At 35.7% G+C, this 144,179-nt stretch overlaps 4 protein-coding genes and 1 pseudogene across 4 annotated transcripts; 4 read left to right on the top strand and 1 right to left on the bottom strand.

The window, feature by feature from the left end:
• Positions 1 to 25,877: 25,877 nt before the first annotated feature.
• On the top strand, positions 25,878 to 56,729 carry LOC133283733 (protein SGT1 homolog B-like; annotated as a pseudogene).
• A 3,831-nt stretch (positions 56,730 to 60,560) lies between these two features.
• On the top strand, positions 60,561 to 64,914 carry LOC133283763 (cation/H(+) antiporter 3-like). Its single transcript, XM_061480677.1, has 3 exons — positions 60,561 to 60,744; positions 62,096 to 63,024; positions 63,778 to 64,914. Exons 1-3 carry the CDS (start codon positions 60,561 to 60,563, stop codon positions 64,912 to 64,914), a joined length of 2,250 nt encoding a protein of 749 aa, XP_061336661.1.
• Positions 64,915 to 65,799: 885 nt separating this feature from the next.
• On the top strand, positions 65,800 to 91,820 carry LOC133283748 (uncharacterized). Its single transcript, XM_061480661.1, has 5 exons — positions 65,800 to 65,921; positions 66,433 to 66,694; positions 67,995 to 68,109; positions 74,010 to 74,128; positions 91,365 to 91,820. Exons 2-5 carry the CDS (start codon positions 66,471 to 66,473, stop codon positions 91,414 to 91,416), a joined length of 510 nt encoding a protein of 169 aa, XP_061336645.1. The 5' UTR covers positions 65,800 to 65,921; positions 66,433 to 66,470; the 3' UTR covers positions 91,417 to 91,820.
• Positions 91,821 to 119,901: 28,081 nt separating this feature from the next.
• On the top strand, positions 119,902 to 120,324 carry LOC133283727 (uncharacterized). The gene has a single exon (XM_061480628.1). The coding sequence runs from the start codon at positions 119,902 to 119,904 to the stop codon at positions 120,322 to 120,324; it is 423 nt and encodes a 140-aa protein (XP_061336612.1).
• Positions 120,325 to 121,336: 1,012 nt separating this feature from the next.
• On the bottom strand, positions 121,337 to 134,949 carry LOC133283737 (aconitate hydratase, cytoplasmic-like). Its single transcript, XM_061480643.1, has 20 exons — positions 134,558 to 134,949; positions 134,084 to 134,188; positions 133,703 to 133,863; positions 133,504 to 133,596; positions 127,602 to 127,787; positions 127,333 to 127,494; positions 126,927 to 127,071; positions 126,694 to 126,836; positions 126,556 to 126,612; positions 126,374 to 126,453; positions 126,191 to 126,266; positions 125,302 to 125,487; positions 125,063 to 125,130; positions 124,815 to 124,933; positions 124,535 to 124,656; positions 123,534 to 123,632; positions 122,960 to 123,439; positions 122,359 to 122,457; positions 122,017 to 122,259; positions 121,337 to 121,835 (listed from the first exon to the last, which is right to left on the bottom strand). The coding sequence occupies exons 1-20, from the start codon at positions 134,829 to 134,831 to the stop codon at positions 121,767 to 121,769; spliced, it is 2,967 nt and encodes a 988-aa protein (XP_061336627.1). The 5' UTR covers positions 134,832 to 134,949; the 3' UTR covers positions 121,337 to 121,766.
• Between the last annotated feature and the right edge of the window lie 9,230 nt (positions 134,950 to 144,179).

Genomic DNA, 144,179 nt, shown 5'->3' with positions numbered 1-144,179 from the left:
TTTCACATTTTGGTTTTAGTAAAATAATGTACTTTTGTTGAATTGTTTCGTGAAACGTGCCTTTAGTTTCACATTCATATTTCATGTTTCTACGACTTTTGTGAAACTGTTGTATGGACTAGTTTCGGTGAATCATGGCTTTTTTATTTCGCCTGTAGTTTCACATTCATATTTCCTGTTTCCGTGGCTTTTGTGAAACTGTTGCATGGTCTAATTTCGTTGAATCACGTTTTTTTTTCTTCCTTTTAGTTTCACATTCGTATTTCATGTTTCCGTGGCTTTTGTGAAACTCTCACAGGGAAATTTAGTAGAGGAGATATTTTTTTATTAGATAAATGCAATTATTAATAATATGGTAGGAAAGTGAGTTTGGTAGAAAAGTTAAAAAAAAATTATTTAGTTGGTTAAAATTTTACCAGAAAAATTGAGTTAAATTTTGTGAGTCTTTATTTGGTTGAAGGTAAAATAATGATGGATAAATGTGTTGAAATACCGAAAATAATCATTGATATTTCAGAGATGTAGACATGTGTATTTAAAAGAGGGTAATATGATAACACTCTTCATTCATCTTTTTGCATTTTAGCTAGTTTTCTATGAATACCACATCCTAAGTGGTAAAGTTCTACCATGATTTGTTTTTGGTTTTGCACATGCTTGTTAAAGGATGGAGAAAAGAGAAGTATGGCTAAATTTTTTTAATTTTTCTACCAAACACAACAATCATGAAATACCACTTCAAGATGGATAGGGAACCAAAGCAAAAACTTGAACCAAAACCCCCTCACTAGCATGGACTAGTTTCGGTGAATCATGTTTTCTTTTCTTTTCTTTTACTGTTCCGACATTAGCATATTCGTTAAATGTTTTAGGGAAATGAACAGTAAATAAATTTTGATGATTTTATAATTACTTATTACTTATCTATTTCAATATTATTTTTCTTTATTCTTTTATTACTATTGATCTATTATTATGATTTTCTCACATAATATTGTCATGTTAATTAATACATGAAAAAATTTACTCACTTTAACACATATGAAAGAATCTACTCTACTCACATGTTCTAGTGACCTTGTTTTTTGAATTACTGTTCCCCTATAAACAAGTTCCCTGTTGGCGTGAATAGAGTTGCAAGGTACTTCGATATATTTGGATTATTGTAATTAGTGGATTGATCGTTGTTGGCATGAATTGATTTTTTTTTTAAAATAACTTTTGAATTTATTAGTGTTATTTTGAATTTTATTACTATTATTGGTGAGGATTGGGCCTCTGTTTTTAAAGTTTTGTTCATTTGAGTTACCATTGAGCCTCAGTTTTATAATTTTGTGGCTTCGGGTTTTGGAATCTGGACCCTTGTATCGTTTGAATTTTTGTTAGCACTTAGAGAAATAAATAAAAAAATGATATAGACTTAAATATCTTCATTTCTAATCTGTTTTGTATTCGTATTAGTTTCATAATCAACTTAAAGAGTCAAAACTTGTGAGAATACTATAACAGCCAATTCACCTCAAATATATAATTATAATTGGATAACTCGAAAAAAAACATGAAATGAAAATTGAACTCATTCATGATGTGTGTTGCTAATTGAATCAATAACAGTTTTTATGATGTGTATTCACATGATTTGTTGTTACTTTGTCATTATATGTATTAATTCATATAATATTAAGATGATTAATGTGAATAATTAATGGGAAAAAAGTTTCCGATGTTACTTTATATAACTTTATCTAATGTTCATCGAAACGACGTCGTTTTGGGGTTGACAATTAAAAAATTAGAGTGATAAAGACTATTATAACCCTGAAATAAATTAAAATTTTAAAAATACCATGATTTCCGTCCCAAAACGACGTCGTTTTGATGAACATTAGATAAAGTTATCTAAAGTAACATCCGAAAAAACCAACCCATAATTAATTATTTAATATTATTATCTATGATTTAAAACAATAATTTGGTTTGGAAATTAATGTCAAGTGATTCAATAATTTAGATGACTCGGTAAACAATGAGAGTAATGGGATTAAAAATCCCTTCATTCCTAAAAAACAACGTTTGTTATAAACCTCTAAGGGAGCGTTTGGTAGAGGAGTAATATTTTTTTACCGGTAAGCATAATGACTGGTAATATTGTATGAAATCAAGTTTGATGGGAAAGGTTTAAAAAAGTTGTTTGGTAAATCGAAATATTACTGGGTAGATTAATTGAAGTTTACAAAGTCTATGTTTGGTTGAAGTAAAATATTGATGGGATAATGAGTGTAAATTACGAAAAAAGGGTTTTTTATTTTTGAATATTAAAAAAATGTAACCCGTTGATTAAAACATCGACAAAAGTAGGGCTGTCCTGTTCAACCAATGTTAATGTTCTTGACTTTTGCACACGTTAATTTTCCTGACTTTTGCACACACTTGTTTTCTTGCTGGTTAGTAGACTGCAATAAACACCTTTCGCATTAACCTTGTCAAAAACTTCCATAGCCAACAATCTGAGTGGACTACAATAAATCCCCTTCTTCGCCTTCTGCTACTATTACTACATTCTAGAGAATCAACAATTTTGAATTGCACTCATTACTACCTTGATCATTTGCAACAACCCAATTTTCAGATAAAGCATAAACATCATCACTAACCTCATTTCCAAGCTCAAAACTGACATTCTGACTGAAATAAGCGTCGAATTCACTTTTCGGCTTCTCGTCGCCGTCACCCTCGTCGTCAGCGGTGGAAAATGGCCTCGTGAGGTGGATTCTGACACCGAAAAGACTCTGACTTTGGGAGAAGTTCGGGTGAAAACCCGGGTTCATGAAACGGGTCAAAAAGGGGCGAAGTGGGTCATGAAAAGTGTTGTGAAATTGGGAGGTTGAAGAAGTTTGAGAAGAACGGTTGAAGAGAAGAAGTTTGAGTCTTGAAAGGGTTCTCTTGCGAGTGCACAAGCTGAGGAGAGAAGAAGCATGGCCTCTAGCCATTGAAATGGAGCAACAAAGAAGAAAGAATCAAATTCTATTCTTGTCTACACGTACGCTACAACTGAGGAGAGAGATTCCAATTTCAACAGTACAACAGGGATATTTTTGTCTCCATACCCGCACTCAAATTTTCGTTTCCCAGCTAATAGGGAAATACCACCCTCCTAATGGTTATTTACAACAATGATTTACTTTAACATTTGCACACGATTCAGCATGCCTGCCCAAACCATTTTGCTGGTGAAAATTGTTAAACTCTTGTACCAAATGAGGTCTCATCGAAATACCACTTCAACTTGCATGGGTATCTATTTGGAAAACCTGTACCAAACGCCCTCTAAGACACAACACCACAGACAAAAAGCAAGAAGCATATTAAAAACTATGCAAAAAGACTTAAGCAACCCCATTTTAGGAATACCCACACTCACAGTCGAGGACAAAGTCTCATCCAAACAACAAAATATTAAGTATATAAAAATATATTTCACGATATAAGCAATTTAACCATTCAAATGTTAAAATAATATTTCTCACAATAATTTCAAAGAAATATATTTTTATGGTTTCTTAAGCCACCTGAATTTGCATAACTAGCTTTACACATAACCCAAGAATCTAGATTTTAAAAGCCATTTGCTCGAAGAAACATGAGACTTGCTTATACTTTTTGAAAGACACTGCTTTCATCATATGACAAAAACTATCATTTATGATAAATAAATAATAACTTTTGCAATTACAACAAGCTATAACATCTACGCAACTACGACAGTTTTCTGAAACCAAAACTAGGCAATCTGGGGATGACAAAGTATAAAAGCATAACCCATATAAAAAAACACCACAATTAACAGGAAATCAATCGTTCTACCAAAAATTATATGAAATTTATTTGGACAGGATAGGATAAGAGGACAGAATAAGGATAGAATATGATATGAACATGATAAACTCTAGTACTATCTTATGTTTGATGTATATTGGATAGACAGTCTGATAGGATTATATAATCATATCATCTGTTTGAAGTCAACTCGATAATATAACACCTCGTATTTCTAAATGTATAATTATATGTGAAAATGTGGATTAAAGGGGTAGAATTAGTGAAAATCCTAAAATTAGGGCCAAAATACGTAAAAATGGCAAAATGATAAATTACCAAACACGTAACCCGAGACAAGAAAAATTGAGTAGAAGATGTTAAATGGTAAAAATAATGCCGGAAATGGATTCAGAACGAAAAATCGAGTGGATAGGAAAGTTTCGAAAATTTTGATGAATGATGATTTTACCAGTGTAAAATACTGCGGCATAATTGTACCGATAAGCGTTAAAATATGATCAGTATTTTTAAGAAGTAAAAATATGATGTGAACGAGAAAAATACGTAGGTTATGAATTTATGAATTAAATAGATGATTTAAGAAAGTTAAGTGACGTGTGGGACCCACTTTAAGTGATTTAAGTGGACAAAAGCCACCAAACACATGAAATCAGATTCTCTCTCTTCTCTTTTTCTTCTCCTCGTCGTTCTCTCCACCATTGTTAAGGGAAGTGAATTTAAACTTTGATTTCTAGCCATTTTTAGGAGAAACTCCCAACTACAAAGTTATTTCCCACCCTCTTGTGAGTGACTTTCATGTAGGGTGCATCTTGTCGGGATCATTGTGTGAGGAGAAATCCTCCATACGCAGCCACAAAATTTATGACATTTTGGAGAAATTTTGGTGCTTTTGTGTTGATTCATTGGTTAGATACCATTCCTTTGGACCTTAGGAAGCTATTAGTGATAAGTTTTCACACACTCATTGAGTTTTCATTGAGATCATAAATTGGATGAGGGTTTTCATTATGTGTGTTGAGTTGTGGTAGTTAGGGGCATTAAATGGTATGTCTCCTTTGGAATTAAATGCTTAGAATGATAAATGATGATGATTTATGCAATAAAAATTATTGGTGAAATGGATTAATAACTTAGGAAAATTTTGAGTGGAAATACAATACTTTGTGAATTGGTATGATGGGAGGATTGAATAATTGAGTTGTGGAGCATTTGGATGAGTTAATTATAGGATTTTATGATGTGTGTGAGGGTTGAATTGAATTGAAAGCATTGGAGAATAATGGCATGAAGAATTCGACCATATGGAAAGAAATAAGGAAAATGATGTGAAAATGTGGTACAACCAATAAGTGATGCCTTGGTGCATAAATGGTGAGTTAGTTTAATGACTAAAATGGTTGAGGTAATTGAATTAAAGGTAGGTTGGCCATTAGGCCTAAGTTGTTGTGTTGAGAACTATTGTTTTGACTTGAATTGATTGTATGCAAGTGGTGATGATATTGGTTAATTGATGACTATAGGTTACCTCGCACGGAATCAATAGAAGTGGATTAAGCTTGAAGTTTACTTGGAAGAGAAAAATTTGTGGAGTTGAGGTAAAATCTTGGTACTTGTGTTTTATCCCTCGTGTGTTCCACCACACCTAGTGGAAGGTAGTGGTTGGATTGTGTGCTCTTTGACGTGTATGAAATGTATGTTCATGCATTATTGCCATGATTTGTGTGACATGCTTGGAGCAAGTTGTGTGACATATCTGTGATCTATGGCCAGTAGATGTGTGTGGTTTGGACTTCCGCTGCAGATATCCCTTTGGGGGATTCTGGTCGGGTTTTGCCGTGAGGCCGAATCTGGAAGCGGTACCAGGATGATCCAAACGTGGGACTTCCGCTGGATAGGTCTCTTCAGGAGTTCTAGTTGGGTTTTGCCATGGGGTCGTCTCATCCATAGGAGAGGCACCAGGAAGCTTCCCGGTAGTTATATGATGGGGTCCTTGAACGAAATCCTTGTGTGAATGTTCTTGGATGTGAGCCCGGTAGTTATGCATTTTATATGATGATCATTGTATGCACATTGAGTGAGCCATGGGGTGGAGTGATCCTCTAGTACCCTTGGTTTACTGAGCTATATTTGTATATCTCACCCCGCGTTTGGGGGCATAATTTCAGGTTATAGATAGCATGGAGGATCTTCGGGCAAGAGGTCCGCATAATAGAGGAGTTGAGCATGATGTGTATATGGAGAGCATAGCATTTTGGAGGATTACATTTGATGCACATAGCATAGTATTTAGCATTTTTGGACTTAGGTTATGAACATATTGCATGTTGATATTGCCATGCTTTTGAGTGTTCATGACTAGATTTTAAGTCTATGTAGTTGATGTATATTGATACCTATTGTTCATATTGATATTTTGGTGAGCATGAGACTTGTCCATCGCCACACATTATGTATTGAGGCATTTGGAGACTTGGTGTTGTAAATGAGCCATATGATGTGTAAATGGCAAGACAAATGGTGAATGTTGTAAATGATATATTTGTATTAGATTATGCATGATGGAAGGGTAATCGATTACCAAAAATAGGGGAGCCCAAAATTAGATACTGCCTCATTCTGGATCTTCTGGTAATCGATTACCTCAAGGATGGTAATCGATTACCACTGTATGAGTTTTGAAAATAAGTGTTTTTATGACCTAGAGTAAATGGTATTGCTTGAAGGGGTTATAATAAATAAGTTTTATGCTTCCGCGATAATTTGCATTTACAATTACGGTGTTGTTTTAATTGATTACGGAAATGATTAATGTTTAAAGATAAGGATTTAATTAAAAAAAAAGTTTACCCATAATTTAATTAACTCAATTACTGTGATTGTAACTGCGCTTAATACCATATGCAATGATAACATTACCAGTACGTAACGGGCTGTTACAGATAAAGTTAGGATATGATAAAAATGGACAAAAACACCTATATATTATAATTTTATATACTTTTAAACAGATTTCTTTTAACTTATTTATACATTAACTTTTATTTTTAATTATTCAAAAAATGTAAAACTTTAAAAAAAACATATTATAACACATGAAAATCAATCTCAGATAAATTAAATCAAATTTTGTTCATATAAACAAGGCATATATACTTGGTTGAATCCTTTTAACAAACAATTGGGGTAATAACTAAAACAAAACTACAAATACAATTTAACTAGGAAATAACTAGTTACTATGTTGATTAGATGATAGAATTTAAAATTTCATGACCATGCATATGATTATAAAATACCCAAATAATATGAAATCAAATCACCATCAAGTAGTGATTGTGAGTACCTTGGTACTTTGTGTCTTTGCTATCCAGCCTAAAGCTGTAGGCCGGGCTTGACAAAATTGGCCTATGGCCTATATATATTAAAAAATAAAGGCCGGGCCTGGGCTGGGCTCAATGTAGGCCGGGCCGTAGGCTGGGCTGGGCCAGCCTGGCCCATTTACACCCCTAGTAATAACTAAAACAAAACTACAAATACAATTTAACTAGGAAATAACTAGTTACTGTGTTGATTAGATGATAGAATTTAAAATTTCATGACCATGCATATGATTATAAAATACCCAAATAATATGAAATCAAGTAGTGATTGTGAGTACCTTGTTGGGCTATCACAAAGCCGAAGGAAAGGGTGACTATATATATGTCAGGATCTTCCTCACTATAACCTATTCCGAAAGTGGCATCCTCAGTGCGATGGGAGCATAATAGCTCATGGGGCTTAACCCTAGTATAAATAGGTTAGAGAGGAGACCTAGCGAAATATCCTGAAAAGAGTTTGTGTCCACTGGGTCCATCCATCATGAAAACCATGGTCACATTAATGCCTACCCTACTGCCCAACTAGGTCTAATAACAATATATGCCAAAAGCCCAACAAAATATGATCACAACGGGGCAACATGAAATTACACTCCATAATGCAATTTCTCAAAAATATGAAATTGCATTACCCCAATTTCGAAACAACATGAAATTGCCCTTTTCAATCCATTTTCTTAAAAACATGAAATTGAATTAACACAATTTCCAAACGATATGAAATTGCTCAGTTTAGATAAACCAATATGTCACAATCTAATATGAGATCTCAAAATTTGTGACATCCAGTCATCTTTAAGCTCACAACATGCTTAAAGATACTATTCATACGTATACTTCTCAATCGATAGGAGAAATAACAATAATGATGATAATCAATTATTAAAATTCAAACAAAAGTCGCAAAATCATCATTAGTTTGCATGACTAGAAAAGCAAACTGAATATTACTCTCACTGATCAAGGGAATCAAAAAAATCTAAAACACTCAAAAGAAAGCATCGAGTATAACTCCCACTAATTAGGGGAATCAAAAGAATTTAACGTACTCATGTTCTATATACAAAATAGGCTACTTCAAGATATTTTCTATCAATATTGAAAAATGAAATGTCATCTACATAAAGTACTAAGAAAATATACTTACTCTCACTTACTTTCATGTAGATGAATTGGTCAAGCATATTTAAATTAATTTAAAGGAATTAACAAAAAGTTCATTGTTAAGGCAAAACAAATGTATCAAAATAAACTATAAGACGTTTTAATCAATGTAAGTCACTACAATGAGGCCAACACAACAATACATTTTCCATTGGGCAGAATGTGCATACCAAAGTTTAAACCAAGGTCTAAACCTCTTATGAATCAATTAATGAGCATACATTGGCTTCAGAGATCTGTCCCCTTTGGCCAAACAGATCACCTAGACCAATACACCCGCAATAACTTTATTATAAATAAGTTTCCAATTAAAACACACAATAACCTCATTTGGGTAGGAAATTGCATGAAATAACCAAAAACATACATCAAATTTACAAAGAAATTTCCTTGACTAATAAATCAATAACACTTTAGTGGTAATCACCAATAGTGATTCGTAGAAACTCTTAAAAATTTTGCCCAAAATCATGATGCATTCCACAAGAGGTGTAACACCCTCACTGATCATGAATGTAAATACATTAACATTTTCGAAAAGAAAAAAAAAAGAAGCTATGCACTTAAACAGTTCAAGCGAAAGCATACATTTCAATAAATGAATAAAACTACTCTATAAATTATACATCTTCATTTCTTATAATTTGACATAGTCAATACTCAACAATGACATGATTATTGTTAATGGCAAAATAATTGATTGACATACACAATGCAACAATATTAAATTTGGGCAACAACAAAATAATTTATACATCATAAACTCCCCCTTTGGGCAGGGAATATAATATACAAAATATTTTCCATCACATGAAGATTTGAACAACAAGGAGAATTACATACAATTATAAAAATTCATCCCCTTCGGGCAGACAAATTTTTAAATTATACATATTTCTTCATAATATCACATACAATTTAAAAATAATTTATTCCTTTTGGGCAGATAAATATTTTTAAATCATGTATTCCCATCAATAATTTCTTCATGCTTTTTTTCAAATTATTATATATAATAACCCCTTTTGACAAGTAATTAACATATAATAATTTAAAATAATTGATCATCAACAATGCCCAACAACATGAAACACTTAACATGTGTTTCCAACATGAAACACTCACAACATGCATTTCCAACAAGATGAAACACTTCACAAGAAAATTGGGTGACAACATTAACGTATACTTTGCATCATATGTATGTTTTCGCAATTCCATTCTAAAAAAAAACCCACTTTAGCAAAAGCTATTCAAGTGGTAAAAGTAAATAAATAAATAAAATGCTTATTACCCTCTAGAAAAAAAGTCTCAGGATGTGTTTGATTGTGTTTTAATTTTTTTGTTCTTAAAACTGTTTTGTAGAATAATTATAGAAACAGTTGTTTTTTATTTATTTTTATTTTGAAAGTTAAAAACCAAAACAGAAAACAAAAACAACTCAGGCATGTTCTCTAAATTTGATTCTAAAAAAAAAAAACAGTTACAATTTTTAAAACCTTTTTTACAAAACAGACCTTACCAAACGAGTTTTTTTATTTTTTTGTTCTGAAAACTAAAAAACTATTTTTGAAAACAGTATTCAAACAGAGCCTCAAATTCTAACTTTTCAGACCTCCTATTCCCATAAAGTTGGTCCAACAAATATAGACAAGAACAAAATGCACAAAACATGATAATATCTATTAACAATAATTCATAACATTAATGATCAACAAGTTCGGGTTTTTCTGGCGGTTATTTTTCCTTTTAACGCCGGTTTGAATCGACATTAGAATATAAGATGTCAGGATATCTTATGTTTCTTTGCAAAATTGATGAATATTTTAAGTTTAATTTTACTTTTTTGTTAAATTATTGAATATTAAATATAATATACACTACATAAATTACAAATATTATTTGATATCAAAACGTGTCCTAACGTGTCGAAATCTAATATTTTTTAGAATTTACGTGTCAGAGTGTCGTGTCGTATCGTGTCACGTGTTCTGTGTCGATATCGGTGCTACATAGCTTATAATAGTGTTCAAAGACGGTTTCGAAAAACGTCAGAATAACCGCCTCTGTCTTCTATTTCATATTTTTAAAATTTAACTTCGGTGCAACCGTAGCTATTTCTAAAGAAATATTAAAAAAAAAAGCCTGTGATATAATTTTTAAAACTGAGATTCACCGCTGGGAGCGGCAGCTCTAGCAAAAGTACGATCTGAGTATAACAAATCCACTTATAATCCACCATATCAAAAACATTTCTAGCCATCTGATTCAAATTCAATCTTGAAAAATAAAATTAAACAATGTACAAAAAAAAAAAATTAACAGGGGAAATAGCGTGAGCAAGACGGGAGAACATCACCGACAATTTCTCTAGACTCAAAAACTCTACCACTTGTTGATGTTGTGAAAACACCTATGCCACCCTTGAGCTGCTCCTTGGTGTAAAAACCATTCCTGATAATTCTACAAACACAACATTTTTCTGATAGGCAAAGACTAGATGAGTCATTGAGACCAAGAGAGCATGCAACAGTGGTTCCATAGAACCTCAAAAGCTCATTCCCATCAGCCAAACACCTAGGATGCTTCTTCTGGAGCTTGCTGGCTTTGATTTTCACCATCTCCATGTGCTCTTCAATTCTAGCCAGAGTCCTTTGAATGTCGTGGACCTATTAGAATCTATCTCATTTGTTAAATTATTCTCCACATTTATGGCAAGTCATAGCTGAAGACCCATTAGAATCTATCTCAAGAGTGTCTACTTTACCAACATACCCTTACATAAGTCTAATCGTATATTAGACTTATGCAAGTATTTTTCATAAAAGATAAAGTATTAATTGCCTTAGTTTGTGTGTATATATACACTCACAGGTGAAATAATATTAAAAAATTTTAATGTAGTATGTTCATGTAAATGTTTAATTATTTATTTTTAAAACAGAATCTCTTCTCGTGAAATAAGAGAGAGCACTTTGTCATTAACTCCGATGTAATGTTCAGATTTTAGTGCCCTAACTCCCCATACCCACTCTGGCAATACTTAATTCCCTAAGTATGAAATTATATATGTGAAAAGATACTTGCACACAGCATTTGTGATGTGTGCAGAAGAAAAAGTTAAAAGTAAAGCAAAGAATTTATCGAGGAGTTAAAATAAAATGTAACCCAATCTATTAATCATCTGCCATTGTTACATTAATTACAGCCTAGCAGAGACACGATTCAACAAATTTTGCCAATTCAAATTAGTAGAACATGAGCTTCATCACAATTGATTTTAGAGAGTAACTCGTGATTCTATTTAACCAAAAGGATGATATAAACAATTTTATTAAATAATCAAAGAATCCATGGATTGAATAAAATCTATGAAGAGTGTTATACAGATTTAGTCTTACATTGGTGTAGTTGCTCTCAATGTCTTGGAACAGCACCTGCAACACACATATCCTCCATGCCACGGGTATCATGGCAGTCCCCCTACGGTAACAACAACAACAAATTTTTGCATTAATATTTTGAGGTTTAATTAAAGCACATGACAAATTTATATCATATAAGTAATGCTTACTTGAATACTCAAGAGAACAAGCATCATCCGGTGTGTCAATGAAATGAAATGGACTTGTTCTCCTATATTTATGCCTGTGCCTTATTTGGTCTGGCCATACACAGAGGGTTGATAAGTTACCTTTGACATAACCAGGTAACAAATTGTACACAGCTTCTGATGCCTCAAGCTCTAATAGTGACTATCAATTAAATTCTATTTGTCAGTTACTTTTCTATAATCAAATTTGATATCCCAACATATTTTTCATTATTAACATATAATTGATTACCCAATTTTATTTTTTGAAAAAAATAAAACAGCCTGATAACCATAAAACTCCACAAACTTGCCAACAACCCCATGCTTTCTTAGCATTTGAGTAATAGTCAACACCAAGTCAGTGGCTGTGACACCATATCGTAGTTTGCCTAATAATTTAAACCCAACGACACCTTGTAGGACCATGCTCATGGGCTGCAAAAATATGAGAGAACTAAATAAACATTTTGAAGAACTTATCAATTGGAGAAAACTACCCAAGTTTGAATATATTATCATGAATAACACAAACATTGTTAATAGTTTACTGGTTAGCAGATGAGTGAATTGAAAAATTTCTTAGATATTCTCATTGACTAAATTAATTTCATTCTCTAATTTAAAAGCAACTCAGAGTTCTTTAACAAATTAACACGTTATAGCTGGCCAAGCATTGCTACTTCTGCTTCAATTACACCACACACATATATATATATATCACTGGTTACTGAATAATGCAATGACCTGATAGACAATCCCTGATCCAGGAGGAACAACAAGCATGTTATTGAATGCATTTGAACCCCATTTGAGGAAACCAAATCTTTCCTTGTTCCTCTAGAATTCAGTTTCTGAACTCTGTCGAAGGTGTCATATGCATAATCTATTAGAGATACACATGCAACTAATTTTCCAACCATCCTTCTCCTAGTTATATATTTAGACTCATAGGGCATTGCCATTGGCCACTAATAAAACCAGTGAGAGCATGAAATTGACCATCACACTTACTTTAAACCCAATCAACAATTCATACTACAAGAATTGACATTGACATTCCATCAAACATATAATGTTCAATGGTACTGTTATAAATAGTAATTACGTAGTCATTTATTAGTAATTATGTAGTTATTTATTTGTATTAAATAGTAATTATGTAGCCATTTATTAGTAATTATGTAGTCATTTATTTGTATTTATTTAGTCCGTTACTTGTATATTGGGCCAAGCCCATTAGGTCAAAATTAGGTCAAGAAGTCTCTATAAATAGAGATCCCTATGTACAGATTCAAATACGATTCAATAATATTTCAAATACCCTTTTATTTCAAGTTGGTATCAGAGCTCTCGATCCTGAGGGCTCTGCTTCCGCGCCTATTGTCTTTAGAACAAGAACCTTTTATTCTTTTTGTCTCTCGCTACCATCATCCGCCACCGGATTTTTTTTCCGGGGACCTCTTGGACCGAGAAGATCTCTGTTATACTGGATCTCTGTTACTGTTCATCGTCTCCATTATTCTTCATCACAAGACAGCATCTGTTCACCACAATTGGACCTTTTCCCGGTGGTTTTTCAACTCCGAACAGACCCAGAAAGAACCGCGCTCACCGGACGACGTTCCTCCAGAAATTTCGGACCGGACGGCCACCGCATGCGCCGCCCCTTCAACCGCGAGTGAAGCCCACGCGCAGCCAATCTCACCGGCGCGTGGCGACGCGTGAGATCATTTTTTCCGGATCGGACCACCGCGATCTTGATCGTCTCTTCATCCTCTTTCTGGATCTGTGCTCCTCTCTTTGATCGAACATCGTTTGGTATTTATTTGTGATTTTTTGGCTTCTTGGAGCTTTTCTTTGACCATTTTCTGTGCAGTATGGCCTCTTCTCAAAGGAGTTCTTTTTCAAAATTTTATGATGGTACCTCTTCTAGACCTAAGAGAGATGATCGATGGTGTTCTTATTGTAAAAGAACAGGTCATATCAAGGATTTATGCTTTCGCCTTTATGGAAAGCAATCTGTCTTAGAAAAGATGGCAAAGTTGCGTGGTCAAGCGCATTTTACTTCCTCTGAAATAACTCCTACACCTAATAAGACCCAACCTGCATTTCGTCCAGATGAGTTGGAACGGCTCCGAACCATTCTTGATTCTATGAGTAAGCCATCTGATACTAGTGCTTTGACTATGACTGGTATGAGCTCCAAAACTTATTCTTTCCTTTCTTCATGTAATGATTTTAAACATTCTTGGGTTGTTGATTCTGGTGCTACTGATCATATGGCTTGTTGTGCTGACTCCTTTACCTCTTATCATCCTACCATTGGAACTCATACAATAGCCGTAGCTGATGGCTCTCATACATCAGTTGCGGGATCTGGTGACATAAACTTACAGCAGTCCTTACATCTTAAGGATGTTCTTCATGTTCCTAAACTCTCCACGAATCTTCTTTCTATTCATAAAATTACAAAAGATTTGAATTGTAATGTAACCTTCTATCCTACCCATTGTGTTTTTCAGGATCTCGCCACGGGGAAGACGATTGGTAGTGCTAAAGAGCAAGGTGGGCTGTACTATCTGGTGTCACAATCTCCTGCAAATAAAGTAACAAATCACATCTTGATGTCTCATGGTCAATCAACTGCTGATTCTTTGATTTGGCTTCATCATAAGCGCTTAGGTCATCCTCCATTTAGTTTACTCAAATCTTTATTTCCGTCATTGTTTTTGTCTAAATCTGTTGAGTCTTTTCATTGTGATGTTTGTGAATTTGCTAAGCATCATCGTGTGTCTTTTCCTTCTAGTATTACTAAGAGTGTTGAACCTTTTGATCTTATTCATTCTGATGTTTGGGGTCCCTCTAAAGTCCCTCATGGCTCTGGAAATAGATGGTTTGTTTCTTTTATTGATGATTGCACTCGTGTAACTTGGGTGTACTTAATGCGTGAAAAGTCTGAGGTACCACAACTGTTCTTTCAATTTTATAAAATGATTGAGACCCAGTTTGGTAAAAAACTCAAGAGACTAAGAACAGATAATGGTACTGAATATGTTAATCATAGCTTTTCCCAATTTATAAGAAATAACGGTATGATTCATGAACTTACTTGTGTTGACACCCCCCAACAGAATGGGGTTGCTGAAAGAAAAAATCGTCACCTTCTTGAAGTGGCTCGTGCATTAATGTTTCAGACACATGTACCCAAATACTATTGGGGAGATGTTATTCTTACTGCAGCATTCTTGATCAACCGTTTACCCACTCGGGTACTTGACCATGTAAGTCTTATTCACTCTATGACTTCTTTTTTCCCTTCTATTCCAACTATGATGAGTCTTCCTCCACGAGTGTTTGGGTGTGTTGCTTTTGTTCATGTTCATGTTCATAAACATCATCGCAGTAAGTTGGACCCTAGGGCTATTAAATGTGTTTTTCTTGGTTATGTTCCTGATAAGAAGGGCTACAAGTGCTATCACCCTAGTAGTAGGAGATTTTTTGTTTCTATGGATACATTTCAGGAATCTGAGTCCTTTTTCCAAGGTCCTCATCTTCAGGGGGAGAATCCTTCACCAGAAATCTCATCACCTCCTTTCTTTGAGTTTGAATCATCAGTGTCTACTCCTTTACCTATGTCAGTGTATCCTCCACCTGGTCCTGTTCCTCCTGTGTCTGTTTCTCCTTTGTCTGTTCCTCCTGTGTCTGATCTTTTTGTGAGTAATCCTCCTATGACTGATTCTCCTGTGATTGTTACATCAAGTACACCAGAGATACGAAAGATTATGACACTTGAAAGAAGGAAACAGCCCACATTGTCTCAACAGCAACCTCAATCGTCTGAACCACTGGTAAGTCCTGAATCTCATATTTCTGATCATGATGTTAATACTTCTGAGGACTTACCCATTACTACTGATTCTGATGATTTACCCATTGCTCTTAGAAAAGGAAAAAGAGCTTGTCCCAAGAAATCTTGTCCCTCCTGTCCCTCTTGTACTCAATACCCTATCTCCCAGTTTGTTTCCTCTGCTAATCTTTCTGTGCAGCACAAAAGCTTTGTTTCAGCACTAGACTCTATTGCAATCCCAAAATCAGTACATGAAGCCTTGAAAGATAGGAATTGGGCTCAAGCCATGCAAGAGGAGATGAATGCATTGAAGAAAAATAAAACATGGGAGGTTATTGATAGACCTACTGGAAAGAAAGCAGTAGGGTGCAGATGAGTTTATGCCCTGAAATATAATTCTGATGGAACTCTTGAGAGATACAAAGCTCGATTAGTTGCCAAAGGTTACTCTCAAACCTATAGCATTGATTATGAAGAAACATTTGCTCCAGTTGCAAAGATGAATACGGTGAGAGTTTTGTTATCCCTTGCTGCCCATTACAATTGGGATATAAACCAATTTGATGTGAAGAATGCTTTCCTCAATGGTGAGTTAGAAGAAGAAGTCTACATGGAAATTCCGCCTGGTTTTGATTCTGTGAAGGGAGAAAATAAAGTTTGTAAATTAAAAAAGGCCTTGTATGGATTGAAGCAGTCACCTCGTGCCTGATTTGGAAAGTTTACTAAGGTTATGATAACTTTAGGATATAAACAAAGTCAAGGAGATCACACTCTTTTTTTTCAAGCACTCCCAAAATGGGAAGCTTACTGTGCTCCTTGTATATGTTGATGATATTATTATCACAGGTGATGATTTTGTGGAGAGACAGATTCTGCAAACACGGCTTGCCTCTGAGTTTGAAGTCAAAGACCTTGGGAAACTGAGATATTTCCTAGGGATAGAAGTAGCTCATTCGAGCAAATGAATCTTTATCAGCCAGAGGAAATATGTTCTTGATCTTCTCAAAGAAGCAGGAAAGCTCGGGTGTAAACCCTCTAATACTCCTATTGAGCAGAATCACAAGATGGGTTATGAAGAGGAGAGTCCTCCAGTTGATAAAGGACAATATCAACGGCTAGTTGGGAAATTGATATATTTGGCCCATACTAGACCAGACTTAGCTTATGTTGTTAGTGTTGTCAGTCAGTTTATGCACGATCCAAAGGAGAAACATATGCAGGCAGTGGAGATAATTCTTCAGTATCTGAAAGGTACTCCTGGTAAAGGGTTGTTATTCCGACGTGATGGCAATCTATCTTTAGAAGTCTACACAGATGCTGATTATGCTGGATCCGTGACTGACCGTCGTTCTACTACTGGTTATTGCATGTTTCTTTGTGGTAACTTGGTGACATGGAGAAGTAAGAAACAAGATGTGGTCGCCAGATCAAGTGCAGAAGCTGAATTTCGAGCTATGGCTCAAGGCATTTGTGAGTTACTGTGGCTGAAAATTGTACTTGATGATCTAAAAATAAAATGTGAGGGACCTATGAAGCTGCTATGTGATAATAAGTCCGCTATTTGTATAGCTCATAATCCAGTTCAACATGATCGGACTAAACATATTGAGGTCGACCGCCATTTCATCAAAGAGAAACTTGACAGCGGGTTGATTACCACTCCATACATTCCCACTGGGAGTCAATTAGCTGATCTATTGATAAAGGGGCTTCCTTCAGATAGATTTCAAGAACTTGCTAGCAAGCTGGGAATGATAAATATCTATTCCTCAGCTTGAGGGGGAGTGTTGTAAATAGAAATTATGTAGTCATTTATTAATAATTATGTAGTCCTTTATTTGTATTAAATAGTAATTATGTAGTCATTTATTAGTAATTATGTAGTCATTTATTTGTATTTATTTAGTCCGTTACTTGTATATTGGGCCAAGCCCATTAGGTCAAAATTAGGTCAAGAAGTCTCTATAAATAGAGATCACTATGTACAGATTCAAATACGATTCAATAATATTTCAAATACCCTTTTATTTCAAGTGGTACATAACAGAATCTGCAACATCAAATTTATCAATCAAACCGTTATGGAGTATGAAACATATCAAATAAAGCAATGCACCACTTCCGCGTCAGCACTAGCAATAACCTTTCAAAAAATTCCAATTGAATAACTAAGAATCAAGATGCACCCCCTCAGAAAAAGGAAACCAAAGCTGAACAAACAAAAATATAATCCAAAAAATAAAAACAAGTATTCCCTCATTGGGAATCAAATCAAATTAAGAACAACGATCAACATAAAATCCTTAAATAAAAATCTCAAAGGCTGAAAAAAGAAGAAAAAGAATTTCGCAGTTATTGAAAATTTTTTTATCCGTCGATATGGACAATGTGACAGACACACTGTGAACAAAATAGGAACAGGTCAATATACCTTTGACCAATGCTAATACTTTTCAAAAAAAATGGGAACATGATATCATATATTTCTTTATATTCGAATATTAAAAAAATTCAAAATAAAAAACAACCAAAAAATATGAACGATCAGAATTAAAAAAAAAATTCACAATATGCACATATTCAACAAGATTTTAAACATGATTCAGTTCACGAAACACGAGATCTCAACAAAAAATATTTACTTGATTCAATTGAAAATCGTCATGCTTCAAAATCTTTTGCAACATAGCAATAATAATATAAAGAAACAAACAAAAGGTCATGCACGTTGGTGGTTTCGATTAACAAGGAACACAACATATTGCCAACATCCATAATCATATTAAGATTATACCGCAGCACCCTTGGCTTAGATCGCTAGAACCAAAACAATACAAAAAATAAATGAAGAAACTCAACCACCAGAAAGTAAATCAAAAGGGACAAAAAAAGAATCACTTTCGAAATGTCATCATTGTAACAGCCCGTTGTACACCGGTATTATTAACATTGATTATAATATTAGGCGCAGTTACAATCACAACAATTTATTTATAAAAATGCGAGTAAACTTTTTTCATTTTTATTACGCGAGCATTTAAAACAATAATAAAGCATAATAAATAAAAGTTGTGATCGTAATTGAAAATTAATTGCAGAATAATAATATAATATGCCTAGATATCATATAACACTTCTCTCAAGTCACTAAGGGGTTCCCATAAACCCACTTAGCTTAAATTTCACTTTTACGGTTTCTACCTATCCGAACATGGTTCGGTATTCTGGTTACTGCAGAAAATCCGTATGTCGCAAACCTCTCATATTTTAGTATGTTATTATAGACCTAATTATCTTTCTAACAAGCTAACACACGAGTCATAAAGTTCTTGTTTGCTCTGGTTATCACTGTTTGAAGTTGGACAAGCAAATCTGCCAGCCAACCTCAAACAGGGCCCAAACAGCTCTCACTCTCTCAACGATTCTGGAAAATCCACTTCACCAATTGCTCTCAAAGTTTTATATAGTAAACAATACACCTCAAGATTCAATTTGACATATCATACACCTAATTTGACCAAGAAACGAAGCGGGAATAAGTTTCCAAAAAACACACAGTGACAGCCCCATGTGCAGGTGACTTTTGAGCAGTCTGTGCTCTCAGGCTTCTACAGGGCTCCATGCCACTCCTATGGTTCTAAAATTTCGGCATAAAGTAGTTGACATCTCAAGCTTTAAAATAGTGTATGGCACGTCCCTGTTGGACCTTTGTGGAGGGAGATATGCTCTCCCAAAGATCACTAAATTTTAAACCTAGTTTCATCAGGGTTTTCTTCAATTCCATATCCCTAAACTTAGTGTTAAAGTTTCTTCCGATGTGACATAGACAAAACACGTGATAGGCAAATGGAGGCTGCCAACCGACATGATCTCTTACAGCCCTTATGATGCTGGGGTGATGATCAGATATTAGACAAATGCCATGCCTATGTGTCACATGAAAACACATGAAGCTAAGAAACCACGACCAATCTTCCAACTTCTCACTTGGAGGAACAATAGCAAAGGCAATAGGCAGAATGTATCCATCTCTATCTGTGACGTCGCAATCAAAAGAGTTCCTTTATATTTCCCGTCCAGAAGTGTGCCATCAATTTGGATTATAGGTTTACAATATTTGAAGGCCTAAATGCACTGGTGAATTGTCCAAAATATCCTATAAAAGACAACCTTGTCAGTATAAACTCGACGTTAGTCAAAACATTGATCTGTATCAAGCTTGAACACAGAACCCACATTAACCAGCGTCATGTATGTCAGCCAATTGTGCAAGAATGCATATGATTTATCCTAGTCACCAAATAACTTCACAATGGCCTTCATTTTAGCCTTCCAAGCCTTCCTGTAAGTTATGCTATATCCATACAAACGATGTACCCTCTCTTGTATAAGAATTGGTTTTAAGGATGATTCTTCCTTTAACATACCTATAAAAAACAAAGTCCACAACAAAATTGTCAATAAACATTTTTCATTAAATAACATAAACATAACATATGTAATAACACATCGTATAATACATACTCATAATGGATGCACAAATAACATCATAATCCAGTTGTCTATGATCCCGGGTAAGCCCTTAGTTTAAGCAAGTGTGTTCTTTACACCACTTACTGACCACCCAAGTATTTCCATTCTTCGGCAACAATGCTCTCACATACCAGGTACAACCATCAGCATGGTGTCGACACTTCATCATAAATCTATGCTCATCACTTTTTGCTACTATGGTTGTATGATGAGACTTCATACAATATAATTTCACTGCATGTTGCATTTCAGATTTGTTACGAAACTCCTGATACAAATATAATGGATCCCCTAATTGCCAACCATCGTGCAAGTCATCGTCATTATACAATATCTTCGTCTCATCATTAGGGTGCACCCAATTAATGAAGGAATAATACGGGCTTTCATTCCAAAATGGCTCAATCTCAGGACATACGTCTAAAATCATTACTTTTCCGTCAGTACCATTAATAACACAAAGATAAAATGTTAAATTAAAACTTTAATTTATTATCTTACCACTGCTAATTGGGTCAACATGAAGCGGTGGCATAACCGGGAAACTCAGGTTTGCTGGGTTCGTGTCAGCGTCAAAATCACCCTCCATGTCAGTATCTGAGGTGTCACCTAGTGGAATAACACTCTCAGGTTCACCCTCCTCATCACTCTCCATATCCTTCTCCTGCTCATCCTCATCTATATCCCTCAATGTTATCTGACTTATGACAGGTGCAGATAAATCGACGATTCTGCCTTCTTGACCAAAATATTGTGGACTTCTTGTATGCATGGGTGCATATGAAGATTGACCACAATCAATTTCAACATATATCTCAATAAATTTTTGAAATTTTCGGTCAACAATTGCATCTATGACACATTCCACGTCTTCATCACCACATATATCGTTACTAATGTAGTATATAGCATCCTTACCAACTGTAGACTCTACCCTAGCTATCATCCACTGAATGCATTGGCTGCCTTGTAGCCCCAATTTTTGTTAATTCTCCCCTTGAGCTCGTTGTATGTAGTGCTTCGTTTGATTTTCAATATTTTCATTTTTCCTTCAAATTGAACACCATTGAGACCTTCATAATGCCTCCCATCGTGGTAGATCACTGTAACATACATGTTTGGACTTGAGCTCATCTTTCACATGAATTTGGGACTAGGGTTCGAATTTTGTGGGTTTGAGTTCGGATTTTCCTAACAACAAAGGAATATATAAGTGCAATGACAATGATCTCACAAGATTAAGGCTCTAGAGATGGTGGGATGAAATAGACTCTTGATAGTTTGGATTACAGATTACAAACAAGAGAGATTTTGGTTTAAAAAACGAGTATAGTTGAAATGAGATCGAGAAATATAAATATAGGATTTCTGGCGTGATTTAATCAACTAAGGGGGAGTTTTAATCGATTAAATAACCCGAGGTTCAATCGATTAAGAGGAAAATTTAATCGATTAAACTTCTGGTCAACTTTTTTTTTGCATATTTTGACCATTTAACTGATTAAATATTGCAATTAATCGATTAAAAAGGAGCAGATTGATGGATAATTTTGGGTAAGGACAAAATGGTTATTAATTAATTAATGAGGGGCAAAATGATCAAAAAGTCCATAATTAATAGTACTCAAGCATTTATTAAATATTTTGTTACAGAATAGTATTTTATAAACAACTTATCCAATATCACAGAATTACAATAACATTATGTAAGTTCAGCTTATGCTAAAAGCAAGATCATTTGAAGTTATATGTTTTAATCTTTCAAATAAAAGTTATATGTTTGAAACACTTGACGATATTTTGTTGCTCATTGCATGTGCATAAACCAAGGTTTATTTATCGTGGAAAGCAAAGGTAATTATTTATGAGTTGTACTAATATCATGTTGCTGGAGAGAAGTTATCTCCAACTAAAAAAAATCTCAGGATACAGAACTGTATCTTGAAAAGCATGCAAGTGCGACAAATGACTTCTCTGTCCTGCAGCTGAAGAGTAACATTTCCCATTATTTATAGGACCAAAATAGTATTACCATGTAGTCTTTGAGGCACCTCTTGTACCTGGCAACTTTCACTACTATCATCATATAAATACTGTAAGCTAAATTGTTCAATAACCTGAAGTAAGCATGTCACCAAGAATAATTGACCAGAATTGAGCCGAAACGGCAACGGGGTTGAAGTAGTGAGCACAAAAGTGCAGCTATGCACTTATATATATAGTAATACAAATATAACATAAGAACTCTCCTATTTAAAATCATAATTTTTTTTCTCTTATCTCATCATCAATGATTGATTATGATAAAATAACATGATCACATGACCACTTTTTCACATGAGAGGATCCAAATCTTATATATATATATATAGAAAAATATTTCTGCAGTTACTGTAGATAAGTTATCTGCATTTACTTTCAAAACGACGTCATTTTGGAATTGAAATATTAAAAAATTATAATTATAAAGACTATAATAACCTTGAAATAAATTAAAATTACAAAAGCATCATGATTTTCGTCCCAAAACGACGTCGTATTGGACTTACTGCAGATAACTAATCTGCAGTACCTGCAGAATATATATATATATATATATATATATATATATATATATATATATATATATATATATATATATATATATATATATGGTTCATTTTTTTCTACAGCGACTGCATATAATTTTTCTGGATTGAGCCCAAAACGACATTATTTTGGTGCAGAAATTATGGTATTTTGTAATTTTAATTTATTGCAGAGTTATAATAGTCATATATATATATATATATATTTATATATATATTTTCATTTGGCATTTGATTCACGATAAACATAAATAATTTTTTTTTTCAAAAAGTTTAATTTAATTTATTTGAATTAAATTGATAAGACGATAGACATATAAATCTTTTAGTTTTATATTTTTATTGTGAAAATAAATTTTGGTCAAATATTATTTTATTTATTTTTTATTTGATATCATTATGATAATATTAAAAAATAAATTTAAAATAAATAATTTATTCAGCTAATACCTTTTTAATTTATTTTGAATATACATTTTTAGATAGATAAAAAAAATTTAATATAATTTTTAAAATAATTTCAAAATAAATAAAATTTACGTATTTTCAATTTAATACTTTATTAATTAATTTTATTAAAAGTTTATTTGATAATATTTTAATTATATAAAATAAAAGTTAGAAACTTTTTTTTTTATATTTATAAGACCATAGGGTGTCTAAGCAATATATTCTTGAAAACACAGCTTACCAAAAAAAAAAAAAAATTCTTGTAAACACAGTAAATATAAGTGAATGTTTGAAACTACAAGAGTCAAACGATAAATTTATTTAACCACAATGAGTATGAATAATAAATTTGAAATCACATATCGTTAAGTGATACATCATAAAATCACAAGGGCTGAAAATAAATATATATATATTTTTTTTGATATTTGCTTATGTTTGACTTTGGCACCTAAATCCTTTTTCGCCTTGCTCAACTGTGGCCAAGGGTGGTAAACAAACCAGGGGCTTTTGGCTCGGCTCGTGAAGCCTTGAACCTACATGTTTGAAATTGGTTATTGGAACCAGGCTTGGACTTGTATAAAAGCTCGTTTAATAAAAAGGCATGAGGCTCCAATTCAAAAGCTTGACCTTGGAGCCTCTCAGGCCGACCTAGTATATTAATTTTATTTTTATTTTATATTTTTTATACTACTTGTAATAGTCATCTCTTTCTCCTTAATCCATTTCACCCCATTTTTTTTGGTTAAACATATTTTTTGAATAATGTTGTTCTATATTATGTTGTTTAGATATACATTGAATTTATGAATATTTATGGAATTATTAGTGCTGTTGATTGTATATTCTGTTTGGATAAATTTTTGTTGTCTTATTTTTTTTAAACAGGCTAACAGGTCATAGCAGACTTTTATTTTTTGTAAATAAGACAGGCCAAGGCCGATAATTATATTCGTAACAAGTAACAGGTTAGGTCAGGCTGACACATTTAAATACATGCTTAGTCTTTTAAGAGCAAAGCTCGGCTCGGCTCGGCCCGTTAACACCCCTAATTGCGGCTGAGTTCCTCAAGTGGAACAAATAAGCAAATCAGAGGAGATTTGCTTAAGCAAACATAATCAATAGATGCTACAACAATTTATCAAAATTTAATGCTACATCATATGAACATGTAAGATAATATATTGATATGGGGGATCAAAATATAAATCAATGAGCTGGATATATGTCTAACTGCATGTTTGAGAGATATTTTTTTAGATTTTCTTTTTCTTATAAGTAGAAGATAGGTTAAATAGATTTTGGATGGTTATAATTACAACTTTTTTTTTACAACCTCTTACAATCATATCTTAACACCGTTGATTTTTGCCAATCAACGGTTATCATTTATTGTGAATTAATAATTAATTAATAAGTTTAATTTGCGAAAATCATAACCGTTGATTGACGGAAATCAACGGTGTTAAGATATGGTTGTAAGAGGTTGTAAAAAAAAAGTTGTAACCATAACCTACCTCAAATAGATTTTTATAAAATCTTTTATATAAAAAGAGTTTTTTAATAAGGAAAAAAGTAAAAAGGCAAAAGCCACTTGGAGGAGTTTTTAATAAATTATATCACCTTTTTTTTGAAATAAGTATTTTTTTTTAAATAAACAGATTTTAAATAACTTTTAAGTTAATATTTTTATAGCATCTTCAAACAGCTTGTAGCTTTATTTTTAAAATTTATTTTTAACTTTAACTTAAAAGTAACTTTTTGTTTAAAGAGAAGAGATACCAAAACAAGGTCTAAGTTGAGATTTATGGAGGGCTATCTGACCATTTTGCCCCTCATTAATTAATTAATAACAATTTTGTCCCTGATTCGAAACTATCTACCAATCTGTCACTCTTTAATCGACTAACTTGAATTTTTAATCGACTAAATGATTGTTGGGAGATTTAATCAACTAAATCTCCCTACTTAATCGATTAAAAAATCATACTGACTTGTTTTCCTTTGTTATCTGTTGGGAGATTTAGTCGACTAAATAGGGAGATTTAGTCGACTAAATCTCCCAGAAGCCATTCTTGTCTGTTTTGACCATTTAATCGACTAAGAATGCAAGGTAGTTGATTAAAGAGGGGCAGATTGGTAGATAGTTTTGAATCAGGGGCAAAATGATTATTAATTAATTAATAAGGAGCAAAAGGATGAAAAAGCCATTTATGGAGGATCTGTTTCAAAAATTAAATCATACACTTTTGGATCTGATTCGAGTTTTATTTTGAATTATCTCACCTAGACTCAATGTCACACTCTACTTTAAAATTTGAAATTATTTAGATTCTTAGTGATTTACATTAATATTTTTTTAATTTAAATTAATTCATTTTGCATAATTAATTAATATATTTGCATTGACCTGATCTAAGGTCATTTTATTTATTTATTAAGGAGTTGCAATTCTCAAGTCAAACGCAATCATTCTCTTGTTTCTCTCCCAAGTCACTGAGAGAGTACCCTTTACTTTCTATCTAGATTGTTCTTTCTTCTAACCTTCATCTTCTTCTGTTCTCTCTTTATCCCATGGCTTCTGATCTCGAAGCAAAAGCCAAAGAGGCTTTCATTGAAGATCACTTGGACCTCGCCGTGGACCTTCTCACTCAGGCCATTGATCTCGAACCCAACAAAGCAGACCTCTATGCTGATCGTGCACAGGCCAACATCAAACTCAACAACTTCACTGGTACACTCTCACCCTATAGGCCTTCCTCATGATGTTATTGTATTTTGTAAAGTTTATGTTTTTTGAATACCCTTTTGCTTGCTTTGTATGAATAATCAGGTTTTTATTGAAAACTGACACTATTCAATTGGGTCATCTATTGCGGCATTAATGGGATTTTTTTATTGTTGGGAAATGTCCTTGTGAACGTGTTTTTGTCTTAATTGATGATTATGCCTAATGTCTTCACTTTTTATTTGAGAAATTTTCATATAGTGGTGCTACAAATTTGATTCTCTCTTTTTGCATACATTTCCCTTTCCCTGCTCTGTCTGCCTGTGGGTGGAAGAGTCTATTAATATCAAAACTTTCTCTAAAGCTTAAGCTAGAACCAATTTTTTATCTCCTATTTATGTATTTATTTATTTTCTCTATTGATTTTTCTATTTCCTCAATCTTTTCTTGCTTTTCGTTAAGATTCATAGAATGCTGATCCAACTAGTTATTAGTTTGAAATATAGGTGATGACGATGCTATGTAACATGTCCTCTCAAGCTGATAGTTATTTGGCTTGAAGCATGGACGATGTATGGCCTACTTTACCTTAGACTAAAGGGAAAACCCTTTTCTAGACTCAAACAAGTGACCTTCTTGTCACACAAAAGAGTAACCTTACTACTACTGCTCTAAGACTTGTCCTCCATATTTTACCTTGTACTGAAATTTAAATAAAGTAGGGTGTGTACCCATGGCTTGCACGTATGTAATTGGTAGGGTTTTGAACATTTAAGTAGAATAGAATGTATGGTATGTCTATAATATGAGTTTTAATTAAATATTAGGTATTAATAAAACTAACGTGTTAATAGCCGTCTTTTAACTTATAAATGAAGGTGAAACAGAAAACTGGAGTATTTGTTTCCAACAATGAATGGAAATAATGTATAAACTTCAATGATCAAAATTAATGGTCAAATGGTATAACCAACATAAAAACATGATCAAATTATATTGTAACCAGTGTTGTAGAAATCATGCTATCCATGATTCAATTGCGTGGTGGCCAGAATCGTTGCTTGAATCGAGTGATACGATTCAGAAATTGTGAATCGTGGTGTTCTGCATATTCAAGATCCGATGGTTTTTGTGCATCTTTTTCTCTGTCCATGTGACTTTTGCTGGCTTTTGTGCATATCTTCCTCTGTTGAAATAGAAAGAAGTAGTAAGTTGAAATAGATTTATGGTAAAGGACATCTATTTTTAATCAATCCTGTTGTTTGATTTTCTTATTTATTTGTTTATTTGGGTTTGGAACATGATTCCTTGTTCATTCTCTCTTTCCTGCAAGTTACATGTGCTTGTAAATGTAACTGTCCTGTGTACTTTTGATTTTACGTGTTATTTTGGGTGCGTATTCATGGTTTCTAGGGACATGTAGCTGTAATTATTTACTAATTTTGGCAATTAAATTTCTTGCTTTTTGTGCAGAGGCTATTACGGATGCAAACAAGGCAATTGAGTTGAATCCTTCATTGTCAAAAGCATATTTGCGAAAAGCGTAAGTACAATGCTATTACACCGTTTTTGTCTTTTCCGTTGTTGTTACGCTTGTGTAATTATCACTACGTGCTTTGAATTTCTTCAATATATCCTGAAATGTTGTCTTTGCTAAGTGTTGTCAAAAGCAGCCACTAACTTTCAAGGCATTGACATGGGTCTAAGGCAAGGCAAGTTGCATATACGTTATGTGGTTGATTCTGCTGCATCAGGAAATTTCTGGAGTTTTACCCGATTAACCTCTCTTTAAACACTCAATAGACATGGGTATCTAATCTAAAGTGGTATTCTATTCCAATAATGATAGACCCCTATTACTCAGTAATATGCTATGAGGTAGGGAATAAGAAGTAAAAGGATAAACTCACATGGGTGAGGAGGACAGAATAGGAAATAAAGGGAATATTCGTGTTGTTAAGTCTGCTGCATAACTGAATACTCAGCTGGCAAAGAATAGTAGTAGGTGGCAATTCAATTAGGGGGAGATGAGAATATAAGAGGGAAGGATAGCAAGTGCATGGTAGGAATGAATTGAGAAGAAAAAAGAAATGGACTTTGGCTAGAGGTTCAATGCATCTGCAGAACTCTAGATTTATCATTTATTTTCTGCATTTTCTGTTTTTGAAGGAGCTATTTTCAGTTGTTTTATCAGTAAAAGTTTGGTTCCTATCAAATAAACATCATTTTAGCTAAATAATACATGCCAATCCAAATGAAAACCGTAGAAATAAAATATGAACTGAAACATGCAGACATGTGTGCATTCCTAAGTTTTCCCCATTTTTCCTTTTCTTCAACGCTCTTATTCGCAGCCTCCTCGATTTTCATAGCTGAAGCTGCCATTTTCCTTCCATTATCCTCCAATCGTTTCCATAGTTTGTGTCACGATCTTTTTTCTATCTCTATTTGATTGATTTTTACCCAAATTTTTAATTAACATTGTGTTTACCCAATCTTTGCCACTACATTGTGTTTTCATGTAATTGAATCTGAAATATTATTGTATATTCAAGTGTATATAACTGTACAAGAAGGCTCTCTATTTATAGAGACTAAAAGACCTAATGGGATGACCTAATGGGCCAAGCCCACAATCTAGACTATTCTAGACTATTCTAATAATAATAAATTAATATTATTTCTAACACTCCCCCTCAAGCTGGTGCGTATATATCAAAAGCTCCCAGCTTGTTATAAATATGATCTATTCGGGGACCTCTAAGAGCTTTAGTGAATACATCCGCAAGTTGATAATTGGAATTAACAAATGCTGTCTCGATCTCCCCTGACTGGATCTTTTCTCTAACAAAATGACAGTCAATTTCTATATGCTTGGTCCTCTCATGAAAGACTGGGTTAGAGGATATATGCAAAGCGGCTTGGTTGTCACAAATGAGCTTCATAGGCCTTTGTTCACAGAGATGGAGTTCCTTAAGCAATTGTCTCAGCCAGATGAGCTCACAGGTTGCATTTGCCATTGCCCGATATTATGCCTCCGTACTGGATCTGGCGACCACAGTTTGCTTCTTACTCTTCCAAGAGATCAAATTTCCTCCGAAGAGAACACAATACCCTGAGGTGGATCGTCTATCTGAAGGAGAACCTGCCCAGTCAGCATCTGAACAACTAGAGATCTCTGAACTCCCTTTATTTGTATATAATAAACCTCTTCCTGACGCCTTTTTAATATATCGGAGAATTCTAATAACTGCATCCCAATGGGAGTCACAGGGAGAATCAAGAAATTGACTTGCAACACTCATTGCGAAGGAGATATCTGGCCTTGTCACAGTAAGATAATTCAATTTTCCAACTAGTCGGCGGTAGCGACTAGGATCTGGCAGTGGCTCCCCCTGTCCTGGTAATAACTTAACATTGGGGTCCATAGGTGTATCAATGGGTTTACAGTCTAACATGCCAGTCTCATCTAGGATATCCAGTGCATACTTCCTCTGACAGATGGAAATGCCCCGCCTAGACTGTGCAACTTCGATCCCCAAGAAATATCGAAGTCTGCCAAGATCTTTGGTCTGAAATTGATTGAATAAATGCTCTTTCAACTGATCAATCCCGGTCTGATCACTGCCTGTAATGATAATGTCATCAACATAGACCAGGAGATAAACGCACTGGCCAGAAGAGCTATGCCGGTAAAAGACAGAATGATCGGCTTTGCTTCTGATTAAGCCAAAGGATTCAACAACTGAACTAAAGCGGCTAAACCAGGCTCGAGGAGATTGCTTCAGGCCATATAAAGATTTCCGAAGTTTACATATCATTCCAGAACTCTCCCCCTGAGCAACAAAACCTGGTGGTTGCTCCATATAAACTTTCTCCTGCAAGTCACCATGTAGAAAAGCATTCTTAATATCAAGTTAGAGAAGGGGCCAGTGATGAATGGCGGCAAGGGCAAGAAACAGGCGAACATAAGCCATCTTAGCAATAGGAGAAAAGGTATCCCCATAATCAAGACCAAAGATCTGTGTGTATCCCTTGGCCACCAAGCGAGCTTTAAGGCGATCAATAGTGCCATCAGGACCAACTTTAACTATGAACACCCATTGACAACCAACAACAGACTTCCCGGGAGGAGCACGAACAAGATCCCAAGTGCCCTTGGAGTGAAGTGCCTGCATTTCATCAAGCATCGCCTGGCGCCACCCTGGATGAGATAGTGCTTCACCTGTGGTTTTAGGGATGGAAACAGAAGAGAGACTAGAAACAAAAGTAAAATGTTGTGAAGAAAGTCTGTCATAACTCAAGTAAGAATAAAGGGGATGAGGATTTCGAATGGATCGAATACCTTTCTGAAGGGCAATGAGAGGAGTCTATGATGGAGGATCCGGAGGAGAAGAGCCGTCAGGAAAGGGCGATGAGTCATCAAGAGGCAAAGTCGGAGGAGGTGCAGGCTGACGACCCTGGTATGTGAGGAGAGGACGATCTGCAGGTATGGGGGTAATGGGTTGCTCCTCTGGAATAGGGTCACCTGCAGTTGGTAAAGACAAGTCAAGAAAAGGAACAGGAAGGACCTGATCAACCTGTGACACTGGAGACGGAGTAGAGTGAAAAGGCTGCTGATCAAGGAAAGTGACATCAGCAGAAACGATATAATGCTTGAGATCAGGAGAATAACAACGATACCCTTTTTGAAAACGTGTATACCCAAGGAAAATACATTTGAAGGCCTTGGATGTCAACTTGTCTTTACCTGGAGGAAAATCATGAACAAAACAAGTACAACCAAAAATATGTAAAGGCAGAGGATAAGAAGGTGCTCCGGAAAACAAAATACTGTGGGGAACATCATTATTAAGCACAGAAGAGGGCATGCGGTTGATAAGGAAACATGAGGTGATAATAGCATCTTGCCCAAAAACGGAGTGGGACGTTCATATGAATGAGAAGGGTACGTGCAGTTTCAACTAGATGTCTATTTTTACGTTCAACGTCTCCATTTTGTTGTGGAGTGTGGGGACAGGTAGTCTGGTGTATCGTCCCATGTGTATCCAGAAATTTAGAAAATTCAAGAGACACATACTCTTTTGCATTATCACTGCGCAAGATTTGAATAGAAGCACCAAATTGAGTTTTTATTTCTGCACAAAACTTTTGATAAATTGAAAATAACTCAGAACGATTTTTCATTAAATAAACCCAAGTGCAGCGGGAGAAATCATCAATAAAGGTTACAAAATACTGAAAACCCAAAACTGACATAGTCCGACTCGAACCCCAAATATCAGAATGAACAATAGAAAAGGGAGCAGCAGCTCTCTTATTGACTCTACTAGCAAAGGAAGAGCGAGTATGCTTTCCCTGCTGACAAGACTGACAATTCAAAGACTTAAGACCTAACAAAAAAGGAACCATATGCTGAAGCTTCGAGAGACTTGGATGACCCAGACGGCTATGGAGAAGCTCAGGAGACTCTGTGAGAGAGCATGCAACTGGAGCAGAGGGTGCATGCAGATAGTAGAGACCTCGTGACTCACCGCCCGCTCCAATCGTCTTCCCCGTACCCGGATCCTGCATAGAAAAAGACTGTTTAGAAAAGGTGATAGAGCAAGAAAGAGAATGGGTCAATTGACTAACAGAAATTAAATTAAAAGGAATGTCAGGGATGTAATAAACAGAGGTTAAATTCAAGAAGGGAGTTGGTTTGGCTTGCCCAATGCCACGAGCTGGAGCCTTGGTGCCATCAGCAAGAGTAACAGAGGGAAGATTATTAGAAAATGTAAGGGAAGTAAAAAGATCCTTATTACCACAAAGATGATCAGTAGCACCTGAGTCTATTATCCAGGGTCCAAGAGACGATTGAGAAAAACAAGCAACATGATTACCAGTATCTGGAGCAGGTGGCTGAGAAGAACTCTTCTGGAGAAGGGCCTCATAGTCTGCAGCGGAAATAGTCACTGATCTGGTAGAGGGCGGCACAACATCTGTTTGAGCAAAGTTCATATGTGGTGGCTTCAAGTGAGGGTACTTTCTGTAGCAACGTTCTTCAATGTGGCCCAGATTTTGGCAATAATTACACCGAGGCCTTTGTCCTCGGCCACCCTGTCGATATAACGTCGTCTGTCCGCGCCCGCCTGGGCCATATGATGTCATGGGCCTGCGACCGCCTTGTCCGCGGCCACGACCACGACCACCATTGTTCCAATTACCACGAGAGACTAAAGCAGCAGAATCAGACAAGGGAGCAGTAGAGTCAGTAGCTGGCACGTGTGCGGGGGCCACCTTATCTTGAAGATTCAGAAGGCGCTGAAAGGTCTGGGATATGCTGGGAATCTCAGTACTGGTTAGAATGTTCTCACGAACACTTTCTAATCCGTCAGGGAGACCAGAGAGAGTCACAACCGTAAAGAGACGCTCCACTTGCGTCCTGTACACTGTAGCATCCGCAGCATGAGGTAACATAGCCAAAAATTCCTGCATCAAAGAACGAATCTTACCAACATAAACTTCCATACGAGCTTCGGGTGATTTGCGCAAATCCATCATCTGGGAGACAATGGAATAAAGTTGCTGAATATCATTGGTGTAGAGGTTTTTGGCTTCCGTCCACACATCATAGCAGGTCTCAAAGGGAATGAAAATATTGAGAAGAGATGAATCAATGGATTGCCAAAGAATACTGAGGAGCTGAGCATCAACTTTCTCCCGTTCAGTCATCTGATCTTTGGAAATATCAGTCTTCTTAGTGGTGAGATGTTTGTCATGGCCTTGACCGGTAAACCAGATCTTAACGGAGGTAGACCAGGTCTTGTAAGTGGCAGATCCGGTCAATTTCAGAGTTGTGATAGATGGAATAGCACTTTAAATGATGCCGGAAGGATGTTTACTGGTTCCTTCCATCAGAAACAGCGATCAGACAACCAAAAAACGGTAAAAGTCACGCGAAAAAGGAACAAAGTAGCGACTTTTGCACTGGAAACCCTCGAACGGAAGAGACCCACAACGAACGGGCACCGTATCTGGAAGGAGGAGGCAGAGGCGAGCCTGTCTGCCTTGGTTTGGCCGGAAAAGGTGGCCGGAACAGTGCACACGCGCCGGAGAGAGGTGGCGGGTGAGGCCCACGCGCAGACGGCTATGGTGGCGCGTGGAGGCGCGTGCGGCGGCCGTTTGGGACGGGTCTTGGACAGAAATGGTCGTCGGCGTGAGGGGATCCTGATCGCGTGGTTTCTCGCCGGAAAGGTGGCCGGAACAGTGATGAACAGCGACGGAACAGTGTTTCTGGCGATGTGAACAGTGTTTTCCGGTCAAATAATGAAGGAGGATGACGATCTGAGATCGAAAAAGGGTCTAACAATGTTCGGAGGGTTGAAAAAGGTTGCCGGTATGATGCACGGCGGTAAAAAGGTTTGCCGGTATGATGCACGACAGTAAATAAGAAAGGAAAAGATATATATGCGGAAGCAGAGCCCTCAGATCGAGAGCTCTGATACCAAGTTGAATCTGAATATTATTGTATATTCAAGTGTATATCACTGTACAAGAAGGCTCTCTATTTATAGAGACTAAAAGACCTAATGGGATGACCTAATGGGCGAAGCCCACAATCTAGACTATTCTAGACTATTCTAATAATAATAAATTAATATTATTTCTAACACATGTCTTGACTTATATTTTCTGTTAAATTATTATGTCTATTGTACTTTTATTTGTATTACTTTGTCTTTAATGCATTGTGATGAATTAATTTGTGTTTAAATATTATTTAGGATAATTTGGTGATCATTTGTTGTCATACGAATAAATTTTAATTTTTTTTTTAAACATCTGGCATCATTTCCAATAATGTGGCCATACCACGTTGCCATACCAAAGTGACGTGGTTTTGAGGGTGGCTACTTCAACCTGCTTTTTTTACCTTGTGATAATGCTCCCTCCTTCGGTGTACCGGGGTTCGATCCTCACCGCCCCCCACTTTCTTTCTAGTGGAATTTCTTTCTTCGCACAGGTAGGTGGGCCTGTGCATCGTCCACCCTTCAAGTTCAGTGGGCTCTTGTGTGAGGGGGCGTGTTGAGATATATAGTCCCACATTGGTTGTAAAGAACCTTAGGATACACCACCCCAAAAGCTAGCTCAAAAGGTGAGAGTGCCCAAGACCTTATAAACTCCACATTAGTTGCACATACAACCAATGTGGGACTATATATCTCAACAATCACCATAACTGATGCTTGACCATATATGTTGCCAATGCCATCATAAATGCGTGATACTCTTTATATTCTTGTTCCTTGTTCAACTGTGCTGTAGTTACTAAATTTCTTGATTCAATTTTTGATTTGTTATTTCGGTTGCAGTACTGCATGCATGAAGCTTGAGGAATATCAGACTGCTAAGGCTGCTCTGGAGATGGGTGCTTCATTGTCTCCAGGTGAATCAAAATTTGCTAAATTGATCAAAGAATGTGATAAGCTCATTGCAGGTAAACTTAAAATTCTTTTTGTGGTAAATTCGTTCTAATTGGTGAAATTTGTAATTTTTTTGGGGTTTAATTTTGTTGTTTTAGATTTTGTTTGAATTATATGTGACTGATGATTGTGTCTTGAACTTTCAAAGGGAAAATGTGGATATATGCCATTTTTGCTAGGAAACTGACATGAACTTGATGGAAATATTGTGTTAAACAGAAGAATCTTATACCATGCCTATACAAGAAGAGACTACTACACAGGACGAATCCCCAAAAGATGTTCAGCCAGAGAATAATCTTCCAGAGCAACCAACAGTGCCAGTGGCTAAACCTAAATATAGGTTAGTACAGCTTTGTGGTTGTTTATGTCCTTTGCTAGGATTATTGTTTTATATGTGGATAGTACTACTGCTGATGTATTTATTGTGCATATCATCAGGAGTTTATTATTTTTAAAAGTTAAGAATTAACTCTCCCAAATGCTTAAGTTATTATTTGAAGCTCATGAATCATTCCATATCTAACACATCCCTTCACACCATAGCATTTATGGGCTTGAAACATGGATAATGCAAGGAGCCTAGGGAGGAACTCAACTTTTATTCAAAAGAATGGGGGAAGGCAAGGATTGAATTCTTGACCCCCCTTGGTCATAGAAATTTAGATATCATTTCAAGAACCAACTATTTCAAAACTTAAGTTGTTAGGTAAAAGCGAATGGATAGTTTTATTTTACTTTTATTTATTTTATATTACTGTTGAGATATATAGTCCCACATTGGTTGTTGAGTTCAAAAGCCTGAGAGGCATTGCCCAGGTCAGAGTAGTATTCTTTAACAGCTTCCCAAATTTCTTGAGCCGTATCAAGGAATAAATAAGTTTGACTGATATCCGGTTCCATAGAATTAGTCAGCCATGTCATGACCAAAGCATTTTCAGTCACCCAAGCATCATAGCCAGGTTCATGTTCTGCTGGTTGAACCTTTTTTTCCATCCAGATACCCCATCTTCCCTTTGGTCTGGATAAACAACTTAACAGATTGACACCATTGCACATAGTTTCTACCGTTTAAACGGTGATTGGTGATCTGCATTGCTGGGTTGTCTCCAGAAGACGAAGAAATGGGAAGGGGTGAGGTTCCGGTCGAAACACCAGATAAATTTTCAACAGTTTCAGTGTCCATGGCTTCCTAACAACAATACCCAGAAAACAAAATTCCTCCAAATATGATTTTTGACCCTCAAAACAGGAAGAGGGAAGCCAGACGATTAGAACGGGGTATGACCCGCCAGAAAAAAATGATGGGAGGGCGGCGCGTGGACCACACGCGCCGGCGAAGCTGAAGGATGTTGGTGGCGCGTGGCGGCGCGTGGCTGGGTCTCCGGCGACGGGTCTTGTGTTGGCTGGCTCGGAATTTTGTTCTGGACCTAATGGTGGCCTTGGTTTTGTGGTTGGAGGTGTCTAGGTGAGGGTTCTGGCCTTGACAGAGGCAAAAAACGAAAAAAAGAATGGAAGGGAAGTCAGAACAGGGAAGAGACTGGATTTGAACCAGCTCTTGATACCATGTAAAGAACCTTGGGATACACCACCCCAAAAGCTAGCTCAAAGGGTGAGAGTGCCCAAGACCTTATAAACTCCACATTAGTTGCACATACAACCAATGTGGGACTATATATCTCAACACGCCCCCTCACACGAGAGCCCACTGGGCTTGAAGGGTGGACAATGCACAGGCCCAATTTTTGGTGTACCTTTTGTGCTTTTTTATTTTAATTCCACTTTAAAGTGGGAGGCGGTGAGGATCAAGCTTTGATACCATGTAAAGAACCTTGGGATACACCACCCCAAAAGCTAGCTCAAAGGGTGAGAGTGTCCAAGACCTTATAAACTCCACATTAGTTGCACATACAACCAATGTGGGACTATATATCTCAACACCAAGACCTTATAAACTCCACATTAGTTGCACATACAACCAATGTGGGACTATATATCTCAACACGCCCCCTCACACGAGAGCCCACTGGGCTTGAAGGGTGGACAATGCACAGGCCCAATTTTTGGTGTACCTTTTGTGCTTTTTTATTTTAATTCCACTTTAAAGTGGGAGGCGGTGAGGATCAAGCTCTGATACCATGTAAAGAACCTTGGGATACACCACCCCAAAAGCTAGCTCAAAGGGTGAGAGTGCCCAAGACCTTATAAACTCCACATTAGTTGCACATACAACCAATGTGGGACTATATATCTCAACAATTACATCCATAACACTTCTCTTCATGCAAGAGACTTTTGGATTTGAAATGTTGACAGTGCACAAGCTACAAGCCTATCGACCTAACTTGTGCTGAAATTCAACGTTGTATTAGCATAGTGGGGTTGTCAAGGACAAAATTCTAAACCACTTGGGCAATGGGGCTGGCTCTAATATTGTATCATGAACCAACTTATTGAAATCTTAAGCTGTTATATGAAATTCCATAACTGGAATTATATCTAACAATGAGCTTTTAGAAAATGTTCCCTCAGGATTTTTAAGATATTACAATTTGTCAATTCAATGTCTGATTGGAAAACTTGGAAATAAGTCTGTTATTTTCCTAGTATTATTGATTAGTTGTTGCTTATTAGTAGAATATACACAGCGTGTTCTACTTCTATTAGTAATTATGTGCTACTGTTGGTTTAGTTAGCTTACTGCTTGTCTGTTAGCTCAGTTAGCTTAGCAGTCAGTTAGTTAGCCAGTTAGTTGCTAGTTAGTTACAAGATCTGTTTGTTCAAGCAACTGTAGCCCTATAAATATCTTCACTGTGTATCAGTGTGATGAGACCCAAGGTCTCAAGGTTTATATCAGGAAGAAGAAGAACAAACACATGGAGGCAGCTGATGAACACGTGGGAGAAACTGCTGAAGAGTCTTAGTGTTGTTATTTTTGTTAATATGTGGTTAATACATTTGTTTAGTTGTATGGACAGCGTGGCATTGGTTTTGTATAAATAGGGACTGAATCATTGTAATAGGAGGTAAGTAGTCATTTAGAAAACAGAAGTTATTCTTAGAAAACTAGGAGGGAAGTTAGGGCCTCATGAATTGCTCTAACCGACTGCAATTGCAGTCTTTGTAACTCCTTTTCGTGCATATCCAATAAATAAAAGAGGAAACCCAGATTTCATTCTCTGTTCAATTCTTTCGTGCTGTTCTTTGGGTTTTGGGTGAACTAAGGGAGTGGGATCTTACCAACTGGTATCAAAGCTCCCGTTCTTGGGAGTGGAAGATGGCACTCATGCGCAGTATGAATTCAACTAGAAAACTCGAAGGTAGGAGGTGGCGACGTTGGGGACACGGTCCAAACTCAACGAAGACTCATGGCAACAGAACATGGCATAGCAGAAATTATACACCGTATGGATGAGATGACAGTGAATATAAACCATATTCGAGGCGGAGGTCACGAGGGTCGACCAAGATGCAACAGAACGAGAGAAGAGGAGGAGGAATCTGTCGAAGCTGACGCTCATAATCATCGAAGGAGGAATCAAAGAGAGGATCGAAGAAGGCTCGAAATCCCAATTTTCGTTGGGAACGAGGCTCATGCTTGGCTCAGCAAAAAGTAGAATGCTATTTCTGATTAGTGACATTGAATAAGAGGAAAAGATTGGGGGTGATGGTGTTTTTAGAGGGACATGCTCTCACATGGTTTCAGTGGTGGGAGATGTGTAACCTACACTCCACATGGAATTAGTTCCGGAGAGAGTTACTGAATCGTTTACAACCAGAAACCATGGACAATCCCTTCAGACCTCTGTACGCGTTGCTACAAACAGGCACAATGGCAGAATTTCAGGCCGATTTTGAGAAGGTGGTGAGCATGATGTGATACGAAGATGAGGAGTTCTTGAAGGGAGCGTGGCTTAATGGGTTGCGACCTAGCATTCGAGAAGAATTGCTTCTGTATCATCTGTTCAGGCTATTAGATATGATTCGATTTGCTTTGAAGCTAGAAAGACGAAATCAAGCGTGGGTAGAAGACGATTTAATCAGAATGGGAACAAAAGGGACTAACGGGGGAAAAACGACGTTGATTAGGGGAATTGGTGACACAACAACGTACAAGGGGTCAGCTAGCTGGGTCATCATGGACATTGGGCCAAAATCAGTACAGGCCCAATACTAATGATGGATCCAAGAATACAGGCTCAATGGCTAAGGGCTCTATTTCAATCAACCAAAGAGTGAAAACTAGTGTCTAATAATCGAAGGTTACCAAGACAAGAGATCAAGGAACGACGAAGGAAGGGGTTTTGTTTCACCTCCAAAGACAAATGGAATCTGAATCATGTCTGCCCAGAAAGAAGATGTATTTGATGATAGTTGAGGAAGAAGATGAAGGAGAGGCGTCGAACTTGGAGAACGAAGGCGAGTCTCAAATCCCCAAGTTGGACGACGAACGAGGAGCGGTTCATTTGTCAATGCAAAGTTTAATGGGTCTTTCCTAAATTCGAACGATGAAAATTTGGGGGGAAATCAAGGATTCGACACTACGAGTACTTGGTTATGCCTTTTGGCTTAACCAATGCTCCCTCTACATTTTAGGCACTGATGAATGACGTGCTCAGACCTTTTCTGCGTAAGTTTGTTATTGTGTTTTTAGACGATATCTTGATATATAGCAAAGACTGTGGGGAGCATATGGTACAACTGGGAGAGGTGCTGAAGTTGTTGAGAAAGCACAAGCTACAAGCTAATTACAAGAAATGCATTTTTGGGCAGTCTAAGGTAGAGTACCCGGGGCATATTATTTCGCAGGAAGGATGTAGTGTGGATTTTCGTAAGGTTCAGGTAATGAATGAATGAAGGGCCTAAACTGAGGAAGATTAAGGAGTTGAGGGGATTTTTGGGTTTGACCGGCTACTACAGAAAATTTGTGCGAGATTACGGCAAAATAGCAAAACCACTGACGGATATGCTAAAGAAAGACAATTTTAAGTGAACTACAAAGGCAGAAAGGGCGTTTGAGGAGTTAAAATGTGCTATGAGCACAGTCCCGGTTCTAGGATTGCCTGTCTTTGGCAAGTGTTTTACTATAGTTACTGATCCATTAGGAAAGGGCATTGGGGCTGTGTTAATGCAAGAAAATCGGCCCTTAGCATATATCAGTCAAGGATTCTCAGCAAGGGCGATGGCAAAATCGGTTTTTGAGAAGGAACTTATGGCTATTGTGTTCGCGGTGCAAAGGTGGAGACCTTACTTAATAGGAAGGCATTTCGTGATTAAAAATGATCAAAGAAGCTTGAGATTTCTGAACGAGCAGAAGGCTTTGACTGAGGAACAATATAAATGGGTGTCGAGGCTTCTTGGTTATGATTTTGAAATCCAGTTTCAGCCAAGTAGGGAAAATCTAGTAACAGATGCTCTGTCCAGAAGAGGAAGTCTGAATGCTATCTCCAATTTACAATTACCCGATTTGGAAGTCATGGAGAACGAGTTACATACAGATGAGAGACTACACAACATTATTCAGGATTTATTAATTAATCCTGAGTCACATGAAGATTTTAAGTTGATCGGGGGAAGATTGTTTTTTAAAGGAAGGTTGGTTTTATCTAAAAATTCTCAATTTATCCCCCACATTTTACATGAGTTCCATGATTCACCACTGGGGGGACACTCTGGATTTCTGAGAACTTACAAGAAGGCCATGGAAGCAGTATACTGGAAAGGAATGAAATGGAGGATTAAGAAACATGTGGCTGAATGTGCTATATGTCAGGAAAATAAGGTGCAAAGCTTATCTCCAGGAGGACTGATTCAGCCTTTATCGGTGCCTGCTAAGGTATCGACTGATATATCAGTGGACTTTGTGGGGGGTTTCCCAAAGGCATGTGGGGTAGATACTATATTTGTAGTGGTAGATAGACTAACTAAATATGTGCATTTTTTTGCTATAAGTCATCCCTATCATGCCAAGGATGTGGCTTCCCTATTTGTTAAGGAAGTTGTGAAGTTACATGGATTTCCTATGACTATTGTCTCTAACAGAGACAAGGTATTTCTCAGTCATTTCTGGACTGAAATGTTTAAGTAGCTCCATTATAGTTCAGCCTATCATCCTCAGTCAAATGGGCAGACTGAGGTGACTAATAGGTGTTTGGAGGCATATTTGAGGTGTTTCTACAGTCCCAGACCAAAACAGTGGCCCAAATGGTTGCATTGGGCAGAGTTTTGGCATAATTCTATGTACAAAACATCAGCTGGAATGACACCTTTTAAGGCATTATATGGATGTGATCCACCTTGTATATTTAGGGTGGGAAATTCTGCATCAACAGTAGAAGCCGTATATCAGTTATTGAAGGAGAGAGACATTATATTGAAGGAGATGCAGGACAATTTGGTGAAGGCGCAAGACAGACTTAAAATTCATGCCAATCAACATAGGAGAGAGAAATTTGAAGTTGGTGACATGGTGTACCTCAAGATACAACCGTATAGGCTGAGGTCTTTGGCTAAGAAACTTAATGAAAAACTTAGCCCAAGATTCTATGACCCATTTGAAGTCACTCAACGTATTGGGGAGACTGCCTACAAATTGCTACTCCCAAAATCCAGCAAGGTAAATCCAGTATTTCATGTATCTTTGTTGAAACCAGCAGTAAAATCGATTCCCAATGCTCAGCCACTTTCCGCTGTTTTGAATGATGACTGGGAGCTTATGGTTGAACCAGAAGAAGTAGTGGACTGGCATAGGTCGAGCAGAGCCATATTAGAAGTGTTGATTAAGTGGAAACAACTTCCCACATTCGAAAACAGTTGGGAAGATTTCATGCTTCTGCAGAAACAGTTCCCCTCATTTAACCTTGAGGACAACGTACTGAAATTGGACGGGAATATTGATGAGACCCAAGGTCTCAAGGTTTATGTCAGGAAGAAGAAGAACAAACACACGAAGGCAGTTGATGAACACGTGGGAGAAACTGCTGAAGAGTCTTAGTGCTGTTATTTTTTGTTAATATGTGGTTAATACATTTGTTTAGTTGATTAGTTGTATGGACAGTGTGGCATTGGTTTTGTATAAATAGGGACTGAATCATTGTAATAGGAGGTAAGTAGTCATTTAGAAAAGGGAAGTTATTCTCAGAAAACCAGGAGGGAAGTTAGGGCCTCTCGAGTTGCATTAACCGACTGCAATTGCAGTCGTTGTAACCCCTTTTTGTGCATATCCAATAAATAAAAGAGGAAACCCAGATTTCATTCTCTGAGGGAAGTTAGGGCCTCTCGAGTTGCATTAACCGACTGCAATTGCAGTCGTTGTAACCCCTTTTTGTGCATATCCAATAAATAAAAGAGGAAACCCAGATTTCATTCTCTGTTCAATTCTTTCTTGCTGTTCTTTGGGTTTTGGGTGAACAAGGGGAGTGGGATCTTACCACAGTGAAAACAGATTCAATAACATTCTGCTATTCAGAGACTACTGGCATGTTTGAATTCTGTTTTCAAAAAGAACTTTTTGATTTTTAGAACAAAAAAAACCTATTTGATATGTCCTGTTTTGTAAAAATTGTTCTACAAATTATAACTATTTTTTTAGTTTTTAGAATCAAATTTAGAGAACATATTTGAATTGTTTTTGTTTTAATACACATGAAGTTAAGGAGGCTTTAAAGAGGATGAAGACTAATAAAGCCTTGGGGCCTGATGGTGTCCCTATTGAAGTGTGGAGAGGCCTGGGGGATGTGGCAATAAAATGGTTGACCAATCTTTTTAATAAGATTCTCCAGACGAATAAGATGCCTGATGCATGGAGGAAAAGTATGATTGTGCCTATCTACAAAAACAAGGGAGATATACAGAATTGTTCAAACTATAGAGGCATTAAGCTAATGAGCCATACTATGAAGTTGTGGGAGAGGGTTATTGAGCATCGCTTGAGGAGAGATACCAAGGTTTCTGTAAATCAATTTGGATTTATGCCAGGAAGATGTACCATGGAAGCCATTTTCTTGATGCGACAACTAATGGAAAGATACCGAGAAAAGAAGAAGGACTTGCATATGGTGTTCATAGACCTTGAGAAAGCATACGATAGGGTTCCAAGGAAAGTTTTATGGTGGGTTCTGGAGAAGAAAAAGGTTCCATTAAAGTATGTAAAGGCAATTAAGGATATGTATGATGGGGCTACTACATGTGTAAAAGCGTGTAACGGATCATCAAGTTATTTTCCTATCACGGTAGGTGTACACCAAGGGTCGGCTCTAAGTCCTTACCTCTTTGCCTTAGTTATGGATGAACTAACAAAAGATATTCAAGAGGAAGTGCCATGGTGTATGCTTTTTGCAGACGATATTGTGCTTATTGATGAGAGCAAGGAGGGTGTTAATAAAAAACTTGAACTGTGGAGAAGCACATTGGAATCCAAAGGATTCACATTAAGTCGAAGCAAGACTGAGTATCTGAAGTGTGAGTTTTCTCTGGTACGAGATGGGGACCAAGAGCCCGTGCATCTAAATGGTCAAGAGGTACCCAAAAAAGATGCTTTTAAATACTTGGGCTCCATTTTACAAAAAGGTGGAGAGATTGATGAGGATGTAAATCACAGAATCAGAGCAGGGTGGATGAAATGGCGCAGTGCATCTGCATTTTTGTGTGACCGCAAAATCCCCCTGAAGTTAAAAGGAAAATTCTATAAAACGACAGTAAGACCGGCAATGCTATATGGAGCGGAATGTTGGCCAGCACATAGGCAACATGAGCATAAGATGGGAGTAGCAGAGATGAGGATGTTAAGGTGGATGTGTGGTTACACAAGGATGAATAAGATAAGAAATGAAGATATTCGACGAAAGGTCGGAGTAGTACCGGTAGCCGAGAAGATGAGAGAACATAGATTGAGGTGGTTTGGGCACGTGATGAGAAGACCCATGGATGCTCCTGTGAGAACAGAAGTTTGTTACCAAGAGCTAAACACAAAAAAAGGCAGAGGTAGGCCGAAGCTTACTTGGGGGAAGGTAGTAAAACAAGATTTAATGGAGTGGGATATAGATTGGCGGATAGTAAGTCTTAGAACGGAACGGAGAAAAGCTATAAGTATGGTGGAGGGTTAGACCCGCTGTTATTCCTATGTTCCAAATGGTCCCTTTTTAGTCCTTTTCCCCTTCATTTCCCCCACTTCTTCTTGTCCCTTTCTTTTTTACTTTTATTTATTTATATATACATATATTTTTATTTTATTTTATTTTATTTTATTTTATTTTATTTTTTTTATTTTTTATTTTTTATTTTTATTTTTATTTTTTTATTTTTTCAACCGTTTTGTATCTTTCATGTGGGTTCATCTACCACCGACCCCAATTAATTTGGGATAAAGGTGTTGTTGATGTTGTTGTTGATTGATTTGTATCATGGAGAGGTGAACCTTGAAGTAACGTTATTGTTGCTCCTTAATTTGTGATTGGAATGTCACAAGTTCAAGTATGAGAAACAATCTCTTTGCAAAAAATTGCAGGGATAAGGTTGCATACATTCGACCTTCTCCCCTGTCTTCAGATAATCGGGAAGTCTTGTGCTCTGGAATTTTTCTTTATTGATTTGTATCATAGTAGTGAATTTCAAATAGCGGTGTGAAGTGGCCAATCCTAGAAACACTATATAGTGGTATTGCAGATTGTGGAGCAACCACTATACCCACGATAACAGATACAATGCAAATAATTTTTAATGCATATATACTGATAATTAGTATTTGTGTGGATCGAAGACTCTTAAAATGCATTTATGAGCACAGAAGGTTGTAAAATCCCTGTGTGTTATGGGTTTGTGTGAGAAAGGTCTCTGAAATTTTAAAAGAGATGGTAAAAGTGTGAAAACAAAAATTTCATTAAAAAAGGTCAGATACTTTGATCTCTTGAAGAATGTAAACCATTTTTTTGGTACAAGAATATAAACCATATTTTTTGCTGCAAAAATACAAACTGTAACATCCCCGTCTCGAGCCAGTTCAATTAACATACATATGATACAAACAGAAATAGCGGAAGACTTAACTTACGAAAATACGAGCTAACTTTTTCTTTTTCTTTAATCCTTTTTCACATGACATATCACATTGCATACTTCTTCTAATTTAATTCTTATTTGACGGAGACGAAAATTGGATAGAGTAACCTCTGTAAATCGGATAACTGGGGATTTGCAAATCCCACTCTCAAGGTACCCTGATAGACAATTTATACAGTATATACTTTCAGACATATCAGATATCCATATAGGATCATATACCCATCCATGGGCGCATGCATAACTTGGCTCTGTGCCACTATGTCTAACAACATGCAATCCAACACATAAACTGAATACTACAACATCATATCAACATGCCTGAATACTCAAATGTACATGCATCCAACTGAAAGACATGTACAAAACATATACAGGCCATATACAAAATAAAGGATCAAACATCATGATCACCAAATGAATAGAACACTATACAACAATACATGTTCTCCAAAAATAACTTCTATAATAAATAGTAGCCTCCGGCTACCCAGAACTCCATATCCTCATACTAGTACCTCTAGCCACGGGTATTGTCTTTGTCCCACGAGAGCTCTTCAATTAACTGTGTTCCTGAAATCATATCCCCAAACGGGGTTAGAGACGAATCTCTAGTAAGCTCCAGGTTTATAGAGAACTCTCCATACCCAGGGCTCACTTCCTGCATGGCAGTCAGATACATAATATACAAAACATCATATATCATACTATACTGAACATATCTCGTATAACATATCATATAATCAAATATGATAACTAAACAAAGCATATACACAAATCTTATCAGAGACGTACGCAGTCATTACCAAGGGATGACCCCAAGCGGAAATCAACGCACGTAACAAATATCATATACAAAAATTGAGCATATATACATATCTTATCAGAGATGCACGTAGTATTTTGAAAAGGAGGACCCCAAGCAGAATCAACGCACATAAATTCATTTACGAAAATCAACACAATAATCACATCAAAACAAAACATATCTTATCAAAGACGTACGCAGTCATTCCCAAGGGATGACCCCAAGCGGAAATCTACGTACGTAACAAATATCATATACAAAATCATCACAATAATCACATCAGAACAAAACATATCTTATCAGAGACGTACGCAGTGATTCCCAAGGGATGACCCCAAGTGAAAATCTACGTACGTGTTCCCAAGGGAGGACCCCAAGCGGAACCAGAACATATCAGAGGTGTACACCATCAGTCCTGAGGGATGACCCCAAGCAGACATCAGTGCACAATGGATCAATGGCCAAAGATCATCACATAACAGAGTGTACACAATCAATCCCAAGGGAGGACCCCAAGCGGAAATCTGTGCACATGTTCCCAAGGGAGGACCCCAAGCGGAACTCAACATATAACAGATATATACACAGTCAGTCCCAAGGGAGGACCCCACGCGAACATCAGTGCATAAACAAATCAATGTCCAGAAATCATTACAGAAATCATATCGAAACATATCAAAGTAAACACATCAAAACATATCAAATTAAACATATCAAAACATATCAAATTTAACACATCAAAACATATCATATCACATTATCATATAGCTCTATATGAATGCATTTATATCATATATCTCATACATATCATGCAACCTGACCACAGTCCGTACACTATGGCGGAACACAAAGTAGGAGCGAATCCCATAAACATAGAGCTTACCTCTCAAAGCTGTATAGATGGCCTACCCAACAACTGAGTTACCAAGCCTCCTCTGATGTAGGATCCTCAACAAGACTCTTAGTCGCACCTAGAATAGGGAATCCAAACAAATATCAATAAAATGGTTCAAAGCCAAGTAGTTAACCAGACACACCATTTATTGATTTCATCTTTTACTTATCAAATCTTTTCTTTACTATTTATACATACGGTACTGTTCATCTCTATAGTACTATTCTCACTATTCACGTATACGACACTATTCAAAAATACGATATCTTTAATTGTCCCTTCCATATTAAATCCATAATTAAATGTGAGGGTCATTATATTCACCCCACCTTTTAAGGATTTTGCCCCCAAAATCACACATATAGCATAACACATACATGACGTCAAATTCAGGATAACGCTGGAGAATATCATTCTCTCGCTCTAAAGTAGCGTCCTCAGAAGTCAAACTTTCCCATTGTATCTTAACCATAAGAATAACCATATTCCTCAATACTTTCTCATCGCGAACTAGAATTTTCAGTGGTCCCACAACAAACTTCAAATCTTACTTTACCTCATTATCGTTCTGCTGCTCTAAGGCACAAGCCCTCAACTTGTCCTCTAAAGTCTGAATGATCCTCTCTGTCTGACCATCAATCTGGGGATGATAAGTCGTACTCAGTCTCAGCTGCGTACCAAACGCCTACTACAATACTCCCCAAAATCGAGAAGTGAACTTAGGGTCCCGATCACTAATGATGCTTTTTGGAACACCATGTAGTTTCACAATCTCTTTCACATATAATTGAGCCAACTGCTCAATAGAGAAACTCATCTTGATTGGAATGAAATGTGCAGACTTAATCAATCTGTCTACCAAAACTCATATAAAATCAAAACCAGCCTGAGTTCTCAGCAATGCTACTACAAAATCCATGAAATACTAACTCACTTCCATTCCGGAATATTCAAGGGCTACAGTAATCCATAGGGCTTCTCAGTCTCAAACTTATATTCGTCTTTTTTATTTCTCTGAGCTCATTTAAGTTCACTTTTATTCTCTAAGCAACAATATTAACAATTCACAGTTGGGTTTCTGCACCGTTTTTAATGAAATGCACTATGAATTACTAATTATGCATTGTTTGCACGCAAAATCATAAAACTTCTAAACTTATCATTTTTGGTCTAACATGACTTGTTTAGCATATAATGGACTTACTTATTACATCCCTCTTCTTACTGAAAATATGATTCCACTGAAACATCAATGTATCAGTCTTTCTACTGATAATATAATTCACAATTTATTGTACATCAGTCCTTGCACTGATAATACAATTTACAATTTCATTGTACATCAGTCCTTCCACTGATAATACAATTTACAAATTCTACTGACCAGAGAAACTGCACTCTATGAATTACACAAGGAATTTCTTTGATACATACCAAATGCAAAACATAACATCATAACTAATACTTTGGTTAACTATTCAAGGGCTCTCCCCAAGAATAGCTAACTGACATGTCTCACATGTCTAGTGTGACTCCCAGGGTCAAGCCATAGGCAATCAACAGAAACTGTACACAAACTATAGTATGAAAATAACTCCCAGGGTCAAAGCCATAGGCAGTCTACATACCAAGGTCACTGGTCAGGATTCTCATAACATGCATCATCATAACATCAAAAATCATATAATATTTATATGAATGTGAATGAATGCATATATACAACATATCAAACACTTATTCATAAACTGAGCAATATCTTTCTTCATACCAGATCACCAGAAATTTGGTTTCATGGCCTGATATATCTTGGTAGCAATAGGATGGATAATGTACTTATCCATATGGGCCTCAGTTAACACGTCATCCACTATCTGACATTTCGGAACAATTATTCGATCTTATTATACTTAACACCGAGCTTATCCGTGAATACAAAATCCTTTTCTTTCATAGACCGAACTCCTTCATCAAATAATTGAGCCTCTTTAATCCGCTTTACTAACGAGTTCAGTACTACAGTAGAAGTCAACAAATACGGATTATCCTCTGAACTGACAGGAGTGTTGAAATCTCTAAACTTTTCAATCAAATCATACTCTGAAACCATCAAATTATCCCTATAGACTGCTTTCTTGCTTAAGGCATCGGCTACCACATTGCCTTTACCTGGGTGATATTACAATTCAAAATCATAATATTTTAGAAATTTAACCCATCGGCTTTGCCTCATATTCAACTCCTTATGATCAAACAGATACATTAAACTTTTGTGGTCCTTGTAGACAACAAAATCGACACCGTATAGAAAGTGTCGCCATATTTTCAATGCAAAACACTACGGCTGCCAATTCGAGATCATGTGTTGGATAATTCTGTCCATGCAGCTTTAACTGCCGAGAAACATAATCAACCATCTGATGTTGCTGCATCAATACACAGCCTAATCCAAACTTAGAAACATTACAATATTTTTCAAATTTACCTGCAGAATCAGGCAAAATTAATACCGGAGTGGTACTTAACTTCCTTTTTAATTTCTGAAAACTCACTTCACATTCTTAGGTCCACACAAATGGGTTCCCTTTACGGTTAACCGTGTTAAAGGTAGTACCATCAGTGAAAATCCCTCAATATAATGCCTATTATATCCAGCCAAATCAAGAAAACTCCTGATCTCTGTAATATTTTTAGGACGTTCCCAATCTAACACTGCTTCAATCTTACTCGGGTCTACTGCCACTCCTTCAAATGAGATGGCATGGCCTAGAAATTGTATCTCAAAAAGCCAGAAATCATATTTTAACGACTTAGCATACAACTGATGCTCTCTCAGAATCTGTAAAACAACCTTTAGATGCTCAGAATGCTCTTCTTTGCTCTTTGAGTATATCAGTATGTCATCAATAAAGACAACCACAAACTGATCTAGATAGGCTTTAAAGATCCGATTCATATAACTCATGAAAACGGTTGGTGCATTTGTAAGCCCAATAGGAATAATAAGGTAGTCATAGTGTTCGTATCGGGACCTGAAAGCTGTCTTCGAAACATCATCCGGTTTTATCCGAATTTGATGATACCTGGACCGGAGATCAATCTTAGAAAATATAGTCGCACCACGCAACTGATCCAACAAATCATCTATACGCGGCAAAGGATACTTATTCTTAACAGTAACCTTATTCAACTGCTGGTAATCCGTACATAATCTCATAGACTCGTCCTTCTTCTTAACAAAGATCACCGGGACTCTCCACGGAGACACACTCAGTCTAATAAAATTCTTACTGGACAAGTCTTCACTCTGCTTCTTTAATTCAAATAATTCCAAAGGTGACATTCGATATGGAGCTAAAGACATAGGCCTCACTCTAGTCAACTAGCCAATTGAAAATTCAATTTCCCTCTCCGGCAAAAAAATTCAGAATTTCATCCAGAAAGACATCCATAAAATCAAAGACAATAGGGATATCAGAAATTGGGTCCTTATTGACGCCAACCAGACCTCCCAACAAAACAAACTCTGAATCTCCTTCCTTCAAGGCATTTGCAACCCGAAGGACAGACATATCCGGAGACTCTCTCACTTCATCGTTAGTTGAAATAGAAATGGTCTTGCTGCAACAAGCAATCCTTACACAGTACTTAGATAACAAATCCATTCTCAAAATTACATTCACAGAGGTAAAATGCAAGACAATAAAGTCAGCAAAATATTTCCTGTCATCATACTTAAGCTTCAACAGCCGTAATAATACACATAGGAAATCTCATCTTTATCACAGTCAAATTGAATGCTTCATTATTAATTCAAGCTCTTTCTGCCTAGTTGCAGTCCAAGTCTGTTGTAGTGCAGCAAAAATTGCTACAACAACGTCCGGTGATAGATCATCATTATTAAATGTCCTACGAGTCCTCCTTGTAGGAACCATATCTCTGCATATATTACACTAAGGAATGAGTTAGCTACGCTCACACTCAGTGATCGCACATGCAGTATACAGCACTCCAAGAAAACACTCAAAAACATCCATCTTCAAACATCTTATGCTATATATCCTGTAACTCCCTAGAGCAACTACTGTATAGTGAACTATATCTAGATGTTATTTTTGGAGAACATGTACTGTTGTATAGTGTTCTATTCATTTGGTGATCATGATGTCTGATCCTTTATCTTGTATATGGCCTGTATATGTTTTGTACATGTCTTTCAGTTGGATGCATGTTCATTTGAGTATTCAGGCATGTTGATATGATGATGTAGTATTCGGTTTATGTTTATGTGTTGGATTGCATGCTGTTAGACATGGTGGCATGGAGCCAAGTTATCCATGCGCCCATGGATGGGTATATGATCCTATATGGATATCTGGTATGTCTGAAAGTATATACTGTATAAATTGTCTATCAGGGTACCTTGAGAGTGGGATTTGCAAATCCCCAGTTATCCGATTTACAGAGTTTTCTCTGTCCGATTTTCGTCTCCGTCAAATAAGAATTAAATTAGAAGAAGTATGCAATGTGATATGTCATGTGAAAAAGGATTAAAGAAAAAGAAAAAGTTAGCTCGCATTTTTGTAAGTTAAGTCTTTCGCTGTTTCTGTTTGTATCATATGTATGTTAATTGAACCGGCTCGAGACGGGGATGTTACATTTATGGTATCAGAGCAGGCCTCTCTTCCAGTACGGTGTGGTTCGAGGACGAACCAGGCGGAAGCTGGTGGGCATGTAACATCCCGAGCGCTGACGAAGGCAGGGAGTGATCGCCGGAGCGAAAGGGCATGGACAAGGAGCGGCTCCTGGCAGGCTTCCAGCGGGGGGTTACATGCATGAATGAATCGAATCGACACCCGAAAGAGAGGGATTCCAAAGACTGTGCAGGTTTAAGGCTGCACAGTTTGGGATAGCTTATAAGAATTAATTGGTATTACCTATGCTAACAAGATGCATCTGCTTTTCGGTAACCCGAAGTTTTCCCGGGAAGTGTGCGAGTGAGGAAAAAGCACACTGAAAAGTCTCGTGTTAGTGTGTGGGGATAGTCATTGATTCTTGAAGCGGTCGGACGTTACACTATCGTGTTAGTGTGTAGGGATAGTCATTGATTCTTGAAGCGGTCGGACGTTACACAAACCATTTTACATTAGGTTATGCTCTATAGATATTCTAAGCCTGTTTTATGACTAGTGAAGATCTAGTTATAATACTTGTGAACCTTTCTGTGCTTTCTATGTTGACATGAGTTCTGGGTTTGTTCTGGATTATCGGATGGGGATTTGAAGTGAGTTCTGGCTTTGGCGTGTTGATTAAAAGTATGTACACCCGTTAATTTTTTTATCGTGGTTTACACGCTAATATGCTTTACTTGAATTTTGCAGTTACCAGAAGCCAAAGACCTACTTACCCGTCCTCAAAACCAACAAGAGTAGATTGGGATAAGCTTGAAGCTGAAGTTAAGAAAGAGGTTTGTCTGCTTCCTCTATGTAAATTGAGTTAATTATTTATTTTTTAGTGCACTTGTTGCTCCTAACATTCTTCATTTCAGGAGAAAGAAGAAAAGCTTGATGGCGATGCGGCATTGAACAAATTTTTCCGTGAAATATATCATGATGCAGATGAGGACACAAGAAGAGCAATGAGCAAGTCATTTGTAAGTTTTATATTTTCTATTTTTTTTTAATTCCATGATCCTAATTATCCTTTGGGGCAAGTTAGGTACATCCAGTATTTCATGTATTTTTGTTGAAACTGTAAGGAACCTTGGGATACACCACCCCAAAAGCTAGCTCAAGGGGTGGGAGTGACCAAGGCCTTATAAACTCCACATTAGTTGCACATACAACCAATGTGGGACTATATATCTCAACACGCCCCCTCACACAAGAGTCCATTGGGCTTGAAGAGTGGACAATGCAACAGGCCTAGCCTACCTGTGCTAAGAAACGCCACAAGAGAAAGTGGGGGGCGGCGAGGCTCTGATACCATGTAAGGAATCTTGGGATACACCATCCCAAAAGCTAGCTCAAGGGGTAGGAGTGACCAAGGCCTTATAAACTCCACATTAGTTGCACATACAACCAATGTGGGAGTATATATCTCAACAGAAACCAGCAGTAAAATCGTTTCCCAATGCTCAGCCACTTCCCTCTGTTTTGAATGATGACTAGGAGCTTATGGTTCAATCAGAAGAAGTAGTGGACTAGCGTAGGTCGAAAGAGCCATATTAGAAGTGTTGATTATTAAGAACCTTGAGGTCACCACCCGAAAAGTTAGCTCAAAAAGTGGGAGTGCCCAAGGCCTTATAAAGGCCATATTAGTTGCCCATCCAATCAATGTGGGACTATATATCTCAACATTGATTAAGTGGCAACAACTTCCCACATTCGAAAACAGTTGGGAAGATTTCATGCTTCTGCAGAAATAGTTCCCCTCATTTAACCTTGAGGACAACGTAGTGAAATTGGGGGGGAATATTGATGAGACCCAAGGTCTCAAGGTTTATGTCAGGAAGAAGAAGAACAAACACATGGAGGCAGCTGATGAACACGTGGGAGAAACTGCTGAAGAGTCTTAGTGTTGTTATTTTTGGTTAATATGTGGTTAATACATTTGTTTAGTTGATTGGTTGTCTGGACAGCATGGCATTGGTTTTGTATAAATAGGGACTGAATCATTGTAATAGGAGGTAAGTAGTCATTTAGAAAAGGGAAGTTATTCTCAGAAAACTAGGAGAAAAGTTAGGGCCTCTCGAGTTGCTTTAACCGATTGCAATTGCAGTCGTTGTAACCCCTTTTCGTGCATATCCAATAAATAAAAGAGGAAACCCAGATTTCATTCTCTGTTCAATTCTTTCTTGCTGTTCTTTGGGTTTTGGGTTGTAAAGAACCTTGGGATACACCACCCGAAAAGCTAGCTCAAGAGGTGGGAGTGTCCAAGGCCTTATAAACTCCACATTAGTTGCTCATACAACCAATGTGGGACTATATATCTCAACACGCCTCCTCACACAAGAGCCCATTGGGCTTGAAGAGTGGACAATGCAACAGGCTCAGCCTACCTGTGCTAAGAAACTCCACAAGAGAAAGTGGGGGACGGCGAGGCTCTGATACCATGTAAAGAACCTTGGGATACACCACCCCAAAAGCTAGCTCAAGAGGTGGGAGTGTCCAAGGCCTTATAAACTCCACATTAGTTGCTCATGCAACCAATGTGGGACTATATATCTAAACATGGGTGAACTAGGGGAGTGGGATCTTACCTAAGTGAAAACAGATTCAATAACATTCTGCCATTCAGAGACTATTGGCATGTTTGAATTCTGTTTTCAAAAGCAACTTTTTGATTTTTAGAACAAAAAGAACCTATTTGATATGTCCTGTTTTGTAAAAATTGTTCTACAAATTATAACTATTTTTTTAGTTTTTAGAATCAAATTTAGAAGACATATCTGAATTGCTTTGACTTTTAACTTTCAAAAAAAACAAAAAAAAAACCACAGAAAACATCTATTTCATTAACTATTGTACAAAACAGTTTTAAGAATAAAAAAACCTTAACACAATCAAACAGGCCCCATCTCTCTCCTTCTCTCTCGTCTCTTTCCTTTACTTTCCTACATTTTCTGTTGTTTTCTATTACTTATGATAGTTTTGTAGTATATGTGCGTTGACAAATTTCTATTAAAGGAAGATACTAATCATGCAGACATTGTTGACTTTGAAAATAAAAAAATTATGCAGGCATGGATTCTACCAGAAACCTGATGAGTTGTAACCATATTTGCGAAGGGCATTCCAAAGGATAGCAGTACTGTTGACTTTGGTGAACAAATAGTATGGTTTAGTTTATAATAATGTTTAGTCAATGCTTCTTATGCTTGTTTTTATTGCACTTCCATACATGTGGGTGGAACAAGTTGATGGATCACATTCTAAGCTTACTCCTCCTTTTTTCTTCTGTAGCTAAGTGTTAGTATTAATGTGCCTGGAGAAGATGCATATACCTTTCAACCTCGCTTATTTGGAAAGGTATGAATGTGAGCTTTCCTGTCCGTATAACAAGCTTGGATCCCAGGGACAAATGTAGCATACAACCTTATAGGCTTATGCTATAATTTTGGTCATGGTTATAATATGGATACACAAGATGGTTATAATATTGATTATCTCATCTTTTATTTTTATTTATTTATTTTTGGTCTCAAGCCTATGTACTGGCTAATTCGTTATGTTATTCTATATACCATGTTAATCTTTGGTTTTCTTCAATCAGATCATACCTTCTAGATGCTGGTATGAAGTTTTGTCCACCAAAATTGAAATTCGCCTTGTGAAAGCAGAATCTGTTCACTGGACGTCATTAGAATTCACCAGAGAAATCACAGTTGCTAAGAGGGTTAATGTTTCTTCAGGTAGAGCCAAATTTATCTAGAATTTTCATCTGCTGTTTCCCCTCCTCCCTGTTTGGTGACTTTTGAAAAATCGTTTCCTTTTTCTTTATATGGTGTTAGTGCTTTTGTATTGATGTATTGTGGTTAAGTCTTTTTTTTTCCCATATTGATTTGTATCATGGAGAGGTGAGCGTTATTGTTGCTCCTTAATTTGTGATTGGAATGTCACAAGTTCAAGTATGAGAAACAATCTCTTTGCAAAAAATTGCAAGGATAAGGTTGCATACATTCAACCTTCTCCCTTATCCTCAGATAATCGGGAAGCCTTGTGCACTAGAATTTTTCTTTATTGATTTGTATCGTAGTAGTGAATTCCAAATAGCGGTGTGAAGTGGCCAATCCTAGAAACACTATATAGTGGCATTGCAGATTGTGGAGCAACCACTATACCCAAGATAACAGATACAATACAAATAATTTTTAATGCATATATACTGATAATTAGTATTTGTGTGGATCGAAGACTCTTAAAATGCATTTATGAGCACAGAAGGTTGTAAAATCCCTGTTATGGGTTTGTGTGAAAAAGGTGGGTCTCTGAAATTTTAACAGAGATGGTAAAAGTGTGAAAACAAAAATTTCATTAAAAAAGGTCGGATACTTTGATCTCTTGAAGAATGTAAACCATTTTTTTGGTACAAGAATATAAACCATTTTTTTTGCTGCAAAAATACAAACCATTTTACATTAGGTTATGCTCTATAGATATTCTAAGCCTGTTTTATGTCTAGTGAAGCTCTAGCTATAATACTTGTGAACCTTTTTTGTGGCAAGGGGTAGTGAAAACATTTAATAGACATCGTATGGTTACTTGAGTTTTCTGTGCTTTCTATGTTGACATGAGTTCTGGTTTTGTCTGGATTATGGGGATATGAAGTGAGTTTCTGGCTTTGGCGTGTTGATTAAAAGTATGTACACCCGTTAATTTTTTTATCGTGGTTTACACGCTAATATGCTTTACTTGAATTTTGCAGTTACCGGAAGCCAAAGACCTACTTACCCGTCCTCAAAACCAACAAGAGTAGATTGGGATAAGCTTGAAGCTGAAGTTAAGAAAGAGGTTTGTCTGCTTCCTCTATGTAAATTGAGTTAATTATTTGTTTTTTAGTGCACTTGTTGCTCCTAACATTCTTCATTTCAGGAGAAAGAAGAAAAGCTTGATGGCGATGCGGCATTGAACAAATTTTTCCGTGAAATATATCATGATGCAGATGAGGACACAAGAAGAGCAATGAGCAAGTCATTTGTACGTTTTATATTTTCTATTTTTTTTTAATTCCATGATCCTAATTATCCTTTGAGGCGAGTTAGGTCCCTCAGATATCCCTACAACTCGGGCAGAAAAAGGGATCTGCCCATATACGAGACTAATCTCGAGTCAAGCGGCATGTCAAATATCCAGCTCCAGAATTCTTATACCTGCTCTTTTGGCACTTCATCTGTCTTGGGGTTTATATTGTCACTCATGCCAACCATCAGGATTATATTTTCTATCTTTAATCCTGGTTATAGTATATGCCAACTTTAAATTCCTCCTTATTGTGGATCCTGCAATGTCTTAAAAATCACAAAAGATATTTTGAGAATGCCAACTACTTCTGTCAACACTGCATCTGATCTCTGTTCAATATTCTTGAAGGTGGAGTCTAATGGAACTGTACTGTCCACAAACTGGAAGGAAGTGGGATTAAAGAAGGTAGAGGGAAGTCCTCCTGATGGCATGGAGTTGAGGAAATGGGAATATTAGTATATTTTCTGGACCGTTACTATATATTCTGTGAAGTGTAATTATGCTCTGGATGCTTGTTATTGGTTAGCTAACTGCTGAACACAAAGGATATTTGATTGCTTTAATTTTGCTGTGTTTTTCATGAGGTATGTCTTTGAGGGTTAGTCTCGTGAGATTGTTTCTTGTGACCAAAAGTTCTGTTTTGATTTTTCATCTTAATTATAGTTTTTACTATTACAACAACTGAACCAAGTATCTTAATTATAATGGTAATAACGTTGTATTTTTCGCTTAAAATGAATTGATAATCAATTCTTTATATGTAAATATGTCACCGTGCTAACATCTATTAAGCTGCAATATATCTATGAACATAGTTACTGGGCTCCATTAATACCTATATTTTATTAATTACTATAAGACAAAATAACAATTTATCATGTGTTTAATATTAAATGCTCAGTTTTCAATCCACTAAAATTCTCATCCATCACCAAACATAGCATGACGTTACCAATTATTCTCATGGTATGGTTCATGTTGGGATTCATCATTTTTATTATTACCTGTATAAGACATATAAAGGGTTGAATTCCAAGAGACAAGATCGTACGCACAACGAAAAACTCATTCATTGCACCCCTCACTCACCATAAACTAGCCATTGACATTGATACTTATCTCTCACAAAGATTATAGTTCTTCATACCACGAACCTTATGCAAATACGTACATACAGTATCTATCAACCTCATCACTAGTTGGACACCCGAACTAATGTTGATGTAAATACATCAATAATTTTAAATTATTCTAATAATACCATTACACTTTGCAAAATACTTAAATCATAAAAATATAATATTTAAATCAGACTTATAGTGTATACGTTATTTTTTCATTAAACAAAGTAAATAAATTTAAATATATTACATTTTAAATTTTTATTGCCTAGCTATTTTTGAAATAAGTTAAAGAATTAAATTAACAATAATTACAATAGAATTTAAAGAAAATATCTTACACTTATTATAATTCACATTATCCATTCAGAAAAGTCTAAGTTGATTAAATGGAAATTAATAGGTTCATGATGGCAGGATGAATCAGAAAATCTAAAATAGGTTAAGTTAAAATTAGAATTTCAAAGCAAAATACAAAACAGGTTAAATTTCTAAAGTTACTCCCCACACTCCAAATATAGTCCAATTAATATATATGGGAAAAATATTTCTGCAATTAATGCAGATAAGTTATCTGCATTTATTCCCAAAACGACGTCATTTTGGTATTGAAATCTTAAAAAATTATAAATATAAAGACTATTATAACCCTGAAATAAATTAAAATTACAAAAACACCATGATTTCCGTCCCAAAACGACGTCGTATTGGCTTACTGCAGATAATTTATCTGCAGTAACTGCAGAAAAAGCGAACCCTTAATATATATATATATATATATATATATATAGTTATGATCGTATTTCAGCACTAATTTATTAATTAAAACAGCAACAACCAAAGAGAAATTAATGACTTTTGTTATCTTAAATAAAAGCTCAAACTTGCTACCGCCCACTTCGTTTCATTTTTTCAATCTCTTAGTTCACTCTATTTTTCAACTATTATAAAAGCCTTTGAACACTATTTTTATTTTTTTCATATAAATAATTACAATTTTAAAGAAAAAAATTACATTATAATTTTCCCCCTTTAAATTTTTTTCTTAATAGGTATTGTTGGTTTATAAAGCACCGACACTTCAAAAAAAATTCTGGCGTGTCGTGTTCGACACTCCGACATTTTTCGACACTCCAATACTCTTTGCAAAGATTCAAAAAAGGTTCAAAGATTACATTGCATTGCATTTTGAGTTCCAACTATTAGATTCGTTAGATTACGATTTTATTGAGTTTAATATAAACATTTGGGATATTTTATGTTTATTTGCAAAATTGATGGGTATTATAAGTTTGACTTTATCTTTTTGTTAAATTATTGAATACTAAACATAATATACACTTCATAAATTAAAAATATTATATAATATCAAAACGTTCCTAACGTGTCAAAATTTAACACTTTTTAGAATTAACGTGTCGGAGTGTCGTGTCGTATCGTATTGTATCACTTTAACATCTTTGTATAGTCATGATTCCTCATATTTAATACTTTATTATTTATTTTCATCTTTGTATGGTTATGATTTTCCATATTTAACGTTTTCACTTTAAATATGGGGAATCATGACCATACAAAGATGGAAATAAATATAACCGTTGGATCAACATAATCGATCGAACGGTGAGATTGATTGGTAGTCACTTGGTAGTAACACAACTTGGTTGTCACAATATCCTTCTCCTTTTTTATTAACATAATAAAAATGATACATTCAATTTGTTTCAATTTCATTGGAGCCATATTTATGGTGTGGCTGATTAGTTTATATGTGTCAAAATTATCATTACACCTTTTAATAATTTTTTATTCAATAATCTTATTTAAAATCTATGTTGGATTGAAAAATTTTATCACGTAAATTATATTTATAAAGTATCATATTAATTCAAAATTGCTTAATACTTTCTTCATATATATCAAGAATAATGCAATATAATTTTTTTAAAAAAATTAAAACACTTTGATTATATTATTATTATTCAGTTTTTACAAGATTTAGGTTAATTCATAGTTTCAGCTGATCCGTTAAATGGATGAAATTTATATTTTGTATAAAATTAGTGGCGGTGCCTGAAGTGGTCAGGCAAACTGCCAGCAATGACATGGTGGTATAATTAATTTGTGACATTGCAACAAAAAGGGTCTAGACATTATAAACATTTTAAATGGCAAAAATATTTTCATGTCACAACTTACGAAGTACAATAAACTTTCCATCTCAAAACACAAAAATATTCACTAAGGGAGCGTTTGGTTAAGGAAAAATTTTTATGAATCATAGGAAAATGTGATTAGTAGGAAAATTGTTGAGAAATGAGTTTGGTAGAAAAATGTAAAAAAAGTTGTTTGGTAGGAAAAATTTTACTAGGTAAATTAAGTAAGATTTATAAAGTCTATGTTTGATTTGAGGTAAAATATAGATAGGGAAATAAGTCACAATTACAAAAATATCCCTGTTTTAAAAAATGACAAAACAGGATTGCTACCCTTTATCCGTATCATTTGCCTTTGTGAAAGGGCACGCTCGTCTTTGCCTTTGTATGTAATGTGAGCTTATCTCATGGTTTTTGATAATACCATCTACGCGAATGAGAAATTTGGCCTGCTTTCTGAGGAGAGATACCTATGCAAGTGAGTTTCCTATGATTCACATTTTGGTACCTAAATCAGGAAACAACTTGAACCAAATGTAGCTTTCTCTTATTCCCACTAATCAGATATCTAGCATTTTGAATATTTTCCAGCAACCAAACGCCCCCTAAGTGAAAATATTTTTCAAAATCGTATACCCTAGATGAAATTTAAGTATTTAACATTATTATGCAAAGATTTTCAAGAATGAAAATACAATTCGCCAACCCAACCCCGTTGGATAGGTCTAGTTTGTAATTCATATTTGACTCGGGCTTGAAATAAAATTGATCATTTCTCTCTGTCCTTTTTTTGAAAAAAAAAAAATAATAATATTCAGAATAGTTGTTTAGTTTAGCTCTTGTTATCTATATTTAGCATTTTTGTGAATTAACGAAACACTATTTGATTGCAACGATGGCAAAATACAACAAGAATCGAAACTGTATGCAACAAAATGTAGTTATTTGTTAGTTGTCAAAATTGGTCATACAAAAATGACTGCTACGAAATGGTTGGAGATTGATGTTTAACCTTAAGAATTTGATGAGCTTCCATTGTTGTGCTCTTTTTATTTTTTTTCTTTTTTCTTTCCCTGTAATTTATATTCTTTCTCTTGGTTAGGGGGAAAAATCAGAAGAAGACAACAATTGTATTGAACACAAAGCATAAAGCATGTCCATACTACGCGACAATACAATTGCTTTTGTACAAGCATGCTTGAACCTGCCACCGCAGGTGAATTCAAGGACACCATGGTGCAACATCGGTCAAGGCAAGCTTCCAGAAAATGCTTTGCCAATGTTGCAGATGCAAGTGTGTTTGATCTTTTTTGCAACCCTTTTCATCCACAGCTTTCTGCGTCATCTACGATTCCCCAGATTCACTTCTATGAGCGTTGTAAGTCCTTACTTTCCCCCCACAAATACTTCATTTATGAACATCCATTTTCTTCTATGTCCTTGTCAATTTCAAATTATGACATTGCATATCATAACATGTTACATATTTACTATCCTAAATGATTAAAGGGTCCCGTTTTTTCTACAGCAGAGAAATATAATTTTTTTTTTTAAAAAAGGGACCCCCTAATTATTTTATTTTTTTTAATTTTTTTTACCACAATCCAACGTCGAATACTGGTAAAATAATTTTTGTGTCTGTATGATACACAATTATTTTTACGGTAAAAAAATTTAAATATTATTTTTTTAATAAATAATTATGCAAATTTAATCGTTTTGAAACTATTTACGTTAGTATAACAGTCAAACACGCTCCACAGGGAAAAATCTTACCACTCCTCCAAGACTTGTTACTTTTTACTTAAAAATGCTTTATAGATAAGGGAAAAGGTGTTTCATTTGTAACACTATAGAAGATAAAGTTATTTTTAGCAATCCCAAAACGATGATGTTTTAGGGTTTAGGAAAAAAAAAATGCAAAAAGCGTATTTCGAAAATTTTACTTTCCTCTTGCATAATGAATTTTACTAAAATACCTTGTAATCTTTTGTTTTAAACCTTAAAACGACGTCGTTTTAAGGTTGTAGGAGATAAATTATCTTCTATTGCAAAAGAGACTTAATCCATAAATATAATATATTAAATTAGGAAAATCATTGTCTTATGTTGCTTCAAGGAAAAATTATTTGTAACAACTCATTATAACTATGTACTATAGATAGTACATAGTTATAATATTAAAGCTTTTTTTTTATAATATTAAAGCTATTTTTTCTCTCTCTTTCTCTCTTCAAACATTGTCGCTGACATGGTGAATAGAGAAAAAATAATTTTATCCTTATAACTATATACTACCTGAGTATATAGTTATAGGGTTTGTTTTTTCTGATGTTACTTTAGATAACTTTATCTAATGTTCATCAAAACAACGTCGTTTTGGGTTGAAATATTATCACAAGTTCAACAATGTTCATGCATTTTTCACACTTCAAGCCCTAAGGCTCTTGCATGAGGTATGCGTTTGAGATATAGTATATAAAATCATTAATGACATTCACTAAACTGCTTAAACTTTAATGCTAAAATCACAAAATATCTTAATTTTTAGGGAAAAAAAAAAAGTCCTACTACCAAACGTAATGCATGGAACAGTTCCTAATATATATGGTGGTGGGTGTTTGAGCAGGTTGGTTTAATCCTAGCAACTAGCTTCAATGAAAAATGGGTTGAGAAGAGGAAGAGGCTGTTCTTCTTTAATTCACAAGAAAATCTGGGGTTAATTTCAGTATTTGGTTACATGCTTTTTCTGTTCCAAATTGGCGTCAAGACAGATATGAGTGTAGTCCACAGGACTAAAAAGAGTGCCATCAACATTGGGTCTGCTATAGTAACTGTTCCCTATCTATGTGGCATGGCTGTTGTGTATCATTACTCATCAAAATACCTAGACAAAACGCAGACAGCAACACTTGGACTTGTGACTGGATTGTATAGTATGACCACATTCCCTAGCATTTCCTCAGTTTTAAGTGATTTGAAGATTCTGAATTCTGAGCTAGGACGATTAGGCCTGGCCTCAGCACTAGTTACTGAGATATTCAACATTTTCTTGTCAGCAACCTTCTCAATCACTGAAGTTGTGTACAAAACTGGTACAATGGCAGCTTTTCTTTGTTCTGGAGCTTTTGTTTTGTTTGTGTTCTTGGTTATTTTTGTCATAAGACCAGCCATGTTTTGGATTATAAAACAAACACCAGAGGGTTCCCCTGTTAATGATCACTATGTCTATTTGGTACTTTCATTGGCTCTCTTAGCTTCATATGCCTCATATCGGTTTGGGTTCCATGCTTTCTTTGGACCTTTTTTCTTGGGTTTGGCTATTCCAGAAGGACCTCCATTAGGCACTGCTGTTATTAAAAAGATTGATACTTTTGTTAATGGGGTTTTAGTGCCTCTCTTTGTGACTACATGTGTAATGAGGGTAGATCTCAAAGATATCATGAATTGGAGGAACAAAGTGGATGGAAAAGTTGATAACTTCATGGTGCAAACCTGGATTATTATTGTGGTAACTTCCGTTGGCAAATTTGTTGCTTGCTTGTTACTTCCTTTATACGACAGGATGCCATTGAATGATGCTGTATCTCTCTCTTTGGTCATGAATTGCAAAGGAGTAGTTGATATAGCCGTATTCACTTTACTCAGTGATATAACGGTAAGCATTTCATTTCATTTATGGTTAATATATACAGCTCATAACTCATGTTCATTCTTGGACATAATATAAAAAAGGAATTAAGATTGTTGGGTAAGTAAAAATAGGAATTTTTATGGTTGGATTTGGAAGACATCTTTGCTCTGAATGTATCATCTCATGTTTTGTTTGAACATGACTCTTGAAAAATTTCAGTCATTGATATATTAACAATCACAATTTTAATGACCATGTTCATGAAATGGAGAAGAGAAAATAGTCATGTTAATTGCATGAATGAAATATTGAAATTTTTCACATGATATGATCATATTAAAATAAGATATGAGAGAATCAATTCCCAGTTTTGGTTTCATTTAAGAGTTCGTTTTTGCACATGAAAGGAGATGATTGGATAAAGAGAAGGTAAAGTGGTATATATGGTGCTATAGCTCATATTTGATTCTTGAATCAAGTAATCCCCAAAGGGAATTTGGTAAATTTCTAAGATTATGTGTAACTATCAAACATAGGTGTTTCTCATTTCATACAATTCTTTAATAAATTTTTGTCATAATATAAGATAAAATTATAAGTTTCTGATTTGAGTGCTTATATTTTTATAAAGAGACTGTTTTTGTACTCGAATTCGTGACCTTTAGATTACAAATAAGCGAACCCTTTAAGAAAATGATATGAAAAAAGAATAAAAAAATCAAATGTCTGCTATAGAGGTTTGAAATTTGGATAATAATTTGCTCATTTCTAATGCAGTTCCTGCCTGGTAACGCCTACGCTTTGTTGATGATAAGCATCATACTGAATGCCACTTTTGTGCCAATGTTGGTGCGTTATCTCTACGATCCAAGGAAGAAATATGCAGGTTACACAAAGAGGAACATAGCTGATCTGAGAACAAATTCAGAGCTTCGAGTTCTTACATGCATTCACAGACCATACAACATCCCACCAACAATAAACCTTTTAGAAGCAGCATACCCAACAAAAGAAGAACCACTTGCAGCCTATGTGTTACACCTCAAAGAACTAATTGGAAGAACAACCCCAGTTTTCATCTGGCACCAATTACAAAAGAAGAAGAACACTGAATCAAAATGCTCAGTGGCTGATGAGAATCTTCTTGATGCTTTCGAGAATTTCGAAAAAGAGTTCAAGGGTGCATTAGTTGTTAACACCTTCACAGCTATTTCACCACCAGAGATGATGTATGATGACATTTGCACAATGGCACTTGACAAGTTTGCATCCTTAATAGTCCTTCCATTTCACAGAAAATGGTCATCAGATGGTAACTCTGTTGAGTTAGAAGATGAAAATTTAAGAGAATTGAACTATAGAGTTCTTGAAAGAGCTCCATGTTCAGTTGGTATCTTAATAGAGAGAGCACAAATAACACATGTTTTCTCACCTGAAACACCACACACTGTTTGTTTGCTTTTCATAGGAGGCAAAGATGACATAGAGGCACTCTTCTTTGCAAAAAGAATGACTAAGAATCCACATGTTAGGCTCACTGTGGTTAGGTTCTTAGCTTCAAAGGGTAGCAACACAAATGTCAAAGACTGGCAGGACATTCTTGAAACTGAATTACTAGATGATATTAAGATGAATAAAAAGGTTGGTGATGCTTATGTGGAATATATAGAAAAGACTGTGAAAGATGGACCCGAAACAGCTTTGGTGATTCGTTCTTTGGTTACTGAGTTTGATTTAATCATTGTTGGAAGACTAGCAGGGATTGAAACTCCTCAAACTTCAGGGTTGTTGCAATGGAGTGAGTATCCCGAACTTGGGGTGTTAGGTGACTTGCTAGCTTCCACTGATGCTGCCGGCAAAGCCTCTGTGTTTGTCATGCGACAACAAATAACAGCCATGGATATTAAAAAATGAGGTTGATTTTGTTTTGGGGTTTGGTGTATTTGAGGGATGAAAAATTGTATATTTAATTGAGGTTTTTTTTTTTTTTTTTTTTTTTTTTCATTTTAGGAATTCAATTTTAATCTGGTGTAGAAAATATATATAAAGGTCCAGAATTTTTTCAAAATGGTTGTATACACATCAACCTGTGAGGGTATTTTTTTTTTTTTTTACTTAGTTTCTTATTTAGTCCATTTCAAATTGATATAGAACTTAATTGCTTGGCAATCACACTTGAATTTCCCATAACAAAAATTTATCATAAAAAATTTATATTGGAAGAATTAAGTTTAATACATTATCTTTGTTTGGTTATTACAAATAAACCAAAGTTATTTAATCATAAATATAACTACTTTTGAATCATAATTATAAGAGTTTCTTTAAAACAATTATTGACTTTCACATGCAAAATTATTTTTATAATATATAGAAATTAAAAGCTTGTATTTTAAAGTTGATTTTATTCATCATACAATTTACTTATTTTATTTATTTTCATTAAAATTTAATTAAAATATATTTATTAGGAGTGACTTAATTATTTATATTACCCTCTTTTAAATAATAATGCATACCAATTTTATTAAAATTTTTATTTAATTCAATAATAAATTTTTTAATTTTAAATGTAGTGTCATTTAATCATAATTTTTTTTAATTTAACTGAATTTAAAACTGATTAAAAGGTTTCATTTTGCTTTTGGTACGTACATAAAAGGTTTCATTTTAAATTAAATTTTATTTATCACTAGATTTGCTTATTTTATTTATTTTTATTAAAATTTATTATATTATTATTTAGAAAGAATTATAAAAAGTCTAAGTTAAACAAATAATATATAAGTAGGGTGTAACAGTTGATTAGGTGCTGAACTGATTCGAACTAGTTTGGTAGCTCCAAATCTGAAGAAAACCACACTACATTTTCCCATCTTAAGTCACGTCAAGACACGCACTTCCGCCATCGCTCCTCGCCGGTAAGTTCTCTCTATGCGTCTTTCTATGTGCTTCGAATCACTATCTGTTTTTCATTCTCTGTTAAAATTCTCTCTCCTTCCCTCATTTTCGTCTTTGAATAAAACTTGTTCGTCGCTGATTTTGAAACTGCAAATCTAGATTAGGAAAAAATGAATTTGGGGTTGGGCTTTGATTTTGGAGCTCTGTAATCTGATTTTGTTGGAGATTTTTGATTTTTTTAATTGTAATTATTATTATTGTTGTGATTATTGTATTTGTTTAATCAATCAGTTGTATAACTAAACAATGGTAGCAAACTGTGTTCATGATCCAAGTTCATGATGATGTCTAGAATGAGTTATGACGAATTTTTACCCTTGCACTATGTTTTTCTTATTTTCATCCTTGCTATGCATGCCTTTAATTTTGTGAAATCCAATTATGCGTTTACTGGCCAATTCTGAAGTATCATGCTTAATGTGATTAGCTTATGTATTAGGTTTTCTTTTTCTTTTTCCTATTTTTTTGTAGGTCAGTATCAATCTATTGTACATCCCTGTTGATCAAGAATGCAATTCTTCGGGGGGTCTGAGATCAGTCCCTCACCACCTGTGCCAACAGCTTCAGGAAACAATGGCCATATGATGTATGTGTTCAATAGGAATGGTGTATGCTTGCTCTATAGAGAGTGGAATCGCCCGTTGCGCACTTTGAATGCCCAGCAAGACCATAAGTTAATGTTTGGTTTGCTTTTCTCGCTTAAGTCATTAACTGCCAAGATGGACCCCACTAGGTATGCTTAACTCTTGGATTTTGAATGCGTGCCAAATCTTTCTTAATGCTATCTTATTCCCATCTGAACTGTTTAGTTTTACTTCCATGATTAGTTTCTTAATATAGGAAGTAACTTATCACATTAAAAGTAATTTGAAGATTGGCTTTTCTCTTATTCTTTAATGCAAGGGATACTAATGGAAATTTATGTTACGATGTTGCAAAAATTGCCAAATTTCCTTCCATGTTATTTCTATCTTGAAGCATTTCTAATCTAGCATCTGCATTCTCAAGGATAGATTTTACAGAACACATTTTTTCCATATGCAATGCATGGAAAATACTTCTAAGTGTTAAAAATGAAAAGCTGTTAAGTTGGGACAGGGTACATGCAATTTAAAATGTAATACTTGATTCTGGCCGTGAATTCCAAAAAGGACATTTGAATAATGTTTATTTCCTCTACTCCTTGCTAATGTGTGGGTAAGTTGATGGTGTATGATGTTCCTTAATTTCCCTCATAATACCCAAGCCACATGCCCACAAATTTCACTTTTGGTTAACTTGATCCTCAATGATTTAATATGATATTGTTAGTAGCAGACCCCAAATGTGAGGAGAAATGAAAATGGGCCTAACGATATAGTTGGGCTAGGCCCTGTTAGTGATAGTAGTTAAAGTTAATTGATATTGTTAGATATAGTATACTAATTGGTATTGTTAGATATAGTAGATAGATAGTTGCTTGGTATTAATTGATATTGTTAGATGCAGTAGTTAGGTTTACTTGATGTTGGAGTATATTCCTCTAAGGAATAGTCAAAAGTAAGACATGAGAAAAGAAGAGGAGAGGGGATTCATTTGTTACAGTTTAGTGAGTTTGAGAGATCAGGTTCTCCAATACATGGGAAACAACAGTACTGTAATTATTGTTTCTCTTCCTGACCTTGGGTTTTCCATTGATCCAGGGGTAGGGGAGATTACATCAATAATAAAAAAAAAATATCGTATTTTTTCCTTCATTATTTCTTTAATCTCTGGACCAATTCTGTAAGATATTTGTTTATTCTGATGCATCTGTCATTTTTAATTCTGATTCTTCTAGATTTCTCATCTCCATGAACCTTTTATAACATATCACATCACATGCATATTTTATGCTTTGCATAATTAATATTTGATTATCAACAAGTCATGGATTTTATAATGGTTATTTTGTTTAATGATTAAAGGAATTATATTGATATTTTTGTTGCTGGTCTGTACATTTTACATTGCACTGATAGGTTTAATTCATTGTACTCCAACTTGTTGTGCAGTGCTGAGAAAGGAAACCTTGGCGTGCCTCAGTTACCTGGCCAAGGTTGTTCATTTCACAGTTTTCGCACTAATACATACAAACTTAGTTTCATGGAAAGTCCTTCTGGAATAAAGGTCAGCTACAACGATATTCTTGTTTCCCGTATATATTATTAGAGATCCTTATGGATACAGTCACTGAATATTCTGAAATTTAGTGACAAAATCATTTGCACTTTGGCAGTTTGGCTTTTGCACAATTATTCATTGATAATTGTAGTTATTTGGCACTTATTCTCTATTTCTCGATTATATATATTAATCACATTTTTTATCAGAAAAATGTTGGGTATATTGACCTAAGTTGTGATGGAAAACTGAAGAGGCAGAGAACAGTCAAAAAAGAAGAGAAAAAAAAAGTGAAAGAATTTTGAAACACTATGTTTTGATCTTTGGATTTGTGAGTTTTGGCCTGATATAATTTTTTGAGTGACTTACAAATTCATATATATTTTAACCAAATGTGAGAATGATTGGTTTTTGGCTTTGTCCACTTCGGTATGGCTTGTAAAGCTGCATGTTAGTTGCAGAACAATAAAATGTTTATAAGCTCCTTAAGGTTTGGTTTGAGGCTGTGGAACGAGGAAATAAAATGATGTTTATGTTGTGTGGCAAGAGGAGAGTGTTTAGCATGCTGCTTCGTGACAGAGTGATTTTGGAAGTTTTTGGAAGAGGAGAACCTAGAGTGCATTGCATGTGAGGGTGTTTAAAGGTTGACCATTTTTATTCAATCCAATCTGTTGTGTATCTGGTCATTTCAGGTCTCTCCCCACATTGTAAGTTATATGGTCTAGGGTTGGATTAGATAGTAGATTGAGTAAATAATCATTTTCGTCCCTAACTTATTTTTGTCAGGAACATATTAGTCCCTAAAAAAATAAAACCTAACCCGTGGTCACCAAAAAATGAATTGTTTAGCCACATACATCCATCCTTCTGTTAACCTAGCTGTATTTAACTTACAAAATTGCATGTGGAACATTAACCTATGATGTGGCAATTTGTTGGGTGACATGGACTCGCAGGTGGAAAATGACATGGCTTCTCCTTGTTATTTCCCCTGAACCTGTTTCCAAAGAACCCCAACCCTTCAAATCTCAAGCTCCTTCTTTTACCCAACGCCCAAACCTCCCGCAATTGAGAATGTGAATAGTAGTATTGAAGTTGAGATTGCTTTCATTCCACACCATCATTAACAAATTGTTTTTTTTTTTCCCTACTGAAAATGGGATCAGCTTGTCTGTGAAAATAAAAATTTGGAGCTTTGCTACAAAGAAAGTAATTTTTGTAAAGAATGGCGCATGGAAATAATTGTGGCATTGGCTTATTGTTGAAATGTGCTAGTTTCATCGGTGATTGTGATGAAAGTACATCAATTCAGTCACAAGAATTTGGTCTAGTATCCTTGTCAAACTGCATTTTTGGAATATTTATGAGTCCAAAGTGGTTAGATGATTTGAGTAATCTACGTTAAAGCCATTTGAAAAAAAAATGTTACTCTACAATTGGTGTAGAACAAGAAGGAGGAAACCAAAGGAAACTGAGAATACTGTAAATTATTTTTTATGAAATCTTATGACAAGATTCAGAAGCCTAAGACGGATACTAAAACCTTAAATAGGCTACTCAAGTAAACCTAATTATACATGGATAAGTAGCTGGAACTCTAGACCAAAGAACTTCTAATTCAAAGTAGGAAATAAAATTGTAATCGGACTAGTAATAAGTTATATTAAGACTGAAACAAATAAACTCTAGATTTCCTAATTGCAAACCCAGAATTCCAAGGTATAGTACACAAGAAAAATAGAGTAAGTATAAAAATAATCTCTCCATTCTCCATCAACAAGAGCCTTTCCATTTTATGTTCGCATACTGATAGGAACTAGGTATTTTATTACAAAAAATAGGGATAAATCTCTATTATAGATAGGGGTGTCAATTCTTGACCCGACACAAAACGAAAATTTGTGTTCGGGTTGACCCATATTTATATTCATGTTGTGTTCATGTTGGCAAAATATGTGATGGGCCATGAGCCTGAAAGTTAGGGAATTAGTTAGTGTTATGGAAACTATTCTAGAATATTCTCAAATAATAGGATATAAGGAGGGGAGTGTGGGAGTGTGAGGTATGCATGTTTTCAATATTGGTTTAGTGGGGAAATTGGGAGACCTCTAGGGAACTCTCGAGCCTAGGTATTTGGCTTGAGGGGGAGTTGAGGCTTTCGAGGTTTATTTTCTGCATTTTATATTGTGTTAGTGTATGTAAAAAGAGGCTAGGCCTCCATTGTTAATGAATTTAGTATTGCATTTTTCTGGGTTCCATCAATTTGGTATCAGAGCACTTCCGATCTAAGGGGTGTTTCTATTCCAGATCTGAAAATAAATAAATAATGGATAACAAAGTGAACAGAATGTAGAGGAGCTTGGATCGATTGGAAGCAAGCATGGATCGAGTGGAAGAAGGACTGGATCGAGTTGAAGATGCTTTTCATCAACTTCAGAAAACAATTTGGACATTATAGATCGCATCGATCCTTGTTTTGCAGAAGAAAAAAAAGCGAGAATCAAAGAAACAAAAGTTGAAAAAAGAAGAAACGAAACAGAAAAAAGAATTGGAGAAGAAAAAGAAGATCACGAAAAGAAAGCAGAAAAAAAAGAACAAATCGAAGAAGCAATCAGAGAAGCAAAAAAAGAAAACACAGAAGAAAAAAGAAAAAAAGAAAAACAAGCAGAAGCATATGTAGAAGAAGCAGATCGAGAATCAGAAGAAGACGATGAAGCCAGAGCTAAAAACACAGAAGAACGATCAGAACGAACGCAGTAGATCGACAAAAATGAAGTTAAAGCGAAAACAGAAGAAGAGAACGCAGAATCAAACCAAGAAAAAGAAGAAATTCAAGACGGAGATGAGGAGTGTGAGGCAGAAAGTCAGGGAAAACTTTGAGGTGTTATCTACTCCGTTGAGACATGCAGATGACGAGGTGATGGCGGCATGGAGACATGCGCAGTGGCAGATTTGGGAAGAATGAAGATGTGGGCACAAGGGGTGGAAGAACGCGAAGTGATGATGGGGAGATGGGGAGGTGGAACGGGCTAGAGCAAAAATGGGTCAGGATGGCTTGAGTTTCGATCTGGGCTAGGGGGAAATAATAGGATAGGCTTCAATCCAAATACCCATAGGTCCAATAATTCTATAAACCAGAAATGTGATAATGGAGGAGTGGACTTGAGCACTCAAATTGGGTCCAATTCGTTTCAGCAATGGCATACAAACGATGGGTCTAACAATAAAGAAAAAGGGCCCAATTCTTTCATAACAAGGCCCAATGATTGACTTCATGGGCAGGGGCTGGTGATGAGTGACCCAGGAGAAAGGTAGTGGTCAACACGAAGGGAAACAATGAGCAACGGGAATGAGAGGAAAAGGGAAGAACAGTCCAAACGGCTTTCTAAATTCACTGGGGCGTTGCAACAAGTCATTGAGAGGACATGGTCAAGATGTTTCAAGCAATGGGACCCGGGTGGAAATTATCCCACATTACCTATCCCCTTTCTTCACCTTGAAGACAAGGTGGGTTTTGGAAGGGGAGTATTGATGGGCCATGGGCCTGAAAGCATAGTTATCAAATGCGGATTGTGGCATGTCGCGGCCAACCCCGAAAATGCTATAGCGTTATAGTGAGTTGCGGTTGCGGAAATAGCGGAATAGATATATGACAGAAATAATGACAAAAAGAAACATTTTTAAAGGCAGAGATAGCAGAAGTGACAGAGAGACACAAAGAGAATAAAAAATCCTTAAATTTTTTCTGTTACACATATAAATTTAGGACAAAATTGGCATTTTGCCTTATGACAGCAATATGACCGCAATTTTGCTGCAAATGCGATCGCAATGGCCGCTATTGCGTTTCGGTGCGGCGCGGGGCGGTTACTTGGGGAGAGGCACCGCAACGCCTATACGGCGCGGCTTGCGACGCTATTGCGACGCAATTAACTACTATGCCTGAAAGTTAGGGAATTAGTTAGTGTTATGGAAACTATTCTAGAATATTCTCAAATAATAGGATATAAGGAGGGGAGTATGAGAGTGTGAGGTATGCATGTTTTCGATACTGGTTTAGTGGGAAAATTGGGAGACCTCTAAGGAACTCTTGAGCCTAGGTATTTGACTTGAGGGAGAGTTGAGGCTTTCTGGGTTTATTTTCTGCATTTTATAGTGTTAGTGTATGTAAAAAGAGGCTAGGCCTCAATTGTTAATGAATTTAGTATTGTATTTTTCTGGGTTCCATCAATATGACACGCAAAAATTCGTGTCGTGCCGTGTCAACAAGCAAACATGCATTTGACCCGTATTTTTTTAGCTATTTACTGTTTTGACTAATTCGTGTCGTGTCGTGTCGTGTCAACTCGTACAAAAAGTGATTCGTGTTGGTGTCAAGAACTCATAAATTTCATTTTGCGTGTTATCCGTGTCGTGTTGTGTCAACTCTCAGAATTTGTTGATCGTGTTTGTGTTGAAGGTTTTGACACCAGTACAAATTTGTGTCGTGTTCGTGTTGATATATTCATGTCGTGTCAACCCGAATTGACATCCCTAATTATAGAGATCAAAATCACAGGTTCCTCACCTCACACTCACAAAACAAGAAAACAAAAGATAGAAATATTGCAGGGTATTATGATCCAATTACTAGGTATGGGACTTGGAGTCCTACATCGGAAACATAAGATTCTAGTGTGAGGTTTATTTGGATTTTGAGCTCTCTTATCTTACAAACTAACTTTTGGGCGAGGCTTTCCTAAGGTTCGTGTCAATAGGTATTAGAGCTTCCACTATGTCTCCTAGCTGCAATCGAGTGGTGCAACTGGTTACATTGGCATTGCAGTGTTCGCCCAGGGCTAATAAAAAACTAGCACCAAGCCAGGCCGCGTGGGAGCCGGGTCTGTAGAGTGTGGTGGGATGTTACGATCCAATTGCAAGGTATGGAACTTGGAGTCCCACATTGGAAACATAAGGTTCTAGTGTTGAGTTTATATGGACTTTAAGCTCTCCTACCTTACAAGCTAGCTTTTGGAGGGAGTCTCTCCCAAGGTTTGTATCATAACGCTTAAAGGGTTTGATTCCTCCCTACCCTAAGCCCCAATTCCTTATTGAGTAACTGCCTGGATTCCTACCCTCCCTCTCTCTGCCTTCATCATTTCGCCTAGCAGATTTCTCACCTCGCATTTTCCTCACTCCTACCTGCCACATACACAGGGTGGTTACAGCTCAAGTATGAAGCCTAACACATACCAATTCAGATTTGGGGGAAGATCCACTTCTATCTTGGCATTTTTTTACTTTCCAACCATGGTTTGAATGGAAGCTATACTCATTCGTAGTTCCTAATTTTTCTTGTTCTTATCCCATTTTGATAATTTTCATTTTAATCTGTTTACCATGCGTCGCATTAGGCAAAATGTTTTATTTTAGGAATTGAGGCTGTAACATTCATATTTCACTAGATATATGGTGAGCTTTTACTTCAAATCTTTGGTATTGTTGTGTATAACTCAAGGAAAATAAGTTAATAACTATAGTATAGTTCTGTTCTCTCAATTGTTCGGTATGTATTTAGCTGAGGTTCTAATTTGGAATTGTAACATTCATGCTTTTATGATGTTATGACCTCTATGTCTGGCATTGGTCTATCAAAGCATAAATGGTAGTGGATAATTGAGTTTGGTGGGTTTCCCTGAAATTTTCTTTCGGAGGGTTTTGTCTTAAAAGTTGGGTAAAGTAAGATGTCCTACTATACTTAGCCTTAGTAACACCATGAGCTATTTTACCAATTAAAAATATATATTTCTGCAAAGCGAAAACAGTCACAAAAACTATCAAATTATACTTTCAGTAGCAATATTCATTTATAGGTGCTTGTTATGATGATCCTAATGTGACTGCCATGATTTCCGTGCTTCTTGCAGATTATCTTGGTGACTCATCCTAGAACTGGTGATCTACGGGAATCCCTAAAGTATATCTACAATTTGTATGTTGAATATGTTGTCAAGAATCCACTCTATACGCCCGGGTCTCCTATTAGGTAACAGAATTTATACTTCCCTGTAAACGACATACATGTCCATTTACTAAAAAAGAATAATATACTTGTCTTTTGAATATGTGGTCTCATATTATCATCCATGGGCTGTCCCATCATTAAGTGGCATCATTGTATACCTTTAATACAAAGTTGCTGTCTTAACCCCAAGGAGTTGCACTAGTAATGGAGGTGAGCATGCTGCATGTGACATATGATTAGGCAGTGTCATAGGTTCAAATCCTATTTTTTCCAATTCAAAGACTTGGCCTCTAGGAATAACCCTGTTAATCTCTCAATTCCATTGTGGATGGCTTGCTTTTGGTCGAACCAAGAAGTTGGATTACTTGAAATGGGTCTATAAGCTGGCCTGGACACCACTTAACCTCAATACTAGAAAAGAAAAAAGAAAAAAGAAAAGGGATATGGCTGTCATATCATAACCATCACACATTCTTATGATCCTTCCTAGTACCCAAGCTGTGCAGAGCTTTCAAAGTGGACTGGTGAACTTGTGTCAAAAGGCCTCTCGAAGATACAATCTTTTCCTATTTCCTATAGTAAAACCAGACCAATTATTAATAAAATTGTTTCAATACAGTAAATGAGAATTGAACCCACTACCACTGGTTAGTAACTATTGTCTTTTAACACTACTCATGGCTATTATGAATTAATTCTCTCAAAAGCTTAAGTTGTTAGGTGAAGACACATAATTGGGTTTATATTACATCTCTAACATGTCTCCTCCGCAAGAGCTCTTTGGATTTGAATGATGAATAATGCATAGACCACCCACCTTGTGCTGAAGTTTAACTTCTTTTTTTTATTAGAACTGTAAAGAACCTTTGGGATACACCACCCCAAAAGCTAGCTCAAAGGGTGGGAGTGTCCAAGGCCTTATAAGCTCCACATTAGTTGCACATACAACCAATGTGAGACTATATATCTCAACACACCCCTTTACATGAGAGCCCATTGGGCTTGAAGAGTGGACAATGTAACAGGCCCAACCTACCTGTGCTAAGAAAGTCCACAAGAGAAAGTGGGGGACGGCGAGAAGCTCTGATACCATGTAAAGAACCTTTGGGATAAGAACAAAGTAAACAACAATGATTAAACTATAAATCACTTGGTCATAGCTCCGGCAAATGTCCCAATGTTTTGAATGGAAGAGATAGTATACATCCACCAATGGGCCAAATGATAAACCACAATAAGTGGGGCGACACCACATCTCAACCCAAAACCTTAAGGCTGTAGGTTTATAGGTCTTTTGCACTTATATGGTTATCACTTGGTCTATGTCTAGTTGATGTGGTAATTTTTTATAACTCATACTTGAATACTACAACATCTTCCCCTCAAGTGCGAGACCTAACATCATGCTCCCCCTTAAGGACAGCTTCTGCAGAAGTCTTTTTTCTTTAAGTATTGGAGTCACACTAGCCTTTAGCGAAGGCCTTGAAACATCACCATCTCCAAATTCCCAGCACAACCAAACCTTTGGCTCTAATACCACTGTTGGGAATGGTATGGGGGAGTCCAAAACCCTTTGCAAGGGATACATTCACTAATGGGCCAAATGATAAACTACAATAAGTGGGTCGACACCACACCTCAACCCAAAATTTTAAGGTTGTAGGTTTATGGTCTTTTGCATTTATATGGTCATCACTTGGTCTATGTCTAGTCGATGTGGTACTTCTTTATAACTCATACTTGAATACTTCCAACACCCAAAAGATTAAGTGTTAGGTGAAAATGCATGAATGGTTTTATATTACATCTATAACAGCTATATAGAGGGCGGCAATTGACAATGGCTAGCGCCAACCAAAAAAGTGACAAAATTGAAAAATGACATGTCTCGGTGTGTGGAGCAGTGGCCGGCAGAAAAGCCTACTAACAAAGATGAACCAAAGAGAAAAAGGTGACCAGAATTTGTGCGTGGCTGGTAAGAAGAAAACAAATTATACCGACATTGTTGAGAATAATCTGGTCCAAACTACAAAGAACCAATCCCTATTTATACTAATACTATCTCAGTTAAATAGAATACAAATCATGAAATATATGAAAATATAGAAACTAATCCCAAGAGACCATCTATGATATTACAAACCATTTTAAGGTATAATCATAATATTATAAGATATCTTCTAAATATTTTAATTATAGTATATCATTTTGCGCTCTACTGCGATGCTCAGTAGAATGTCTGCTAGCCCAATGGAATATTCTGGCCCTAACCCAATTCAGCCCGTGAGCTAGTGAGCAATGAGTTTCTCCATGATAGGTTTTAGGCTTGTAGCCTATTCACATTCACTTTTGATGTGATCTTGCATGCTTGATTTCAGGAGCTAAATAGATCGGGGTCCTTGAAAGTTGTGCCGCTTGCGTTTTAGGAAATAAGTCATCTAAGCATATCTATTGTCTAATATCTGGCAAACTCCGCCTATGTATGCTTGCATGCATGGTCTGTCCCAAGCCAGGATAAAGGAAGTGGGTTGGCATCAGATGTAGCGAACCATCCATAAAAAGCAGCTGTATTTGTGAGATGAACCCTTATGATTTTTCTTTGGGGCGTACCTTCATAGCGACGCGTTGCATCGGGCCCCGAGTGTAGCGAAAAATGGGCTAGGGCCCTTGCCACAAGACAAATCGGGCCCCAAGTGTAGTGATAAATGAGCTAGGGTCCTTGCCTTAAGGCAAGGCGCCAGGTCTTCACTCGGATTTGGTTAGAAGTATGTCAAGGTCCCAACACGTGGATGGGCGAGCGTGGCGGGCGAGTATATCCCAGGGGTTAAGGATCCGTTTGGGAAGTTGGAACATAGGAACCTTAACGAGTAAATTGTGGGAGTTACCAGATGTTTTTGCTAGAAGGAAAATGAATATTGTTTGCTTACAGAAAACTAAGTGGGTTGGAGAAAAGGCCAAGGAAGTGGATGGAACTGGTTTCAAGTTATGGTACACAGGTATAAACAAGAGTCGAAATAGTGTTGAAATTATGATCGATAAAAGTTTCAGAGATAAAGTTGTTGACGTCAAAAGAAAATGCGATAGGATTATTCTGGTTAAGCTTGTAGTGGGTGATTTAATCTTGAATATCCTCAGTGTGTATGCACCCAAAGTTGGATTGCAACCAAATGATAAGAGCCAATTTTGGAAAGACTTGAAGGAGGTTTTGAGGGGAATACTACAAGAGGAGAAGATTTTCTTAGAAGTAGATCTAAATGGTCATGTTGGTAAAAATAATAGAGGTTTTGATTGAATTCATGGAGGTTTTGGCTATGGGACCGAAGAAGATATCTTGAACGTTGCACTAGCCTAGATTTGATGCTAGCAATCACCTTTTTTTCTAAAAAAGGAGTTACATCTAATCGCATATCACAGTGGCCAAAATCATAGTCAGATTGATTTCTTTATGGCTAGAAGAGAAGATAGAACTTCTTGTGTCGACTGTAATATCTACCCAAGAGAGTGTGTCGCTACGCAACATAAGCTGGTAGTCCTGGAGGTTCGGTTCAAAAAAGTACTTACAATGAGGAAGATGGCCCATAACCCAAGGATAAGATAGTGTAAGCTTAAGGAGGAAAAAGAGAGTTAAATGAAAGAATGTTGCATGAAGGACCTTGGGAGTTTGATGGAAGAGCAAATGCAATATAGAATGAGAGGGCTATGTGTATTCAGAATATGGGAATGAGGGTGTTGGGAGAAAGCAAAGGAAATGGATTTCATACAAAGGAAACATGATGGTGGAATGGAGAGGTGCAAGAGGCAATTAAACAGAAGAAGAAATACTTTAGATCTTTGCATAAAAGTCCTAATGAAGAGAATTTGCAAAAGTTTAGATTGGCGAGAAAAAATGCAAAGAAAGCAGTGCGGAAAGCTAGAGGCAAGGTCTTCGTCATTTTGTATAAAAATCTTGGGAGCAAGTATGGTGAAAAATGTATATATAAACTTGCAAAAATAAGGGATAAGAAAAGTAAAGACCTCACCCAAGTTAGATGCATCAAGAATAAAAATCAAAAACTTTTGGTGTGAGTTAAAGATGTAAATGAAAGATGGATGAACTACTTTAACAAGTTGTTTAATGGGGATGGCGATAAAAGCAAGGTGGATTTGGAGGACACTTATAATAATTTGAATAGAAGATTTGTGCCAAAATTAATACACATGAAGTTAAAGAGGCTTTAAAGAGGATGAAGACCAATAAAACTTTGAGACCTGATAGTGTCCCTATTGAAGTGTGGAGATGCTTGGGGGATATGGTAATAAAATGGTTGACCAATCTTTTTAATAAGATTTTTCAGACAAATAAGATGTCTGATGCATGGAGGAAAAGTATGATTATGCCTATTTACAAAAACAAGAGAGATATACAAAATTGTTCTAACTATAGAGGCATTAAGCTAATAAGCCAAATTATGAAGTTGTGGGAGAGAGTTATTGAACTCGCTTGAGGAGAGATACCAAGGTTTCTGTAAATCAATTTGGATTTATGCCAAGAAGATGTACCATGGAAGCCATTTTCTTGATGCGCCAATTAATGGAAAGATATCGAAAAAAGGACTTATATATGGTGTTCATAGATCTTGAGAAAGCATATGATAGGGTTCCAAGGAAAGTTTTATGGTGGGTTCTTGAGAAGAAAAAAGTATCATCAAAGTATGTAAAGACATTGTTAGAATAGGAAATATTAGATATATAGATTTAGTTTAGATTTGTATAGATTAATTTCCTATCTGTAAATATTCTTTTCCTATTTAGTTTTGGATTAGGTCTGGGCTTCTCACTTAAGCCCATTAAGGTCTCTATGTATTGTAACTCTTTGTATTAGCTTTATATACAACATATTATTTTATATTCAAGTTGGTACTAGAGCTCTTTTGTTCTGGGGACCCTCGCTTCCGCTTAAAACTTCGTTTTCGCTTTAAAACCTAAGCCAACTGCTTATGAGTCCTCTTTTCCTTGTCGTGCGTCCTTCCGACAAGCCATCTAGGGCTGTAAGCTCCTTTAGAGTGATTTCCGAACGCGTCAACACCTCCGACCACCACCGGAACCATCGTCCATCATTGTTCCGGCTGCCGGAGAAGTTTTTCGGCGAGTTTTCAAACCAAACCACCTGCGATCAAGTCCCTCTCCTCCCGGTGACCAGTTCTGTGGAGGTCCGACCGCCGTCGCAGCCGTCACTCACCTTCATGCGCCACCCGTCTTCTCTGCGAGTGGTTCTCATGCGCCACCTTCAACCGGCGCGTGTGCACTGTTCTGGTGGAATTTTCCGGTCGTTCCTGGATAGAAAAGCTCGCCCTCTCCTCTTCCTTCCAGATCTGTGGTTGGTTCTTTGTGGGTCTCACTTTTTGTGCAAGCCTCTTCTTGATTTGCTATCAGGTTAGTTTCTATTCACTTGATTGTATACCCTTGTGATTTGTTATTGTGGCAGCATCTTCTCCTGCTCATTCGGAGATCAGTTCTCCCTCTTGTCCTGCCAAAAGTTCCCCTAATATCATCTCCAGTTCTCCACCAATATTGGGCCCATTACCTCTTCAAAGCTGAAGGGTTCTGTTAATTATAAGAATTGGGCCACCTTTGTTCGAGTTTGGTTCTTTGGACAGGGACATGGGAACCATCTCACAACTAAATCTACTGATATTCCTTAGGAAGAAAAATATGATTGGGAAAGGATTGACAACCAGCTTATGAGTATCCTTTGGCAGTCTATTGATCCAGACGTCTTGGATATTTTCTATTCTTTTCAAACATGCAATGAAGTGTGGGAGGAATGTTCAGCAGCTCTATTCTATCATGTCTCAGTTTATGGATCTGCGCAAATCATCTGACGCTCAGATGGAGACATATGTTGGCAAAAGTCGATCTCTGATGCAGGCATATTTGGATATGTTGCCCTATCCTAATGATGCTTTTGCATATCGGAAACAGGTGGAACGTCTGTTTATGGTTGCCACACTTTCTGGTCTTCCCAAAGAATATGATAATGTCCGGGATACTATCTTGACCAGTGGGAATCCTAATCTATCAATGACGTATCAGCGTCTTCTGAACCTTAATAAGAAATTTGCTCCTGCATCATCTTCTGTTGTTGATTCCACTGCTCTAGTTTCTTGTACTGACTTTCGCGGGAACATTGGAGGTGTTCGTGGCCTTGGTAGAGGCCAGGGAAGACGTGGCCCAGAGGACGTGTTCAGCGACCTCGTTGTCATTATTGTCAGCAACTCGGTCAATATGAGGAACGTTGCTACACGAAGTATCCTCACCTGCGACTCTCTCATGTTGCTAATATAGCTCAATCAGATATTGCTTCAACTTATACAGTCTCTCTCTCCTCTGAAGACTATGAAACACTACATACCCTTCTAAGGAAGGCCTCTCCTCAGTCTCAGCCCTCTGCTTCAGAAACTGGTGATCTCGTTGCGTGTGTTTCTCATTGTGCATCACTTGGTCCTTGGATATTTGACTCAGGTGCTACTGATCACCTTTGTGGTAATAAGGAACTCTTTTCATCCCTTACCTATTCTGATAATTTATCCTCTTTTTACTCTTGCTGATGGCACTAAAGCCCCTGTTCATGGGATTGGACAAATCTGTCCAACCTCCTCATTGACCTTGACATCTGTCTATTACATTCCTGACATCCTTTATAACTTAATCTTTGTTAGTAAATTGATCAACTCTCTTAATTGTATTGTTACTTTCTCAAACCATTCTATTTATGTCAGGATCCGGGTACGGGGAAGACGATTGGAGTGGGCCGTGAGTCACGGGATCTTTTCTACCTGGTTGTGCTGAGTCCTTCAGTTGCTTTTTCTCTCATAGAATCTCCACAACTCATCCACAATCGCCTCAGTCATCCTAGTCTTTCAAAATTGCAAAAGATGGTTCCTCTTTTATCCGGTCTTCAGACTTTAGATTGTCAGTCATGTCAGCAAGGGAAGCACATAGGCTCCTCCTTTGCCAATCGAGTCAATAAACGAGCTTATGCTCCTTTTTCAATTATTCATTCAGATATTTGGGGTCCAAGTCGTAGTGTAACTGTTTTAGGGTTTCAGTATTTTGTTACCTTTGTTAATGATTTTTCACGTTGTACTTGGATTTATTTAATAAAAAATCGTTCTGAGTTATTTTCTATTTATAAAAAAATTTCTGCTGAAATTCATACTCGATTTGGTGTTTCTATTCGTATTTTACGTAGTGATAATGCTAAGGAATATGTTTCTATTGACTTTTCTAATTTCTTAGCCACACAGAGTACTTTACACCAAACTACTTGTCTTCACACTCCACAACAAAATGGAGTAGTTGAACGTAAAAATAGACATCTCATTGAAACTGCACGGACTCTTCTTATTCATATGCATGTTTCTCTTCACTTCTGGGCCAATGCAGTCCTTGCCTCTTGTTTTTTCATCAACCGTATGCCTTCATCTGTACTTAATAATGACATTCCTTATAATTTGTTGCTTCCAGATGTTCCTCTCTATCCTCTATCCTCACATGTCTTTGGTTGTACCTATTTTGTTCATGATCTCACTCCTGGTAAGGACAAGTTAACATCCAAAGCCTTTAAGTGTATTTTTCTTGGTTATTCTCGTCTTTAAAAGGGTTATCGTTGTTATTCTCCTGATCTTAAGCGTTACTTTGTTTCCGCTGATGTCACTTTTCTTGATCAACAACCCTTTAATTCTATCCCATCTCAATTGTCACAGGTTGATCATGTTCTTCCTGTTCCTTTTCTGGACTTGTCTTTGCCAGCTGCAGGTAACTCTATTCCATATGAGCAGCCTATTGCTTCCATACCTGAGGATCGTCCATTTCTCACCTATCAGCGTCGTAAAACTGTGCCTCCTGTCGACTCGACTCTGGCTGACTCATCGCCCCCTCTTGTTGATTCTTCCCCTCCAGCTCCTTCACCAGAGGCTCTTCCCATTGCTCAAAGAAAAGGTACACATACTTCTCGTAACCTGTTGGCCTTGCTAATGAGTATGCAAGAATTGCGCAAGTATACGCAGCCACTAGTAATATAAGATGTATTTAGAACCCCAATATCGTTCCCACAAGGATCTTTTTGGAGAAAAAGTATAAAAGAAAAATTGCAATTGCTAAACTAAATTCTAAAAAAAAAACTAAAATTAAATTGGTTAAATTGAAAATAAGAAAAATCAGAAGTTACTATTCACTGGAAGGTTTCAAATTAAAAAGTGATGTCAAAAACTAGTTCGCTCCTCAAATTAAAAAAGGAATAAAATAAGTTGAGAAAATTATTTTTGGCATTTTCTGTTTGATGATATTTTCACAAAATTATGAAGAACTTAACTGAGTAAAAAAAAATCAGAATTGAAGACAAAAAGTTTAAGAGTTCTAATTGAAAAAAAATTGGGTTGGGTTTTGATTCCTTCCCTACGGCTCTTTATGCAAATTACTTAAGAAAATTTCTTTAACAATTATTTTTCCGTTGGCAGACTAAAATAGAATTTTAATCCCTTAAAATTCTTTTTTCTTTTTTTCCCAAACAACTTATCCCTAAGCTAATGGGATTAAGAGCTTGAAGCTCAGGTCTTCATAACCACATGGAGGAATAAAAATCTGGTAAGAAATACTCCCTCAAATAATTCCTTATTTGAATCCATGAGTTCAACTCGGTTTACAGAGAACAGTATTTCCTAATACTCTTCTCCCAACATACATAATCCATTCGGCCGAAATAGAAAAGGCATTCAAATAATAAGCAGAGTTAAACTTCGGAAAGTAAACATTCATATCAGAAAGGAAATTCGCATCATTCACTGTAGTTGGGGTCTCAAACACCCAACCCTTAAAGTGTTTAGCTCAAATCCATAAGGATTGAGATAATTAACAGAAGTAAAAAAAAAAAAACTATGAAGAAAATAAAAATGTGCAGAAATCTAAATCTACAGATCAAGAACTATTCACTGAAGTAGTCTCGTCACTGTGTTCAAATTCACAGAATAAAAACAACCAGCATTTACAATATTCAAAAGCTCAGAAGAAAAACTCCAAAAGAAAAATTGAAGAAAAGAAAATTACAGAAGAAAAAGCCACCTCCAACAAAATCTCCTCGCTTCTTATACTTGATCCTCACATGCATGGACCATCGCTCACCAACAGTGATCTCACGCGCTCCTCAAGTGCGCCACGTGTGTTCTCTCTCCACTAATTGTGCGCTCTTTCTTACTGCAACACCTCCACGAGTTTCAGCCCCAACCGACACTCGCGCATCACTTTTTGTAACAACTTCACCTCAGCTTAAAATACTGATTTATAAACGGTTTGGGCTAAATGATGGGTTTGGAAAAATGAATGGGTAAAATAATGAGTTAATGGCAGAGGCTTTAACAGAATCAAGGTCAAGGGTGCTAATGGTTAGACGCAAGGTGTGGATTCGGCTATGATTTGTTGTGGCTGGTTCAAATGCTGAGGTGAAGTTCGAAGGGGCTAGGTCACGATTTGGATGTTCAGTGGTTATGGGTAGATAGGATTCGTTTGTTTAAGGTAATGGGGAATAATCTGAGTCCTTGAGTATTTTTGAACCCCAACTACTCATGTTTCTCTTCTCACTGTGTTTATGAATTGGGCTGCACTATTATTGAGGCCCAATCTTTCTCTGCTGAAGGTCATCACTTTTGGGCCTGGACTTTTCTTTCTTTTTTTCTTCTTCCATTGGGCTCAATTTTAGTTTTCTGCATAACAAGTATAACATATCAAAGCTTTTGACAATTACATGTAAAGTATGATAAGACATACATATAAGAGGATTAAATATGTCACCATATCACTAATCCTATTATTCTAAAGTCTCTATTCAAAGACTTATCATAACCCTTATCCTCTTTATACATTTTTGAGCTATGACTGTCTTTCTCCTCTTCATTTCACCTTTGTTTCTAGTCTTTTTTCTGTTTCTATTCCTAAGACCACAGGTGAAGCACTTTCCCATCCAGGGTGGCGCCAATCGATGCTTGATGAGATGACTGCACTTCATTCCAATGGCACTTGTGACCTTGTTTTTGCTCCTCCAGAGAAGTCTATAGTTGGTTGTCACTGGATTTTTACTGTGAAAGTTGGACCTGATGGTCATGTTGATCGTCTCAAGGCACGCTTAGTTGCAAATGGTTTTACTCATATTTTCGACTTTGATTATAGTGACACATTCTCTCCGATCGCTAAGATGGTGTCGGTTCGACTGTTTCTTGCTGTTGTTCGTCACTGGCCACTCCTTCAACTTGACATCAAAAACGTTTTTCTTCATGGTGATTTACAAGAAGAAGTTTACATGGAGCAACCACCTGGCTTTGTTGCTCAGGGGGAGTCTGGGAAGGTGTGCCGACTTCGTAAATCTTTATATGGTCTCAAGCAGTCTTCTCGAGCATGGTTCAGTCGCCTCAGTTCCGTTGTTCATGCTTTTGGCTTAACATATTAAACCAAACAAAACATGCTTAATTCAAAGTCTAAGCTAGACTTTTGTCACTGTGTTTTACAAGGCAGAATGGTCACAGAGAGAGATAGAAATGTTGGTTCTCCAAAATAATGTTTCAACCTTTGCCCATTCACAGTGAATTTTCTCTTATCTTTTTCATTGGTAATTTCCACACCTCCATGAAGATGTACCTTAGTAACTTTGAATGGGCCAGACCATCTAGATTTCAATTTCCTAGGAAAGAATTTTAATCTAGAATTAAAAAGTAAAACATGTTGTCCCACTTCAAACTTCTTTTCTAAAATCTGCCTATCATGCCATCTCTTCATTTTTTCTTTATACAACTTGGCATTCTCATAGGCATTTAGTCTAAATTCATCCAACTCATTGAGTTGGAGGAGCCTATTTTCTCCTGAAGTAGTGGCATCTAAATTCAGCTGTGTGGTTGCCCAATAAGCTTTATACTTAAGCTCTAAGGGAAAGTGGCAATTTTTGCCAAAAATCAGCTTGTATGGAGAGCATCCTAGAGGTGTCCTATATACTGTCCTATAAGCCCATAGAGAATCGTCTAACTTAAGGGACCAATCCTTTCTTGAAGGATTCACAACTTTCTCTAAGATCCTTTTGACTTCTCTATTTGTAACCTTTACCTGCTCACTGGTTTGTGGATGGTAGGCAATAGCAACCTTATGCTTGACTCCATACTTAGCTAGTAGAGCTTCAAACTGTCTGCTAGCAAAGTGCTTTCCCCCATCACTTATAATGGCTCTTGGGGTCCCAAATTTTGTAAAAATATTCTTTTTCAAGAATTTAATTACCACTTTGGAGTCATTTGTGGGTAAGGCAGCCTATGTAGCACCGATACTGACACGGGACACGGACACGATACGACACGACACTCTGACACGTTAATTCTAAAAAATGTTAGATTTCGACACGTTAGTACACGTTTTGATATTAAATAATATTTTTAATTTATGTAGTGTATATTATATTTAATATTCAATAATTTAACAAAAAAATGAACTAAATTTATAATATTCATCAACTTTGCAAAGAAACATAAGATATCCCAAATATTTATATTAAACTCAATAAAATGATAATCGTAATCTAACAAATCTAATAGTTGGAACTAAAAACTCAACACAATGAAACCTTTGAACCTTTTATTGAGTTTCTATAACGCATGTTGAATTGTCGGGGAGTGTCGGAGTGTCGGAGAGTGTCGAGAAGTGTCGGACACGACACGTCAAGATTTTTGAAGTGTCGGTCCGCCCATTTGGAAACATAATCTACTGCAACCAATATATACTGGTTTCCAAATGAGGGTGGAAATGGGCCCATAAAGTCTATGCCCCATACATCAAAAAGTTCAACCTCTAAAATAGGTTTCAAAGGCATTTCATGCCTTGCAGAAATATTGCCAAGTCTTTGGCATCTATCACACTTGTGAACATATATAAACATTGGCATCCTTAAACAAGGTTGGCCAATAAAGACCAAACCGCAGCACTTTTCCCGTTGTCCTCATGCCACCAAAGTGACCACCATATGGTGAGTCATGACATTGTCTAAGAATTTCCTCTTTTTCTTCCTCCAAAATACATCTCCTAATGATCTGGTCAGCACATATCTTAAACATGTAAGGCTCATCCCATAGGTAAAATCTGCTGTCATGTATCAACTTTTTCCTTTGTTGATAACTTAATTCCTTAGGCAGCACCCCACTAACTAAATAGTTAGCTATGTCAGCATACCATGGAGTTGTGCTATTGGAAACCAGAAATAGTTGCTCATCAGGAAAAGTTTCTTTAATGGCTTGCTCAACTACACTTTCACTTTGCTGCCCTTCATTTAGCCTAGACAAGTGATCATCCACTTGGTTTTCTAATCCTTTCCTATCTTTTATTTCCATGTCAAACTCTTGTAGGAGAAGGACCACCTAATTAGCCTAGGCTTTGAATCTTTCTTTTCCACCAAGTACTTGATGGCTGAATGGTCAGTGTACACAATGGCCTTAGTGCCTACCAAATATGATCTGAATTTGTCAAAGGCAAACACCACAGCCAACAGAGTGAAAAACTCTATTTTTTCTTTGTCCTAACACAGCCCCCACTGCCCAATCACTTGAATCACATATTAACTCAAATGGCAGTGACCAGTCAGGGGCTACTATTATTGGAGCAGAAATCAGTTTCTGTTTTAGCTCCTCAAAAGTTTTAAGACAAGTCTCATCAAACTGAAATGGGGTGTTGCGTTCAAGTAAATGACTCGGAGGCTTAGAAATTTTTGAAAAATCTTTTATGAACCTCCTATAAAAATCATCATGCCCAAGGAAGGATCTAATGCCTTTTATATTAACAGGGGGAGGTAGCTTTTCAATCTGGTCTATCCTGGCTTTATCTACCTCTAAACCAGCCTTAGAGATCCTATGTCCTAGCACTATGCCTTCTCTCACCATAAAGTTACATTTCTCCCAATTAAGAACCAGATTTGTCTACTCACATTTTTCTAGCCCTCTTCCCAAATTTTCTAAACACTCTTCATAGAAGTCTCCAAAAACACTGAAGTCATCCATGAAGACTTCCACAAATTGCTCTATCGTATCAGTGAAAATAGCCATCATGCACTTTTGAAAGATGGCTGGTGCATTGCACAGCCCAAAGGGCATCCTCCTAAAGGCAAAAATGCCATAGGGACAAGTGAAAATGGTCTTTGGCTGATCTTCAGGGGCTAAGGCTATTTGATTATAGCCTAAATAGCCATCAACAAAACAATAAAATTCCCTACCAGCCAATCTGTCCAGCATCTGATCTATAAAAGGTAAGGGAAAATGGTCCTTCCTAGTGGCTTTGTTTATTTCTCTGTAATCCATACAGATCCTCCAACCAGTGATAGTCCTAGTGGGTATCAATTTTTTTTTCTCATTTTCTATAACAATGATCCCACCCTTTTTTGGAACACATTGCACTGGGCTAACCCTGTTGCTGTCCGAAACAGGGTATATAACACCTGCTTCCAGCCACTTAATAATTTCCTTTTTCACCACCTCCTTCATAATTGGGTTAAGTCTTCTCTGTTGCTCCCTAGAGCTGTTATTTGGGTCTGTCAAAAGGATTTTGTGCATGCAATAAGAGGGGCTAATACCTTTAATATCTGCAAAAGACCAACCTATAGCCCTCTTAAATTTTTTTAGAACAGCCAGCAGCTGCTCTTCTTCCAAAACAGTGAGCAAATTAGACACAATGGCTGGCAAAGTGTCTTTTTCTCCTAAATAAGCATACCTAAGATGATTAGGTAGAGGCTTGAGCTCTAAAATGGGAGGCTCTTCAATTGAAGGTTTGGGAATTTTAAAACCTCTTTTGGTAAGTTCTAGTGACTCAAAGTTCTTGTTTTTCCAATTGGGAATGGACCTAGTATTCAACCATTTGTCCTACTGACTTCCAAACTCTCACACATTTTGGTTTCTAATGGGTCCACTGATTCTGCCTCTATCATCATTTGCTGGACAGCATGGTCAATTATATCTATCATTGAGCATTCCTCAAACTCTCTTGGGTACTTCAAGGCTTTTAAAATGTTAAATTTTACTTGTTCCCCATTCACATTCATGGACAACTCTCCTTCTTTAACATGAATTACACCCACCAGTGGCTAAGAAAGTCCTCCCTAAAATTATAGGTACCTCCTTATCTTCCTCATAGTCTAAAATGATGAAGTCATCTGGTAGGATAAACTTATCCACCTTGACCAAAACATTTTCAACTGACTAAGAACCTATCTGCTAGTTGCAAGGTAACAGTTGTAGGGCTGGGTTCTCCTACCTTTAGCTTCTTAACAACACTCATAGGCATCAAATTTATACTAGCACCTAAGTCACACAATGCTCTGCCTATGTAATGGTCTCCTATGGTGCAAGGGATTGTAAAACTGCCTGGATCCTCTAATTTGGGAGGTATCTTGCTAAGCATATACTGGTTGCTCTCTTATGTAAGACCAACATTCTCAAATTCCTCTAACCTCCTTTTCTTAGAAAGAATTTCTTTCATAAACTTCACATAAGTAGGCATCTGCTCTAAAGCATCTACAAATGGAATATTGATGTGACGTCGTTTTAGGAGATCAAGAAACTACCTAAATTGGTGATCCTGCTTCTGCTTTTGAAGCTTTTGGGGAAAGGGTGGTGGAGGTCTGTTGTTGACAACATGTGTCTCAACAGTGGGCTTAGATGCTTAACTCTTTGGAGGTGGATTTTCCTTTGAAATAGTCCCTAAAAAAGGATCTATTTGGGTCTGAATTTCTAGTTCAACCAGAACAGGCAAAGGATCACTAGTCTCGGCCTCTTGGTGGCTGTCATGGACTATGGGTGGCTGACCAGATTCTAAGTTTTCCTCTTAAATTAAACCTTTTTCTTGCTAAATAGCCTAGTTGGGACTCTAAATTCCTCAAGGAAGCAGGAATACTTTGCACTACAACCTCCAAGTTGTTTTGCTTAGTTTTACTCTTAACCAAATATTTCCTCAACAAAGCCTCTAAGGAAGAGGTTGAAGAGGAAGTCATCTCACCAGATTGGTTTTGAGGATATGGGGCTAAAGGCTGAGCAACTGTTTGCTGCCTTGGAGGTTGATAGTTTTGAGGAGGAAAAGGTTGCCTGGTTTGGGCATTGGAGGGTCTAGCTTGCTGCCCTTGCCTTTGAAAATATTGGGGCCCTTGGTTTTGCCTCCAAGAATTGTTGAAAAAATTATTCTCATTCCTATTGGGGTTTCCCACATAGTAAACAGACTCTAGGTTGGATGAGCAGCTATCAAACAAATGAGGCCCACTACAGAAAACACAAGTTTCACAAGTTTCATCTTTGTGAATAGAAACAACCCATGACACTCATTTGTGATAATCAAGTTGCACTACATATATCCTCTAATCGTGTATTTCATGAGAACTAAACATATAGAGATTGATTGTCACTTCATTCGAGAAAGGGTTCAGTCAGGAGAAATCAAAACGGCTTTTGTCAACTCTAATGATCAATTAGCGGATGTCTTCACTAAAGCTCTTAGAGGTCCTCGGGTTGAATACATTTGTAACAAGCTTGGTGCTCACAATATATACGCACCAACTTGAGGGGGAGTGTTAGAATAGGAAATATTAGATATATAGATTTGTATAGATTACTTTCCTATCTGTAAATATTCTTTTCCTATTTAGTTTTAGATTAGGTCTGGGCTTCTCACTTAAGCCCATTAGGGTCTCTATATATTGTAACTCTTTGTATTAGCTTTATACACAACATATTATTTTATTCAAGTAACATCAAGGATATGTATGATGGGGCTACTACATGTGTGAAAGCTTGTAATGGAACATCAAGTTATTTTCCAGTCACAGTTGATGTACACCAAGGTTCGGCTCTAAGTCCTTATCTCTTTGCCTTAGTTATGGATGGACTAACAAAAGATATTCAAGAAGTGCCATCATGTATGTTTTTCGCAGATGATATTGTGCTTATTGATAAGAACAAAGACGGTGTTAATAAAAAACTTGAATTGTGGAGAAATACGTTGGAATCTAAAGGATTCACGTTAAGTCGGAGCAAGACTGAAAATTTGAAGTGTGAGTTTTCTCTGGAAAGAGATAGACCAAGATCCCGTTCATCTACTTGGTCAAGAGGTACCTAAGAAAGATGCTTTTAGATACCTGGGATCCATTTTTGCAAAAAAGTGGAGAGATTAATGAGGATGTAATCATAGAATCAGAGCAGGGTGGATGAAATAGCGTAGTGCATCTGGGTTTTTGTGTGACAACAAAATCCCCCTTTAAGTTAAAAGGAAAATTCTAAAGAATAGCAGTAAGGCCCGCAATGCTATGTGGAGCTGAATGTTGGCCAACACATAGGCAACATGAGCATAAAATGGGAGTAGCAGAGATGAGGATGTTAAGGTGGATGTGTGGTTATACGAGGATGAATAAGATATGAAATGAAAATATTCGATGAAAGGTATGAGTATTACCAGTGGCTGAAAAAATGAGAGAACATAAATTGAGGTGGTTTGAGCCTGTAATGAGAAGACCCTGATGCTCCCGTAAGAACAAAAGTTTGTTACCAAGAACTCAACATAAAGAAATGTAGAGGTAGACCGAAACTTACTTGAGGGAAGATAGTAAAACAAGACTTAATGGAGTTGGATATAGATTGGTGGATGGTGTGCCTTAGAACGAAATGGAGAAAAGTTATAAGTATGTTGGAGGGTTAGACCCGTTGTTATTCCTATATTCCAGACGATCTCTTTTTAGTCCTTTTCCTCTTCATCTCCTCCCTTTTCTTCTTTTTCCCTTCTTTTATTACTTTTATATTTATATATATATTTATATTACTATTTTATTTATTTATTTATTTTTGTTTTTATTTTTATTTTTTATCTTTTTTCAACCCTTTCATATCTTTTATTTGGGTTCATCTACCATCGATTTCAGTTAGTTTAGGATAAAGGAGTTGTCGATGTTGATGTTGAATATGGTACCTGGAAGTGGTTGTCACAAGTCACTCATGCATGTTTCCTTAATACGATTGTGTCATCAATTAATTAACCTTATTTCTTTATATATATTTTTAATGTTGAAAAGCTCGAATTCAATTCTGATTTAATATATAAATTATTGAATTTCATTTTTATTTCCTCTTTGCATATAATGGGTTCAGGGATTATCTTTTATGCTTTGGTAGATTGTCTGGTAGGCATTAGAGCTTTTTTGGATTGATAAACTTTTGATGGGTTTTCATAGGTGTGAGCTGTTCAATACAACGTTGGACCAGTATGTGAGAGGCATTGCATAGAAGCTGAATTGTTTCCATTTAACACTGCTGATGAAGAACGCATGTGTCATATAATGCCTTGTTTTGCGTCGCGGTCACTGCATTACTAGTCTGAACTTGGAAATTCTTGGGATGTCCTCAGGCGGTTCATGTTGTTTCCTATATTGATTTTTTAAAGTTACAGCGATGGATGGTCTGATTATATTGATACTTCATAAGAATTCGTTGTCCAAAATTTAAACCAAATGAGCACACTTAACATCTTTTGTTGTCACTACCTTAGATACGCATGGCCAACTCATTTTGGTTTATGTGGATTGTACTGAACTTTTTCTTTTATAGTACATGCATGATTATATAAAGTTATAAACATCAATTATTCTGTAACTAAAATTATGATTCTGGTAGAAATTCCGTGGGAAAATCTTAGCAATATCCGTTTCTGTGATTATTTTTCGGTCATCACCAACTACAATTTCTACTATTGTGTCATGCGATGTTAAGACAGTTCGTGGCATTTGTAACGTTTGTACTGTTGGACTTTACACGTTGTAAAGGACTACAAGCGTTTGTACTTTTGCTACATAAACATGGTTCATTTGTAGATGTCGTAGACATGATGGGGAACCCTTCCATTGAATCCATTTAGTAATATCTTTTGGGTAAAAGCTTTTTTTTTTTTGGTAAACTTAAATTTTTATTTTTTCGATAAAAGGTACACATCACTATCTAGATTCTGGAGGCCTAATGTAATGGAAGCACCAAATTGAATGCTCCTTTTTATTAAATAGGGAAAAAACTTAGTACTTAAAGAAAAAGAAAAAGAAAACATAAGTAAAAAGAGAAAAAATAATTTTCCTATTTAATAATAGAAAGCCCCTAACTTGGTCTTCCTTGTATTTGAAGATTTTCTCTCAATATCAGTGTATAGCGAATGGCTATTATTCTTTGATGTGCTTTTAATAGGTTCGTAATAAAAGATGTATATAAGAATAATTTTACTTATTTGGGTGTTTTGTGTCGTGTTGTAATTATTATTTTTTATGCTTAGTCAAATAAAATGCAAGTGTGCATGGCGCAACATGTGATACCGTATGGATTCATCATTCATAAAAAAAGAAACAAAAAAATGTACAGTTTGTGGCATGTGACAGCACCACATCAAGTGGCATTGGTTCACATGGGCTGCTACGTTTTTAGAAAAAACAAAACATGTGAGCTTCGATTCTTTATTTATGAAAAATAGCTAAAAAGAAGAAAATAATAATAATTTATTTATTAAAAGAAAATAATAAAGAAGATGGCTCATCACGTGTTGCGATAACAAAACTTTTCAAGTCTTGGAAAAGTTACAAAATGAATACAGACATGGGAACTTCATAGATTTTGTTCGGATGTTTTATTGTAGAATGAAATGATACGTAATAAAATGCAAAATGAAATAAATTGTTTATAGAATTCTAGCACGTATATTATATATTGTTTTATTTAATTTATGAAATATTTTAAAAGTATAAATTAAAAGAAAAATATTTAAAATTATTAAAAAAATACACAATTTAATTTTAAAATTTTAGTTTAATATTTTAAAAAAATAACATGTATTATTCTTAAAAAGAAGAACAAATTAAGATATTTAATAGCTCTTAAGAGAACGAATTTTAGTTTAATAGAAAAAGCAAATTTAACTGCGATGGAATGAAAATGTTAGAGGTAAAGTTAATAAAGTCTTGACTGTATGTCTAAGTTTAATTTGTATTAGGCTTCATAATTTATTGTTTTTTATAGTAATTATATATTTAGAAAATAAAAAACATTTTAATGATAATAAGTATTAATTTAAGGTTTTATATATGCTTTACGATGTCAATTATTAATTAATATTTTTTATTTTTAATTAATCAATTGTTACTTGATAAATATTTCTTATACTTTTTATTATTTTATCTTTTTATTATTTATTATCATCCTTACAAAATTCCTTTTATGTTACGTCATATGGTCTTTGCCGCTCAGGGAAATAGAATTCTATCACCTTCTTATAAATTCAACTTTTTTAAAAAAAAATTAATATAAAAGAGTATCTCTTTACTACTTTTTTTTTTTATTCTCTTCACCTTTAAAAAATTAAAAACAAAAGCCTCTGAATCAGGTTTTAACTTTCATATTTAATTCATAAAATACATGTATCATAATTTTTAAATAATTTCAATTGCACTCACGTAAAGTGTTTTTCATCAACTTGAATAGATGGTTCCATTCACCATTTTTTAATTAAATTTAATAGTTTAAATTTATATTACAGAATTTTTGTATATGAAGCGTACTCCGAAATGAAGATTTATAAACAGAATTATATTGTACTAATAAAACTTAAGAAAGTAGAAAACAATTTTGTACAGGTAAAAGTTAGAAAAATGAATATCTGTTATAAAATAAGATTTAATTAGTAAAAAAAAAAATCCTTAAATACCTTTATCCATCCTTGATTCGTGTAGAAGCAAACTGGATCTTAAGGGTAAGAATTGGTATGTATTATTAGCGTAAAATAATTTTATATTGATATTATAACTTATCATTTAACACATTATTAATTATATGTTATCCTATCATATCATATCATATTCTCATTAATTAAAATAAAACTAATAAATAATGATGTGTCAAAATTTTATTAGATGCTGGTGTAATTTTATTTTAAACGACTGTCTATATCAATTAAATTCTTTAATTTATATGATACAACAGTATTAAATATTAATAATAACAGTTACAATACCAACTCGAAACAATAACACATATCTATGTTTTTTTTTTTAAATTATAACACATATCTATGTTAAAACTACTAAATTGTCAAAGAATCTCTGCATCCCAAACCCCAATACCCATGGGCATATCTATTTATCATGAAACATTATGCACTTCATAAATACAAATAGCTTCCTGACAAACAAGGAAAAAATAAAAACGTAATTGCAAATTTGCTATTAATAACTAATTAATAAGTACGAGAGGTTAATATTTTTCATGTTATATGAGATAATTTTATCTCCTATATACATAAAAATGTTTGAATCTATATTTATTTTTTATTTTTTACATGGCTCCATATGAACTCATACACTTTTATGGAGGAGGGACAAAGGGGCCTAGGGTGGGCAATCCCAAAAAATATTGAAAAAAAAATAGAGTTCTTGATTCAAAAGATTATCCCACATTTATCGATTGTGGTTGCTGGGTCATCTGATGATGGGCTTGCAAAGGATTATCAACTAATTAAGGATTGATAAATACTGTAAATTTTTATTGGAAATATCTTCAGCTGGTACTTTGTGTGACTTCGTCTCACCACTTTATTTCGCAAGAATATAGTGGACCTTTTTGGTCATTACATTTCTACATTTACAATCCATATGAGCCTTACTTTATCATTACTGCATTGGTTTCTTGGAACCTGTGTTAGTCCTTGCTAGGCACTCCTTAGTCTTTTTTTTTTTTTTTTAAGATATTTGTTTTATGATTAGTCTGATTTGAGATAGGTTCTGGAATTAAGACTTTAAATTTCTTTCAAAGACTGTAGTGGAAAGAATCGAACACATACCCTCACTCTCACCTACTCACTTCTCTTGCGCCAACTGAGTTACTATTATTTGATCTTTTCACTTCTTTTTGACATCTACTATTAGCTAGGCCATTTAAGGTCATGTTGAACCATAGGTTTCCAAGCTTATATACTTGAAGTTTTGATAATTACAAATCACCAACAAGCTTAACATGGATGCACAAATTAGAAGGCAGTGCAACAAGTCTCAAATGAAGTTAAAAGATTAAGGCAATATGCAAAAGTGAAGAAGTAATTCAAATGTGCAAAGTTAACATCAAAGTCAAAGTTTTCAAGTGAAAAAAGATTCAAAAGTATATTGTTTGTACTGTTAATTCTTGAACAACTATGAATAAGGACTCAAGGTATGGTATTTATAGATTTTTTTCTCAAAATCAAATTCTAAGAAAAAATCTCTAGATTTATGCACTACATATTGTATCATGATTTTTAAGAAAATGAAAATAAAAGTTTCACATTTCACCCCCCCTTCTTGTGTTGTTATTTAGCCATTCTTTTTTTACAGGTCATGCCATGGTTTTACTGAAATATTTGTCATGCTTACATATCAAAAGGACATCGTGGGAGTTGATGGAAGAAGAGAAAAAGAGAGAAGTAAGGAAGAGGTGATGGAGCTTGCGGAGATGGAGGAAAAAATCTTCTCTTCTTTATTCATTTCCATTTTTGTGTATGTGTGTGTTGGATAATTGGATCTCTTCTTTTGTGATTTTGTAATTGACTACTTGTTGTATGTGGATGTGGTTTAGATCTTCTACCAGTCATTTGATGATACTTTTAAAGGTCGTTGGAAAAATTCTTTTGCTTCGACATGCCTATATATTTGATTTTTCCCCCCACATAAAAAAATCTTGACTCCGCCACTACTTTTATTAATGTATAAGAGATGATTTTGTCTCACATCACATGAGAAACATTAATCCCTAAATATGAAGGCGAGGGCATTTTGGCATTCTGGGATCAAAGAGGAAAGATCCTCTCACATACCAATGGTGGCGATTGTCATCACTTATCACCATTCCAAACAAGTTCGTAGAAATATTTTACATATTCTCATGTATTGCACTAAATAACACATTAATCTCGCTATAATTTTTTTAAATGGTGTCATAATTTTGAAACTTTGAGATGCACCAACGAGAAAGGCCAGAGATGGTATCACTAACAGGGCCTGTTTGCTAGACTGCTCGATGTTACTAGCGAGCAACTCCAACAAGCCTTATTCTCAAGAGACTGCTCGCTGCAATAAGAAAAGCCAACGAATAGTGCTCGAATTTCAAATTTCAACTGCATCGGTACCTCAGGGTCTCCCAAGTCCAAAGACCCCCATCAGAGCTAGTCTTACACACCATAGAATGTCTCCTAAGGCTAGAATTCTACATGCAACTATGCTATAAGCCTTTTCATCAACTCCATGCATGAATAAATATTGGGTTTCGTGGATAGTCAAAGAATTCTCAAACAACAACAATGTATGTCTTAACTTTCTCCTTTAATTAAAATGATTTACACCTGATTAGACACACGCATGTACTCTTTAAGTATAGGTCCAAGTTATAATAGAATGCATATAGAAGTAGTTCCATAATTTACCTGTTGAAGCTTTAACCGTAACTTAGTCTCTTTGAACTTTTACTTCTCGTTCTCTTTTGCAATTGGAAAATAGCTAGAGCCTATGGAGCTCTTTGTCTCTTCCTTCTTTAATTGTCTATCTTGGAGTTCCAAGCAGCCCCCTTCATATGCAAGTGAAAGAAATGGTAAGGTGGTGTTCAGCCCTAACTTGTAGAGGGTGAAAATGGGTTAAAAAGGTGGTATGATTCTCTGATGAGGAAGGGGGAGGTTGTATATACACTTAGGGAATCGTGTGTAAAAGAAATAGTTATCTTGTTTCTATTAAATTATGAAGAAAAGAAGAAGTTATTGTGCCAGAGGCAAAGGGTAGCAGTATGGGCAGTGGCAGAGCCAAAAAAAGGTTTTAGCTAGTGCCAAATATCAATTCCTGAAAAAAAAAATCAGTCAGTGCTAGCTATAGAGGAAGCCATGGAAGAAGCTGTTATTTCCATAGTTTTATACTATGTTACATAGTTCTATAAATAGGAAATCAACCATTTTTCAAAATTAGCCAGTGCCAAGACATTTGTTGGTTTCAACATGGCTCCTCCACTGAATAGGGGAGTGAAGGAGAGTAGGTATGAGTTAGTTCTCCTTTCTTCTTCTTTTTTCTTAGAAAAATGGGTTCTCACACGAAGGTAGGAAATTGCTATTGATTTCTCGCAAAGGAGATTGTAAAGAATATTGAATCATTAGTGACCATTATTTTTGAAAATGAAAAAAGGAGAAGTAATGACACTATTATTGGGTATGGCTTATACCTAGTGCCTGTTTGGATCCTCTCTTTTTAAGCCAAAAGCTATTTATAAGGAGAAGTTAGGCCAAACAGGTTTTAAGATAAGCTCTTATAATATAAAGCTCTTTTTTTATAACAAAGAAAAATCTCTTATGAAAAAAGTTTTTTAAAAGCTCTTATTAGCTTCTTTTGCAAAATGAGAAGTCTTTCGAATGTTGAGGTATGAGTTTTTCGTGTTTGCAGCGCTGCCCATCATCGTCACTCTCTCTTCCTCTATTATTCAGATCTCTCTGGGCTTCAATCTGTTCTCGAAGGTTCTTTCTTTCTCACTCTCTCTTCCTCTACCAATTTTCAACTTCACCCACTTAGATTAGTTGACGAGATGGTGAATTCTAGGATTAGTTCACGAGATTGCTATGGTATTGGTCCATTGAATTGGGGAACTGTTTGTAGGTCTCTAATAGAGCAATGTCAGGACGCAAAAATCACAAGTTTGTTGTTGGGTTCTAATTTGTACTTGTGGTTTTTGTCTTATGTTCATGGGTTCTGCGGGGTTTTTTTACTGTTTGTTGAATTATCATGCTTTATTATTTTGTTTGTTTTTTATGGGGTAGGAATATTGAAACTTTAACTATACACCTGTAAAAGAGGATATCGACTAACATTAGTTGTTAGGCTCCCAACTATTGCATTAATAAATTCAAATTATACCATATTTTATTACTATACAAGTGTTGCACGCACAAGGCAAGCCTAGAGAAGTCAACATATAAATACATATTCGAATAGTGTAAAGGGAGCTGAAAAAATAAATTGAGCTTAGTAGAAAACATGAAAACCCAGTCTAATATCGATTATAGCAGCACAAATTTCCATCTTTTTGGATCACCAAAGCCAAGAAGAGAGGACATTTCAATGCCATAACGATGTATTTAGTAGTTGTTCCTTACTTAAGTAATTCAATTGAGGTTTTATGCTCATGAATATTTACATAATATCCACAATATTGAATAGGCTCCACTAGGCCTTCATATTAGGTACAAATTTGAAATTTTATAGGCTCAATAGTTAGCTTGATACTTATGCGTAATAATTAGCAATTCTAAGGCTCACTTAATACCTAAATTGGTTCCACTTTGGCAGCTGGTTAAGCCAGTTGTTGAATGGCTTTGACCTTTTTAGTCATTAGCTATGAACTGAGCCAGACCTTTCAGAATTCAATTGGTTGAACTGGGCAAACCAACTAGAATGGAAAAAGCACAAGCCTAATGCTACAAAAATAGACGAACAGAAACCCCCACACACAACACAAACCTCCTCCAGCAAATTTCCTTCTAACTTAGTCGCACCATCTACTTGCTGCTCAAATTCATCTGCCACTTTCATCAAGTAAAAATGAAATCTCCAAAAGAAACTCAGAAAGAAAGCTTCAAAGGAAACATTAGCTAATAGCTATGATATTCACCACCATATAATTATAATGAAATAGATAACCATTTTTCATTCTCAGGGTCAGTAAGGAAAAAGAGATTCAGATACGCAGGAAAAGTCACTTAACTGCATGGGTCTAATGGAGGGATCAATGACTTGTGATCAGTACCAATCCTCACACAAATAAAAAAAGAACACTAAACAAAAGAACACTCACCAAATTATTATTCAGCGATGGATGCAGAATGCTAGCCTTAGAGAATCGAACAGTGAAATGATGCTATTGTGGCCCAAAATTCCCATTATCGCAGCAATCCACACATAGTTCATTTATGCTTTGCTTTTTCTTTTACTTTTCTAATCATTTTTTTAGTTCTTGATTTCTTTTGATTTTTCCCCTTTGTGGGGGTTCTTTGTTTTCTAATCATTCTGTTTATTTATAATGGTAGCTAATTCTAGCTTGGTCCATTAATGTTTGTTATCTTTTTAAGTAAAGGTTGCTCATGTCCATATATACAATTGTTGGTTTGCAGTTTATGGCTAGCAAAGATGTACTCACTGCAAAATGGGATCGATGATTACAAAAATCTTACTTGAAATTTGTATAAAGGAGATACATGCAAGTGGAAAACTAGGAATTGCCTTTAGAGCTAAGAGATGGGAAGCTCTAGTTGATGAATTTAATAAACTTGCTAATAAAAACTATACCCAAAAACAATTGAAAAATAAGTTAGATAGTTTGAGGAATGACTGGACTACATGGAAACAATTATTGGGCAAAGAAACAGGATTGGGATGGAACCATGAGACAAGAACTATTGTGGCTGATGACACATGGTGGGAAGCCAAAATAAAAGTAAGCATTATAATTTTTTACTTATTTCATGTTTATTTAAAAATTTGGATTTGTCTAAAGTTTCTTTCTCATTTATGACTGTACAGGATAATGTCAAATATGCAAGATTTCGACATCAAGAACTACAATTTTGTGAGTAATTGAAAATTATCTTTGGGGAAACAGTGGAAACAAGTAAACATGCATGGACCCCAGCAATCAGTGTATCGATTGAAGGTAGTGCCATAAATACCACTCCAACTACTCTAGAGGAAATTGTTGAATATGAGGATGAAGAACAATCCTGATGAAGATGCTAGCCCTATAGTAAATAACCAACTGAAGAGGAAAAAAATGGTATCAAAACAAATGACTAAAAAAATGGCAAAGGGTGAGCAAAAGAGTGGGATTGCAGGAAGCATGCTAAAAAAATTACAGAGAATGGCCAATGCAGTAGAGAGTCATAATGCAGCTGAAGCGGCTAAAATGTTACAAACATCTGAAATTAGTGGACAATTTTCAATTTCTGATGGCATTAAAATACTTAAAATATTAGGGGCTGAAAGAAAATTGGATGCCAAACAATTTTTCTATGGAGTAGATTTGCTTAGAGTGCAACAAGAAAGGATCATTATTATGTCCTTTTCAGAATCAATTGATTAACTCGTAGGGTGGATTTTGTACAAATATGAATTAGATAAAAACTCCAGTGATTAGGTTGGAATTTGATTTTATATTTTCTATTCTCATGTTAAATGTTGGACTAATTTGATACATGTTATTCCTATGTTGAACTATGCTGGTTGATATTTGAATGACATTATATTTATGTTTTTGGACTATTGTATACTTATGCTTTAGGCCTTTATCATTTTTAGGTAAGAATTTATTAGAAGATAATACATGGCATCTAGACAAACTGAATCATCATCAAGAATTGTTAAAAGAAGAAAATGTGCAAAGTTTTATCGAGAAATGAATGTAGCAGCAACAATTGCATATTTACATTACATGAAATATTTGATGAAGCAAGGTAACCAATTTAATTATTCTGATGGATGAAACTGGGTTCGAGAAACCTTAAACACTCCTGGTGAAAGTTACATTATGTTTAGGATAGAATCAAATGTTGTATTAGAACTTGAAAACATATTGGTGAGTAAGGGTTGGTTACATCCATCTAGGGAATTGACATCATTGGAGGCACTTTCTATGTTTCTTTGGACATATGCACAAAGTGAGACATAGAAATATCCAAAATAAATTTGGAAAATCATGAGAGACGGTAAGTAGAAAGCGTAGTGAAGTACTAGATAGTTTATGTTCACTGGCGAAGGAAAATGTGAGGCCTCTAGATTTTCAGTTTAAAGAAGTTCCTTCGTAAATTAGAGATGATAGTAGATATTAGCCTTTTTTTCAAGGATGCATAGGTGCTATAGATGGATCACACATTCTTGACATTTTTCCTACTAATGAACAAATTCATTTTATAGGTAAAAAATGATACCCAACACATAATGTCATGTTAGTTTGCAACTTTGATATGATATTCACTTTTGTTGTTGTTGGTTGGCCTGGTACTGCACATGACACATGTATTCTTTCATCTGTGCTTGAAGAAATGAAAAGTGTGTTCCCTCATTCTCCTGAAGGTACAATTTAAAATTTTTTATACAAATTTTTTAATTTTTATATTTATTTATTTGAAATTTTGTACGAACCAAAAATAAACCTTTTAATTTTTTAGGGAAAGATTATGTAGTAGATGCTAGATATCCTAACATGAAAGGGTATCTAGCACCATTTCAAGGAGAAAGGTGTCACATTCCTGATTTTAGAGGTTCCAGTCAACCACATGGTTTACAAGAAGTTTTCAATCATGCACATTCCTCACTAAGACATGTCATTGAGAGAACGATTGGAGTTTGGAAGAACATATGGCACATCTTATGTGATATGGAGCCATTTTCATTAATCAAGCAGGAGAAAATTATTATTGCAACAATATCCTTTCATAACTTCATTAGAAAGTGTGGCGTTGATGACGAAAAGTTTGACAAGTGTGATCGTAATCCTAATTATATTCCTGAGAGTCAAGAAGAATGTAATATTGATGAAGAAATGAGTATTCATAGTCATAGAAGAATAACAGATAATGGTTATATGGATAGAGTTCGAAATCAAATAGCATCAGCATAAATCAAAAATAGAAATAGGTGATTTAATGTGAATAGAGTACCACTTGACAATTTGTAAGACTATTGATGATTTCTTTTTTTTCTTTTTTCTTTTTTCTTTTTTCTTTTTTTGTAACCGACTATTGATGATTTCTTAATTGTGCTCCACTACTGGCAAATTTGTTCTCATAGTATTTTTGTTTTTGTGAATATAGTGATAGTTTAGAGGTTATTTGATAATATACCCTTTATCATAATTTTTTATTAGAAAAAGTGCTTATGAAGTTATTTTGCCAAACAATTTATTTTTAATTTGAGCTTTTAAGCTAAATTTTGTATGTAATCACCAAACAGCTTTTACCTTTTTTTAAGCTCTTTTTTTCAGCTTTAGCTTATAAGTAGCTTTTAACTTAAAAAGAGAGGATCCAAACAGGCTCTTAGCATACTGATTAGGGTTCTTGTTGGCGGGGTTAGCAAAAAGCCAACTAGGGCCCCGTAGAGGTGTGATACTGTTGCGGGCCTCTGACTTATTATAACTTTCTTTTACTAGTTTGGACTTGGGCCCATGAATAGCTGTTGTTAGGATTTTCAAAATCTATTTTATATTCCCTTGTAAACCGAGTGATTTATACCGAGTGGCAGTAAGGTGAATATATTACAGACAAGCTGTATGTAGCCTGCATTGGATGAACCAGAGTAAATCATTGTGTTAATTTCTCTCTTCCCTTTCTCTTTTTATTTTTCGATTTGTCTGTATGTGTCGATTTTCAACAATTATGACATGTAATAATCCATGAAAAGGTAAAAAAATCATTTATTTTTAATTATACAAAATATGACACTTAATTATCATTAATATACAGTGCGACGTTAATAAAAAGAATGTTCAAGCGATTAGTGAGCAAATGCCCCCATAGTCATAAAAAAAATAAGAGAAGTGATGTCTACTAAAAAATAAATAAATAAGAGAAGTGATATATAGGTCTAGTGTTTGTCATTTTAAATTAAACAATTTTATATCATTTTTAATGAAACTACGTCATTTTGATGTATTTTGTTATTTTAATAAAATTTAAAATAAAAAGAAAGTGGAGGAGAGAGAATGTAAAAAGCACACAAAAATAATGTAGTTTCATTAAAAATGACAAACATTATATATATATATATATATATATATATATATATATATATATATATATATATATATATATATATATATAACATCAGAAAATCCCAAGGCATATATATATAAGCTTGACATGCAAACCTTAATTTATGAGTACCTCTCCGCTGGTCTCACCTCACCTGCAAGGCATATATATAAGCTTGACATGCCAACCTTAATTTATGAGTACCTCTCTGCTGGTCTCACCTCACCTGGGGTGCTTGCTATAGCCCACGAAGGAATGTAGATTTGGGTGTGCATGACAACCTTCATGGAATTATTTTTTCTAATTTCTGTTCCCGGGAGCAGAAATAGATAGAAAACTCGTTTGGTAAAACCAGTTTATTTTTTTGTTCCTGGGATGAACCGGTTTATTTTTTGTGTTATGGAACAGAAAAAAAAATCAAAAAATTTTTGCTTTTTTGTTTCCTAGCACAAAAAGATAAACACTTATTTATCTCCATCATTCTTCACCACTATCACTATCATCATCACCACCATCATCCCAACACGACAATCATCGTCGTCGCCGTCGTTGTACCACCAATGTTGTCGTCACCACAACCACCATCACGATGACGATGCCACCGCCATCATCACCATGCCACCGCCACTGCCACCACTACCATCACCATAACCAACCACCACCACCATCATCGCAGCCACTGTTGTCACAACCACCACCATGCCACCACCACCACTACTATCACCACGCCATCGCTACCACCACTTCCACCACCATTACCATCGTCGCAGCCACTGCCATCACCACTATCATGCCATCACCACCATCATCGTTGCAGCCACTGCCATCACTACCACCACTATGCCACCACCATGTCATCGCCACCGCCACCACTACCACCACCATTGTCGCAACCACTGCCATCACTACCACCACCACGCCATCGCCACCGTCACCAACCATCACCACCATCGTCGCAACCACTGTCGTCACCACCACCACCATGTCATCACCAACACCATCACCACCACCACCACCGTCGTAGCCACTGCCATCACCACCACCATCATCATCGCCACCACTACCACCACCATCATCGTAGTCACTGCTGTCACGACCACCACCACTTCCACCACTGTCACCAACCACCACTATCATCGCCGCAGTATTAGCCATTGTCTTTGCCACCACTATGCCACCACCACCATCATTACAGCCGCTGTTGTCACGACCACCACCACTTCCACCATCATCACCAACCACCACTACCATAGCCGCAGTTGTAGCCACTGTCACTGTCATCACCGTCGCAGCCACTACTGTCACCACCACCACCCTGCCACTACTAATACGCCACCAGCCATCACCACCATCGTCGCAGCCACTGTCATCACCATCACTCCACCACCACTATGCCGCCACCATCACCACCATTACCACCACCACTATGTCGCCATCATCGCCACAACCATTGTCGTCACTACCACCACCACCATCACCACGCCACCTCCACTGCTGCCACCGCCACCATTACCACCACCACGCCGCCACCACCACCACCATCACACCATATGGAAAGGAAAGTGATGATCCAAAAAAAATTATGCTTAATAGGAATTATTTTTTATTATATTATTTGTTGTGTCATCAAACGCAATTCTCATTCCCAGAATAAAAATAGAACATGTTATCAAACACATTTTTTTCTCAGAAATTATTTCAAGACACAGAAATAGAAAAGAATTGTTTCTTTTCAGAAATAGTGCTAGGGAACAAAATGATTGTCATGCACACCTTTTATCTTATCCTTCCTTGTTCTATATTCTTTATCGAAATAAGCATAATATTTGATTTCCTCAATAATGAAGTAAATATTTATTTATATCAAGTAATACGACTTTGCAAAAGACAACGAATTTCACTTACTAAATACTCATCATAACATACTTTAATTTATATGAGATGATTGATTAATTTTAAGAATGCTTTTGGATATTGTATACATTTTTACTTAAAGTATCAATTCGTATGTTTAGGGCGATAAAGGTGGAGTGCGGATTGTAATGTTTTTATTTTATTTATTGATTTATTTTTATTTTTTTTGCTGCCCAAGTTCATTTATTATCCTTAAAACACACACGGGGACAGACAAGGATAGGTGAAGCTTTTACTTTTGAGGGATACGTAAGAGTTGGATTCGGCAAATCCTACCTTACCCGACCATTCCTAGGGCTAGGAGTAGTCGCCCAATTTTCATTTACCGATACCACCGTCGCTACAAACACCGGGTGCGACGTTAGTATTATAAATATGTATTTTAAAAAATACATAGTTATAATACTAAAATTATTTTTCTTTTTTCTTCTCACAAATTTTTCCGCCAAATTATCGTATTCCTATTGATCCGTCGTAGTTATTACTGTAGCATAGTAGATTTTTTCCATTTATTTCGTCCTAAAGTTTCTCAACCACTTTTAACATGTGTTGAAAGCTTCTTGTCTTTGCATGTATCATTTCTCATAAAGCAAAGGAGTTATGGAAGAAATCTTTTTCAATTATGGTGTACTACTTGAGTACTTTATGGGGCTCACACTGGCATAAAGGGTTGGCATGGTTGGGTGGGTTGTGTGTTTTGGTACCCATTAATTGGTTTGGCTCTGTACTCTCCTGATTAAATGAATCTGCCATCTGGCTTTGTTCTATGTTTGGGTGGGTGGGTTAGACTTTAAAAAGGTGTTACTTTATAAGATAATGATATCATGCCTACTTAATTACACACAAATCATATAATATTTGTAAAAAATTTACTATTTAATTACAAGTTTTATCGGATTATTTTTTCACGCAAATTCTGATTTTGTCATATTACACAAATATTAGATGATATATTTGATATTGACGTCCACCAGATATTGTTCTAACTTCTAATTTATAAGCTTATAATATGTGAATTATATCAATTGAATTAATAATATTTTTTAATTATTTCTATAATATTATTCTTACACTGCTTTTATTTTGAGTTATATTTTTTTTCTCCTAAAATGAGTAAAATGTAAATATGAGAAAAGGTGTCAAAATAATTAGTGGGCAAAAAATCATTTCACTATTAGTTGTATAACCTATAATAATATGCAACATATTTTATCTTAGTTGTATGTTCTTTTTCTTCTATGCACATAAATACGTATCTGATTATAGTCTTGACGTTAACCAATAGTTTCTATGCACGTTAAAGTCGGCAGTCTACCAGCCGTGTATGAACATGCGATTTTCATTATGGCGTAAAACTGTAAAAAAGTGATACTTATATTATATCAGTGATATTACAAGTAAACAGAAAAAAACAAACTCAACAAACTAATCTAACAAAGTCTGGAAATGGTTACAACTGCATAACAGAAAATAACTGATCTTGCATGACAGCATGCATGTTGCATGAGCTTGTAACATGTTGCATGAGCTTGTAAACGAAGCAGTATGATAACAGTTATTGTATGTGATAAATCAATTAATTTATGTTGAGAACATATATATATATATATATATATATATAGTGACCCTTCGATTTGCGTGCAAAATTTTTCTTTTCTTTTCCTTTTTTTAATAAATATGGGGCCCACCACTAGTTGAGTCACAACATGAGAATTACTTTTCATGCAACATGAGAAAATCAAATCCCATATATATATATATGGGTGAGGATCATTTTACACCAGTGTAAGTTACACTCTCAATCTTGTCCGCTGATCCCACTTATATTTAAGGGCTCAAATTTTTTAGTAATGTGAGTCATTAGATACAAGTGGATCAATGGTCAAGATTGAGTGTAAGACTTGTAACTCTTACACCGGTGTAAGAATATCCTGCCCCTATATATATATATATATATATATATATATATATATATATATATATATATATATATATATATATGAAAATATTAGTCTCTTGTGATAGGAGACAACAAGTCTCTCTTACACATTCAAAAAAGTGTGAGATCTACTTTAATTTTTTTTCTCTTTTCTTGTACAGTGTAACCCACATCAGTTTGTGAGTGCAACATGAGATAATTTATCTCCATTTGCATAAGAAAATATAATCATATATAGGGATATATTTTTCTTATGTTGTAGGAAAAAAAATTACCTCATGTTGTAAAAATAAAAGTATAAGTGGGACCCACAGGTAAAAAGAGAGAGAGAAAAAAGTGGTGGGACCCAACCCCTTTTTGTGTGTGTAAGAGAGTTGTTTATCTCATGTAAAAGGAGATAAACATAACCCATATATATATAGGGATAGGATCCTTTGACGTGTCAAACTTTAAAATTTGACATCAAATTCAAACCGTTGATTTTCGTCAATCAACGGTTATTATTTATTGAGAATCAAACTTATTAATTAATCATTAATTTCCAATAAATGATAATTGTTGACTGTCGAAAATCAAATGTTAGGATTTAGTGTCAAATTTTAAAATTTGACACTGGTGTCAAAGGATATATATATATATATATATATATATATATATATATATATATATATATATATATATATATATAGCGGATGAACAACGACTGCTCTTAAAGATTGGTGCAATCACACACTTTAACTATGTCTTACTGGTAAGACATAGTTATTATAGTAAAGTTATTTATTTTCTCTTTAGAAACTTAACTATGTTTTACCGTAAGATATAGTTATAATATTAAAGTTATTTTTTTCTCTCTCCTTAATAACTTTTCAGAGACTTGTCGGCTGACGTAAAAGAGAAAAAAAAAAACTTCAATATTATAACTATCTTTTACTGGTAAGACATAGTTAAATTTCTGAAGAAAGAGAAAAAAAACTTTAATATTATAACTATGTCTTATCGGTAAGACATAATTAAATTACAAATTATTTTAATATATATATATATATATATATATATATATATATATATATATATAATTTCTTGAATATATCCTCGTATATTTATAAACAAAGCAAATATAGCTGATTCGACCATCTTTTTACATAAATTAAAATTTTCCTTATCTTCTTAACACGACCACCTTTTTTGTATGGGAAAAATTATTCTTATGTCACATGACGTAAGTTTTTTTTTTTACACACTCTTCGATAACTATATCATTTTTTTCTTTTCTTTTTCTTTTTTTAGGTGGTGGAGCTCACTAATTTATCTCTATAACATAAGATAATTATCTCCTTTAACATGAGATTAATAAAATCCTTTTTTTTATATGCATACATCATAGATGAAGTTCTATGACATGACGAAAGAAGGAATAGTAAACCAAAAGTTTAAGTAAAATGATTTAATTGGAATCCAATCCTGAGAAAAATAGTACACATAGATTTGGTATCCACTTGAGTTAGTAATAAGATCGCGTTAAGTCAAAATATAACTGCACATTTTGCAGTTTATAGATCCAACGGTGGTTATTTATTGTCAATTCATATTAATAATAAAATGAGATAGTTTTTAAAGGTAAGGATTTTGTGCAGTTGTACTGAAACCCCTTTTTTGTTTTTGTTTTTTCAGGTAAAATGTACTGAAACCCCTTTAACTAAGGACAGGTATGTTTAAAGGTCACGATTTTGATGTCATTAAAATGTTTATTCATATGTTTTGTTTATATATATATGTATATAGAGGTAGGATCTTTTGACACTGGTGTCACATTTCAATTTTGACACCTCATCTGAGAGCCGTTAGATCAAAAAAGATCAATGGTGTCACATGCTTGCAAATCAGAGACGTTGATCTTTTTTGATCTAACGGCTCTCATATGAGGTGTCAAAATTAAAATTTGACACCGATGTCAAAGGACCTTACCTCATATATATATATATATATGGAAAAATATTTAGGGCTCGTTTAGATGAGCTTTTAAAAAATGACTTTTTATGCATTGTTTTTTTAAAATAACTTTTTTTTTTAAAAAATATAGATATTTTACGTTTGGATGTATGATATGAAAAATCACTTTTACATAAAAAAGTTATTTGGATGTTAAAAAAAACACTTTTGTTCTGTCCTTGAGACAGAGATGTCTAGCCCAATTAGGCTAGTACGTTAATGTTGGATCTGGTGCCCTCTCCAAGGTATCTATGAGGGAGATACCCTTGAGTCAAGCAGATCACTGTGCACAGAATACTATAACGGCGTTAGCCAATGGGGTGTGTGTGTGCACAGTGACAGCATAACAATAAGAGAGAGAATATATGTACCTTTAGGGTTTGCCTTTGTATTTATAGAGGTTACCTATAGGTAGTGTGGATGGGCCTTTGGTTCCTATGGTGAGGGTCCAGCCCTGATAGCTATGATGTCGCATTAAGATTAGTATCCTTGATTAGCATCAATCCATATCTTGGATTTCCCCTTGTTGGGCTTGCTACTTAATGGGCCCATTATACGGGTCCATAACAGTTGCCCCTCAACCAGGCTACCTGGGTATTCGGGTAGTCGGGATGAACTTATGAGTGCATCTTTTCCAGTTCTTTACTCCCGAATGTGTTTGCGTTTTTGCAGACTTGCATGCTCCGCTTACGACAGAATTCTTTTTCTCACGGGATGTTCTTTGCCCCCTTATGTCGACGGGTTGAGCATCAACCCGGTGAGATACTTTGCGTACCCCCAATGTTTGGGTCAGGTACAATGTCGATCAGTCGGGTTGCCTCCTAATGTCGGCATACGTGTTGCTTTCGGGTTCTTATCTTCCCTATGTGCAGCGCCATTTCCCTCGTATTGCCTTGCTGGTTGAGCATCAACCATATTGCTACTCTGAGTTAGGAATACGCTTGAGTTGTTTAATCCCACTTGCGGGTTGCCCCCAAGCGGTATTCCTCATCTCGGAATGTATCTGCATATTTATTTGGTCAACAGTTGTGCATGATCCCGTCGGTATTTTCATGAAGAACCCGCGTCGGCATTTTACCCGGGTTATTGGGGTATGCATGTATGCCTGCTGCTTCCTTGTGTAGCCGGGTAGAAGCTGTGCTGAAATAACCGTGAGTTGACTATTACCCCAGCGTCAGCTCCGAACTCGGTGAACAGTTGTATGTTCATATACACCTTGTCTCATATGTAGGTTTGCGAACTATACTCATTGCGTTGTGCCACGTGTTCCAGCCCGCGTGTTGCAGCCGTTCTTATGCTGTCATTGTGTTTCGTGCGCATTTATTGCAGCACCGCTTCAGTTGTCTAATCATATTTTTTTTTGTGAAGTGGCAGTTTTGCCCTTGCCCTCTAGCCTCCTCTGCGCTGTGATTTTCGCGCATGATGATTACGGTTTCCACCCACGATCGTGGCAATTATGAGTTGAAGGTGAAAAGACCTAAATAACCCTGACTTTTGCTATTCGCACTTCAGTGGTCACTTGCTTGGCTATATAAGCCATCTTTCCCTCTTACATGCTTTCGTTTCGCTTTTGAGCATTGTGCACCAGCGTTAGTTGTTTGTTTTTGTGTGCGTGTCTTCTGAATGTTGTGCCCCATTTCTGCTTCGGTTCTTCATCTTCCTTCAACAGGTATTGCACATATTTTCAGTTTTTTGTTGATTCTGTTGTGCGACTCTACGCTGTAACATTTGCTTGCTAGTATGCTTTTTTTTTTTTAATTTGACGATGTATATGTTCCATCGTCGATTCTTGCTATTCCTTCAGAACCTGTGAAAAACTTCCATAGTTTACTTTTTTCATAAGTTGTATATTCCCTCATGTCATGCTGATGGTCATCACCTTGCTTTTCTCTTCCTCCTCCCTTTGCTATTTGACATTTAGTGTTTTTCAAATTTTGACCAAATGAGGGGGGGAACTATTTTCCTTCAGCTCTGTGTTTTAAAGGGCAGAGGGAGGAAGATCCTGATTTTTTCAAAAAGATTCCTCCAGGTGCTTGTTTTTTACTTTGGGGGATTCCCAAGACTGAAGAAGAAGAGCCGGAAGCTATGCTTCGAGGCTGCCGTGGTGGTAGATCTCGGCGAAGGGCCAGGGTGTCGAATAGGGAGTTAAGGTCTCACCGGGGTCGAGGTTGCTCTTCCCGGGATAAGTGTCTGATAAAAAATAGTCCTTCAGTTCCGTCTTCTCAACCCATGACCACTTCGGGTTCACGTTCCAACATCCATGCTTTGCCCTATCCTTCCTCTGTCTCAGGAGGTGTCCCTTGTTACTCTTGCGTCTATCTGAGTTCTAAGCTTGTCGAGCAAGGATGTGACTCGTTGGACGAGTCCACTTTGGAAAGTTGCCGACATGGAATTTTTGTTGGATCGATGTCGGCATCTGGTGGGGCCAATGATCCGATTACTATTTCTGACGTGCCCAGCTCTTCATCTTCTAGTGACTCATCATCTTCTAGTATTTTTGATGCAGGTATATCCATTCTTTCCTTCTGATTTAAACTTTTTTTGTTTTTCTAGGAATTTATGGCATCTCCCCCTCGAGAGGTAGTAGAGGAATCTGGTTCTGCCGAGTCACATTGTGGGTCTCCGCCAGCCTCATTGATATCCCAGTTTTCCTGGGTGACTCATGAGGTTTTGAATACCACATCCGAGCTTTCTGCGGAGGACGTGGCTAGACTTTCTGTCGGGTCAGTTGAAAATTTTGACATCGTAACTCCTGTAGAAGACGAACCCGTATGTTCTGGCGGAACTGAAGAGGGTCCTTGCTTCTTCTTCTTCTACCGCGATTTCGTTACTCAACTCGGACTCCGATTTCCCTTGACCGAGTTTCAAATAGAGATACTCAATCATCTTCACATATGCCCTACACAACTCCATCCCAACGGGTGGGGTTTCGTTAAGGCCTTTGAGCGGTTTTGTGCCTACCTTGTTCTTCATCCTTCCGTTATGGTTTTCTTTTTCTTCTTTCAAGTTATCTCTTGGCGAACTGGTCGCGAACCACCAGAACTGAAAGGTTAGATCACTGTCCGAGGTGTCCCTGACCGTAGACTCTTTAAGGTCTACACGAAGTCTTTTAAATGTTTTAAAAACAAGTTCTTTAAGGTTTGCGCGCATCCCGGTAAGGAGGTATGGTTTCTCCAAAACTGTGGCACGAAGGATGTAGAGGGAAAATTCCCCTTATGCTGGTCATCCGATCATTTCCACTTCCCTCCTTCCAGCTACCGCTTTAAAGAATCCCAGTTAGACTCCAATGATATTAATACCGTGATCACCATCGGTACATATCTTCAGCCGCATCAGCATGCTAGTGTTGCGTCTCTCATTTATAAGTCTCAAGAGGAGCTTGATGCCGAATTAAGTATGTCTGATTGCTATATTGAAGTGCTTTATATTGCGCTTAACAGCTGATTTCATTATTTTGCTTTTCAGTTATCCAAATGGAAAAGCAACCAAACGCTCTTCCGAGCTGGTTGGCCGCATTGACCAAGGGAAGGAACAAGTCTCCCTCCGGGTTGTTGCAGAAGGATACTTCCCCCGGATTGGGGAAAAAGAGGAAGTTGTCAGAGCTGAATCCGCACAAGGATGCTGTCAACAAAACAAAAGTCAATGTGACAGAAAAAGGGCAAGTTAGGAACAAAGGCAAGGAGATCCCCGCCGAAAATGTTCCTTCATCCTTTCCTCGGCAAGTGATGGAAGCCCATCCTCCTCCTTCGTGTTCTGGTTTGGCCAAGCATGCCGCATGGCAATCCGGGGTGTCTGATGTTATTCGAGAGGCAGTTTGTCCACCTGAGTCATTCTCCAGTGCAAACCCCTTCACAGCTGAAGAAATTAAGGTACTGGATGATCTGGAGCTCGGTGGCCTGAAGCTGTCTAGGTTAACGAGATCATTACGTTCGTTGAAGCGTAAGTATCTTCGCTCTCTTGATGAGGTTGTTGCCTCTTGGGAAGAAAAAGCAAAGACTATTGCTGAGTTGCTCAAGGTGAAAGAAGATTTTTCATCGATGAAGGAAAAATATACCCAAAGTTCGTCTGACTTGGGAAAAGCACAAGAATCCTTGACACAACTTCGAAGTGATCATAAGAAGCTCCAATATCTCCATGCCTGCAACAACAAGAGTTTGAGTGATTTCAAAATCACGTATGAGAAGGCAGAGGGGGAAATGAAGTTAACGCAGGACAAATTGAAGGAAGTCAGGGCCCAGTTGAGGGAGGCTCAGGACGAAGCTCAACTCTACTGGGGTGAACTTGAAAAGGCCATCACTGGTTCTTTTTATAATGCATTAAGCCAACTACAAATTCTGAACCCAGATTTGCTTTTGAATGTGGTTGGCCTAAGCCCTCGTGCCTATGTTGTTGATGGTCGAATCATTTTTCCAGCTGCCGCCTCTCATTCCCGTGTTTCGGCTTCACAATCCGCAAAAGTTGCTGCCGTCGAAGATGGTGATGAGGCTGCCAACCAACCCGTAAAGGAAGTTGAATCGACCAACCAATCCGGCAAGGAGGTTGTGGTGCTAGAAGATCATCCTGCCAGCCCGACAAAATGAAGGGCCGGAATGCCGGTTGGATTTGTAACTTGTTGGGGTCCTTTGGGCCCCTTTTTGATTTATCCTGAATATTGCCGATTTTATCCCGGTTTTAATTTTGTTTCCTAGACATAGAATTTCGCTTTGAATATCCTGCCTTATGGTATGTCGTTTTGCATCTCCTAATTTCGAATTCACTGTAGATGCATTTATCTAGGTTGTTGATTTGTCAGAATTCAGCATGTCGTTGCAGTAATGCTTTTGCTTTTTTGATTAGGCAACTCTTTTTTGCTTTATCAAATGATATGACTTAACCACTCTTCCCACAGACGGCGCCAATGTTCTGTCCTTGAGACAGAGATGTCTAGCCCAATTAGGCTAGTACGTTAATGTTGGATCTGGTGCCCTCTCCAAGGTATCTATGAAGGAGATACCCTTGAGTCAAGCAGATCACTATGCACAGAATACTATAACGGCGTTAGCCAATGGGGTGTGTGTGCGCATAGTGACAACATAACAATAAGAGAGAGAGAATGTGTGTACCTTTAGGGTTTGCCTTTGTATTTATAGAGGTTACCTGTAGGTAGTGTGGATGGGCCTTTGGTTCCTACGGTGAGGGTCCAGGCCTGATAGCTATGCTGTCGCATTAGGATTAGTATCATTGATGGATATCTATCCTTTATTAGCATCAATCCATATCTTGGATTGCCCCTTGTTGGGCTTGCTACTTAATGGGCCCATTATACGGGTCCATAACAAATTTCTATAAGAATTATTTTGTCCTGAGAGTTCTAAAATAATGAAGATTCTTGCAAGAAATAGTTGGTCAGCTACCTATAACCGGGAGAAACAAACGATTACTTATAAAAATAGCATAATCCATCAAAAATCGATTTTGAATTTGTTAAAAAACCGGTTTTGAACTTGATAATCGATTTATGATTTATAACCAGTTTAGATTTAAAACCGGTTTAAAACAGGTTTTAAATCAAAACCGGTTATCAATCATAAACTGGTTTTGGAACTGGTTTCAAACCGGTTTAGAAAATTAAAAACTGATTTTAAAAGAAGAAAATCAGTTCGGTTTGAAAATCAAACCGTTTAAAATCAGTTCGGTTTAATTTTTGTTAAAATCGGTTATGAATCATTCCATGCACACCCATACGGTTTACAATTGTCGTTAGTTTGAAAATAATGAAAAGATGATACAAAAACTATTTTCTACTTTGTACTAACCCAGCAGTGTGACTGAATCATGGTTTTTTTGATCATATAAAAGCAAATTTTCAAATAAAACATCAAAATAATTCAAAACCAAAATGATTATCAAATTAATGCATTTTCAAGTCATGCATGGGGTATGGGCGTGTTTAGATATTTTGACAAATTAGCCACGTTCACTCTGCTACAATAAAACCGTAGTAAACCTTTATTCAGATATGCAATGCTAATCGCACACCTGTATCATGCGCACAAGTCAGCATGTGATTTGGATGACTTTTTTGAATGAAAGTTAGCTATGGTGAAACCGTAGCAATAATGCGGCGAATTTCGTTTGTGCCACTTGGCAAGCATGGATTTGTCAAATGTTTAAACACGTCTCTACCATATGAGTGTCCCCTACATACGCGTTTAAATGCATTAGTTTGGAAAATTCAGTGGTAAAATCAGAAGAAAAACTCAGTTAGTGCCAAAAAATCTACCAAGTAGAATTCAATCAGTGTAAAGTTGTATTATTTTTGAAAATTCAACCACTATTCAGGTTGTATCGTAATTTTTGAAAAAAATCTGTATTATTTTTAAAAATTAGCTAGTACCAAGATACCAATTGGCATATAAATGGCTCCACCATTGGACAAATCGTTTTTGTGTTGAATTATCTTGATGTTTTGTTTAAAATTTTGCTTTTATATGATCAAAAACCCTTTAATCACTCTTACCATTTTCTATAGACATCATCGTGGGAAGTTTCATAGTTGCAATTTCATGAATTCAAAGAACGAATGAATTATTAATACAACGACCGAGATATACTTATTTCAACATGATATTAGAGAAATATAAAATTATTAATGTGTCATTTATGTAAAAGTTTAAGTTTTTGAATTTAATTAATTCGTATTGCTTCTCTGATTCCATTTTATTAATAAAATGAAGATTTTTTACACGCTAAAGTCAACACACATGTCTATTTAATGGGAATGCAAGCGAGTATGATGTTGAAAGCCATGGAGCCACAATGTTGTCATTAATAATTGAAGGTCGCAATAAATCCAATCCTGAAATTCTATCAAATGCTGCATCTGAGGACTGGCTTGGCAAAAGACATTCTAAGAATCTGGACTCTAGAGGAAATGATCAGTCACGTTTGGAGGCTGCAAAGACCAAAGGAAATCAAATGCAATCTTTAGATGTATACTGTGATATTACACTCTTATAGTACCTCGGCTAAAGTAACAAGTTTATGTTATTCTCCATAAATTTATCTCATAACTACACATGGAGCCTAATTTCTATTCAACTACCATCAAGAATGAAATATTTGATTCTGCTAAACTGCCAAATTGAAATTGCAACAATTTATTCATTGTGGTATCTGATTGTAGTTACTTTAGGATTTATTTTACACATTTGACCCCAAAATAAAATGATTCCTGAGTGAAATTAATAATAATAAATGGAAAGTTATCAGAAAACCTTTGATACTATGAAGGGAAAGGACAACTAGGAAAGAGTTCAAATATCTATTCTCATTTCAGCGGCATGGCTAAGCAATTACATCACATGTATATAAATAAAATAAAAAGTTTTGGGCTATAAACATACCTTGTGATCCAACTGATCCATCCTTGAGAACAGCCAACGAGCATGAATCAATAAAATGTAGAGCAGGACAAATATAAGTATTAGTAAATGAAGATTAGGAAATATAACAATGTCTACCTTGAAGATAAACATCAATCTACTCATATTTGACCGTTGGCTAGCGCTCATACTTAAGTACATAACCAACATACTCGAGTAAATCAGGTATCATGAGTTTGTACTCGAGTACAGACCCTGATACTCAAGTATTGCACCATATACTCGAGTATTAAGGTCCTGTACTCGAGTATGATGATTAATTTTTACCATAAAATTTCATAAGATCATAACTTTTGACTCAAGGGTTCGAATTAAGTATATTTTTTTATTTCACATAACTTTTTGAGTTCTACGTGCTAGAAAATTCTCGAAGGATTATTTGTTAGTATTGAAAAGCAAAAATTTAAATAGTATCATTCGCAAAGATGAAATATGACAAACGGGACATGAAGAAGTATTTTTTGGGAATTTTTTATGGGTATTTGCCATGATGGTGTACTTTTGAAAAGTTATGTGGAATAAAAAAAACACCTGGTTCAAACACTCGAGTCAAAAGTTATGGTCTTATGAAATTTTACGATAATATTTCCCAAATTTTTTAAAGTAAATAGGTCTTATGATACCCATAAGACTGTATACTAGTGTAATCGATTACTTGGTCCAGCCAATGATCAGGAATATGTAATATGAGCCTCAGTTCACTAATATAATTGATTATCGTATACTAGTGTAATATATTATTGATCCAGTCAACGGTCATGAATGTAAGATATGAGCCTCAGTTCATTAATATAATTGATTATCGTATGTCAGTGTAATTGATTACTTGGTCATTAAACGACCAGAAATGCGTGATATGAGAGTTTTATAAAAAAAAAAAACCAGCTCTCGCAAGTAACTTGGGTTGAATACTCGAGTATTGTTCGTGATATGGGTTTTTAAGAACATTTACTCAAGTACACCACTCATGTACTCGAGTAAATGTTCATAAAAATTCAGATCGCAAACAATACTTGAGTATATCATTTGTTTATCCGAGTATTTACTTTTCGCACAATATACTCGAGTATCAACCTCTGTACTTGAGTACATAACTCAATCAATGGCCAAACAGAAATAAATTGGTGTTATATTTTGGTACTAGGGCAAAGCAGTAATTTTTATTTTAATTAAGGGCAAAAGGTAAAAAAAAACAACCGAAAACTCTGGTTATAAGTGGCGCGTGTTCAAAAGTCCCGAAGGAATCTAGGATTGAAATAGATCAAGTCCAAATAATATGTCCAGAACATTGCATATTGCCATTAATGAATTTCCTTCATCTGGTTAGTTTTTATCATGACAATTATGTGTAGTGGTTTAACAACTCTTGGTTATCTTACGCAAGTTCTAGTTATTTTAATGCATTCAAGAATGATTAACAATTAAGCATTCGATAACTTGAGGTTGAGGCTCTAGATTCTTATTAAGTTAGAGTAAAATGGAGTAAGATTCTGAATTAATTTAAAGGATAAGCTGCTCTCTTTATTGTAAATTAAGCTCTGCGGATTGATTTTTAAAAAAAAAAAAAAAAATTGCTTTAAAATTACTGCATGCTCATTGAAGAGGCAAGTCGTATTTACATTGGTTACTCTTAAGTATTGCTAACTGCCGTATAATGTCTAAAGACAATTGTTTTTTTTTTTTGTTTTTTTAATTAAATTGAAATACAACTTTATTTAAATGGGTATTGAAAGCATGGTCGAGCATCTCAAATAGGTTGCAAAGTATTGACCCGCAAACTAAAAGTATGGGATAGACCAATAATAAAGGGATAAACAGAGTTATCCGATTTAAATATTTAACCTTGTCGTGCGGTGCTAATGTGCTACGAGCGATGTACCACTTTTTGAGCAGTGATTAGAGGGCATCAACTTCGAGTTTAAACCTTTATATATTATATTGTGACAACGCCAGGTAAACTTCAAATGCAGCATTCTTAAAATAATCAATGCTTCTATTATCAAATTAAAAAAAATGTTTGTTTTTTTAATGAATATAGAGTTGTTATTTGAAGTGAGAGAAAAGTGCAAAATAATATTATTTTTTTTAAATTAAAAAAATCACTCATTTTTTTCTCTCATGATTTTCTTTGTTTATATCTTTCTCTCATCTAAAATGATACAATTATATGTTCTTTAAAAGAAAAAACATCATACCTTTAATACTTCCGCCCCTATTTTTTTTAATCACTTAATCCCTTGTGATTTTCTTCATCCATATTCCTCTTTAACACTGTTAGAAAATTAACTAAATATACTTATTCTACTCTTAAAAAAAAAAAAAAGTGATAAAGAAAAATTAAATGTTACGGAAATTTAGAACACTTAATAAAAACTAAAAGAAAAAACTAGTAAAAAAAAATCAAATGTGTCAAAATAAAAAAAATAAAGAAAATAAATGTATAAAAAATAGGATAATAACAAAAAAATAGAAGAAACAAAATGATGGTAGCTCAGTTGACGTATGAAAACTGAGCAGATGATGGTGAGAATATGTGTTCGATCCTCCCAAGTACTATCTTTACGGGGATTTAAAGCTTTAATGTTGAATCCACTCTAAACACGATTGCCCTCCCATGAAGGATATATGTGATTTATCCAAAAAATAATAGAAAAAAAATAAGACCAAATCTGTTAAAAATCACAACAGTGACAAACAAATATTAAAATAAAAAAAATGAAAATAGTCCGAATTAAAAAAAACGTACTAAAGACAAAAAAATTAGAAGAAAAAATTAAGATAAAAAATAAAAAAAAAATAAAAATAGAATAAAAAGAAATCAAGCTTCCAATATATTTAGTTTTATTTTATTTATTTTTTGTCCTAGATCTATTTTGTTCTTTTTTATTTAAATATTTGGTCTTTTTTCTGTTTTTATTTTTTTTCATTTTTTGATCTATTTTTTTGTATATTTTTTTTTTTATCTTTTGCCGCCCCATCTATTAAAGATTTTTGTAAAAAAAATCAAATAGAGAAAAGAGAATAAAATAGTGATATAAAAAAATCAAACATATCTAAATAAAAATAATAAATAGACCAATGACAAAAAAAAATAGAAAAAAAATAAAAGCAAAAATAAAATGGAAATTCATAATTGTGATTTCTTTTTATTTCTTTTTTTATACATTTTTTATTTACACACATTTGATTTTTTTACTATTTTTATTATCACTTTATTCTCTTCTTCTAAGAAGAGTAGAATAGATATGTTTAGTTAATTTTCTAATAATGTTAAAGAGAGGTGTAAATAGAAAAAAACCACACAAGTTAAGTGATTAAAAAAAAAATATGGAAGTGTAAATGATTCAAAACAATACCAATAAGAATTTTTTTTGAACTTCTTCCTCAAAAAAAAATTCAAAACAAAACGATAAGTGCTAAAGCTAACAGGCTAACAGACAGCTATACTAGTAAAATATTCACACAGTATAAAACAAAAAGGTATCTAAAAGCATAATTCATGGTGGTGTCGGTCTCAAGCAAAAGAATCCACCTTCTTTGTTTTGATTTTTGAATGAATACCCGGCGTAACAACCGGATATTCCATGTGCTTTCTCTGTATTAATATTTCACTTTGGATACACTCTTTCTCCTCCCTATGTTGGTTTTCTTGAGTTAAATGCTTCATTGCTAACATGTGGAAGTGCCTTAGAAACAACCAAATATCAGCACAAGATCAAGATCATGACAATGAAGGTAAGAAAGTCGAGAAGATAAAGACATCTTCTTCATCCTCCAAGTTGGAAACGGCACGGCGAGAAGACAGCATGAAGAAGAAGGTGAGGTTTAAAATTCAAGATGATAGAGGTGGTGAAGGAAGTGCTAGTAATTCTACAAGTGACCCTGTAAGGATTAGATTGGTGGTGACTAAGGAAGAGTTGAAAAGGATGTTAAGTTATAAGAATGTAAATGATGCTCAGCTCACTTCATTGGGCCAATTACTAAGCGATATGAAGTTGAGAGAGAAAACATTGTCTCAGATTGAAGAAAATGATGGGAGCATAAATTCTTGGAGGCCAGCTTTAGAAAGCATTCCAGAGGATTGCTCAATGAAGTAGCTAGTTTGTTGTTATAATGGATCCTATCTGTAAATAATGACAATATTTTTTCTTTTTTATTTTGATGTAGGATGTATGTATTGAATTCCATATGAATTAAGTCTGGAGCTTGTGGTTTTTTGTGGGTATGGTCGTATGGAATGTTTCTATGTTCTCAATGAAAGACTCCTTTTCTTTGGATGAGGTATTAAGATATATTAATTAGATCGATTATGTCATTTACGGCTCACGATTAAATATTTATTTTCGCTGCAAATCAGACAACAAAAACATGTTTAATGATCTTGCCCAATGATGACAATCTCTTCAATAATGCTCCAAAACTGCGAAGTAAATCATGAATGTAACTTTCTCGCGATTTCGAAGAACTGTTTGCTATATTCTCTACGGACGATGATGATATTGGAAAGAAAAGTGTGTCCTTATGTCTATGTTAGTAGCATTAACGAGGCAAGCGGTGTCCACAATATGTTTGTTCTTAATTTTATAAACTTGTTGGTTTGATGAAAATTTAGCATGTGTTTGTTTTAGATTTTACGCTCCGCAAACATACGTTCACTCTTTCTGCAGCTCATCGAATGAAATTTTTCTTGGTGAAGTTATCTTCGTTTACATGTAATGTATAGTGGAGATCCTGCCTCTTTGGTAGCTAAGTTTTTTTTTTTTTTTAATATTTTGGTAGTGAGACCGAGTACTAGTAAGTTTGAATATTAAATGGTGAAAATAATTTTTCAATAACCAAGTCGTTGGTCTAGTGAGATCGACTTCAAAATTGCCCAATAATAAGTTCAAAACCAAAACTACATTAATCAAGCCACCATTTGGTACATGACAAAAAAAAAAATAATGATTCAATAAAATTTTGGTAGTGCGCGTATTTGGTCAAGATGTTACTGCATTGGTAACAACATGGACAATTGCTCAAGGTTTATTTGGTCAGAAACAGTAGAATTTAGCATTAAATTTCAACCTGAAAAAATTAGTATAAACTATTTCACTATAGTTTAGTCTATCATTCCACGTAGTTTAGAAATATTGCGTATAAGAACATGATGATTATAAGTACAATGTTGTCCTCGTGTGACTTTTTCAGGAAGCGTCGGCGATATTGGTCAAAAGAATATTCACTACCTTACACAGCAGTTTTAGCCGATGCCCCCGGCCATAGGCAGGGATCAACATTAACTTGTACAAAAATACTATTGTTCCCATTGTTCAATGGGCACACAGATCGCACAGAAATCAGAAACCAATAATCAATGTACCCGATGTTTACAGGCCTAATATAAACACCTGTTAGTGTCAAAAAAAATTGCCTCCCTTGAGAAGGGATCCTTTCCTATTAACTGGAAATTTATTCTCATTGCTCTCACATTTTATTCCCACTTGAAAGGCGCAAGCGCAGTGGCCACGGCATTTAATATTTCCTATCAACATTGACTTCACTGCTTAATGAGGTTCCTGATGACATATGGAAGTATGCCTCCATGGTTAAAGTAAGCAAGTTCCACCTGAAAATACAAGGGTGTTAGGGATTAACCCACAGGGAAGATATAAGGCAAGTTTTCTAATCGTTGAATAAATGGCTCAACCCCTAGCTAACCCCAATAAAAGACCACATTTGGATTTATAATTGCATCCTTCAAATATATATATATATATATATGAATCAAGGAAAAGCTTAAAAATTACCTCAGTGTCAAAGCGAACTGTGCAGGTGAAAGATTTTCCAGTATCAGTTTTGACAGTGACATCTTGGCCAGGCCTTATCTCGCTGATTTTACTTGGGAGGTCAATGGTATAACGTTCATGACCAGTCAATCCCAATGTGTCAGCATCCTCACCAGCTTTGAAGCAAAGAGGAATGATACCCATTCCTACCAAATTACTGCGATGAATTCTCTCGAAACTTTTAGCTATCACAGCTTTCACTCCCTGTCAAAAAAATGTAAACATCATCAAGTACGTCAGGAATATTAGTCCCAACATGTTAAGATATCCAAATCATAGGCTATAACATATAGAGGGACTCACCAATAGCATGGGACCCTTGGCTGCCCAATCTCTTGAACTTCCACTGCCATATTCAGCTCCAGCTAGCACAATGGTGTCCTGCCCAGAAGCCTTGTATCTCTGGCATAAGAGAGCAATTCCAGGGGATCAGAAACTTAAGAGAGCTAAAACTAATGACTGTTTATCACATCCCCATCCCCTGGCACGAAGGTATCAACTAGTTCTTTTATTATTTGTGGAGCGGGAGTGGAGGGAAAGGAAATGTACCCAGTCGATTATACTTTTCGCACTAATGTACCCAGTCGATTTAGATTCATGATTATACCCTCCATCTCTTGCAATGATTGCAATAAATTGGAAATTTTGGGATTGACTTTTTGAAAAAGCAAAACTAATAGTTGATACATACACAGAAGCAAAAGAATTAACAACCTAACAAGCATTATAAAGAAAGTTTAGCAAAGATTTTTTTCTTCAATGAGGCATTGTCAGCTTAAAATTTTGAAGCAAATCAGGAAAGATCACATCAGAAAATATCATATGGAATAAACAGTGCCTGCCAGTTGAGAAGTTCAAAAGCAGTAATAAAATGCACGCCATATTTGGTTAGCAAATAACTCACATGTGCTGCATCGAACACGTAAAGCTTCTCCCCTGTAGGAATGTGAACCGTCTTGGGGCCAACTTCTCCATTCAAAAGCTTGTTAACAAGACGAATGTTGGCAAAAGTTCCCCTTGCCATCACCTCATCATTGCCACGACGACTTCCATAAGAATTGAAGTCCTTGCGTTCCACCCCACGCTCCAGAAGGTATTTTGCAGCAGGACTGTCCTTGTTAATATTTCCAGCAGGAGAAATGTGATCAGTAGTTATACTGTCACCAAAATTCAGCAGGCAATAGGCATCTTTAACGCCATGAGCTCCAGGAGGATCCATGGTCATGTCCTTGAAGTATGGAGGTTCATGAATATATGTTGAGTTAGGGTCCCACGAGTACAGGGTGTCAGCAGGAACTTGTAGTTGGTTCCACATAGGGTTACCCTTGGTAATAGCTTCATATGTACTTCGGAACATGTCAGGCAATACACTGGATTGGACAGCCTAGGAATCAAGTAAACCAAAATTAATTTTGGTGAACACATTGTCAAATCTCTAGAGAAAATTTCACAAAATGAGAAAAGTAGACATCATTTACCTCTGCAATTTCTTCAGTGGATGGCCAAATCTCCCTCAAGTAGATATTCTTGCCATCCTTCCCTGTCCCTATTGGCTCCTTTTCAAAGTCAATGTCAACCTGGAAAATTGACCAAAAGGTAAGTGATGCTGGTTAACAACATTAGGAGGGGGGAAAAGTTATCTTTATGTATTCTAAACCCTAAATTTCGTCTACTTTCAATAGAATATAAATAAAAAATGCCTCCAACCAACTAAAATAAAGTGCTAAAGAAAGCTTATAGTCAGTAGAACACTCACAAAACATCAGTGTGCGACATGACATTCAAATTTCAATCAACATCAACAACATTAACAACACCTTTATCCCAAACTAATTGGGGAATTAAATTGTGCCTCTTAAAAAACCACTTTCCGTTTAACCCGACTAGCAAGTGTAGGGTGGATGCAATTCTTGTACGCAGTCTTACCCTTGCATAATTGCAAAGAGGCTGTTTCTTGAATTTGAACCCATGACCTTTCAATCATGAAAGAACAGCTTTACCACTGCTTCGGTTTGCCCAATATCATAAAAATATGAAAACTGCCTACGTTTATAGCCAATTATCATCACGTGTAAGACAAAATCCAGACTTCTGGATTTAAGTATCCAATCAATTGGGAATAAGGCAATGTTTGATAAGAGAGAATTGAGAAAAAATAAATAAAAAGGAAATGTACAATGCATTTGGACTCAGCTTAAGTCAAAATACATTACATATAGCATAAGGGGGAATACACATGCAAATACAGACGGTGGACATTAAGAACTAGCAAACAACATCAATGCTGGTTATTAGCCTCCAATAATTTTAACATTTGTCAGTTTTGTTTCTTTCAACCAAGTCCTTGACATTATTAATAAAAATCTAAGGATGAGTCCAAAAAGTATCAGTCTTTACTGGGACATAAAAACCAAACAACTGGTAGAAGCAAGAACCAAAAACCCTTCATATACAGATTAGAAATATGAATTAACCATACCGTGCCAGCAAGAGCATAAGCAACAACTAGCGGAGGCGAGGCAAGGTAGTTAGCTCTTGTCAAGGGATGCACACGGCCCTCAAAATTACGATTCCCAGACAACACAGCAGACGCTACAATGTCTGCATGAGACCATATAAGAATTAAATCAGTATGACAAATATAAAGCAGAATAAGATTAGGAGGTTATCTAAAAGATATAAAGAAGACAAAATTGTGAGAATTGCACAAAAATCAGCTTCAGTTATACAAATTACATTTGATATGATATTTCAATTACCATTTTCTGAGATAGCAGAAGCAACTGATTCGTCCAGATCCCCGGAATTGCCAATGCATGTGGTACAGCCAAATCCAACAATATGGAAGCCCTGTTCATTTAGATACTTTTGCAGGCCACTACCCAAAAGAATAAAAACAAATCCAAATTTAGTTTACATTTTTCCAAAATTGTGCAGACCGAAGAGGTAAAGAGGACATTATAATACAAATTAGAGAATTAATATTCTAATAAGAAGTGTGAAATACCTCTGAAGTAGATATTTTGTAACAACTCCAGAGCCGGGAGCAAGACTTGTTTTTACCCAAGGCTTGACCTGGCAAACAGTGAAAACATCTACAATTACTATCATTAAAAGGACGGCATAAAACAAAATATAACAAGTCACCTTTGTTAGTGGCACAAAAAGTGGACCATATCAAAGTAACGATATCATGTTGAAACTAGTAAAATGACAGCTTCTGACATAATTATATTGGTGCCTAACCTGCAAACCTAGCTGATGAGCCTTTTTTGCAACAAGACCAGCTCCAAGCATAACACTTGGGTTTGATGTATTTGTACAGCTTGTGATTGCAGCAATCACAACACTACCATGCTTGAGCTCTGCTGGCTGCCCATGAAAATCAAATTTTGCAACTTTGCCTTGAGCTTCTTTTGGTATAGCAAATCCCTGAATTCAAAGAAAACCTTTAGGAAGTATACCATCTTATATTTGTGAGTGGTTTCATCAAGCAGAAAGTAAATGAAATACAGATGACTATATCACTGCAGGTTTTGTGACTGGAACTGTGTCTGAAAGTTGAAGGTCTACAACTTGAAACAATCAGAATGACTAATATTTGAAAAAGCATTAGTTTCTTGCATTCTCTACTTATAATGATGCTTTTTGGAATCCAGGTACAGTGATCATAGAAAGTGAGAAAGATGAAAGAGATGGAATTATTTTTAGGAAATAGAACTGACTTCAGGTAATATCAAACCAATTTTAGATCCCAGTTGAAAAAACAAAAGGATAATTTCTTTTCCCTCAACATAATGTTGCGATTTGATGGTTCAAGTTTGAAGAAACGAAGTCATTTAATTAGTTAAACAGTAAACCAATCTGTGTTAGATGCAACAATTTCAACTTTACATTGAAATTATCATCTCAGTTATGTATTTTTTTTTAAAGTCACTGTAGAAACACAAACTAAAAGTGATACTAAACTTAACCCAGTTACCATTTTATCACAAAAACAACCAAATGGGCAGGCAATAGCATTTTTGGTTAAAGCAAATGGTCGAGAGCTAATGCAAGATATGATAATAAACTATGAAATCCTTTCTTAAGACAGAAATATGAGAAAAAATTTGAATATCACAGAATTACTAACCTTAAACCCCACTTTGTTATCAAGACATGCATGCCAATCAGCCTTCATTTCTTTCAAAGGCACCCGATCATGAGGTCTGAAAAGAGTATCACTTAGTATGAATTATAACATAGATAATAAAATAGAAATTTTGAAATTCACATTAATATACAAGATAACATGTAAAATATCACAGTATCTTACCTCTTTGGTCCCGAGATACAGGGCTCAACATCATCAAGGTTCAATTCAAGATAGGATGAATAAACTCTGTCTTGTTGAGGCTGAAATTATGCATAATAAATTAGCATTCTATAACCCCAACATATACGCACAATTGTGTTGTTCAAAAGAAGGGTGTTTAGGATATCGAATCAGTATTATACCTCATTGTAGTCAACAAACAATTTGTTTGCTCTGAGATAGGCCTCGATCATCGCCACCTATATTCAGCCAAAATTGAAGGTCAAGTAATCTTAAAAGCATTTCACGTCATTGTAAAATAATAAATGAGTGATACTCACAGTCTCGTCACTTCGTCCAGTTAACTTGAGGTATTGTAATGTAACATGATCCACAGGGAAGAAACCCATGGTTGCTCCATATTCAGGAGACATATTGGCAATAGTGGCCCTGTCAGCTAATGATAATTTACCCATACCATCACCTATAGAACAAAAACCATGAAAACAGGAAATTAGCTGTGAGACATCAGCACAAGCTGAAAAAAGGAGGAAATGAAAGAGAACTTAATTACCATAAAATTCAACAAATTTGCCAACAACACCATGTTTCCGAAGCATTTGTGTCACGGTTAGAACCAAGTCAGTTGCTGTAACACCATTGCGAAGTTTTCCAGATAACTTAAACCCGACAACACCAGGTAACACCATGCTCATAGGCTGTCATTATCATAGCACATAGCATTAGGATCACTACTGTAGCTAAACTATTCCAAGTGCTTAATTTGAGATAAAGCATACAAACATGTAATTCTAAAGAATAGACTATTAGATAAATATAAAATAATTAATGTAACCTCACCCAACAGCTTAAACTTTTTGGTTAAATTGGTTCTTTACATAGACCATCAACATTCATTACATTTTTTGGATATAATCAACATTCATTCATTATAAATCAGAATTCAGAAGTAAATGAACCTGGCCAAGCATTGCTGCCTCTGCTTCAATACCCCCAACACCCCATCCAGCTACTCCAAGCCCATCAATCATAGTTGTATGTGAATCAGTCCCAACCACACTGTCAGGATAGAGTAAGCCCTCATTGTTGAAAACAACCCGTCCAAGATATTCAAGATTGACCTGACATTCAAGACATCATAAGTCCCCGGACTCAACAACCAAAATTTATAATGATGAAAAAAAAAATATTCCATGACATCAATTTGAATGTGTGCTTCTGAACTTACCTGATGTACTATACCAGAACCAGGAGGAACAACAAGCATATTACGGAAAGCAGTTGACCCCCATTTAAGAAAAGCAAATCTCTCCTTGTTTCTCTGGAACTCAAGCTCCATATTGGCCTGCACTGCATTCTCTGACCTTGCTACATCAACTTGAACTGAATGATCAACCACAAGATCAACAGGAACCTGACAACAACTATTGCTCAGAGACACTTGTACTAAGCAAACATAAGTACATAACGTATAAGGAAAATATGGCTAATGGGGCTTGTTTGTTAAACTCCTCCAAAACACAATAACTGGGTACAGTAGAATTAGTTTAAAAATTATGTTTTGTATTAACTCAAACTTAGAATAACTAGTTTCAATACGATCCATATTTAAGTGAAAATTAGTTCAAAAGAAATCCTACACAATTTCATCGAAAAGAAAGAGAGAAATCCTACAGTCATTAGCAATCTGATAGGAACCAAACAAGAACCAAAACACAAACGGAATAAAAAGTGTATATAGAACTGTAATCGTGATATCAAATGGATGTGAGATTAGTTTTTGTAGTTACACAGAGGAAAATGAAAAGATAGTCTAGAGCATTCGAGAGGCTCCGGTATCTCCCAAGTTTTCTCTATCTAATCTTCTGATACCTCTCTCAACCCCCCACCCCCACCCCCACCCCAAAACCCCCCTCTCTTTCCCTCTCTAGAAGCCAAGCTGTTGTAACTAACAACTTTTCCCACCAAAAGGCAGTCACACTTTCTTGCCCTGCCCAGAATTTTATTCCTCTACACCCCTTCCTACAATTAGGGGTGGCAATACAGGTATTGACCCGTGGGTTGACCCGTGACCCGACCCGCAAAATCACGGGTCGTGTCAACCCGCGGGTTAGGACGGGCCGTGTCCGGGTCTTAAAAAATGACACGTTTGGTTTCGTGTCGGGTCACGTGTTGACCCGCGGGTTCACGGGTCAACCCGCATAAGGGTGATTTAGTACATTTACCTAGGTTTTAGGGTTAGGTCTCATCCATCGACTCATCATCCCATTCCTAAATCAGAAATTATCAGCCGCAGCGGTTCTTCTCTTTCTCTCCCCCTCACACCTTCGCCGCCGTTCCTCTCTTTCTCTCCCCTTCACAGCATCGTCGTTCCTCTCTCTGAGTCTCCGTTCCTCTCTCTGTTCTTCTCTCCGTTCCTCTCTCTCTCCCCCTCACAGCGTCGCCGTTCAGCTCCAGTCCTCCTATCTCTCCCTCTCTCAAGTTCTCTAATGTTCTGGATCAGAATCTTCTACTCGTAAGTCCTTCTTCTTTCATCTCTGAGTGCTCCTTTTCTCTTTTTCTGTAACTTATTATTTTCTTTGAACTCAAATTAGTTTTCCTTTTCTCTTGTTCTGTAACATTTTATTGATTAATATTCCAACTTGGAAGATTTGTTTTTGATTTGTGGGTGATCTGTTAGTTTGGTTGAATAGGTAATTGGAGATGGCAGGGAAGACCCTTTCACTGCCCCGGAAGCTGAGGTTTGTACCTAATCCAACCCTACGCTAGTTTTTCTATTTTATTTATGAATATTTATATTTAAATTTTCATTTAATTAGATACTCACTCCACTGGTTAATTTCTACGATAGCATCTGTTGTGTTTATGCTACCTGTGTATGATGGTTTCTGTTGAAAAGCATGCTTATAGAGAGCTTATATTAGTTTATATGAATTTTTTGTGTCATCGTATCATTGTGTATTTGTATGCGTAAAGAAATCAAATTACCTTAATACATGCTAACTTTTTTTTTTTTTATGATTATCTCTAGGCTTTAGCATTGAGTGCCTTGACTAAATTGTGTATTTGCTTCTAGCCTTAAACTTAGCAATGAGAGTGTTTTCCTTAAATACATATTTGCCAGGTAAACTTTGAATATTGCGAAAAACTTGTCCAAAAGCATCAACTATAAAACCTGTCATTGATAAGCATTATCAAAACTTTATCCCCATCACCAATAGGCCTACGAAATGTGTCTCCTATCTGTAGATCTTACTTTTTATACGCAAGCACTTATTTTTCCCTTCTCTAATAAGTGTAGCTTACAACAATAATGCAATTTTTCCTTATTATGCCTTCACATACTCAGAAACCTACAAACTTTCTGCAATTTGACATGGTATACAAATTTTTTCATTACAGTCAAACACTTAACCGTATCAAAGAACAATGGACCGTTTATTTATTTATTCAAAACAAATCATAGATATCAAAGAATCTTCTACTTGTTTCTTCACAAAATTATCATTATATTAACCAGAAGACTATTTAAATGTTTAAATTTATCTCCTAGAATCAATATACCCTTTATGTATTCATAGTTTTCTATGTTCATTGTTTTGAACCTTTTTTTTTTTTTGCAGAACCTAATTTTAGACATAGATATCTGCTAGCTCTCAATCATCAGTTTGGTTTCTGCTTAATCCGGGTAGGTTCCTCTCTCTGTCTAAATCGGTAGCTGCCTTTTTTGCTTAGTCAAGTTATTCTATATTCAGAGTGAAATGAGTACACTAATGGTTGTCCATTAGTCAAGTTATACAAAAAAGTCCATTAGTCAAGTTATACAAAAAAGTCTTTAAATGATTTTATATGGATAAATGAGTACACTAATGGTTGTCCACAGATGGTGAGAAAGACCACTGCAAGTGCAAACATTGTGGAGCGACATATATATCAGACTCTAGCCATGGAACTGGTAACATGAGAAGGCATATAGATAAGTGTGTTAAAAGGGATAGCAGAGATGTTGGACAGTGCATGCTTTCTACTTCTAGTAACACTGTATCTGTTTGTCCTAGATTTGATTATGATAGATTTAGAGAGTTGTTGGTTCAAGCAATTATTATGCATGACTTTCCATTTCAGTTTGCTGAATTGCCAGGAATCAAGAATTTACTTCTGTTCTTGCGAGGAGATTTAAATCTAATCACTAAGAACACTGTGAGGGCTGACTGTCTGAAAATGTATCATAAAGAGAAAGAAAGATTGCATGCTTTGTTGAGGGGAAACTCAAGTAGGGTAAGTTTAACTACTGACTTGTGGACTTCTATAAACACGGATGGTTTTATTTGTTTGACAGCACATTTTGTGGATCGTAGTTGGGGGATCCACAAAAGAGTTTTGAATTTTAGTCATATGCCTCCTCCTCATAATGGAATTTCCTTGGCCGAAAAAATACACACTTTTTTGATAGAATGGGGCTTAGAAAAGAAGATATTTGCAATGACATTGGACAATGCATCTGCAAATGATTCATGTGTTGAGTTCTTGAGTGGTCAATTAATGCTTAATGATGGACTTTTGTGTGCTGGAAAATTTTTCCATTTGCGTTGTTGTGCTCATGTTCTAAATTTGATTGTTCAGGATGGTTTGAAAGAGGTTGACACTTCAATTATAAAAGTGAGGGAAAGTATTAAATATGTGAGGGGTTCACAAGGTAGGAAAGAAAAAAAATTTGACTGTGTCACTCAAAGTTCGATTTTTTCTAAGAAGGGTTTGAGGCAAGATGTTCCTACTAGGTGGAATTCAACATTTATCATGCTTAACAGTGCTTTGTATTATAGACGTGCTTTTGTTCATCTTAGATTGACTGATTCTAACTATAAGCATTGTCCATCTATAGAAGAATGGGAAAGGATTGAAAAGATTAACAGGTTTCTTCAGGTTTTTTATGAAATTACTTGTATATTCTCTGGCACTAAGTATGCAACGGCTAATATGTATTTTCCCTTGGTATTTAAAGCACACATGACATTACACAATGCTTTGCATAGTGCTGATGATTATATTAGGGAGATGGCTACAAAGATGTTCAATAAATTCAACAAGTATTGGTCCCAATATAGTACGGTCTTGGCCATAGCATGCGTTTTGGACCCTAGGTATAAGATGAATTTTATTGAATTCTGTTATGGAAAGTTGTTTGATGAAACTTCTGCAATCCAAGAAAGTGGAAAGGTGAATAGCCAGTTGTTCAAGTTGTTTAATGAGTATGCAAAGCATGGACCTGACCCGTCTTCAATATCTTCCTCAACACAACACACAGGAGGTGCAAGTGCAACCACTGATCCTAGCTTAGCTTCATTCTCAGAGGTTGATGATGATGATGTCTTAAGTGTAAGTTGACGTATTATTATATCACCTTCTATTTTATTTGTTGCTTTATTTCTTTTTTCTTTTTACTTTAACTTAGCTTAATTTGTGTTTGTTTTTTTGTTTAATTTTATTAGGAATTCATGTCTTCTAATGTTGTTACTGGGCCCCTAAAGTCACAACTTGAGCTATACCTAGAGGAGCCAAGGGTTGATGCAAAGCTCAAATTAGATGTATTAGCATATTGGAAGGGTAATCAATACAGGTATCCACAAGTGGCTTCAATGGCCAGAGATATCTTTGCCATACCCATCTCTAGTGTTGCTTCTGAAAGTGCTTTTAGTGTTGGGGGAAGAGTTCTAGACCAATATAGAAGTTCTCTCTCACATGATGCAGTGGAGGCTTTAATTTGCACTAGAGATTGGCTCTATGGAGCAATTGGTAATATTTTTATCTTATTTATGGTTGTGATGATATCTTTGGCTATATAATTTTTTGCTCTAATTATTTTTATTACTTGTTTTATAATAGATGGTGAAATTGTACGTGTGGAAGATTTAACTGAGGACTTGATGAAGGACTTGATGGTGGAGGAACCCTAAAATGAACTTGATTCATAAACTAGTGTTTAATGGAATTTGTGTTTAATTTAGAATATTTATTGTATAATTTTATTTTGATGAGTTTGTACTTTGCACTAGTCATGAACTTGTTTTATGTTGATGTTTTTTTAGGTAGATGACAATTCATGAAATTGAACTCATCATGTTTTTTCTTATTTGATTTTAGTTTATTATTATTGTTATTGTTATTATTATTATTATTATTATTATTATTTACTTTAGGTGCATATTTGTGTCACAATGAATAGATAATAAGAGAATATAGTTATTGAGAATATTTGTGTCATTTACATACAAGGAACAAAAAATCTCATAAATCAGAAGCTGTTTTTTTCTTGAATTTTTTATTGTATTTAATTTCAAAAAATCTTTTTTTTTTTTTAAATTTCGAATTTTGCGGGTTGTGTCGTGTCGACCCGTGACCCGCAGCGGGTCGTGTCCGGGTTCATGTTTTTTAACCCGTTTACAAAACGTGTCGTGTCCGTGTCATGTCAAGTTTTCTTCGTGTCGATCGCGGGTCGTGTCGGGTCGTGTCGGGTTGACACGTATTGCCACCCCTACCTACAATAGACCCTAAGAATGGGTGGTTTCCTTACACAATTTAAACATAAGTGTTTCCGTATTAGTCTCCCATTGTCTCTATTTCTTATTAAAGTTTCAAAAACGATTCAGCAAACAATATTTGACCTTGAACAAGTTAAAAATAAAATTTTAAACATACTGAGTATAATCTGATATAGATAACAATTTTAATTAGGAAATATTGAAGAAAGAAGTTTTAAATTGAACACTAGTGACCCATTTTTTTAATTTTGCAAACTCACCCAAAAGTAAATTTAGTAATAAATTAGCACAGCTAAATATTTAGGCAAATAGTTTTCAGATACTGTTTATGACCCTGCTAGTCTCACATCAATTACAGAACTTTTTTAGCAGCAAAGAACACTATTGTTGGACAGTTAGTAATACATCAAACTCAAAACTTTTTTTTCTGACCGTGCATAAAAATAATAATAATTATTATAGAAGTAATTATGAGTTCAAAGTATATATGAAACTCCATGACACAATTAAATATTTAAATCTCTTTGGTTACTACCATCAATAACTTCATAGACAACAAAAGCACAGGACAGTGATAAGAATGATGTATACCAGAGGATTGATCTTATTAGAATCACTGCCAAGCTTATTCATAGCATCACGCATGCAAGCAAGGTCAACAACAGCTGGGACTCCAGTAAAATCCTGGAGAAAGGAGGAAAAAATCAGGTTGAAAGAAGAACGCATATTACTTAATATGACCCATCCATGATAATAACTCTTTAGCTGCATCCAGAATGGAATGAGGTACCTGCAGGAGAACACGAGCAGGCTTGAAAGGAATCTCAACTTGCTTTACAGAAGTGCTTTCCCAGTCAATAATCTTTTCAACATCCTCTTTAGTAACTTGGAAATTATCACAATTACGAACAGCAGATTCAAGGAGAATTCTGATAGAGTATGGTAACCTATCTGTCATGCACCCACAGAGTTGATACTATCAGTAACTGAAGTAGATGCAAGAAGAATGTGGTATTCTAAAGGAGGAGAGACCGGTCCTTCATCAGACAGATGATAATGGAACGAAATCACCAATACCACATTTTTCACAAAATTCCAGTAAATTAAAACAACAAAAACATGACTTAAACCATGAAAAAATGAATTAAGCCAAACTAAGCTAGCAAATTACCAATTCTCGAGTCGTTTAGCGAAGGAAGGCTGTAGAACTTCCCAAACTCGCCCCCACCAGGCTTGGGGAGACTCGTCAAGTTTCCCTTGAAAGGATTTTCACTAGCTGCAACGACACACACGTAAGATGATCAATCAGAACACAAAATTCAGCACCGAAAATTATAAACTAAACTACGTGTCACAAATACAAACCAAGACGATTAAGACATATAAAGCAAACTTCACGATCCGTTAAGGTGTTGAATAGCAAAAGTAGAATACACAACGTGCTAATAATTCTCTTAGCCTTATCGATCATCAAATGGAAGATTCAAGATAAATAAAAAACAACGGAATTCCGAATTCGGAATTCAAATTTGACCAGAAAAAGTAAAATCGAAGCAGAAATGAAGCATTGAAAGCTGAAACAATCAGATCAGAAAACAGAAAGAGCTACAGAACTCCGAGATTGTGGGAGTGAAGTGTGAAGTACCCATAGTGGCGATCTTGCGGTGGAAGCGTTCGATGACGGGAGCGACGGCTCTGATCTGAGAGCGGAGGCTAAGAGGAGACCTCCAATCGACGCGGTGGCTCCAGCGGGGGAGGGAGCGGGCGGCGGCGGAGGAGAATCCGAGGGATCGGGAGAGTGGAAGGGAAGGAGAAAGACGAGAGGGAGGGTAGGCGAAGGTTCTAGAAAGAGAAGAAGAGAAAGGAGAGAAGAGTTTGGTCCTGGTTGCTCTGAGGAGCGAAGAGGCAGAAGAAGCCATGACGATGGTGATGATCACGCATTCATATGTGAGAGAGAGCCAAGTGTGATGTGAAAGGATTGTGAAGGAAGCTAGTAACAGTTTTTCGCAGCTAGAGAAATGGATGGAACGGAACGGAATGGGCGTGTGTGAGTGTGGAGAACCAATCTTAACTAGGGCTCCTTCTAGAAGAAAACTACAGTGTCTTGGGCTTGGGTTTCGTTCCACTGCGGACACGACCGCACCTGTGGATGGATGTCCGTACGCTTCAGCAATTCACTTGGAAAAGAGTTATGAAATATTATTGGTTTGTATTTGGATCTGTACACAGGGGTCTCTAATTATAGAGACTTTTTGACCTAATTTTGAACTAATGGGCTTGGCCCAATATACAAGTAACGGACTAAATAAATACAAATAAATGACTACGTAATTACTAATAAATGATTACATCATTACTATTTACAACACTCCCCCTTAAACTGAGGAGTAGATATTTATTATTCTCAGCTTGCTAGCAAGTTCTTGAAATCTATCTGAAGGAAGCCCCTTTGTCAATTAGCTGATCTATTGACAAAGGGGCTTCCTTCAGATAGATTTCAAGAACTTGCTAGCAAGCTGGGAATGATAAATATCTATTTCTCAGCTTGAGGGGGAGTGTTGTAAATAGTAATTATGTAGTCATTTATTAGTAATTACGTAGTCATTTATTTGTATTTATTTAGTCCGTTACTTGTATATTGGGCCAAGTCCATTAGGTCAAAATTAGGTCAAGAAGTCTCTATAAATAGAGACCCATATGTACAGATTCAAATTCGAAGAAGGAAGGTGATGAGTCTTTTAGTGAATTATTCTCACCCTGAAGATGAGGACCTTGGAAAAAGGACTCAGATTCCTGAAATGTAACATCCATAGAAACAAAAAATTTCCGACTACCAGGGTGATAACACTTGTAGCCCTTCTTATCAGGAGCATATCCAAGGAAGACACATTTAAGAGCCCTAGGATCCAACTTACTGCGATGTTGTTTATGAATATGAACAAAGACAACACACTCAAACACTCGAGGAGGAAGACTTTGCAAAGTTGGAACAGAAGAAAAAGAAGAAGTCATGGAGTGAATACGACTTACATGTTCGAGAACCCGAGTAGGTAGACGATTGATCAAGAACGCTGCAGTAAGAATGGCATCTCCCCAATAGCATTTGGGTACATGTGTTTGAAACAGTAAGGCACGAGCAACTTCAAGAAGGTGACGATTTTTTCTTTCAGTAACCCCATTTTGTTGAGGGGTGTCTACACAAGTAAGTTCATGAATCATACCTTGATTTCGTATAAATTGGGAAAAACTGTGATTAACATATTCAGTACCATTATCTGTTCTTAGTCTCTTGATTTTTCTACCAAATTGGGTCTCAAACATTTTATAAAATTGAAAGAACAGATGTGGTACCTCGGACTTTTCATGCATTAAGTAAACCCAAGTTACACGAGTGCAATCATCAATAAAAGAAACAAACAATCTATTTCCAGAAGCATGAGGGACTTTAGAAGGACCTCAAACATCAGAATGAATAAGATCAAAAGGTTCAACACTCTTAGTACTACTAGAAGGAAAAGACACACGATGATGCTTAGCAAACTCACAAACATCACAATGAAAAGACTCAACAGGCTTAGATAAAAACAAGGACGAAAATAAAGACTTGAGTAAACCAAATGGAGGATGTCTCAAGCGCTTATGATGAAGCCAAATCAAAGAATCAGCAGTTGATTGACCATGAGACATCAAGATGTGATCTGTTACTTTATTTGCGGGAGATTGTGACACCAGATAGTACAGCCCACCTTGCTCTTTAGCACTACCAATCGTCTTCCCCGTGGCCAGATCCTGAAAAACACAATGGGTGGGGAAGAAGGTTACAGTACAATTCCGATCTTTTGTAATTTTATGAATAGAAAGAAGATTCGTGGAGAGTTTAGGAACATGAAGAGCATCTTTAAGATGTAAGGACTGCTGTAAGTTTATGTCACCAGAACCCGCAACTGATGTATGTGAGCCATCAGCTATGGCTATAGTATGAGTTCCAATGGTAGGATGATAAGAAGCAAAGGAGTCAGCACAACAAGCCATATGATCAGTAGCACCAGAATCAACAACCCAGGAATGTTTAAAATCATTACATGAAGAAAGGAAAGAATGAGTTTTGGGGCTCATACCAGTCAAAGCCAAAGCATTAGTATCAGATGGCTTACTCAGATAATCAAGGATGGTTCGGAGCCGTTTTAACTCATCTAGACGAAATGCAGGTTGGGTCTCATTAGGTGCAAGAGTTATTCCAAAGGAATTAAAATGCGCTTGACCACGCATCATTGCCATCTTTTCTAAGACAGTTTGCTTTCCATGGAGGCGAAAGCATAAATCCTTGATATGACCTGTTCTTTTACAATAAAGACATCATCGATCATCTCTCTTAGGTTTAGAAGATGCACTATCATAAAACTTTGTAAAGGAACTCCTTTGAGAAGAGGTCATACTGCACAAAAAACAGTCAACGAAAAAGGCTCTAAGAAGCCAAAAAATTCGGAAAAAAATACCAAACGATGTCTGATCTGAGAAAACAACACAGATCCAGAAAGAGAACAAGGAGACGAGAAGAATGGTGGTGGTCCGGTCCAGAAACATCGCCGGACGCACCTCCACGCGCCGGAGAAAGCAGCTGCGCGTGGGCTTCACTCTCGGACAAAGAGGCGGCGCGTGAGAGCATGTGGCAAGGCTTCTCCGGCTGAAATTTTTCCGGTGTGGTCGTCCGGTGAGCGCGCACCTGTCTGTGGGTGGTTGCGGTTGAAAAGTCACCGGAAAGGGTTCTAAACGGTGAAGACAGAACTGGTTGAAGGCGGTCGGAGGTGTTTGGGTCGTTTGTGGCGGAGGAACGTTGCGTAGAATGATAGAACAAAAAAAAAAGAAGGTCAACAGTGGTCCTCTTGGTCCAAAAGGTCTCCGGAAAAAATTTTCCGGTGGCGGCAAGAGGCAAAGAAATCAGGGTTTTGTAAAAAAAAAAAAAAAGACAATAGGCGCAGAAGCAGAGCCTTCAGGATCGAGAGCTCTGATACCAACTTGAAAAAGGGTTATGAAATATTATTGATTTGTATTTGAATCTGTACATAGGGGTCTCTATTTATAGAGACTTCTTGACCTAATTTTGACCTAATGGGCTTGGCCCAATATACAAGTAACGGACTAAATAAATACAAATAAATGACTACATAATTACTAATAAATAACTACATAATTACTAATAAATGACTACATAATCACTATTTAGAACAAATTCTCATGTCCAATCCAATCAACCTCTTCGCGCCGCAAAATAGTAAAAACCGTTTATGTAACCCAACCCATGATTACATTTACAACCAACAGAACTGTTACAAAAATAATACATCATCACGTTTTGCATCCCACTGAGAGAATAGTTGTTAACATTTAGATTTATCATTATGATTTTGTTTTTATAATTTTTTACGATTTTTTATATTATTTTATAATTTTTTAACTTTTTTTCGATTTTATTTAAAATCTCGATTTTAATTTTTAACCACCTTGATTGACAGAAACTTAAGTTAAACAACATGTTACCGATAAGAGAGAGGTTATAGTTACTATATATTTTTCTTACTACTTGTTATTACTAAATCTTATCCGTTGATTTCCGTTAATCTAACGGTTATAATTTATTACAAATTAATAATTAATTAATAAGTATGATCCCATAATTATAACCGTTAGATTGACGAAAATCAACGATTAAAATTTGGTAGTAACAAGTAGTAAAAAAAATAAGTAGTAACTATAACATTTCTCTACCGATAATAATTATACAAATAATCAAATATTTATAAACATGTGATATGATAATTGGCTTTTACATGTATTTTTAAAAATATACTATGCACTATATGTAATAGCTAAAAAAAAGAGTAACTAATTTTAAATTTTAGAACGTTATATATCTTTTACAAACATTAAATTGAGAGAATTAATCAATTAAATTTAGGGCTCGTTGGCAGGTAAGACACGATAAGAATGGATAGAATAAAAAAATTATATAATAGTGAGAAATAACATGAACTAAGTTATTAGAAATTTAGAATTGATATAGTGGTTAGAGATTTGAATAATTTACTTGAAGTCTTAAATTCGAATATCGATGTTACTATTATATTAAAAAAATAACATAAAGCATTTTTATTTAATAATGTGCCTAAGGTGAATCAGACAGTGTTAGAAAATGATATAAATAAAGGGAGTAACATCTATTCTTTTAAAGGATATAAATTTATATTCTTTTAGATTCTAACCGTTGATTTTCGTCCATTAACAGTTATAATTTATTAGATTAAAATTATTAATTAATTAATAATAAATTTGGCTCATTAAGTTTGACTCAATAAATTATAATCGTTGATGGACGAAAATCAATGGTTAGGATCTAAAAAGATATAAACTTATATCCTTTAAAGGAACAGATGTTTTTCCCATAAATAAAAGGGGAAAATCCTAAAATGTAGATGGTATCAATGGTTGTGGTAGGAGTTAGTGGTGGAGGCTAGCCAGACTGATCACCCCATTCAAGTTTATACAAACCTTTTATAATTTAACATTATTTCTGATTTTTTGTCATATTTTTGGAGCTCACCCCTCTTCAAAACTTATAGAAGCCTTTAATTGTAAGTATCAATTTTATTTTTTCACATAAATAGTTGTAATTTTAAAAAAGAAATTTTTAAACAAAAATATTTATAAATATAAACTGCCCCAATAAAAAAAAAAATATATATATATATATATATATATATATATATATATATTTATATATAATAATTATCGTACCGTATCACCAATAACCTTGTCTCCACCAAACGTTTAATGTTTATTCTAAAAATAATAAACAGTATAAATATTCAAAGACTGATTTGTATAATAATAAGCAAAATTTTATCATTTAATATAACAGAATTAGGGATATGCAAAGTCTGCGAAGTTTCGCAAGCGGCATGGTCACATGGTGTGCTGCGCCTAATATTGCTCGGATGCACGCTCTCGTTTACTTCAACATCTTTGATTTTTCGCATCTCGTACTTCAAACGCAAGGAATTGTTCTTCTCATTCCTTTTATATAGCTCAAGAATTTTCAGTCCATGGTAATGAGAATCGCATGGCAAGTGCTGGATGTGCCTCCTGACACGTGTCATTCACCACGCTACTCACACCGCTGAAAGCGCCAGGATCAGAATATGGGGTCGATGGTGGGACATGCCCCTGCGATGCACTATAGTCTATTTTGGTGTCCTCAGCATGTCTGAAAGGCGTTACCTAAAGTTCCAAAAAAGGTTCAGCCACCGAAGCAGACCAAGCAAAAACTGGATGGTGGACCCAGATAAAGCGTTGACGATTCCCAACATTTTAGGATTATCCTACATAAACAAAAGTGAAGAGAGAGAAAATGATAGAAAAAAAGAGGAAAAAAAAATGATGGATCCCACGTTTGCATTGTTTGTGCAAGAAAATAATTTTGGGTTCGTGTAACATGGTATTTATATTACCTTTTTTTTAAATAATAACTTTTTAGTTGTTTATAAGAAATTTTTAATAAAAACATAATGAGTTTTTGTTTTATCCTTTAATATTACATGTTAAAGTTTTCTACACACAATATTTTGTGAGTCTACATTTTTTAAAGCAAAAAAAAATAAAATTAAGGCACAAAAAACGAATCTCAGTAACATGACACAATCACTTTTCCTACAACATAACTCATATAAAATCTAAACATGATACGTGTATATATATTATTTCAACTAAGACAGCTTCAAAAAGAGAAATATAAGATAATTAAAAAATAATACATATGCGATTGTAAACACACCTATGTATAATATCATAACCATCTAAAAACTTTACTTTTTTTAACATTTTATTTCTTTTTAAGGAATTTTTAATTGTTTTAGATGTGAGATTGGCCGTCGGTGCAAATTTGCTGAATCCTGAGTCCTGACTACAAAATAATTTTTTTTTAATGGATTATTAATCTTTACACTGCAAATAAATTTCACCATAACCCAATACTTCATTTCGTAATTATTAGGAATTTACCCCGTCATATTCGGGAGTATTTATATCAAGTAACATTGGAGTGGAACCACCCTTTCTTGCGAACTTTCCATGATGAAGTTTGGAACAAATTTTTGTTTTGCTACTTGGAAAGTTCTTGAGTTTGAATTATTGGGGGAGAAAAGTATTATCTCAGACAAAAAATTCTGTTACATCATTTTGATGTAACAGAAGAAAGTATTGCCCTGAATTTATACGATGAAAACCACGGTCTATTCTCAAATCTTTTACCATTAAACCAATCAAAGTAGATGTGCAGCATGACTCATCAATATCATTTATCATGCTACTACATTAAAATTAAAGGTGCGTCTAGGTGTAAGTTTTTTTTTTAAAAAAAATTATGAGATATTTTATATTATTTTTCTCAGATGTTACATTTTAACTTTTGAAAAAATATTGAATTGCGACTATTTGTTTTATGCTATTATAGGGTTTAATATTTATTATATTGTACAAGATAAATTTTATGTTCTATACATAAAAGCATGTGGGGCCCACGTGAGTTCATATAAAAATAAGAGACAAAAAATATAGAATCACACACTTTTATATATGTAATTTATCTTATATATGTAGGAAATAAATTTATCTTATATAATATATATACTTACACCTTCAAAGCAATCAATGATATTGTCACTGCATGTATTATTAAGTGTTAATTCAACGATTAAAAATGAGTTAGAAATTTATTAGCAAAAATGTTTAAAAAAGAAAAAGTTATAGAAATTTTATGTTATAAGAAAAAAAATTTAACCTATCAAAATAAATTAAATACTCCTTTTAAGTTTTTACCAATATATATATATATATATATATATATATATATATATATATATATATATATATATATATATATACTCCTTTTAAGCAATTTGTATGTGTGTGTGTTAAATTGTATGTATATATAAACTTATATCAGAAGTTTATACAAACAAATAACAAAATATGACTTACATAATTACTATATTTTAAATCGGATAGGTTATTCTACCTATCTCTTTTTTTGCCTACTTTTACTTACCACTCTAAAATACCATTAGAGCAGAATTTCAACTAATTTCTATCTTTTTATCTCCTCTTAAGATTCTGATCTAAGGAGTTGAAGAATGATAGACAGAAAAAATAGTTAGTAGAATAATCTATCCCATTTTAAATATAAAATGTATTTCATGCATTAGTTATTTTGATTTTAATCTTAGTGTCAACATTTCAGTTTAATATAATTTTAGCATCGATAGATACAAAAGTTTATGTTAAAAAAAAAAAAAGTTACCATATAAATTATTAACACGACGAAATACGGTGATGATAGCTAGTTGACAAACATTCTACTCTTGGATCGGATAATTTTTTATTTCTATATTTTGGATTTTTTTTTCCAGATAATCCAATAAGTTTCCTATGGACTAATATGTAGTTCATAGCAGATTTAGGATTAAAAGGCTTTAAACTTTTCTAAAAAATAATACTATAGAGGATCGAACATGTGCTCTCACCTATGGGTGTTAACGAGTCGAGCCGAGCTGAGTTTTGGTCTTAAAAGGCTAAGTCTGTGTTTAAATGTGTCTGCTTGACCAAGCCTGTTACCTGTTATAAATATAATTATCGGTATGTGGCCTGACTTATTTACAAAAAATAAAAGCCTAGTTTAGCCTGTTTAAAAAAATAAGACAACAAAATTTTATCCAAACAAAATATACAATCAACAACACTAGTAATTCCATAAATATTTATAAATTCAATGTATATCCAAACAATATAATATAGAACAAACTCATTCAAAAAGTTTGTTTAACCAATAAAATGGGGTAAAATGAATTAAGGAGAAAGAGAGGGCTATTACAAGTAGTATAAAAAATACAAAATAACCAAATGGTAGTAGCTCAGTTGGCGCATGGGAGCTAAGCAGGTGGAGATGAGAGCGTGTGTTCGAATCTCCCCAGTATCACCTTTGGGAGGAGTTTAAAGTCTTAATCCTGGACCCGCCCCGAATCGGATTAGTTGCGAAGCAATGAACCGACTGGAATATTTCTAAAAAAAAAATATAAAAATAAAAATAAAAATAATATACTAGGACAGCCTGAGAGGCTCTAAGGCCGAGCTTTTGAATTGGAGCCTGAAGCCTTTTTATTAAACGAACTTTTGTACAAGTTCAAGCCTGGTGCCAACAACCAATTTTAGACATATAAGCTCAGACCTTCACGAGCCGAGCCAAAGGCTCTGGTTCATTTAGTGTAACACCCCGTATATATCCGGTAATGTTATCATAATATCGTATTAAGTTGCGCTTAAATAAAAATACGGAATTACTTTTTCTTTTCAATTATGATGCCATTAACATTACCAACTTGCTTAATAATCAATTAATAAAACATCGCCTGTATGTAATTGCAATAAAACAGCTAATTGAAAAACCTCATAACATAGATAATACAAGTGTGGCTATAGTCTCGGAACTACAACAATGTAGACCGGACCATCTAACAGTTTATACAACTCCAATCTAAAAAGTACCAACAGAGAGTGTCATGGACAATCTCCATGCTCACTCAAATAAGGCAACATGCCCAACATCAGTCTCAACAACAACATAATGATAAAAGGCATAAAACATAATCAGCATCAATATCCAGTCATGCTAACAAATAAGCAGAAATAACATAATCAGCTAAGCTCCGGCCTCCTGCCGCCTGAGGCATCAGTACCCATACTACCTGATCCTGAAATAAGCATTTCCCAAACGTGGGGTAAGATCTCTAATATAGAAATCTCAGTAAGTGAGTGAGTCCTCAAGGATCTTCCACCCCAAGCTCACTTACATGTGCAATATAAGTTCAAAAGCAGTTTATCGTTTATCATTTCTAAAACAATGCAATGCAGCAGATAATCATGACATGTGTGTCAATACTAATCTACTGGCCAGAGACAGTGCAGGTATACGTCTATCACCTACACACCGTGCAAGTACCACTTGCATTCACCCCGATACACCGTCTTGTATGGCGCTACATACTCAGGCTTCCCGTCAAGATGAAACAACACATGCATATTAAAAGTCATTACATGTAAAGTTCAATCAACATATCAAATATCCAAAAGCATGTACACAGCATGCATAAACCATACCCCCATGGGACATGTGGAACCACAATATAGCTAAACCGAGGACACGAAAACTTACCTTGCAA

This window comes from Gastrolobium bilobum, unplaced genomic scaffold (assembly GCF_033153095.1).
Source record: "Gastrolobium bilobum isolate Gb01-03AN ecotype WA unplaced genomic scaffold, APGP_CSIRO_Gbil_v1 utg1608, whole genome shotgun sequence".
NCBI classification, from domain to species: Eukaryota; Viridiplantae; Streptophyta; class Magnoliopsida; order Fabales; family Fabaceae; genus Gastrolobium; species Gastrolobium bilobum.
The sequence above is the reverse complement of the archived record's forward strand: the minus strand, read 5'-3'. Positions and strand labels throughout refer to the sequence as shown.

Coding starts and splice junctions, on each gene's coding strand:
- LOC133283763 (XM_061480677.1), top strand. CDS start 60,561: ATGCTTGAACCTGCCACCGCAGGTGAATTCAAGGACACCATGGTGCAA. Junction 60,745..62,095: donor GATTCACTTCTATGAGCGTT/GTAAGTCCTTAC, acceptor GGTTAATTTCAG/TATTTGGTTACATGCTTTTT. Junction 63,025..63,777: donor CTTTACTCAGTGATATAACG/GTAAGCATTTCA, acceptor TTTCTAATGCAG/TTCCTGCCTGGTAACGCCTA.
- LOC133283748 (XM_061480661.1), top strand. CDS start 66,471: ATGCAATTCTTCGGGGGGTCTGAGATCAGTCCCTCACCACCTGTGCCA. Junction 66,695..67,994: donor GCCAAGATGGACCCCACTAG/GTATGCTTAACT, acceptor CTTGTTGTGCAG/TGCTGAGAAAGGAAACCTTG. Junction 74,129..91,364: donor ACGCCCGGGTCTCCTATTAG/GTAACAGAATTT, acceptor GGGTTTTCATAG/GTGTGAGCTGTTCAATACAA.
- LOC133283727 (XM_061480628.1), top strand. CDS start 119,902: ATGTGGAAGTGCCTTAGAAACAACCAAATATCAGCACAAGATCAAGAT.
- LOC133283737 (XM_061480643.1), bottom strand. CDS start 134,831: ATGGCTTCTTCTGCCTCTTCGCTCCTCAGAGCAACCAGGACCAAACTC. Junction 127,072..127,332: donor AGGCAGCAATGCTTGGCCAG/GTTCATTTACTT, acceptor TGATAATGACAG/CCTATGAGCATGGTGTTACC. Junction 126,613..126,693: donor CTGGACGAAGTGACGAGACT/GTGAGTATCACT, acceptor GGCTGAATATAG/GTGGCGATGATCGAGGCCTA.